Source organism: Oryctolagus cuniculus, chromosome 9, assembly GCF_051225735.1.
Source record: "Oryctolagus cuniculus isolate XC-2025 breed Fujian yellow rabbit chromosome 9, ASM5122573v1, whole genome shotgun sequence".
NCBI classification, from domain to species: Eukaryota; Metazoa; Chordata; class Mammalia; order Lagomorpha; family Leporidae; genus Oryctolagus; species Oryctolagus cuniculus.
In genome coordinates, this window is record NC_142875.1 from 6,241,486 (window position 1) to 6,385,664 (window position 144,179).

A 144,179-nucleotide genomic window follows, 5' to 3' on the forward strand; every position below is an offset into this window, starting at 1 on the left:
ATGAAATCCTAGTCTATAACTTATTCACAATTTCATATTTATTATAAACATCCAAGCAGGAGAAACATATATTACAGTAAATTTTTTTCATATTTTATTCTATGAGGAGCATTTAATTTTTAAAAATTCTTTTCTGAATATTAAATTGATTTGACTATTTCTTATAATTGATTAAAATTACATGGAGAAAAAGGGAGGCCTCATCCCTGCGATGGTGCACTGTGGGTGATTGTTCAGTCACATTGATAGTGAGGGAACTGGACTGTTCCAACTTTATATTACCGTGGACTCTTTCATGGTGGCAAATTTTAGTTATATTCAATAGCAGCTGGTTATGATTAAAGACATAAATTTGTTTAAAACTATACTTTAGAAAAACAGATTAAAGTACATTTCAACTTTTCACTTCTAATAATCCAATTAATGGGCTCAACAAAAAACCTGCAAGTATTTCTCCCTAAATAATCTCCAACAGTTGTGTCTAATTGTACAAAAGTAGGGCAAAAGTAGGATAAAAAAGAAGGTTCTTATTTATTGTTCCTTCTATGAATACACTAAAGGGCTTTTGTCTTTTTTTTTTTTTTTTTTTTGGACAGGCAGAGTGGACAGTGAGAGAGAGAGACAGAGAGAAAGGTCTTCCTTTGCCGTTGGTTCACCCTCCAATGGCCGCCGCGGCCGGCGCACCGCGCTGATCCGATGGCAGGAGCCAGGTATTTCTCCTGGTCTCCCATGGGGTGCAGGGCCCAAGCACCTGGGCCATCCTCCACTGCCATCCCGGGCCACAGCAGAGAGCTGGCCTGGAAGAGGGGTAACCGGGACAGAATCCGGCACCCCGACCGGGACTAGAACCTGGTGTGCCGGTGCCGCAAGGCGGAGGATTAGCTTAGTGAGCCGCGGCGCCGGCCCGGGCTTCTGTCTTAACATTGAAGACATTTTTTGGGATCCCACAGCATGCATGATATTTCTCTGTGGTGCATTGTGGATCACCCCAGGGCTCAAGTCCCACGAGAGATCACCTTGGACGGATCCCTGCCACAGCCAAGGAATTGTTGTGCTTTTGAAACATGCTTGGAGGTTCACTCTTTTATTATGATTTATTCTTATTGCTAGATTTTCACCAAATATGCTATTCTTTTAAAGTCTTCTTAAAAGCAAATTTAGGAAAGCGAAATAATGAAATAAAATAAAAACCTGATAGCAACAACCAAAACACCAGCACACTTTGGGTTCTATTGAGTTGTTTCCCACTGGAGTAAAAATTTATTTTGAAGTCTAGAGTATTTGATAAATTTGGATCTCCTGGCCCTGACCATCCCTCTACTCTTCCAATAGGTGACAATAACTAGCAGCATACACAGGAGGCACAGTTTGATGCCACAAACTCAACCAACTCATAGAAAGTTTTCTACATAAATACATGTCTTTGTTTATTAAAACATATTGATAATAATCAATATACTATAATTTAAAGGGTAGAAACATCTTCCTAAGTAAATTAGATGAAGTAAGTTTTTGATGACTTGCTCTCTGGCCCTTTAAATAACACTGGACTTTAAAAGAGCAAATTTTGTATTAGTGCTGTGGTCACAGTATTCATGACAATTGGGAGCCAGTTGTGTGGAATGTATTGTGTACAGTGCAAAGTAGAATAACACCTCTTTTAAATTGCAGAGTGGTTAGAACATGTTATTGCAGTCAAATTTTCTCATTTTACTTGGCAGATTCTTAGAAGTTTGAGTAAGTTCCTGCAGTTTATTAAACCAATTGAGCTGTATAGAATGTCAGGCCCAGAGACCACGGACAGGTAGTGAGTCTCAGGTGTGCTTTTCTTCTTCCTGTGGACCTGTTTTGTCGGAATAATGAACTGTCTGTCAAATGAGGCGGCGGTCACATGATTTTCCTCTCCATCAAGTGTGATTTCCGTAAGGTGGAGTCAATTGGAGCGTGCAGCTGGGAGTTTAGGTTTTCCCGCCTCCTCTGGGCCATGCTGAGTTCCCAGATAGGTATTAACTTCATGCTTGATGCCAACACTGGCAAACGCAAATGTATCAGCAAAGTGAGCTGAAGGAGCTGTGTGGGTGGTATTTTTTTTTTTTCTTTTTAAGAATTGTCTTGAATTCCGAGACAAATGTCTATTTTCCCCCGGATCAACTCCTGGACTTGCTTTACAATTTTCCTTGTGTTCCTGTGTTACTTATTTGGTAACTTCAGTGTTTCAGGACACGTTGGAGCAGTATTTAGTTTCTAATAGTCTTTATGAGTTTTAATGGGCTAGACTGCCGAATAGTCATAAGACTTAGCAAAACAATTGGCAGGAAAAATTAGGATTTCTCAGGGAGATTAATGACCATTACGGTTTTTCTTTGGATTTTTCCACACTGTGCCTCTGGCCTTAATGAAAACCAAGTGAAAACACTGAGCCAATGTCTAGAATCAGTGTTGGTGCCTTTAGAATTCGGCCAAGAAATCCTGACACAGATTTGGGTCTGTGCTGCTTCCAGTGATTGATTACTTCTTTTGCTCATCCATTTAATAAACACACCTGTGATGTGCCAGGCAGGGGGATACATGGAGGGAGAAAACCCATAATTGTCCTTGGGATCTGATAGCTCACAGGGAGTAACACATTTGTCAGCGCGAGGACCCTGCACAATGTAACTCAGGCAGACAGAGCTCAGCTGTGGCTCAAATGAGCCAATCGTCTGTTCTTGCAGAGAGATGCCATTGCAGAATGGGAGGCATTTGAAGGAACAATAGGGATTTCTTGTGTTGGTGGAACAGGAAAGTGTACTTCAAATAGAGAAAAGTGTTTAAAAATGTACAGGAGCAGGAAGCAGCCCGATGTGCCCCCTCATGGTTCGATGTGCCCCCTCATGGTTCGAGGCTCAAGGCTGCTACAGTGTGGAGTGCAGGGTCAGGGAGCATGCAAGTGGGCAGTGGAGGATGAACCAGAGCAGGAAGAGGCCACAGCATCACAAGCATTGCACACTAGACTGAAGTGTTTCAAGTTTTGGAACCACAGGAGGATGTGAGAACAGAGTGACTCATGGTGAGATGATGTTTCTGGAGACTGACTACCTGAACAGGAGATGAGGATGATCCGAATGGAGACAGGCAGATATGATGAGAGAGACATGAAATGACCCAAGAGAAAGCTTGAGGACACCTGGCCACCCCCTTCACAGGTGATGCTCTGGTGGTGAGGTGAGGGTGGAAGGGACCGTGGCTCAAGGGAGGCGGTGAGTCTGAAAAGTTGGAGACCCCTTGGAAATCTGAGAAGCAGCTCTTTCACTTGTCCAGCGGGGGTACATTCATGAGCAAAACAAAACTGAAAAGCTTGTGTTGCGTTATTAACACCATCTGGGTTGGCCAGTAATGCTTAGCCAGGTTTCATTCATCAAGTTTCTGACCAAAGAGATCTTTGAGCAAACACGTTGATTGAGAATGCATGAAGGAAAATAATAATTAGAGGAACATGAGATTAATAAGGTGAATTAGGTCAAAGAATTTGAAAAGACTCAGTACGTTGTGAACCGGTATACAAATATTAGATGTTGATTTTCTTTCCCATATGCTAGTAGAATTCTGGTGTTAACTTTAGTACCATGAGGTATAGACATGTTGTTCTGTCCCATGGCCATAGAATTCAAATGTGGTCAAACTCAGAGTCTCAGAAATGCAACATTGCAAAGCATGAGTCTTGCCAGTACCAGGGCATGCGCATTTATCTGTGTGGAAAGAATATATAAGTATCCTTGATTATTTGGTAAATTTTCATTCAATTCAATCCACTCTTCTGGAGCTCCTAACTCTCAGAGAGAGAAAGAGAGAGAGAGAGAGTTATCCCTAGAAGTCAACAGTGACCAAGACATAGACCCTGTTGGTCCTGAACCTTACATTAATGGAAAAAAACAAGAGATTAGTGGGCAAAATCAGGTGCATAAACAAGGCAAGGGGAAAATGAGGTGTGGGCTGACGGCAGAATACCTGGGGAGCAGGCAGCCCCGCTTGAGGATGGAGGAGGGAAGTCCCATCCAAGCTAAACCCAAGGAGAAGCAGAAATCAGGCAAGTCAAAGAAGCTGTCATTTAGAACACAGGAACAGCATTTCTGGACAGAGAAACAAATTACTTAAGGTCAGAGAGAGCCTTGTGCAAGTGACAGTGGAAATGGAGACAAGGGGGTGACTAGAAGGATACTGGGGAGTAGCACCAGCAAGACTGGGGACTGATAAGATTTGGGGGCCGCGGGCAAGGGAGGCATCTAGGGAGATATGCCTAGATACGTCTAGGGAGATGTGCCAGTGGGTAGCAATGCCCCATCAATACAACCTGCATGCTTCTTTTAACTTACTAAAAACCCATTGTTTTACATTATATTTTATTTTGCATTTTCATGGAGGATTTATTTATTTTTGTTAGACAGCTATATAATAAGATGTTATAACTGGGTCCTTAATATAAAAGAAAAATATTTTATCTGAGTAGTAATGTAGGACAGCAAAAAACCAAATAGTCCCATTCACTGAGAGGAAGGCAGGAGGGAGAGCACATTTCACAGGGAGATGAAGCGTTGAGTTGGAGGTGTCTGTGAGACAGAGGAACAATCTCTGATGGGCAGTTTAGAATCAGGGGTCAGAGTTTCAAGGAGAGAGAGCGCTACACTGAACATATTATGGGTGATAATTGAGCCTACAAAATCAGGTAAGGTTGATTGCAAGTACAGGTCATGAAAACAATATTAATGATTAATACAGAAAATTCTGGGGTTGGGGCCAGCACTGGGGCGCAGTGGGTGAAACGGTCACCTGCAGTGCTGGCATCCAAATGGGCACCAGTTTGAGCCCTGGCTGCTCCACTTCTGATCCAGCTCCCTAATAATGTGCCTGGAAAAGCGGTGGAAGATGGCCCAGGTGCTTGGGCCTCTGCAGCCACGTGGGAGACCCAGGTGTTGTTCCAGGCTCCTTGCTTTTGGCTCAGCCCTGGCAGATACAGCCTTTTGGAACGTGAACCAGCCTTTTGGATGGAAGATCTCTGCCTGTAACTTTGCCTTTCAAATAAATAGATACATCTTAAAGAAAAGAAAATTTCTATGATGGTGTTGTGGTGCAGTTGCTTGGGACACTCAATCCCATCTCAGAGTACCTAGATTTGAGTCGTGACTCAGCTTTCTTTTTTTCTTTTTTTTAACTTTTATTTAATAAATGGAAATTTCCAAAGTACAGCTTTTGGATTACAGTGGCTTTTTCATCCAATAACTTCCCTCCCACCCGAACCCCTCCCATCGCCCGCTCCCTCTCCCATTCCATTCACATCAAGATTCATTTTCAATTCTCTTTATATACAGAAGATCAATTCAGTATATATTAAGTAAAGATTTCAACAGTTTGCACCCACACAGAAACACAAAGTGTAAAGTACTGTTTGAGTACTAGTTATAACATTAATTCACATTGAACAACACATTAAGGACAGAGATCCTACATGAGGAGTAAGTGCACAGTGACTCCTGTTGTTGACCTAAAATTGACACTCTTGTTGATGGCGTCAGTAATCACCCTAGGCTCTCGACATGAGTTGCCAAGGCTATGGAAGCCTCTTGAGTTCGCCGACTCTGATCTTATTTAGACAAGCTGACTCAGCTTTCAATCCAGCTTCCTGTTCATGCACATTCTGGAAGGCTGCAGATATTGGCTCGAGTACTGGGCCCCTGCCACCATTTGGGAGACCTGGATGGAGTTCTGGGCTCCTGGCTTCAGCCTGGTCAAGCCATGGCCATTGTGGGCATTTGAGGAGTGAACCAGCAGATGGAAGAACCCTTCCTTGCTCTGTTCTCAGCGTCTCTTTACTTTCAAATAAATGTAAAATAACACGCTTTGTTTATTAAAAATACAAAAAACTTCATATAAAACAGGATCATATAAAAACTTAATGGAGTCAAACATGCATTTTGAACGTCAAAATTTGTATGAGCACCCATTAGGCAATTGTTGGCCCTGTGACACTAATGAAACTCCTTAAGAACTGCCTTCTCTGATATCCTTAGCTAATATAATTTGACCTTCCCAGGAAGTTTTATCTCCCTTGAAAACTTTTGTTTCTAAATGGCTATAGCATTGTGATGCCTTGGTGCTGATTTTTAAATGAATGTCAGAAATCTATAGTAACAGTTTAATTAAAAATATTTGGGGTATTTCAACTTGTTAATCTGTAAAATTTATGTTTATCTTATTTCTCCATAAATGATTCATTGTCAATGGAAGGAAGTTTCCTTTTCTGATGGAAAAAAAAAAAATTCATGTTTCCATGCCTCCAAGATGATCACTTAGAGAAGCAGTGAATAGTAGGTTTATGCATATTTAATCCTTCTAACAGATCTGTGAGTTGGTCCCTACTGTGTCTGTGTTGCATGAGCCAGTCGCTAGGTTGTGTAGCTAGCAGGAGAAAAACCTGTGCTTTCAGGGAAGGCGTCTTATTCTGAGCCTGGATCTTCAGGATGATGATCTTGGAAGTCACTAGGGTTTCGTGCGTATGCACCCTTACTCTGGCTGTCTTCCCCGTAAGTCTCCCATAGCTCACAGCAGAGTGAGCCCGACTGCTTTGTGCCCCTGCGAGAGCACCATCATTTCGTTCATGACAGCACCTCTCAGGCTGTGCCCTGTTAGACTTGGTAAGCCTCAGATGTAATAAGGAGTGCGTAAGAACTTTGGAAATGAATATACCAAGTAAGTACTAATTACTGGTGAGTAAGGTCGGTCTCAGAGTCCATGACTCACTGTCACTCTGCATCCTTTTGTCCAAGATCCTGTCTGAAACCCAGTGACTTCGGCTCTCACTTCTGTTTCTAAATAGGTTCACGGAGAATTCTGTGGTTTGCTAAGTGTTCTTATTGTTGATGACAATGCAGAAGAGTAAAATGATGAATATGAGCCATTCATGACCTCATCTGGTAGACCAACTTGATGAGCTTGTGAACTTGAAGGAAGCTCCGACTCGTCTGAGTGAAAATGGAGTCAGCTATGATTATTCTGATTCTCCTCACAGTAACTCATCTGTGTGAGCTCCTTACAAACCAATTACTCTCTTTCTTGAAGTTAGGGCTAAAACTTACGACTTTGCAATCTTAGGATGGCTCCTCCACTTCTGTTTTTTTCTCTGTGTTCCAAACTGGAAGATCCTAAGTTGGGGAAATTAGGCAAGGAAGAAATTTGAAGGTCAGAATTTTACCTACCAAGTTTGAAATGGGGTCCACATGCATTCTGGAGAATTTGTCTCAGTTTTGTATCGTGGTCTCCTGGAAGCTGTCTATGCAGCAGTCGATAGGGTGGGGTTTGTATGGAGGGGGAGCGGGGCTGGGCCTTGTTCTCCCTCACTGCTTCTTTCTCTGGACATTAGCCCTACGGTGAAACACTTAGAAGCATAACTCCTAAATTGTGCCACATGCATGGTAATTTCTTTAGCAAGAGTAAGAGGTGTTTGGAGTGGATTTAGTGTCAGCAATAACACAAATCTCTCCCCTAGCACCCGCAAGTAGAACTAGTTGATGATATGGAGAATTTATGACCTGTGAGACCATTTATTTCAAATAAAACTAGAAAATGCAGACACTACTTTGGGATTTTGGAAAACTTTACTGTTCAATTCCCAAAGTTGAAATACTTGAAATATAGAAAGTGTCATTTCACAAAGAAACAAAGGATTAATCTGTGGACTTGGATTACAGCCAGGAGAATAATATTGAAAACAAAGAAATCACTCTTGGGGACTATGTAAATTGAACTTCTTACTTCTAGAAGTTCACATAGTCACTTCGTCATCTTTTGATATCATTTTTTAGCCTGCAATAGTGATATATAATAATGACAGGTGTTATTAATTGAGGGCTTGCCATTCTGTGCCATGAGCTTTGCTTCAGTGCTGCGTTGACTTCTTCAGCCTTCACTATAATTTTATCAGGTAGTATAATTCCTTTTTGGCAGGTGAGAAAACGAGAGAGTTGCATAACTTGCTACATGTCACACAATTGGTAGCCAAGAGCCAGGATTTAAAACCGGAAGTCGGATGGCTTCACTGTCTGAGATCTTTACAAGCCGCTATGACATTTTCCCAGAAGTTGTTGACAGAGTGAAACTTTCTGGGTATCTATGGAGAAGAAGAGTACATCCAAACAGCAGTGAGCACCAGGGGACCAGTAAGAAACCACAAGAGAGAGGCGGTGTTGCAGTCACCTAGGTTGGTTAAGTCAGGGGAACAGAGGCGAAGAACAAAGTAGCTTTCTTGGAATTCTTGGAGCTTTGTCATGCATAAGGATGGTCTATGTCTGTGTAGACAAAAGGTTGTAGGTGAACACTGAAGGAGATAACTCCGCTCCAAAAGAAGTCAAAGTTTCTTTATAATCAGGAAGTTTTGATAAATTATTTACATATTCATTTTGTTTATTTCAAAGGCAGAAGACAGAACTCTCCCAGTGGCTGGTTCACTCCCCAAGTGTCTGCACCAACAGAGACAGGCCACACTGAAGCCAGGAACCCAGAAAGTTCAGTCTCACACAGCAGACAGGGACCCAGTAACTTGGGCCATCACCTGCTGCCCCTGAAGGTCTGTATTAGCAAGAAGCTGGAAGGGGCTGAGCTGAGACTTGAATTCAGGCACTTGATACAGGATGTGAGCGTCCCAACAGGTCTTAACTGCTGTGCCCAGTGTCCACTCTGAAAGAAGTCTGAGATTTCGGAGGGAGCTTACCCAACAATGGAATTGGGAGTGAGGTAGTCATTGGGGGTGAAGGATGCTTGCCTCTTAGAATATTGATGAATAGATTGCTCACCCAGTAGGAGGTTGGGTTTGATGATCTCTGATGCAAGTTTCAATTTGAGATTGTGTAAGTGGTGTTTCACAGTACCTTGGTGTGAGTAAGTGTTCAAGAGCCTTTTATTGCTGACAAAGAAAGACTAGACAATGTGAAAACACTGAACGCGAAGGGAGAGGCAGTCCAGAAGGCTCTGTGTCTGTTTAACACGTTCACTCTGAATTGACTTCGTTTTTTCATTACCTTTTTCATCCAAGATGAACAGGAGAATTCAGTCATTGATTTTCCAAGAAATTCTGTTTCTGATTAGAAAAAAAAGATATCTCAAATTTTATAAATCTAGTGCTATTTTCCATGGACTTGGGAATTCTTCCAACCAGCTGTTTAATGGGTTACAAAGAGCCTAGTGTGAAGGATTTCAGGAAGGTACCTTATTTATTTTATTATTTTTTTGACAGGCAGAGTTAGACAGTGAGAGAGAGAGAGAGAGAGAGAAAGGTCTTCCTTCCGTTGGTTCATCCCCAAAATGGCTGCTATGGTGCGCGCTGCGCTGATCTGAAGCCAGGAGCCAGATGCTTCCTCCTGATTTCTCATGTGGGTGCAGGGCCTAAGCACCTGGGCCATCCTCTATTGCCTTCCCGGGCCACAGCAGAGAGCTGGACTGGAAGAGGAGCAACCGGGACAGAATCCGGCACCCCAACCCCGGGACTAGAACCCAGGGTGCCGGCGCCGCAGGCGGAAGATTAGCCTAGTGAGCTGCAGCAACAGTCCCCATAGTCTTTTAAATCCTAAAGAGAGTGACATCCTAGAAAAATCTTAGGAAAGTCCTGGCAAGAAATCAGGTTTAATTAAACTGTGGGGACTATAGGTTTTATGGCATTATTTTGATAGATCAAGGAAACCATGGTCCTTCTCTGAGAAGACTGAGGTTGATGGGAATACATCACATTTCATGTCATCTGTCATTGACTCATGAATTTAGCAGTCATTTTTGCAACGTGACTTCATCCATCAGCTCTGGGTATATGTCTTTGCATGTCCCTTTCTTCATTGCTCTCTTGAGTTCCAGTTGTCTTCCTAAGCTGAGGTTTCTGATGGAGCGAGTCACTCTTGTTTCCAGATGTCAGTAACTTCCTTGGCTTATCTCTGTCACAGGGTCCTTTTGGGGGACCGACCTGTCCCGCAGGGGACTTCTGCCTGCTGCAGGGGGAAGCCATTGCTGGTCTAGGATTGGGTGGTACCCCGTGAAGTGGCTGTGTAGATTTTTACTTCACATTCAGCTTTTGTGTTGGATCTGAGCCACCAAAATAGACAGACATGGGAATTTTATCCAATATCTCAATGCCAATGACTCTTTGGGGTGTTGTCTGCCTTAATAACTCATGTAAATTTCAGTTAGGTGCTGAGGTGGTCCTGCTATCACCCCACAAATTCACCTCTTCCTGTTTGTTACCAGTTGATGTATACCTTAATTACCTACTAGGAAGTTTGCTATACTTGATTCTGTAGACTGTACTTCTTATACAATACCCGTGTAATACACAAAATATATACAGATATTACATAAGCACACATATATACTCCTCATATGAGAAGGGATCATTCAAGTGCTCATTTCAGAACTGAAAAGATACGGTTCATGGAGGCTGTGCAAACACTGAGCATAAAAGATATTGGCAAAATTGAGCAACTCCTTCAAATGACATTCCTCTTAGTTGTGCCATTACATGTTATCTAAGGATACTTCAAAAAGTTGTGAGAAGTGGAAGTAAAAGATAAGTTTATTTTGGTATTTTAAAATAATCTTAGAATGTTCCCATCTACTGTTTTTCTTCCCAAATGCCTGTAATGGCTATGGTTGGACCAATGCTTAAACATGTGTTCTAGGAACTCAGTTCAGGTCTTCTATGTTGGTTGAAAGAACCCAATTACTTGAATCCTCACCCCTTTCTCCCAGGATCTGCATTAGTAGGAAGCTGGAGTCAGGAGCAAGAGTCAGGTGTTGAACGCAGGTCTTCCAATGTGTTATGGTAGCATCTTAACTGGAGTTTTAACTCCTATGCTAAATGCTCATTTTTGTTGCACAAAAATTTTGAAGGCCATGCCAACAGGAGGTCCAATGGAAAATGTATTATGAAAAACTATACATGGATTTCAAGTTTTTTTTTGCACCCAAATAAGCATTTTTTTTCATTTTTTAACTTTTATTTAATGAATATAAATTTCCAAAGTACAGCTTATGGATTACAATGGCTTCCCCCGCCATAAAGTCCCTCCCACCTGTCGCTCCCCGTCTTCGTGGAGGAACGACACAGGACCCTGTGCTGTTCTTCTGTCTGCTCGGCCCTCCCCGGGTTTGCTGCTGGTTCTTCCCGGGTTGGCTACTGTCCCTTCCACCTCCGTGGAAGGGCGGTTCCCCCTGGCCACTTTCCCCACTTCCGCAGGGGAGTGGCACACCGCCGGCCGGCTCTCTCGGGGGCTGCTCAGGTGTTCCTTCAGATAGATGTTCCTCTTAGATGTTCCTGGTGCATGCCGTCTCTCTCCTCCTTTATAGTCCTCCTCCGCCAATCTTAACTCGGCTGCCCACACGCCGAGTACGCTGCTCTCCTCCAATCAGGAGCAGCTCCTGCAGCTTGTCAAGTTGGTGAGAGGCAGCTGGGTAGAAGCTGTTGCCTCCTCTCCCAGCGCCATATTGTGGGAGAGCAGATGCATAGAATAAGTCTTAATTCCAGTAACTTAGTCTAGTCCGAGTTGCTCCCCACACCACCTGCAACCCTCCCCTTTTCCACTCCCTCTCCCCTTCCCTTCACATCCAAATAAGCATTTTTTAATTCCATTTTTCCATGAACTTTCTGAAATGCCCTTATCCTTCAGTGGCCCCAATGATGTCATCAAACATTTATTAAATATGCCCTGTAGGATGGGCACTATAATAAATATCTCACCTATTTTAAAGTTCTACAATAATTTGCTGTAGATGCTACTATCTTCGTTTTACAAGAGGGGAACTATGTTGCCATGAAAAGCCACATCCAGTGTTAACATCAGGCAATGAAGCAAGGCTGATCCACTTCCAGCCTGTGCTTTTATCCTCCTTGCTGGGGAGACCTCCAAACCATTTTTGCCTGTTACCTCCCTGGTGAGCTTATGGTGTCCTGCATCTCACTGATAATTTTTTTTTTAATCAAAGGACAAATAGTGATGCTTTTTTGAAGTTCTCTGTGAGTTCATGCACTAAAGATAACGTGGCCACGTAACAAGTCGATGGATTACAACCTCTACCCTTGAGCACGCCCACTGTTGTCCTGTGCAGGGACAATCAAGAAGCCCAGGAGCACTGGAGCCCAGTTTCTCTGTAGTCGCTTCTTCCCTCTACCCCCACTCTTCTGGAATGCTTGTAAGAATTTTGTGTTCTTTTTGTCATTGCCTTTTTTTTTTTTTTTTTTGCTAGAATGAATTTTTCCCTTGGTTTCTACCTGTCATGTAATGACTCCTCTTAGCCTTTTGTTGCAAATCTTTTTGGTTAGTTCAAGGAATGTTTCCCCCTTTACAACTTTGATTTTCCTTTTTTAAAATCATGGGATACTAATCATCCCTGTTATGTATGTTCTCACTCTGAGAGGCAATTTTCCTCTTTCTGATGACTTCCATCTCTCAGTCATTTTCATCTTCATCCTCAGGCAGCTCTCAAGTTGGTCTTCTAGATCCTGGATTAAATTTCCCTCAGTATGAATCCCATTACTCATTGTAAATAAATGTAAAATATGATGTCAGTAGTTGATGTGTTTCTCTTTTCACACTTACCTTTCTTTTCTCCCATGCTAGAGTTTGAGCCTCAGTTTATTTTCTCTGTACCACTTTTTGGCCTGCAGGTATTTTCATGCACAATACCCAGTTTTCTGAAATTTTTCCTCTGATTCATTTTATACGCTATCTTTGCCCAAATGTTCCCTTTTAACCATGGTATACCTTTATCTGTATTTTTTCATTACTATTTTACTTTTTTCATTGTATCAAGCTATCTACTGCCCCAATAATGCAGTGTAACAACCCCACTGAGTCAGTGGCATATATCAAAGTGTACTTACTGCTCCCTGTCTTGCAACCGTGAAGATCTGGTGTTCAGGTGTCCAGGCGACCTCATCTCGGCTTGTTCACATGTCTAACTGGTTATCAGGGGTACAGACCAGCCTTGACTGAGTGAATTGCCCTCATTTTGCTTCCTCCTACTGGGACCATTGGGCCGTCCTGAATATATCTCTGTGCATTTGGCCAAAGGTAGTCCCATGGCTAGTGGAGTCAGATTAGGAGGAACCTGCAGCATTTTTTGGTGAGAGGCATGGTTACAGGACAGAGGTGGAACACTGCAGCTATTTTTGTAATTTACCCCATTCATCTTAGAGCTTCATGATGTGATGTCATAGCAGGACTTTCTCTGGAGACCTAGGTTCTACAAAGATACCAAAGTCATCCCTCGGTATCCACAAGAATTGGTTCCAGGACCCCAATGGACAGCAACATCTGTGGATGCTCAAGTTTCAGAGATAAAATGATTTAGTGTTCACACATACACTCCTACAGACTTTAAATCACCTCTAGGTTACTTATAATACCAAATACAATGTAAGTACTATGTGAATACTTGTTGGACCGTATTGTTTAAGGAATAACAAGAAATTGTATATGTTCAATGCTGATAGAATTTCATTTTCTGAGGTAGTTTTGATCCTCAGTCAATGACAGTGGAAGCTGTCATTAAGGAGGCCTGCCTGCACCTGCTCTTCCCGTGACCTGATGTCCACACATCCTTCCCCAATGGACTATTTAGCCCCCTTGTGTGCATTGATCCCAGTGCTCTTCCTACTTCCCCTCACGTTTGTAGGATGTTCCTCGATATGGTTTGTAGGATACAATGAGATGTGTCTGGTGGACTTCTGGTGGCCCACAGAGAGTTTCTGGCAAGCAGTTGAGCCACTTGTAAACAGCTCCTGTCGTTGTCCACTTTATGTTCTCACTGAGCCATTCACATTCACATTCACTTCTCTTCCACAAAACTAGGGGAACCAGAATGGGTCGCGCTGTCTCAAGATGTTAAAAAAAAAATGATGCTAACAAAAACAAAAATAAACAAACAGCCTCCCCCTTTGCCACATTAGAATTTGGGGCTGCCTAACAGGATAATTGGAGAATACAAGCTCAAAGAGAGGAGTCCTCTTGACAAGTCACAGTGGCTTCTGGAAGATGGATGTGAGAAGGGAGAGCACTGACATGTTCAGGTCAGAACCTGTTGGCAAGTCTCTCTGTCTGTTTCCTGGCTATCCAACACCTCAAAATTAAAATCTGAAACATAGGTGGGTATTATGGTGGCAGTTATTAATTTATTTGAATTGAAAATAAAGTCAAGTTTTTATCAGATGGAAAGTATCTCAGTTTTAGAGGACTGGTGTAACTTCGAAGATTAAGTCTTCCAATTGGGAACTATTATGGATATTTTAAACAAAGTACAAAGCACTATGATTTTATATCTAGCACAACACTTTCTGCTTTTTAATGAAAACGTGGTTAAAACTCCAGTATACAACGCCAGAAGTCATATCTTTTCTAACAGTGACAATTATGATTTGAGGTGTTCACTTACATGGTGTCACATGGCAACCTGTTTTACAACCTGCCTTCTGGAGGGAGGTGCATAGGGTGTTTCTTGGTGCCTGTGGTGGAAGCAATGGCACCTGAGTTGGGGGCAGCGTTTGAGCCACTTGAGAAAAGTTGTGTGACAGAGAGCAAGGCAGAGCTCGTGGGATTTGGGGCTCTAAGAAACACAGAGAACGTGCACACTGTGTGACTAAGCTTTTTAAAGTTGAGGCAGACTTAAAAACATATTAAATAAAAAGTGTCTTAGCCTCTTTTCTTGACAGATAGTCTTACAGTGTCAAAATTGAAAGATATACTCCAAGCTGTGATAGCAAAATATGAACTTTATCACCACGGCCAGTTTGAGTTTCCCATTGTGAGGCCGGTGATGTTTGGCAAGTAAAATATGAGGACAAGCACGTTTCCGACATTTACTATGGATCTCTAAATTTTGGATGCCTTAAGTGAATCAGAATCACTAATTGTTTTTACAATAAAGATTCTTCCCCAACTTTTATTTAAAGTTGTGATCTGAAGAACTAAGGAATACTGTTGTTCTCAGGATATTCAAATTCCAAGTGAATTTTGTTTAAAATGTAAAGTAAGTGAATTTTACAAAATAACAAATTTCAGCTAACTAGATTTTTAAAAAGGTTATGTCTTTCTATAATTTCAAAATTGTCCCTTAAATTAAATGTAAAGCATAAATTAGAAGTGCTTATAAAAGCTTAAGTACAATTGCTTAAATAAAATGGAACTTCTAGAACTTCTTAAAATTTTCAAAAATTTTTCTAAAATCTAGACCTATGTATACCTCATATCTATGAACTTCATCAATCCAGACTTCATATATTTATAAAATTTATAATTTTAAATTGTTTACTATTTTGTGACATTCCTCTGCTTTCAAGTTTAGCTGAATCCAATGCAGGATGAGTGAGAAAATGGACACCTGTCTCCATCAGAACATAGCCCTTCAGTCTGCAGGGATCGGTTGCATTCACTGTCACTGTCGAGGGAGAAATTCATACTCTATTAATTGGTCTTTTGATTTCCTGTGTTGCTTCTGCTGCCGTGTAATTCCTCTCGGCACCTCAAAGCTTTGCCTATATTGGATACGAGCAGAGGCATGTCCCACAAACCATCATGGCATTCAGACAAAATTGACTTTTTGTTTAAGAACACAGGGAAAGAGACGGGGAGAAAGGCTTCCAGGGAGCTGGAATGATGTGATTCATGGAGCGAATCCCTGGGAAGGAGCCAACCATGCATGTTATTTTATAATTTTGGTTTCAGTCCAAGGCGGGAAGCCATCTTTGCCAGGGTCTAAAGGGAACTCCTGCGCCAGTTGTCTTGGTGGTTGAGGTAGAGCTGCTGGGCCTCTAAACCATGGGGTAGGCAATAAGGCAGTGAGGATACGCTGGCTGCTGCTGCTGCTTTTTTTTTTTTTTAAGCATCTTTCTTTAAAAAATATTTACTTATTTGCAAGACAATGTGACACCAAGAGAGGGGCAGACAGAAAAGGAGATCTTCCATCAGATGGCTCACTCCCCCAAATTGCTATAATAGCCAGGTTGGGCCAGAGTGAAGCCAGGAGCCTGTAACTCCATCTGGATGCAGGAGCCCAAGCACGTGGGCCTTCTGCTGTTGCTTTCCCAGGCACATTAGCAGGGAGCTGGATTGGAAGCAGAGCAGCTCTCATAGCGGATGGCTTAACCCACTGCACCACAATGCTTGTCCCACATCTGCCATCTTTTTTGGAGGTTTTCTATGCTATGCTTATTACTGTGACCAGAGGAGAGAATCAGATCCCTACAGAAGAATCAAACTTTTAAAAGAAAGATGGTTGTTAGGCATTGGGCGTGTGTTACTTTTTAAAATTTAGGAGTAGGAATTTGTTAATGACTGTGCATTGTTTTTTCACCAGAAATATTAAAGTGAATTTGTGATATCCACACAGCAAGGATGGGTACAGAGATGATTTCTTACATGCTATTCTGCAATAATTCTGAAAAGTCTTACATTCTAATAGTCTGGGCTTAAATTACTTTCTTAATGCTGGTTATCGACCTTTAGATGTTGCTTTGACTGTGAAAAATGGCAGTAAATTACCAGTGGGCTTATTAAACAGTGTCGAGGGCATGAAGAGAGTCAGCTTGCCAAGCTTGTTAGACACAAACAGAAGCTGGCTCCAGTGCTGGGAGAATGGCTCTGTTTGCCGCTCAGGGACTAGTGAGAAATGATCACGGGTCAATCTGTGTTCGTTTCATGTGTGCATTTCGTAGTTTATGAGTTATTGCCCATCTCTGGTATATATCCAAGAGTCACTTCTAATTCATTTCTGACTAAATTGTTGTTTCTTGCAAATGACTTTAGGTAATGACTTTCCTAAGTATTCATCTCCACTGTGTCATCTAACCATTGTTACCCAAAATGTTGTAAACAACAAGCTTGGGTCAATTATCAATTAATAGGGAGATTTTAACAATAAAGATCCAGTCAACAAAATGCTTAAAATTTGAGAACATCACTTTATAAACCATTCATATTAAAGATCCTAAAAAATAAAGTACTTAATGTTCCTTCTTGTGTAAAGAGAAAGGCTCAGAACTTTGTTAAGTAATCAATACTGCTCAACTTGATTCTGTCTCATGTTTCTTTACCTACTTAATAACCATCTTAGACTACAAAAGAGACTCTTGTGATTTTAATAGTGGGTGAAAGATGGCTGATCTAGAGATGATTAGACTAATAAATATAAAAAAACCCACTTCATTTTGAAATAAGGAAGCACATTGTCTTCTTTTCCTTGAGCATTTAAATGATGAAATGGTTTGAGGATCTCAGCAAGCCTCCATAATTCATAAAATGGACTGTAGCTGGTTTTTATGATTGGAAATATATCTAATTTTTATTGTTCTCACTTAACATTATGATTTAGGACTTTTCCAAGATAAATCACCCTCATGTTTAATTCTTGTTTGAGATGACTTACTTCACACAGATTTTTTGGGGGTTGTTTTTTGGTATCACTTTCTTTTTCAAGGAGTGTACTATATAATCAACGAACTCCTCTGTAATTACATGGCAAAGACTATGTAAATACGTAATTATGTTCATGCAGATTACTTGATAATTATACTTCCAGTTACCAAGTAATGAACGGAATAATCATCATGCACCTTGCAGCTTTTAGATTTTCAGCTTGGTCTTTGTTTTAAAGAAGGAGAGAACTAGATAATTACTCTATGGTTACATGGCACTTACATTGTCAACAGTCATGCGTTCACAGTGCTATTACATGGTTATTTTTTACCTTGTAAAATAAAGTGGTACTGCCTTTTAAAGACATCTTCCTTCTTGTTTCAATAGGAATCTCACATCTCACAAAACTGAATAGCCAGCTGAACTTGTCTTTTGTCTATGCTTCTGTTCACAGAATGGCACCCAGCTAGAGCTAGAAGGCTCCTATAACTTATCCTTGCCTGGATAATAGTCAAATGAGAAAAAAATATATGTGTGTCACGTTTTATTGGTGGAACATGAAACACATTGTTATTAATCCTAAATCCAGGAGGCAGATTCTCTAGTCAACAATGTTTTCTGTTTGGCTTTTGTGTAGCTCACCCACAGTACTATTTAGCTTTGGTTCCTCTCTGGTGTATTCCCCCTACTGTATTTCAAGAGTCAGCTTTGCTGTTGTATCTCTTTGGGCACCATGGTGCCACAATCCCAGAAAACTGTCACTCCATTTTTCCTGACCACAAAGCAATAAAGATAGAAATCAGCTACAAGAAACCTGTATAAACCTCTATAAATGCATGGGAATTAACAACTTATACCTGAGTAACCAGTGGGTAAATAAAGAAATCAAGGAAGAAATTTAAAAATTTATTGAAATGAATGAAAATGAAAACATACCAAAGCTATTGGGTACAGCTTAAGCAGTACTAAGAGGGAAGTTTGTAACAATCAGTGTCTTCATCAAAGAATCAGAAAGATAAACAAACAACTCAGCGCTGCACCTCTAGGAACTAGAAAGAAAAGAACAATTACAAAATTGGTACAAGAAAAGAAATAATAAAATTCAGAGCACAAATAAATGACATAGAAACTCTACCCAAATACAATACAGAAATCCGTGAAATGAAAAGCTTGTTCTTTGAAAACACAAACAAGCAAAAATAGAGAAACCCTTACTAGATTAACCAAGAATAAAAGAGAAACATTTCAAATCTATAGCGTTAGAGATGAAAATGAAGACGTCATCTCTGATACCGGAGAAATACAAAGGATTGTTAGAGATTACTGTGAACAACTCTATGGCAACAAATTTGGTGATCCAAAAGAAAAGGACAAATTCCTGGACACATATACCTTACAGATGTTGAATTACAGAAAATAGAATACCTAAAAAAGCCATTGTGTGTAGTGATATTGAATCAGTAATAATAATAATTAATAATAATAATTAAAGCCCATCAAAGAAAATCACAGCAGCAAATGGCTTCACTGCTCAGTTCCATGGAACATTTAGAGAAGAATGGCCACCAACCCTTCTTAAATTATTTCAAAATATTTAAAGGGGAGAGTTCTTCCAGATTCATTTTTGAGGCCAGGCTCACCTTGATGCCAGAATTAGAAAAGGACGCAATGAGGGAGAAAGCCACAAGCCGAAATGAACATAGATGTAAAAATGATCAAAAATGCTAATAAATCTAATCCAACAGCACATTACAAAAATCACTCACCATAATTAAATAGGATTCATCTCAGGTATGCAAGAATAGTTTAACATATGTAAATCACCACAACAAAATGAACAAAAATCATATGATCATCTTGATGGATGTGAAAAAGGAATGGCATAGAATTCAGCATCACTTCATGATAAACGCTCTGACCATATTAGGTAGAGAAGGAGTGTACCTGAATACAATGAAAGCCATATATAGCTAGCCAATAGTTAACATCATACTGAAGGAGGAAAAACTGGAAGTTTTCTAAGATCTGAACAAGATAAGCATGCCCACTCTTACCACTTTTATTCAACAGTACCAGGCTGTTTTGATTATAACTGCCTTGTAGTATTTCTTGAAATCTGGTACTGTGATGCCTCTGGTTTTGTTTTTGTTGTATAGGAGTGCTTTAGATATTTGAGGTCTCCTGTGCCTCCATATGAATTTCAGCATCATTTTTTCTAGATCGGAGAAGATTGTCTTTGGTGTTTGATTGGTATTGCATTGAATCTGTAAATTGCTTTTGGAAGAATGGACATTTTGATGATATTGATTCTTCTAATCCATGAACATGGAAGATTTTTCCATTTTTTTGTATCTTCTATTTTTTTATTTAAATTTTGTAATTCTCATCATAGAGATCTTTGATACCCTTGATTTAGTTTATTCCAAGGTATTTTTTTTTTTTGGTAGCTATTGTGATTGGGATTGATCTTAGAAGTTCTTTCTCAGCTATGGCCTTGTCTGTGTATACAAAGGCTGTTGATTTATTTGTATTGATTTTATATCCTGCTACTTTACCAAACTCTGAGTTCCAGTAGTCTCTTAGTGGAGTTCTTGGGTGGAGTTCTTTGGATCCCCTATATAAAGAATCATGTTGTCTGCAAACAGGGATAGTTTGACTTCTTCCTTCCCAATTTGTATCCTCTTGATTTCTTTTCCTTGCCTAATGGCTCTGGCTAAAACTCCCAGGACTCTATTGAATAGCAATGGTGAGAGTGGGCATCCTTGTCTGGTTCCAGATCTCAGTGGGAATGCTTCCATGTGTCCATCCTGTCCTTTTTTATTTTTCCTCTAGTTTGGCTGGTACACTTACTCCCATGGGGCTCCAAGCCGGTTTCCCTCTAGGCTCTTCCTGCTGCTTTTTCGCCAGTGGCTTGGACTGCTGCGGTCTGGTCTCTCCTCACTTTCCAGCGCTGTTGCATAGGCTCTCAGCTGTTGGAGTCCAGAGCCACGGGTGCCCACGCCCTCCACATGGGTCCACCGTGTCCCTCTAATTTCAGTAGTGTCCCTATGCTGTTTTCTCCCTAACTCTTCCCTGAGACTTCACTATCTCCACTTTTTTTATACTGTCTTTTCCTGGGCTATAAGCACTAAGCTCCCTCCCTACTCCGCCATTTTGGAAATGAAAATGTAATATATAAGGTTTGCACTTAAATAATTAGGAAAAAACAGCCAACTGGAAAAGAGTACAACCAGAGCTCGTCTTTTATCACAATACAAATGAAAGCTCTCTCTCAAGAGGGCCGGCGCTGTGGCGCAGTGGGTTAATCCTCTGCCTGCGCTGTTGGCATCCCATATGGGCTCTGGTTCTAGTCCCAGCTGCTCCTCTTCCAAACCAGCTCTCTGCTATGGCCTAGGGAAGCAGTAGGAGATGGCCCAAGTCCTTGGGCCTCTGCACCCACGTGGGAGACCTGGAAAAAGCTCCTGGCTCCTGGCTTCGGAGCGGTGCAGCTCCGCCTTTGCAGTCATTTGGGGATTGAACCAGCGGATGGAAGACCTCTCTCTCTGTCTCTCCCTCTCACTATCTGTAACTCTTCCTCTCTAATAAATAAATAAAATGTTAAACAAACAAAAAAAAGAAACCTCTCTCCAGAAGTGCAAAAAGTGAGAATACAAACAATTGGAAGAAAACAGATGAAGAAGCTAATGTAAGAATGGAAAAATTCCTATTAACCCTTGCCATATAGAAAGAACAATATGTTTTATTACATCAGTATTAAAAGTTTATTTGTAGCATCAAAGGAAATAATCTTCTTAAAACACGGAATCATAATTCATTAGAAAGATTAATAAAAAGGTAAAACAGCTCAACAGTTGACAGGTAAAAACACACAGGTGCATACAGAAAAGTTGCCAGCTGCAACAGGATGCGCCGTTGAAGAAAGAGAAACGAGATGAGATTGGGTAATACCCTGCACTGCTGGGTGTGATATTGCCAAACATCGTGTTCTGTGTGCAGCGTGGCTGCTCTGATCTTCCTGCATGTCAGTCTTTCCTAGTTATTATACAGAGCTCTTGATTCCCAGGGAGAGGAGACAGCTCGTCGCCTTCAAGGCTGCAGCCCAGAACAGCAAGGGTTGTGCCTCTGCCACATTCTGTTGGTTAGAGAGAGGAGTCGTAGGAGCAGCCCAGATTCCCGAGCATGGAGGGATGAACTCCACTTGTGCAGGTGGTAGTGGGAAACAACGCGCAGCTGTCTGTAGGCCCCGCTTTCATTTCTTTTTCTGTCATTTCTATTTGCTAATGTCTGTCTCTGAGCAACGAGACTGGGACACTGCGATTGGCTTAGAGGGGGACACTTGATGTTCACTTTGTTCCCTTTGATGCTGTGCTTTTATGTTCCTGCCTTCTGGTGTCCATTTTAAGAAACGGGTAGCTTAATTTTCATGTGCTGATATGGAATGATCTCCAAAATGTACTGTGAATTTTGAAAGTAGCAGGAATACTGAACAGGAGGTGTAGAATTTTTGTCTCTATCAAGATATGGACACTGGCACCTCATTTGTGTGTGTGTGTGTGCAGGTGTGTCTGTGTCAACATCGTGCCTGTGTAACACACTGGGAGCAGTGGCTGTAAGTGAAGCGGTGTAGGTCAACAAGAACTTCCCCCACTTGTACGCTGTTCACCGACTTCTGCAAAGCCATTGCCGTGATTTCAAACTGGTGTGCTGTAAAAGATCAATGGACCACTATCTTCCCAGGGTGTGCTGCCGTATGCGCACCACAGGGCTGATAAGAACCCAGGCCCCTCTGCCTCCGAGCCTGCGCTCATTTAGAACCTGGGGATAGGATACACAGATACACTTGGGTACTTTCTACAGAAATGATAAGCCTTATCTCCATGATGGGGAATTTAAGCTGTGTCTTAAAGTTAACTCTGTAGTCTGCTTCTGGTTCAGAAGCGAATTCAGGTCTATCACAGATTCCGAGGAAATCCAAGTTATACAATCCTGTACTGAGAAAGGCACTTTCATCCCTGAGAGTCTAGGCCTACAAACTACAACAATGACCCTGAGGATAACTTATTTTCTGCCTGCACTTGCAAGTCCTCTTCCCCCATTCATCAGTGGGCGCACGTGGCCAGGCCGTGTCTTGGGAGTAGGCTGTGTTAGATTAAAGATGGGGAGGCTGCTCTTGTCCTCCATCGGGAAAGCGCCGATGCTTCTCTAGGATGAATATAAAGCCCTTAGCCACTGATGTGTAGACTGAGAAGAGGGGAAAAAGATCTCAAAGCATGGCAGCTGTTCCATGAGTCTTCTCCCCCTTCTTGGGACTCAGGGATTCCTAGACTCTGTCCTCGCCCCCCCACCCCCAACACTGTCTTTTGTCTCTTCCTCCTCCCCCAAGCTTGATGGGTCTTTTCCCCTTGACAATTGTAAAGTTACTGCTCAGCCTCTGAGGAATGGAAAAGATGTCTTATTTCTTTCAAGAGCTAAGGGTAAAAGAAGTGTTAGAGCGTCTCCCACCCAAGTTAGGTAAGGGATATATGTTTTTGATTTGACCACTCCGTGGAAGTTTTCTCTTTGCCTATTTGATAGACCTGGATTCATGAACTGTTCAGTAAACTTTTTTTTTTTTTTGAGAAGTAGAGTTATAGACAGTGAGAAGGAGAGACAGAAAGAAAGGTCTTCCTTCTGTTGGTTCACTCCCCAGATGGCCACAATGGCTGGAGCTGTGCTGATCAGAAGCCAGGAGCCAGGTGCTTCTTCCTGGTCTCCCATGCGAGTGCAGGGGCCCAAGCACTTGGACCACCTTCTACTGCTTTCCCGGGCCATAGCAGAGAGCTGGATTGGAAAAGGGGCAGCCAGGACTAGAACCGGCGCCCATATGGGATGCCAGCACTGCAGGCAGAGGATTAACCTACTGCATCATGGCACCGGCCCCATGTTCAGTAAACTTTGATGTCTGAGACATGAAATACTCCTGATGCTCCCGAGCTTTAGTCGAGGTGGGGATATCCTAGAATGTGGATCACAGAGTTCTTAACCAGGTGTCTGTTAAGGAACCATAGCAAGTCAGTAACTTGCAACTATCTGCAAAATGTCTATTTACCAATGCCAGTGTGTTTTTGAAGAGAGGATCTCTAGCTTTCATAGCTTTTAGATGAGGACAATTGCCTCACATTCGGTTAGGAACATTCTGCTGACGGGGTTTATGCTTTGCAATGATTCTTTAAGGATTATTCACTTGAGGAGCCGGTGCTGAGGCACAGTGGGTTAAAGCCCTGGCCTGCCACTCCAGCATCCCACTGGGTACCAGTTCCGGTCCGGCTGCTCCACTTATGATCTGACTCCGTGCTAGTGTGCTGGGAAAGCAGTGAAGATGGCCCAAGTCCTTGGGCCCCTGCACCCACACAGAAGACCCAGAAGATGTTCCTGGCTCCTGGCTTCAGATCAGCTCAGCTCTGGCCATTGTGGCCATTTGGAGAGTGAATTAGCAGATGGAAGACCTCTCTGTGTCTCTATCTTTCTCTGTAACTCTCTCTTTCAAACAAAGCAAAAATAAAAAAATAAATCATAAAAAAAGAATTATTCATTTGACTGTTGAAATCTTTACTTGTATATACTAAATTGATCTTCTGTATATAAAGATCATTGAAAATGAATCTTGATGAAGAATGGGATGGGAGAGGGAGTGGGAGATGGGATGGTTGCGGGTGGGAGGGATGTTAAGGGGGGGAAAGCCACTATAATCCAAAAGTAGTACTTTGGAAATTTATATTTATTAAATAAAAGTTAAAAAAAGAATTATTCATTTGAAAGGCAGAGAGATAGAGGGAGATCTTCTATATGCTGGTTCAACTCCCAAATACCTGCGGCAGCTCAGATTGGGCCAGGAGAAGCCAGGAGCTAGAGAATTCAACGCAGATCTCCCATGTGGGTCTCCCATGTGGGTGTCAAGGACCCACTACTTGAGCCATTAGTTGTTGCTTCCCAGACCATGCATAAGCAGGAAGCTGAAACTGGTAGCAAGGCTGAAATCGATAGGAGCGGTTCTGTGGCATAGTAGGTAAAGCCGCTGCCTGCAGTGCCCGCATCCCATATGTGCACCGGTTCGAGTCCCGGCTGGGCTGTTCCACTTCTGATCCAGCTCTCTGCTATGGCCTGGGAAAGCAGTAGAGGATGGCCCAAGTCCAAGACCCAGAGGAAGCTCTTGCTCCTGGCTTCAGATTGGTGCAGCTCCAGCTGTTGCGGTCAATTGGGAGTGAACCAGTAGATGATGGACCTCTCTCTCTCTGCCTCTCCTTCTCTCTCTGTGCAACTCTGACTTTTAGATAGATAGATAGATTAGATAAGCCAGGCTCAAACCCATGCACTGTGATATGGGATATGGGTGACCAAGTGATGTCTTAACTGCGAGTCCAAATGCCTGCCCCTGTGATAGTGTTCTAGTGAAATAACACTTGAGGAAGTCCCCAATACCTACTAACGATTAGTACTTTAGGCAGACCGTGCTGTGCGTGTGTGCAGGGGGGCCGTGTTATTGGTATGAAACCATCATTCCCGTTTGTGTGTGCAATTCAGCTATGTGCACTGAGTGCTGTTACTTGTGGTGGGAACCTTCAGTGCCATTGCTTAAGTGGCCAGCCATGTCTGATGGAATTCACACCTAAAGAAATCTATTTTGTCCCTTCCTGGAGCAGTTGGGATAAAAAGCATGGGGTGTTCACAGGGGTTGCCGCCACTTGTTTTTCACATGTGTCAAACTTTAAACCCCTGATTTATTTCAGAAACCTGTAACTTCCAATTGAAAAGTGACAAGTTTGCTCCTCCTGAAGTCCAATGAGTTGTTACTATTGGACTGAGTATCTGTTGGAGGTAAAATGGTGTCCATGTTGCACTCAATAAATTTCCCATCAGAAGAACCCCAAAAGTGAGCCAGTCAGGACAGCCTGGGTTATGTTCTGGGAACTGACGACCTCCAGTACTTCCTGGCTTGAAACAACTGTGATACTGCTTTCTGCCTTTGCCACACATTCTACATGTCTCCCTTGCGTCAGCATGGGCCCCTGCCCACCTCGTGTCCTCATAGAGAGGCAGACTCCTGGATGCCCCATTGCCTGGAATCTTGCCCGTTGCTGTAATTTTGAGAAGAGGACCAGCAAATTTCCCACTTGTGTTTGTTGGTTTCCACCTTGAAATGAGTGTCACATGTGCCCAACCTCATAGATTAGTAGAGTGGCTGTTGCCTAATTTCAGAGAAGTGGGATGCACAGTCAACCCTACCCTGTATTCAGAAGGGACAACTGGAGTACTGCTGACCACCACGGCGGGGGAGGTATCCTATTGGTCTTCTTACAACAGGATAAGGACTAGCTGGAATTTGGGTAACATGTTGCATTATGAAGAAAGATGTTGCCATTAAGAAGTGGTCTTTGGGGAGTAGGAATTTGGCGTAGTGATAAAGCCGCTGGTCAGGACACTTGCATTCTGCATCTATTCTGAATTCATAGTTAATACTTTTCCTAGCAAGGGACACAGCCGTGAGTTTCTTGAGGGCAAAGGCTGTGTCTGTTTTTGTCTCTTCATGTTTCCTTGACTTGGCACGCGATGGGCCAGAGAACACACTGTGTAATGGTTAACTGATTGATTATGTTCTGATGAACATTTTCCCTAATTCTATAAAATTTAATCTCTATGAGAGGAAGAAGCCTTCCCATTAGGGAAGTACTTATCTCTGGAGAAATACTCAACTTCTCTAAAGAGGTGCTGGCACTTGAATAAATGGTACTGTTTTTCATCCCATCAGATATTTTATCATCAAGTTATTCAGTTGAAAGAGGTCTTTTGTACTCCAAAGTCCAGGAAATAAAAAAGTATCTCATCTGTCAATGAAACATATGAAACCAAGTATGAGTTTCACTTAACATTTGCCACTTCAAAACGTTCCTGAAAAAAAAAATAAATTAGCAATTATATTTAAAGATGGGAAACAGCTTAACTTTAAGAAAAAATACGTAAGCATCTGGCAGGAGTTTGGAATCATTCTTTCTTGACCCATCCCTTCCTCAAGGTTACCTGCTGCGCTCACCGCAGCTCTTCCCCGCTGTGACTCGTCTGGTCGGTCCTAGATGTAAGCCCAGAATGGAGACTGTGTGTGGCTGGGTTAGGGCCAGCCTGCTGCCTGGGAGGAGAGCAGGTAGTGAGGGAACCTGTGTGGCTGAGAATAAGGAGATAGACCTCACAGGGACCCGGTGACTGGGTCTGGTACGTGAACGGTGCTGCTCCTCCGCACGCGGAGGAGCCGCACCGGACCGGGCGCTTGTTGTTCCCTTTTTTTACAAGTCCTTTCTATAGTAAAGTAAGAATAAGTAAATAGCAAACTCCCAAAGCAAGAATGAGTAGAGAGAAATGAGAAAGAACGAAGTAACGAACTTCCCCGCAAACTCTCCAACGCACTCTCCAACCAACCCACACCACCATGCCGTCTCTCTCCTCCTATATAGTCCTCCTCCACCAATCCCAACTCGGCTGCCCACACGCCGAGCACGCCGCTCTCCTCCAATCAGGAGCAGCTCCTGCAGCTTGTCAAGTTGGTGAGAGGCAGCTGGGTAGAAGCTGTTTACTCCTCTCCCAGCGCCATATTGTGGGAGAGCAGATGCATAGAATAAGTCTTAATTCCAGTAACAGTCTAGTCCGAGTTGCTCCCCACAAACGGAGGGTTTGATCAGAGACCAGCAGCTCAGCTTGTTTGTGGAAACTGAAGACAAAGCAAAGACAAGACGGCTTCATTTCCCTGGATCTCACTGTGGAGACCCTGAGGTCCTGCACTGGAGTTTCATTTTTTTTCTTTCTTTTTTATAAAGATTTATTTGTTTATTTGAAAGACAAAATTACAGAGAGAGAGAGAGAGAGAGAGAGAGATGAGTGCTGGTTTACTTCCCAAATGGACACAGTAGTTGGGCCAGACCAAAGCCAGGACCCTGGAACTCCATCCAGGTCTCCTACCTGGGTGGCTGGAGCCCAAGCACCTGCACCATCTTCCACTGTCCTTCTAGGTACACCGGCAGAGAGCTACTTGAACTGATGCTCGTATGGGCTGCCGCCGTGCTACAGCCCTGGCCCTTGCACTGGGGTTCTTAAAGTCCTTGATTGAGAAAGGGGTGGCCTGGGGAGCTCCTTGGTAGCACAGGAGCCAAGAGTACTGGATAGAGGGTACTGGATGGGGGCGTATGAGGCGCTTTTCCCTGGGGATCACAGAGAAAGTGGGCTGTGAGGGCTGTGGTCCATATTCAACTTGGGACACTCTGGTGCTTAGTATAAAACTGCCCATTTGAACTTGACTCTGTCAGGGTTCATGCAGATGGCTGGTGTGTCCAGAGATTCTGCAGCCTTGGGGAGTTGTTGAAGGTGACTGATGCTGCTGCGTGCAGTGCCTGCCTGGGATTGCTGCCACGGTGATGGGGTGGGATGGGATTCTTGGGCAGCCATGGGAATCTGCAAGAGTGCAGGCCTTTGTGGGGGTGAGCCAGTGGATGTAGCGTTCAGTTCTGTACCGGCCCAGAGCTCAGGAGCTGCAGGTGTTCCTGGCATGCACGGGCGGGCAGACCTGTGACTGGGGCAGCAGAGGTGTTTTTGCCTCAAAGGCCTGTGAGGACCCGGAGCAGACCCGTGCACCGGTGCTTCTGTGGTGGCCACAGCTCTTGCTGCTGCTGGCGTTGGAAGCAGAGGAGGCCTGGCATCCAGGAAACTGATTTTAACCCAGAAGATTCTGTTTCCAAACTAAGAGGAGCTAGGACTGGAAAGAGAGGAGGTGGTTGTTAATTGGAACATTTGTTTGCCTGCCTGTTACTGCGGTAGGAGCATACATGGAAGATGGGATCAATTAGGGAGTCAATTAGATCAATTAAAGGACAACACAAAAAACCCACTTTCTTGTGTAGTTGCATATGTTAAATACATATCCACCATATTGCTCGTGTGTCCTTTTGGAACTGGAGAGTTAAGGGGAGGATTTTTCTAAACGTTTGTTTATTCTGTTCTGTTTATTTGAAAGAGCCAACAGAGAGAGGAGAAAAGGGAGAGAGATGTCTATCTGTTGGTTTATTCCTCAAATGCTGCTACAACCAGGGCTGGGCCAGGCCAAAGCCAGAAGACTCAGACTCCATCCAGGTTTCTCATGTGACAGCAGGGTCTCGGTACTGGAGCCCTCGTCTGCTGCTGCCTCCTGGGCACATTAGCAGGAAGCTAGAGCAGAGGCAGAGGCAGGATTCCATCCAGGACGTGGGTGTCCCAAGCTATGACTTAACCTGTTACGTCACAATAGCTGCCCCTGGATTTTTTTTTTTGTTTGTTTTTTTTGTTTTTTTTGACAGGCAGAGTGGACAGTGAGAGAGAGAGAGAGACAGAGAGAAAGGTCTTCCTTTGCCGTTGGTTCACCCTCCAATGGCTGCCGCAGCCGGTGCACTGCGGCCGGCGCACCGCGCTGATCCGATGGCAGGAGCCAGGAGCCAGGTGCTTCTCCTGGTCTCCCATGGGTTGCAGGGCCCAAGCACCTGGGCCATCCTCCACTGCGCTCCCTGGCCACAGCAGAGAGCTGGCCTGGAAGAGGGGCAACCGGGACAGAATCCGGCGCCCCGACCGGGACTAGAACCTGGTGTGCCGGCGCCGCTAGGCGGAGGATTAGCCTATTGAGCCACGGCGCCGGCCTGGATTTTGTTTTAAACCTTGGAAATATTAGCCTTAACCCTGGAAGGTCTCAGAATTATTAATCTATTTTATAGATTGTGTAGATGGACGAAGGAGCAACTGGAGTTTGGAAGTTCACTTACTTATGCATTTTTTTTTAAGATTGATTTATTTTGAAAGTCAGAGTTACAGGGAGAAATAGTGAGATCTTCCATTCACTAGTTCAGTCCCCAGGTGGCTGCAATGGCCAGAGCTGAGCCAGGACAAAGCCAGGAGCCAGGAGCTTTTTCCAGGTCTCCTACACGGGTGCAGGGGCCCAAGGACTTCTACTGTTTTCCCGGACCATAGCAGAGAGCTGAATCGGAAGCAACCAGGACTCTAACCAATGCCCTTCTGGGAAGCTGGCACTGCCTACAGGGGCTTTAACTCACTGCACCACTGCGCAGGCCCCCGTTGTGGTTTTTTAAGAAAGCGTTTCACACTTGAATTGCCTGTGCTGAATGGATGGGAATCAATGCAAAGACTATACTTATATTTGCGTTTGTGTATTATAAATTAACATGTATGTTAAGAGAGTAACTCAGAAGAGATTGCCCAGAGCAGAGCTGGGGAGGCTGAATGCCTGGTAAGCTGTTCAGCCCCGGTGCTGTCCTTAGAGCAGCCTATGAGACCCAGGGTTGCGTCCCTGACCACTTTTGCTCTTTTCAGTTCTCTTCCCTGAGTTATACTGTTGATAATGAATGTTAACACATTCCAATTAGTCTAGTTAAGATATACCTGCTAAAAGAATAAGAAAATTGATTGATTTGCAATGTCTTTTTAAAAAATACTATAGCATATTAGATGGGAAAATAAATCTCTGGTGGGTTTGAGGGAGGAATTATGTGTTTGAAGGATTTTTGATTGATAACAATCGAGAATATCACCATCTTGGAGCCGTAGGTATGATTTGCAATGCAGCTTTATCAATACCAATTTAATGTAAGTTTAGCATCATTTTGAAGGACATAGCTTAAAATAGTAATTTTTCTTTTTTCTGTCAAGCCAGTTCTTGAGCTGTCCTGAGTGACCATGGTTAGATTAAGTCACATCACTCAAATTAGGATTCCTATTACAGGTAGTCAAATCCCTTCAAATGCCTTTCATCAAAAGGATACTTTATTCATATTGGAGTGACCTTTATTTTCATTATTCCTTCCAGAGGATGGAGAAATAAATGAAATACGAGTTGGCTTCTCCGTTTGCCTTGGCAAGAGTGCTGCTTATTGGCGAGGGTCTGGAATGCTCTCTTCTCTCCAGTACAACAGCGTGGACCATCACACAGAAGCAAGGCGAGGCAGGGTCGGTGCAAGTGAAAGGGTGGAGATTAGCAAGGCATTCTTGAAAGCACCAGAGAAGGGTTATTAATCCTCTGAAAGTGTGAGCTTTCCTGATATGGCAGCCGGACCCCTGGGGGACTTCGCACAGGGCTCTGTGCTCTTGATAAGGAGCGTGTAAAGGAAAAGGCAGTGAACTTAATGACCCAGAAATTATTATTAGAGGAAATTAATACCATCTTCAGGAGATCTGCGGCACTTAACATAGCATTTGAAACCAGCAAAGTTTCCTTTAGACCATGCTGCCTTTCATTTCAAGTACCAACACATGCATTTGCATTCTGTAATATGAAGATTAACGATTTTGGCTTTGAATTAGCAAAGCCTGTTTAGTGTTGAACAGGAGCTCCTGTGGCAGTTGCGGGCTGGCTTTCTGAGAGATGTGAGCATTGTTGAGATCTTTGGTTCTCTACTCACCGACCGTTTTCTATTCTGGGCTGTGATTTCAATTGTTTCAGAATTGTACTCCTCTTGCAAGGGCAGAGTTTCAGTTGATGCAACACAACACGAACAGATCACCATCCCTAAAGTCCTCCTTTCTCATTTCTCATGACAAGGAGGATGAAAATGCAGAAACCGGGACTTCCCTGAAGGATAACTCACCTCTCTCTGGTTCTGTCCCCTCTTGGCTGACCCCTGTCAGTTCTATTCTTTCTGTGGCCTGCGAGTAGCTGCCTCCACTTTTACTAAGCGCTAAGAAAAGGAGATTAACTCTGCCACAATCATTTTCTGTGCTGGAGACAGAGGCCACCGTCCTGCTGGGCTTTCTCACTGCCTGCTCCTTGGCCACGGCTGTTAGACTCTGCCAAGCAAACAATCCTCCGTGTGTATAGTCTTGGAATTTGAAAGCTAGAAAGAACCTAGATGCTTATTTAGTTGAAACCCTTCATTGCATGTATAAGGAGACTTAACCAAGACAGATTAAGGGAGCTAATCAAAGCCACATAGCTAGTTAGTGGTAGAAACCAGGTTTTTCTCATTATTGCATCAAGCTTTATTATAATTTAAAAAGTATTTTTTTTCTGGAACCCAACCCTTACTCAAGTTTCAATTAACCTTTTCCAACAGGGTGATTGAAATTGTTTTTAATTGGTAAAGTTATATTAGGTAAGATTTTTTTTTTCCTTCTGGAAAATGGTCTTGCATTCTTTCACTTAGAAGAGTCAAAATGGTAGCCTTGGGGAAGGAGGCAGGGAGAGGCAGAGTGAGCCATCCTCAGTCACCTCTGTGCTTTGACATCTACCACCTAATCCATTCTCTAGATTCATCCAGAGGGGAGGTTGAAGAACCCCTATGATTCCCCACCCTCTTTTTATTCCAGGAAGCAGGGACCTGGCAAGAGAGGATGTTGGGTATGTTTATTATACAAATTAGCTAATTTCTTCTCCATGGAATTTTGTAGATTCTAGGAGTGAACCCACATGGAACAGAACCAAGTTTCTTGCTAAGGAGTCTGAAGAGTGTCTTTGTTAAACAAAATTAAGCCAACATATAATTGTCATTTGCTTTATTCTTATGGAAATTGAACATTAGCATGTGTATAATTGATCTGGAGTCCAGACACATCAAAGACGTGAATCTATGTATCTATGTGTTTTAAATCTAATTATAAGGAGCCCATATGTTATTACTGAAAACTTGTTTTTACTTAAATTTTTTTTTAATTAAAGGAAATGTCTTTTCTTCCAAACCCCTTCCCCCGGCTTTTAATAATCTCTCTCCCTTTTCCCTCAAATGACCAGAGCTGCAGTCATGAGCCTCTCTAGGGCCCTTGAACGGAACACTTATTCTTTTAAAAATCATCAACACAGGATCCGTTGCCAAGTGGAGAAGCCAATTCTTGTCTCCACGCTTGAGGAAGTGTTTGCTTTGTAGTGCTGTTGGCATGGAGGTGAAGGGCCTGGAATGCCAGATTGAGATCTCCGTAAGGGAGCTGCCGTTGGATACAGTGGGTCAGAATTACAGCGAGTATCTCCAGAAACCGTGTTCGGGAGGTCCGAATATAAGCACTTGAAATGTTATAAGTGTGACTACATGGCTGTCTCTTATACAAGATCAATAGAAAACTGAATATGTTTGTTTTATGATTACAAAATATACATAGATTTTTTTCATTAAGTCTATCATTTCACCAAAATAGGAAAATACATTCAGAATTAGGAAATAATTGATTGTAGTTGACCTATACAATATCTTAACCTGATAATAATACATGTGTTTAGCACACTGAGCATATGTGGTTTCTGTTTCTGCTGAGAATTATAGAATACGTAAGGGCATTTATTTTAAAAAGGCAGTCATAAAGAGAGATTACAGAATAAATAAGAATCTCTACTTTAAAAAGACAGTCATAAAGGGAGATGCATAAAAGACTAAAGGGAATTCTGATACAACCTGATGGTTTGGGGATTGTCTCATGCATTTGATACATGCCTTAGCTCTGTGCTTTATGTACAAGGTAGAGAAAGTATATGTTTCTAATATTGCATGTTAGGATTCAGAAAAATAATATGCTATAAAATATGGCAAAATGTTCTTGCCTATATATAATTCTATGAAAGGTGAACAGATGCTTGTTTTTAATAGTTTTTCCCTGCTTTTGCTGTTTCTGGCAGCATGTCTAACCTACTTTATTAGATGCTGCTAAGGTTTTGTGAGATAAGTGAATTAATGTTTTCTCTTTCTACATTAATGCTTAAAACTCTTTTCACTTAAAAAGGGAAAACTCATAGTTAAGAGCTACTGCTAGAATCAAGGTGAAATGTTGCAGGTGGTGTACACAGGCTGTGTGCAAAGTACCTGCTGCTTTGACACCTGCTGGTGGCTGTTTGTATACATATCCACATGTGTGAGCACCCAAGTGTGTATAAGTGTGTGTGTGTACAATTGTGTTTGTGTGTGCACAGACATATGAGCAAAGAAAAAAGTTGTTTCTGGGGCCATATGCCAAACTAATTTTAATAATAGCTTTTATATGAAAATTTTGCATTCCTACAACTAATTAAAAACATCTGTCTTTGATCCCCCACTGGATCATACTGTATTTAGACTGTTTTAAAACAAACTATTTAAACATTTTTAAATCAATTGCTACAAAAAGTCTGTATAGCCTACTGTCTCTTAACTGTTCTTGTATTTTGAACTTGAGCTGCATAAAATAGAACACTTGACTGCCCCCAAATCTGCGCCTTCCCTCTTCTCCCTCATTTTAGGGAGTGACAGGCATGAGTTGTTCCTAGGCCCGAGGTCCGAGTTCTGCAGATGTGTGAAGGGGGGTGGTCGGCCATGCAGTCCCTGGGAGTTTGCCAAGATGCGCTCGCAGCTTTCACTGTAGAGTTCTAAAGAGCAGAGCGTTTTTCATACGGTGGTGCTAGTTTGCATGTGCTTTCTGCAGCCATGAAAGCAGGAGCCTTGACTGAGTGCCTACTAAGTGCCAGACACTCTTGTAAGTCCGGGGAACACATCTGTCAATTAAATTTGCAGCATGCTGGCTCTGAAGAAACAAACAAACAAAATGAATGAATGTATTAATACAATCTCAGTACAGTCGCTCTTACTACTACAGTTTTCTACTGAGGACACACCACAAAATCGCAGAATTCCTTTCAGCCAGCAAGAATGTTTTATTTTTGGTAGAACAAATAAAACAATTTAAAAATAAAATGAGTAGAAAACAATACAAAGCAACCCATGAAGAAATACGAGCTAGCCCACTTATATAATGTGCATATGTCCATGTGTCTGGAATTCAGAGCACAGGAAGGACTATGCCAAGTGGAGAGTGATCCTTTAACAAACACACATTGTGGGCTGGTTTGATACATTGCAGGCGCTTGGTACGCTGGCACACTCACAGGCATGGGTTGTGACTGTTTGGCTTAGCACATGCTTATGGAGCCCCGCCTGTGTGTGGTGGGCACTGGGCAGGGCGCTGTGGATCAACACTGGGTCAGGCACATGTTCCTACTCCTGACTTCATTCTGGAGTTGGTTGTTCTCGTTACTGGACCATTTCCAAGAGCTGGCATTTCTTACTGTCTGTAGGATGACCGCCTCACTTGGGGCCACAACACCAAGTCCCCATCTGCCAGTCTCAGGGCAACACCGGAATCAGTGAAATGGTAGACTGACAGAAGTTGTGAGGTCTGTGTGCACTGACCAGCCACCTCCTGGCGAGGTCTCGGACCCGATCTTGGAACTGCAGAGCTCCGCTTTGGCCGCATCTGGGGATCCCTTGTTGCAGGCTCAGGAGGCCAGGCTGCTGGCCCAGAGCTGGTGTTGAACCGGGAGGCCTGAAGGCTGCAGCCTGTGCTTCCTTTACTTGCCAGGCTTCAGTATTTTCTTTTGTACAACATAATTTAAGGAAATTTAGGGATTCCAAGGTCTTTTTTTAAAAGATTTCCTTACTACAGGTTTGGTCTGAATTTTAAATATGCAAATGAATATTGTGAATCTCCATGAGGTTTCTTTTTAGATTTTTTTTTAATTTTTGGTTATTTTTTGAGAGAGAGAGAGAGAGAGAGAGAGAGCAAGAGAGGTCCCATCTACTGGTTCACTCCCTAAATATCTGCAGTGGTTGTGGCAGGGCCAAGTTGAAACCAGAAGCCGAGAAGTCAATCCAGTTCCCTATGTGAGTGTCAGGGATCCGACTAATTGAGTCCTCATCACTGCCTCTCAGGAAGCAGAGTCATGAGCTGGAGCCAGGAATCAAAGCCAGGTACTCTGTGATGTGAGATACAGATACCTGGCATTTTAACTGCTTCCTTTACCAGAGGCGTGCCCCTTCATTTCCTTGTAATGTCTTCCCTTCTCTTTTCCCCAACAGCAGAAGGAAGATACAGCCCTGTGAAACTAAGAGAGTGTGCAGAGCCTGGGACCAGGTGCTTATCTCAGGGTTCCCTGGCAAGCGTGAGTGGTGTTGCACACTGGGGGTGAGCAGAGTTGACATATTCACTGAACCCTTTTATTTTTAATTTTTTATTTAATAAATATACATTTTCAAAGTACAGTTAATGGATTACAATGGCTTCCCCCCATAATTTCCCTCCCACTCACACCCCTCCCATCTCCCGCTCCCTCTCCCATTCCATTCACATCAAGATTCATTTTCAATTCTCTTTATATACAGAAGATTGATTTAGTATATATTAAGTAAAGATTTCAACAGTTTGCACCCACACAGAAACACAAAGTGTAAAATACTGTTTCAGTACTAGTTATAGCATTACTTCACATTGGACAACACACTAAGGACAGATCCCACATGAGAACTAGGTACACAGTGACTCCTGTTGTTGACTTAACAATTTGACACTCTTGTTTATGGCGTCAGTAATCTCCCTAGGCTCTAGTCATGAGTTGCCAAGGCTATGGAAGCCTTTTAAGTTCGCTGACTTCGATCTTATTCCGACAGGGTCATAGTCAAAGTGGAAGTTCTCTCCTCCCTTCAGAGAAAGGTACCTCCTTCTTTGATGGCCCCGTTCTTTCCACTGGGATCTCACTCGCAGAGATCTTCCATTTAGGTCTTCCTTTTTTTTTTTTTTTTTTTTTTTTCCAGGGTGTCTTGGCTTTCCATGCCTAAATACTCTCATGGGCTCTTCAGCTATATCCGCATGCCTTAAGGGCTGATTCTGAGGCCAGAGTGCTATTTAGGACATCTGCCATTCTATGAGTCTACTGTGTATCCCGCTTCCCATGATGGATCATTCTCTCCCTTTTTGATTCTATCAGCTAGTATTAGCAGACACTAGACTTGTTTGTGTGATCCCTTTGACTCTCACCCTGTTATTTGTTAGATAAACCTGAGATATGAAGGAACTTAAAGAGAAAAAACCTTGCTTCTTTGACTTTTGATCCATTCCTCTACTGCTTTAAATAGATAGGCTGGGGCCGGCGCTGGGGCATAGCATGTGAAACCACCACCTGCAGTGTTGGCATCCCATATGGCCGCTGGTTCAGGTCCCAGCTGTTCCACTTCCGATCTCTGCTATGGCTTGGAAAAGCAGTAGAGGATGGCCCAAATCCTTTGGGCCCCTGTACCTGTGTGGAAGACCTGGAGGAAACTCCTGGCTTCAGATCAGTGCAGCTCCGGTCGTTGTGGCCAATTAGGGAGTGAACCAGCCGATGGAAGACACTTTCTCTCTCTCTCACTCTCTCCCTTCCCCCATTTGTGTAACTCTGACTTCCAAATAAATAAATCAATCTTTTAAAAAATAGGCTATTATTTTTAAATTATAGATTAAGTGATGGAAGTTCTTTAAAAGTAGTGCTGTGTGCCTCGTTTCTTAGATAACAAAGTGAGAAGCTTTGCCTGTTTTGGGTGTGCAGGGATATGTCATTCTAAATTCTGTGCTAGTTAATTGTGTAGTCTCAGACTTAGAGCTGAGTGCAAGTCTGTGTGGGTTACTGGCTTTGAGGCCCAGGGCACATGATTTAACCTCTCTGCACTACGGTGTCCTTTTTGCAAGATGGAGGTAATCATTGGTGCCAATCTTCCGGGGGAGTGGTGAGAGTTAAAAGATGTCATGTGCATGGGAGGTGTTCAGCAGAGTGTGTGATGGGGGTCAACAGGACCACAGTTGCACATTAGTAGTACTCTTACTGCGGTTGTGACTGGATTGCTATTTGGAGCTCTGAGCCTTGTGGGGATGTAGCTGGATCTTCAACAGCTAGTGTAGGCTCCACTTTTTTCTCTTGATTTCTTTTTAATCCCAACTACACACTCCAGCCTTTCAGTGTCTTTTGCATCCATTCTTCTAGGCACTTAGGCCGCCTTCTGTGGATTCACAGTGAGCCATGCATTTTGTAAAGATGACCCTTCACTGAAGACAAGGAGGTACACGGGAGGCTGGCATTGCCCTCTGCACGGATCCCGACTTCGGTTTTTCCTCAGGAAGGTTCTGCATGTACCATGCACCACACTACTGCAGGTTAGCCCCTGGACGGTCAGTTTATTCTCTTTTTTAGCTTTTGTCTTGAAGAGTAAACCCCACTGTTAGGCCTTCAATCACTGCCACCGTAATGACTTCATATTTGCATTTAGTCTAAAGGGACCCACTCTGCTTTGATGTCAAGAGCTTCCTTTGTGTCTTGTTGCCATCCGCCAGGCTACTTGTTGATGTGAATGTCTCATCTGTACCTTCGCTGTGGCAAGGGCTAGCAGTATTAGAAGTGTGTGCAAAGCCCTCTGAGCCCTGAGTAGGAGAAAATAAGTCAGCCTTAGTGCATGGGTGTGTGGTGATTCTTTTGGTAGCTGAGGAACTGTTTCCCTTAAATCATTTATCTTTTTGTTTAAAAAAATTTAGGGGCTGGCATTGTGGCTTAGCAAGCCCATCTCAAATGGGTGCCAGTTCCTGTCCTAGATGCTCTACTTCCAATCCAGCTCCCTGCTAATGTACCTGAGAAAGCGGCAAAGGATGGCTCAAGTGCTTGGGCCCCTGACCCACTTGGGAGACCTACAAGAAGCTTCTGGCTTCTGGCTTCAGCCTGGCCTGACTCAGCCCCAGCTGTTGTGGCCATTTGGAGAGTGACATAGCAGATAAAGAATCTTTTTTCTACTCTTCTCTCCTCTCCTCTCCCCTTCTCTATCTCCCTTTCTGTCTCTTCCTCTCTTCCTGTGACTCTGCCTTTCAAATAAATAAATAAATCTCTAAACATTTTAAAAAATTATTTATTTGAAAGGCAGAAAGAGAGAGAAGCATGTGTGCTTCCACTGGTGGTTAACTGCCCAAATTCCTACAATGACCAGGGCTGGGCGAAGTGGAAACTGGTAGCCATAAGCTTAATTCATCTCTGCTGTGAGTGGCAGGGACCTAGCTACTTGGGGCATCACCTTGCTGCCTGGCATTGCACAGCTAGGAAGCTGGAAGTGGGAGCAGAGCTGAGAATTGGACCCAGGCTTTCTGATGTGGGTGGGCATCTCAGTAAGTCTTAACTGCTAGGCCAAACACGTGTCCCAGATTCCTATTTTCCTATATTAATTCAGCTTGCTCTGATTGACAGATCAATGTGCAATATTTATCAGCATTATTGGAAAATGTGGTGTTTTCTAAAAGTGATTTTTCCAGATAGTGGGAACTTACCACTTTAGGTAATGAAACCTTTAAATGTTTAGTAACATTTGATGGAATACTACAACATAATGAGTGAAAATCTGCAAAGTAATTGACTCTCACAAACAGGAAGAGTGGGGAAGAGCACAGGCAGACGTCATTGCTGTTACAGCCTGCTGTCTTCCTTCCAGCCCTCATGAGAGGCACTGCCCTGAGTCTGAGATACCTCGCGTGTCCTAGATGAGGTTTGCAAGAGGATGTGCCTTCCACGGAAAGCGCTTAGCACAGAGCCAAGTACTTCAATGTGCTCAAAAACCAGCTCTTCCTGCTCTGTCACTATTAACATTTTCATTTTCATAAAGCAACTAAGCACAATAACCTATTTGATAAGGAACAAGAGCAAATTTTTAAAGAAATAAAAAGTGATAATCATTTAAAATATATTCAACTTCATAAATAATCAAATAAGGTAAAGTTAAAATAAGAAGATACAATAATATTCCAAAAGGTTAATGGAAAATGAAGTGAAAAGAGAGGTTTATTTTGGTGCAAAAATGGTGACATCTATGCAATTTTTTTACTACACATTTTCATAAACTTTAAGAAGACCATTTGTATGCATAGATTTTAAAACTGTTTGCACCCACATAAACTTACCATTCTAAGAAAAGTGTATTTTCCGTTACCTTGAAAGGCAGAGAAAGAGAGAAACAGAACAATAGAGAGACAGATCTTTCATATGCTCATCCCTTTCCAAATGCCTGCGGCAGCTTTGGCTGGGCCAGGCCACAGCCAGAAGCTGGAAACCAGTCCAGGTCTCTCCCGTGGGTAGCAGAGACCCAAGGACTTCAGACATCACCTGCTGCCTCTCAGTATGTGCGTCAGCAAGATGTTAGAATTAGGACAGTTGGAACTTGAACTGGGCAGCATGGGATATGGGTGTCTCAAGCCATGTCTTAATTAGTGAGCCAAGCACTTGTCCCTAAACTTACCTGTTTTTATGTTATAAAGTTATTTTTAAAACATGATATTCCAGAAAAGGGAGACAGAGGCATTAGTTCATTAGGAAAGAAAGTACCCCAGGGTAAGATGGCATGTCATATTTCTTTTTTCTTTCTTTTCATTTTTAAGGTGGACTGATTTCATGTATTTCATAGATACAGGGTTGGGAGCACTTCTAGATAAGTTTCCTCATCTAGTTGGGTTCCTTCCTCACTCTCCATGTCTATTGAGCTGTATCACATTGTTCCACATTCCAGCTAATTCAGGAATGGTAGTAGGTGCTGACTTTGCCAGATTGTTCTAGAAAGCAAACCCTGATACAATGGAGAGGGCGTCTATTTGGGGTGTGTGTGTGTGTGTGTGTTTATTAAAATCACTTTTTGGAAGTTGAGCGGGGGAACAGGCTGGGCTCTCAAGTTGGAAGTTCCTGGTTTCGTTGTTGATGATGTTGAGCTAACAGAGTGTGTGAACCAGCTCTTTGCATTTCGCCCCCAAAAACCTTCTTCATAAAATTTAAAAAATACATGGCAATAATCTGCAGTTAACTTACTTTATAAATCAATCATGAAATACAATGTCTCACCAAAAAGCATAATCCTTGCCTATTAAGATCTTTGCACCATAGTTTAGTTTACTTTGGGAACTTTTCTGTTGGAGATATGACATTAATATTTGTACATTCTGACATTAAAAGCTACCTTCAGACTACTCAAGATCCTAAATACATATTGCAATGTGTTGCTGGAGCAATACTAATGCATATAAGAAAGATCATAAAAATATTTTGACTGCACCTTCACTTAAAAGATATCTGTGACTCCCTTGGATACTGATAGCAAGCCTACCTAAAACTTCAATTTCTTTTTTCTTTTTTTTAGATTTATTTATTTATTTGAAAGTCAGAGTTACACAGAGTGAGGAGAGGCAGAGAGAGAGAGAGAGAGGTATTTCATCTGATGGTTCACTCCCTCATTGGCCACAACAGTGGAAGCTGTGCCAGGAGCTTTGTCCAAGTCTCTCATGCGGGTGCAGGAGCCCAAGGACTTGGGCCATCTTCTACTGCTTTCCTATGCCAAAGCAGAGAGCTGGATTGGAAGTGGAGCAGCCGGGGCTCAAACTGGTGTCCACATGGGATGCTGGCGCTTCAGGCCAGGGCGTTAACCCACTGCATCACAGCACTGGCCCCTCTTGTTTTTATTTTTTTAAAATTCATACACAAGTACTTCAAAAAGTTTGTGAAACAATGGAATTTAATGATAAGTTTATTTTGCTGCAAAAATTTTGAAATTCATGAATAGTTTTTCATAATACACATTTTCCACGAATTTTTTGAAGGGCCCTCATAGTGAAAAATGAAGAACTGTGCGTTGAGTGACTGAACTGTGTTTTGATTTTTACCATTTTCTCCAGTACTAAGGTTTATTCTGGATATCACTATGAATTCTTTGTGAGTAGTAAACAATCTATAAATTGGCATTTAGCTAGAAAACACATTCATGAAAAATGATCTTCCTTAAACACTTGCCTTTGGGGTCCATTTGTTAAACGTAGGGTATGTTTGCCAGTTTATTCCACAAAGCGTCATTAGCTACATGAAATAGCCCGTCTCATGGACTACGAACATTCAGTGGGAAAGAGAACAAGAGTTCTGAGCACTTTTCCCCGTGTATCTGCACACCTGGGCTGTGACATTCGCATTCTGTACATTAGTGTATGCAAGCAGGTCCGGGACAGACACTTGCTCTTTTGCCTTCTATGTTACTGACGTCATGTGGCTTTCAGTGTCACCTCACGGAGGAAACACAGAGGTGTTCCTTTGCTTCTCTCCAGGCATATTTGTCATTACTTCTCACATTTCTCCTCAATTGCATGATTTCTCCCCATGTGGTTGATAAAAATGCAAATTTGAAGAATTTCTATAATTTTGATCTCTTTTCTGCTTTTCACAAATGAGTCAACTTCACACAGTAAAGCATCATTTTATATTGATTCTTCCGTTCCTTGATTGGCTTATCCAAGATGTCACAGGATTTTTTTTTTCCTTCTTGAAAATAAGAAAGGTCTCAGTGATTTCACGCCTTTATTTGAATGTCTCTCGGTAAATAACATAGCAAAAAGCAGGGCGAGTGGACAGTTCCACAGACATTCTCACTCTGTGCTCTCCCTTTCAGCTGCTCTTAGCAATGTCACCTGGGAGAGGGCGTGTAGCTTAACCGCGCAGACACTGTGCTAGACGCCCGATTCCCATCTCCGCATGCCTGGGTTCGCTTCCAGTCCTGCCTCCTGATTCCAGCTGCCTGCCTTTGCAGCCCTTCGAGAAGCAGTAGCGACTCAAGTAATTGGGCTCCTGTCCCTCTCATATGGGGCACCTGGGTTGTTCCTGGCTCCTGGCTTTGGTCCCGCCCAGCACTGGCTGTTGTGGGTATTTGGGGAGTGAACCAGTGGTAGCTGTCTCTTGGTCCATCTTGCTCCCCCCTTTCCCCTGACTCTCTCTTCCTCTGTCTCTCAAACGAACAAATAAAATTTGAGCTATATGCCCACTTGTCCTAGTACATCAAAATTTATGTTTTGTATTCACACTGGAATCTATTCACCTTTTATGCTATGACATTATATTTAGTTATAGAATTTATACATCTTCGGGGCCGGTGTCATGGCTCACTTGGTTAATCCTCTACCTGCAGTGCTGGCACCCCATATGGGTGCCAGTTCTAGTACCAGTTGCTCCTCTTCCAGTCCAGCTCTCTGCTGTGGCCCAGGAGGGCAGTGGAGGATGGCCCAAGTGCTTGGGCCCTGCAACCCATGGGAGACCAGGAGGAAGCACCTGGCTCCTGGCTTCGGATTGGCATAGCTCTGGCCTTGGCAGCCATTTGAGGGGTGAACCAATGGAAGGAAGACCTCTCTCTCTGTCTCTCCCTCTCACTGTCTGTAATTCTACCTGTCAAATAAATAAATAAAATCTTAAAAAAAAAGGATTTATACATCTGCTCCTATTGCTAATTGTAAACTTTAGCTTAAACTACTGATATTCTTAATAAGGATATTTCCGTAATAATTAAATGAAAATCTGAAAAACATAAAATCTTACGTGAAATGATATGAGATGTTCAGATGATACACCTTATAATAATGCTGTTGGTTGAGATAATATGAAAACATTTTTAAAATGAGTTATTTATTTGAAAGGCTGTGTTACAGGGCAAGAAAGAGAGAGCTCGTCCATGCTCTGGTTCACTCCTCAAATATCCTCAATAGCTGGGCCTGGGCCAGGCCAAAGCTAGGAGCCTAGAACTCCATCCAGGTCTTCCATGTTGGTGCATGGGCCCAAGAAATTGGGCCATCTTCTGCTGCTTTCCTAAGCACATTAGCAGGGAGCTGGATTGGAAGTGGAGCAGCCAGGACACAAACTAGTGCCCAAATAGGTTGCTGGTGTTGCAAGCAGCAGCTTAACCCACTGCACTGCAATGCTGGCCCATAGAACCGTGTGTGTGCGTGTGTGTGTGTGTGTGTGTAAGATTTATAGAACAAGCATGTTGATTTTATAGGAGAGGATTTTTTTGGGAATTATGCTTGTTGTTCCATTGAGATCTGGGAAGTGTGTGCGTGTAGGAGACTTTTGTTTGCATCTGTTAAGCTCCCTGCAGACGTTTGCATAGGCTGAGGTAGTCTGTGGTCCGAGGGCAGAAGCAGCAGCCGGTGCCTTGCTTTCTTTCCACTGCTGGCTCTCATTTTCAGTTGCACATTCTGTGTCCTGATTCCTTTGACTTCTCACCTTCTATCACTTGTTTAAAACTCAAGAGAAGGTTAGGTATCTGAACTCATATGCCCTGTTTCATGCAATCAGAGGAATAGTGCACCCTTATGCATGCACCTGCTTCACGTCTATCTCTTTTCGGGATACGCAGAAGTCTACGAGGCTGTACGTCAACTGTCTAGATCGGTCTCTGCTTCTGTTGCTGGAACTCTGAACTCCCAGAAATGTGAATGTTTGTTACTCCCTATTCATGAAAATGTACACACCTAGCATCCTGACTATTACTCTGTTGAAGTTACAATTCATCCAATTACTTAGTAAATGAGTATCCTCAGTTTATGAGTATTAGGCCCTTTAATTCTCAGTTTGAACTTACAAAGTAGGTACTATTTTGCCAATTTGGAAACTGAGACACAAATGTGTTAACTACTTGCCAAGGTTAATACTGCCAGTACATGGAGGAGCAAAGATCTGAACCCAAACACTCTGGCTGTTGAGAACATGTTTTAAATATTACTACAGCCATATTTGTTCAACAGATATTTGAGGGGGGTACATGATATGCCAGAAAATGAGCAAGATACGAGGGACATTTGATCAATGTCTTGGTAACTAAAATTCATTGATGTATATTGACATGAATCATATAGATATTTACTCAGTAACTGAAGAAGTTTGGAGTAGGAAGGGACTATTTTGAGTGGAGCGTTTAGGGAAAGTTGGTAGGGGGAAAATTGTTGGAATTGACTGTCCAAGACGGATCAGATTTTAATAGCAATTTGTATGTAGGGTGCAAAGGCTGGCAGGAATAGCTTCCAGACAAAGACAATCACGTGGGCAAAGCCACACACTTTGGAATGAGAAGCCACGACTGTATAGAGAGCAGCAAGCGTGTGACTCAGCTGAAATCTGGGCTCATACAAGGGTAGCTGAGAAGCAAAAGAAGGTCATCGTAGACCAGAGGCTGAAACACGAGGCTTAAAATTGCAAACATGTTTAATGCATGTTCCTGCCCTTGCTAGTCTCCTGTAGGGGAGACCTGAGCAATGCCTGGATCCCTGGGGTGAGGCCACTGTGTGTCACATGTGAAGAATGATGGCCAGGCAGGCTGGGGACAGACGGTGCGGAGACCCACCTGGGATCAAAACTTGTCTGCAAGGGATTTCTCAGGGAAGACTGTGCTCTGTGTAGACTCCATGTTCCCAGCGAGGACACAGAACTTAAGAGCCGCCGGTGAATGGGATTTGTGGGGAGCTGGGGAGGGGCCTCGGCCGGCTGCTGGGACTGGACATCTCTGCCAAGAGGATGATGAAGCGAAGAGGTGCTGTTAGGACAGACTCGCGGAATGGACAACCTTACTTCCTCTGTTTGTTCATTAATAAAGTGAGTACCTGCTTAGAGGGTGTCAGCCAAGACACACACGAGCGGTTCCTAAACTCACAAACAGGAAATCTGTTCGGGCTGATACGTGTCCTGCTGCTGTCTCATTCGACCTATTACACCTCAGACCTGCGTCTCTGGCCTGGAACATCATAAGCAATGCCTTACCCCGTATTGGCTTATCAAAATAAAGGGAGGGCTGAGGCTATACGATGCCTGCTCATTCACCTGTAGAACTGTTATGTTGAAAAAGGTCTCCGTTGATAGGGATCTGCCCTGGGAATGTGTGTGTGTACGTGAAGTGTGTGTGTGAACACGTGTGCCTCTGAATTCATTGCAGGGCTGTTCTCAGGGCACTAGAAAGAAAGAAATTGAGCGATGCAAGTTCATATTATGGAAAACATGTTTGACCTTAATAAAATCTGTTTAATTAAAACCCCAAAAGATGATTTTAACAGCTTGATTTTTTTGTTTTTGTATGACACCAAGACAGGTGATCAATTTCATAGATTGAAGGTTAATTTTGAGTGTTTCTAGGAAGTTAAGCATAAGGATGTCAAGGACACCACTGATGCATGTGCCAGAAATTCAGAGAAATCTGCACTAGAAATAGTGAGTTGGCTGTCACTGTTACCTAATGGCATTTTGAGCCATGAGAACGGACTTGATAACTGAGAATCAGGAGTGACCGCACCCCAAACAAGATGACTTGATATTTAAGATGCAATAAATCCACTGCGTGGAGTGGCTTAAAAATCTGTGTCTTTAAAGCAATTGTAAAGCAAAAATATCACTGCCACGAACTTCAAAATGTATAATTCTCATCGTAACTATCGAAGGTTCTTTGACAACAGTTTGGAGTTTGCTGAATGTTTAGCAATATTCTCAATGTGGCTTATGTTTACAGCGACACTTAGAAGACCATACAATTAGTGGCAGAAGATCAAAATTTTCTTGATCCTTTTTAGAAACATGTAGTCAATAGGATTAGCGATATAAGTGGTACTTGGATTCTCAGATCAGTTCTGTAGCTGAATTAGAAACTTCTAAATACATTTATGTGCTGTATAACTTTTGTGACTTACGCACATGAGGAAAATGAAGCTCACAGCGACTAAACAATTCACCTGTAAATGTAGAAATAGGCCTTCTGGAACAGTGTTGCTGTTTTTTCTTTCTTTCTGCATACTGTTTGCTGAACTCTCTTACTTAGTGGAGGGTTAACTATACGATCATTAAGTAAACTGATAATAGATCTTTGTGAAAATTAGGAGTGGGGATGTGAGAGGGAAGAGGAGGAAGGGTTGGAGCGCGGGTGGGAAGGAGGATGGGGGGGGTATCACTCTGCTCCTAAATCTGCATATGTGAAATACATGAAACTTGTATAACTTAACTAAAAACAAAAAAGAAAAAAATGGGAAAAAAGAAATACGTGAAAGCACGTTTTGTATCGTACAGCCCTGTGGAAAGGTGTCATTCTTATTGGCACTTTGTACGTGGTGTAGAGCATCCTTCTGTAATGGCTCATGAAACGTCTCACTGATGTATTCATATTAAGATGTCCTTCTGTGGCAAACAGCTTGTCATCTCCTGACTGTTCAGTATAAACAGTGAACTTGTGTAGAGTCCTTTGTAATAAGTGAAAGCGAAGGATCACTTGTCCAAAGAGCACTTAGACCCTGCTGAGCAATAAATGAAAAACAAGGTGAGACCTTCCTGTCTGAGAACAGCGTGTGGGAGGAGGAAATCTGGCATGAGTTAGAAGTGGGGTGCATGGAGATCCTGGGGCAGGATGTGTGGTGTGACTCAGTGGGATCTCAATCCTTTTCCTGCCTCCACTCTGTTCACCTGCAAGATGCCCACCGTGGTGACATCTCTCATTACAGACCTTGCCCTCGAGTCTCAGTTGCACTGGTGGAGCTTTGATGCCGGAAGACTGCCTTGATCTGTCTTCTGCAGGCTCCAGTTCTCTTCGTATTTGAAGTGTGAATGAGAACTGGACTCCCCTCCTTTTTATGCCACTGCTGCGTGGTTGGTCAGCTTCATATGCTTTTAGGATGAAATCCAAGTTAGCCACATGGCCCAGCATGTGGAAAGATAAGCCAGCATTCTTCCTGAGCCAGGGAAAAAAGGGGGCTGAATTTTCTGTAACTGTGGGACAGGTCCTGCAAGGGAGATAAACTTAGACTGAGCGTTGACATAAAGTAAAAGAAGAGATAGGTGTTAATGGATGGATATAACAATACTTGAAAAAGTTCATGGGAAAATGGGATTAAAAGATATGTACATTTTGATGCAAAATCTTTTTGACATCTATGCATAGTTTTTTCCTAATATGCGTTTCATGGACTTTTGGAAAACCTGAATATCCCGTGTTGAGGAAACTGAGAAAGGTGTGCACCCTGAGGAGCCCTCAACACACACAGACGGGACTTTCTGCATTCAGTGTGTGGCAAAGACTTGGTGCTAAGAAAGGGGTTGAGAGAGGAGCTTCAGATGTTATTTCTATACGTCCCAGGAATGCATTATTCCATCCGTTGGTGGCAGGAAGTGGAGAAAGCCTGAGATTTGGTCAAACCACTGAGAAACCCTCCTGTCTACCAATGGGTCCTGAAAAATGCACCGGAGGCCAACTTGTTCCTCCAGCCAAGTGAGTTTGGAGGCCCAGAAATGTAATGAAAAGCACACCTGAGTGTTTAATCCTGGATCCGCAGCCAGGACAGGGAGAGACCTTGGTAAGCCGTTCTCTATTACCCCTCAATTTTCTAATCTAAAATGGGAGTAATACCCATTCCTTCTTACTTTGTGAACATGTTGTGTAGATTAACATGATGGAGTTTGAAAGGTGCTATTTAAATATAATATGTCATTAAAGTATTATTTCTAGTTGCTGGTGATTATCTAGAAAGCTTTAAATCACCTGGTTATTTCCGGAATTCAATTTTCATTGTCGGGTGCTATTTCTCCTTTTAAAGACAGCGCATTTCTCTGTCACATGGCATAGACTTTATAGTTCTGAGTTTGGGAGTCATGATCACAAGTCTGTGTTTTATCTGGGTGCTTTCGGAATCTTGGTGACAGAGTTTGGTTGCTGAAATAATTTGAAATGGGGAGACGTGGGACGTCTTAAAATGAATTTTTACTCATCTGCAAATTTTTATTTTGGGGTATAAGATGAAAAATTTGGTTAAGACCCATTTAGAGAATTACCTCCTCCTTTAGTTCCAGATACAATGAAATATGAAAATCCAGAGATGATTGGCAGAGTGAACCCATATGTCTGGCACATGTCTCCATGGTTTCTAGCCATTGGTGGACACGTTCCCCAATTTTTAAAACGGCAAGCCACTCCCCAGAAGGCTGCCTTGTCTTCGCTGTTTTCTTTATAGATACTTCTCTTTCCTTAACTGTGACTCAGCATCTTCTTAGTTTTGGCTGCAGAAGTATATGCATAGCCGGTACCACACAGAATGCTTTGTAGGCCACGGGAAGCGAACGTTGCTTTTTCTAAACCACTTTTGCCTTTTGACCCCTGTATAATCAATACTGGATTGTTTTCACTTTAGCTTATTTGGTGGCTGAAAGAAATGTGATTGAATGTCTGTTTACTTCCTGAGCTGAGATCTTTCGAGTCGCTGGTTAATGGAACATGAGGGGGGACTGAGTCTGGGCACAGAAAACAAGGGCCCAAGTCTGGGAGTTTTAGTAAGTGGTTTTCATATTAAACTGTTGGAAGAGACTTGAAGTTCTCCCCTAATTTCCTTACATTTATGTAGTTGACAACCAAGGGTCATCCACAATCTTTTACTTAGACTTGTCCTTCAATATCTATAGGTGCTTTTCCTAGAAATATCACTAAACACCCCCTTAAAAATGCCGCCCTGTTTTGCCCCTCCTGGGGTCCCTTAGAAGCCATGACAGTCCAGTCACTTTCTTTCCATTTGAGGCGACTTGGTGAGTGTCTCAGCAAAGGAAAGGAAAGCTCAATTTCTCACTCAGCCGGAGCTCAGCTGTCAAAGTGTTACTTTGAGATTCTGCTGCCGAGTCTTAGGTACTTGTGGATGATCTCCCACTGATGAATTTGTTTTAAAAATCAGTGAAGCTAAACCCTGATTACTTTAAATTGTTGGAACTTTTGTTTTCTCATTTTTATCATACAGTGCATCCTTTCTTTAGCAGAGTTCCCTATTAATAACTTCACTCATAAATCACACACAGACAACTTTCTAACATGGGTTTTCCATTAAAAATTACTCTAGTCTTCTGTGCTAATTAAAGTGAAAGAAAAAGAGGGTCATTTTTTAGTAGCTATTGAGGCTGTGGTTATTTATACACTGCTGGAGACGCACAATACCCCATGAAAACAAAGCCAGCGGTGAGGGATTGTGCCACGTCAGCTTCTGTTTCTGCCCAGCACCGACCATTGTTCCCTTTGCTTATCTGTTGGGCAGGGCCTTCCTACCCACAGAGTCGCCGGCATGTATGGGGGGGTGGGTGGTGTGCTATCCCCGTCTGCCTCTCACCCGGACAGGAGGAACTACCTTCGCGCTCTCACTGCAGCTAGCTAGCTTTTGTCGTCTATTCTGGCTTTCAAGTTCTTACCAGGCCGGCGTCTGCAGTTCCCACTGTGCGCAGAGAGGAAAGCTGAGTATTACAGCGATTGCGGCGAGGTTTAAAATGGCTTATGGAGATTAATTTGAAATGACACTGTGCAGCTTAACATTTCACGATGGCTATTTTCATTTATTTGACAATTTCGCATGCTTCCTGCAAGAATAGGCTTCCTTGGGAAATTTCTCTATTTTATTGATTGTTATTCTAAATGAAATAGGTGTCAAAGCAAATGGTGAGTGGACCCAGACTGAAGTATAAATGACTGGGCAAAGTATATTTTCAGGAAACGGTTCCTGGAGATTTATCAAGAGATGCCAAGCTCATCAACGCTGCAGCTTTCAGTCAGTATACTCTCCCATTTATCTCTCTGCAAAGGGTTTTTCTTTTTCCAAGTGGAAATGCCACGTCAATGAGTTAACACTCACTATTTGGTTTAATGGGCACATTCGCCTACCAACTGTTGCTCATAAATTAGGATTCATGGAACATTTCTAAAAATCTGTCAAACTCTTCATTTTCAGCAGGCAAGAGTTTGTGGCTGCAAAGCCGAATGCTCAGTTTACTACTCGAGTCGAGATGCTGACAACTGGTGTCATGTCTCACCAGCTGCTCTGGGCTGCCGAGCGTTAGAAAATTGTAAGGATATGTGTGCTTCTCAAGTGGTCTTTTCATCTTTTAAAATGTGCTGTTGTTTTAAAAAGATGTAGTTTATACCCTCCGAGTGAACACTGTGTCACCTTAATCTGTGACAATCCCTATAATCACCAAACTTGCACTGTTTCTCTCTGTGACCTTGAATTACATCTCACTGTTTTTCTTCCACATGACCACAAAGCATGGCTGGCGAAATAACATAGGTACTCACTGTTTTGTCATAATATCACTCTAATCAGTTGAGTTTCATTTGTTCCTTTAATCTGAAATTGTAAAAAGAAATGATAAGCCATACAATTGTGTTTTTCCCATTTGATGCCAAATACCTAGATGCCTAATGTTGTATGCACAATTTGAATGAGTGACTCAAGTTTTAAAAATTGTAAGAGGCAGAGAGAGAGAGAGGGAGAGAGACAGAGACAGACAGATGTTGATTCCATTCATTTATTCACTCCCCCAAATTGCTGCAATGCCGGGGCCAGGAACTCAATCCAAGGATTGTGGGGAGCAACTGGGAGCAACCCGGACTAGACTAAGTTACTGGAATTAGGACTTATTCTATGCATCTGCTCTCCCACAATATGGTGCTGAGAAGGGAGAAACAGCTTCTACACAGCTGCCTCCAGTTCAACCAATAAACTGTAGGACCTGCTCCTGATTGCAGGAGAGCAGCGTACTCGGCGTGTGGGTAGCAGAGTTGGGTTGGTGGAAGAGGACTATAAAGGAGGAGAGAGACAACATGCACCAGGAACATCTAAGGGGAACATCTATCTGAAGGAACACCTGTGCAGCCCCCGAGAGAGCCGGCCGGCGGTGTGCCGCTCCCCCGCGGAAGTGGGGAAAGTGGCAGGGGGAACTGCCCTTCCACGGAGGTGGAAGGGTCGGTAGCCAACCCGGAAAGAACCAGCAACAAACCCGGGGAGGGCCGAGCAGACGAAAGAACAGCGCAGGGTCCTGTGTCGTTCCTCCACGAAGAGGGGGAGCGACAAGGATCTAAAGCTGGTGGGAGGAACTCAGTTTCTTACGCCATAACCACTGCTTCCCAGGGTCTGCACTGATGGGAAGATGGAGTCAGGACCAGTATATCAGGTATTGAACCCAGGCACTACAGTGTGGGACATGGGTGTTTCCACAGGCTTCTTAACCTCTGCGTCCCAATGCCTACTATGATCCACGTTTTTCCTTAATCTGGACATCAAGATTGGAGAGAGATAGTTGGGGAAAGAGAAGGAGAGCAAGCAGTGTGTGAGAATGACAGAGAGCTTGCTGTTTGCTCTTCGTTTGTTATCCTTAGAGGTCCTCAACATGTTCACTCAAATTACCTCGTTCCTTTCTTGGCTTCCTATTCTTTTCCATCTCTTTGATGGATATGATTTTTCTAGTAGCATTTAATTATCAAATTTTGATTGTTTATTAAACCTCTGCAGAGTGCAAAGCTCTGTAGAAATCTATAAAATGATGGAATCCTATCTGGGTGGAATATATATTTTCATGATATGATTAGTAAAACACCAAATGACCCAATATCATGAAAATATTGCATATTTATGAATGTAAAAGAGTGTAATTTAAGCTGCTTACATAAACACAGATATGGAAGTAGTTTGGTGTAAGATTATTTTAAAGTTGCAAATCAAAGTAATTGTTTTTAAAAGGTGGCTAAGTAGTTATTTGAAACGAAATTGAATTTTCAATTCCTAGAAGTTGGAATGAATTATTCAGAGTAGAAAAAAAGACAAGGGGATGAAGTGTTTTTAATTCTTTTCTTTTTTAGAGCATGAAAGTCTTAAAATTTCATAAACTTATTTATTGTGCTAATTATCTATTGGAGTGGCAATCCCTTTTATCTGCCAAGGGCCCTTTGGATATTTATAACATCACTCACGGATGATACCAAGTCATCTACTCAAAAATCAGCCTGCTGGGGCCAGCACTGTGGTGTAGTGGGTAAAGCCACTGCCTGCAGTGCTGGCATCCCACATGGGCTCCCGTTTGAGTCCCAGCTGCTCTACTTCCAATCCAGATCTCTGCTGTGGCCTTCAAAAGCAGTGGAGGATGGCCTAAGTCCTTGGGCCCCTGCACCCACATGGGAGACCCGGAAGAAGCTCCTGGCTCCTGGCTTCGAATTGGACCAGCTCTGCAGTTGCAGCCAATTGGGGAGTGAACCAGCAGATGGAAGACCTCTCTCTCTCTCTGCCTCTGTCTCTTTGTAACTCTGCCTTTCAAATAAATAAATAAACCTTTTTTTTTTTTTTTTGACAGGCAGAGTTAGACAGTAAAAGAGAGAGAGAGAAAGGTCTTCCTTCCATTGGTTCACCCCCCAAATGGTCGCTACGGCCAGCACTGCGCCAATCCGAAGCCAGGAGCCAGGTGCTTCTCCTGGTCTCCCATGCGGGTGCAGGGCCCAAGCACTTAGGCCATCCTCCACTGCACTCCCAGGCCACAGCAGAAAGCTGGACTGGGAGGAGCAACCAGGACAGAATCCGGTGCCCCAACCAGGACTAGAACCCTGGGGTGCCAGCACCGCAGGTGGAGGATTAGCTAAGTGAGCCACAGCGCTGGCCAATAAATAAATCTTTAAAAAGAAATCAGGCAGCTATAGATTTGTTGAATTTTGAGTCCTGCCTGTGGTTGCCTTGCAGGGCCAGACTGAATGATTTCACTGGCCATAAATGACCCGTGGCCTGGATGTTCCCCAACTCCTGGATTCCAATCCAATACTACAGGAGCCATTCATCAGTTTCCTTAATATCTGTGGTCATGGAATGGGACAGGGTGATCAGTGCTTTTCTTTTGCTACTGTCACCTTCCTGTAGGAGTCCTTTCTAGGAGAGTGTTTTTGTTGCTCTTGCTCTTGCTCTTGGCTGTCCGCTTTGGGAGTCTTAACAGAATGGAGTGAAACATGCAGCGCTGGTGACTTAGGGCCCAGGTGGCTTGGAGTCCTTTCTATCATCGTGTTGCAGGAAGCCCTTCCCTCCCTCCGCCCCTTCCACTTCCCTCCCTCTCTTCCTGCCTCCTTCGCCTCTCTGGCACTCCTTGGCTTCACAAATGAGGTGCAGCAGAACTTGGGCTCATTATTGAATATCCTCTCTACGCATTCCCTCTACATCCCTCCGCCTAGTTCCACCATCAGCTTCAGTAGGAGAAAAGCACTGACAAGTCGCCAATTGGGTATTTATTTTAAGCAAGGGAAATTTTGCGATAATTTTATTTCCCAAGTTACAAAAGGATTGCTCGTTTTACCTTGCCTAATGTGTATGGGCTCTGAAGTCTGAAAAATGTATCTCATATGTCTGTGGTTCTTGTCTTGCAATTTGAAAATATTATATGGCTCAATCTTTTCTCAAAGGACAGAGCAAGTTATTTTTAGTTGTCAGTAGCAATTTGTATCGTAATACCTTTAGATATAGTAATTTTGGCTCTTTCCTAACCTTTCTTATCACAGTGGCAGGACTGTGAGACACTGAATGCATTGCTTGGCAGAGCAAAGGGATTTGCTTCCCTGGTGACCTCAGCAGTCAGCAGATTGCTACCTGGAAGTAGAAAAATGTCCTGGAAGAAACCCAAGGGCCCCTGCAACTTTGGGGTAGGTCCAGTTAGGAACGTGGCATCAGTTGGATCTTACGCTTAACGACTGGTCTGACTTTTCTATGCAGGGCCATTCAGAGATTTATTTCTTGGACAAATCATAACGAGGAGGGAAAACGTGTATCTCTTTTGCAGTCCTATTTATTTGTAATTTTTTTTAAAGATTTTATTTATTTATCTGACAGGTAGTGTTACAGACAGTGAGAGGAAGAGACAGAGAGAAAGGTCTTCCACCTGCTGGTTCACTCCCCAAATGGCTGCAACGGCCAGATCTGAGCTGATCTGAAGCCAGAAGCCAGGAGCCTTTTCCAGGTCTCCCACGTGGGTGCAGGGGCCCAAGCACTTGAGCCATCTTCCACTGCTTTCCCAGGCCACAGCAGAGAGCTGGGTCGGAGAGGAGCAGCCGGGACCAGAACCGGCATCCATATGGGATGCCAGTGCCGCTGGTGGAGGATTAACCTACTGTGCCACAGCGTCGGCCCCTGCAGTCTTATTTAAACACTTGTGTGTCAGTCAACCCTTTGGACTTAAATATCATAGCCGAGACACTACAAAATCCCTGCAGACGATTATAACTTTTGACAAATCAAAGCCTATTATTACAGAGTGACTCACCCGGAGTCACCTTTGCCGTGCTGTGGCCTATCCAGTTGTCATCCAAAAGTGATGTCAACCCCTTTAAGGTCCTACCCAAGCTGGTGTTTTCTCTAGTACTGGGAAAACAGGAAGAATGAATGGACTATGTCTGAATTCCCATTGATTACCTGTATAATCATCTGTCTTCAAAGGGTGATTCTGCATAGCCATTCTACTTAAGGAAATCAAGAGTAAAAAACACATCACAGAGAAACAGATGCATGATTTCATTTTTCTAAGAATTTAAGATATAAATGTCTTCCTCTAAAATGGGAAATTATTATATCTTATCAGCTTAGCTCTGGAGGAAAATGAGACATTGTGACAAGACAGCCTTTGGATAGCTTCAGTCTAATCCTGTGGGACTCAAGGACAGTTGTTCAGTTTGCTCCCAGCCTCGTCTTGTCCTTGATGCAAAGCAGCGGAGGGGTTTGCTGGGACACACACAGAAGCACACAGAGAAGTTAATGAAGACCCACACCTGAGGGTTGGTGGATCTCAGGGCCTACAGAAGATGGACTCTGTGTTGGCGCCCCTTGTCTGTCTTCCATCCCCATCACGCGTAGGGGTGCAGCATCACTGAGGCAACATCAATGAAAAGTCTGGAGAAGTAAATGGGTTTGAATGGGAATTCAAAGGGGCCTTTCAATAATAGGGGTGCCTGTTCCAAAGGCAGAAAAAGCTTCAGTCTTCCTTGAGTTAAAAGACTATGGAGAGGAGCAGAGCATTCTGGTTTTTTTTTTTTTTTTTTTTTAGTAGGATTTCCCTTTAACTTAAAGGCAAATGCATGTAATTATTTGAAATTCCAGCTCTTACATTTTATAGCGCAGTAAGTACACTTATAACTTGAGGAAGACTGTCACCTTTTCCCATTCATAGGGGTCAGTTTATGATACCTAGAAATGCAAATGGAGTAAAAATGAAAATTTGATTTCTACTTGGTTTCTCTCTTAGTTTTACTTAAAATGCAAGTGGATTCAGAGGTGGGAGGGTTATTAGTAAAAGAAGGCAAGAATAAGCTCTTTCCATGCAATCCCATCTCAGTTTGTGGTCAGTGAGCGCCTGGTGGCCTTTAAGTACCTTGTGTCAGTTTGCACCTGCAGGCATTGTCCTCAGGATTCATGAAATTTTCATTATGGAATTGACCGCCCTTATCCCATTTTTACATGACTTTCTGTAGAGGCACACATCTATATCTGTGTCTGTCTGCATCCATCTAGATCGATAGCTAGATGCATGTGGAATGAGTGCATATTCAGACAACATTTTTGAGTCTTGTTGTTTATTGAATTTTGCCGATACTAGATAGCGTGACTGACTGGTGTTTGTTTTGTTTGACTGCTGGGCAAAATCCAAGCAACTTTCATGCTCACCAGGAAAGCCTCAGTTTAATGCTCATTGTTAATGAACGCTACTGTGCACCTGGTTTTATGGTTGGTAAGAAATCATTTCTCTCAAGGGTCCAATTTCTGTAAACCTCCTTTAACTCGTAAGAAGGTAGTGTATAGAGAAAACTCAAGTTACTCCAAATATTTGGTCTAGAATTTGCTTTTGAAATCCAATGGATAGTGGAAGTAAGAATGTGAAATCCCTTGGGTACCATAGGTTACTATTAAATCTGTGAATGTTTAAAAAGGATTAATTCATATAAAAAACATTGAATTTATATCATAGAGTTCAACCTGAAGCCTACCTAAATTACTGGCCAATTTCTTTGACATTTGCAAAAAAAAAATTGTGCTTTTTAAAATACTGTTTTTTTTTTAAAGTTTATTAATGATAACATCTTCAATTTGAAGTAGGAGCTTAGGAAAGTGACATTTTAGATTTACCACAGAGCTTTATTCTCTCCATTTCATTACAAAGTGCTTCTTTCAGTGGCTTGCAAAGTACAAGAGAGAATAGAGCTTTTGGCCTGCAGGTCCCAGAAACCAATTGTTCTCCTTTTAAAAGGTAGTTTTGTGGTCTTTGGTTCAAATGAATGCCCCATAGGTAGGGTTTATGTTTGGTTTATTTTTGGTTAAGTATAACTCTCGAGTTTGAAATACAGAAAGTTTCCTGAGAAAAGCTTGTAAAACCCTTTGGGCAGTGCTGTTCAAGTGAATCAGAAACATATGGGGTCGAATTTCTCCCCAACACATGGTTCTGTGTGTAGGACAGGGTGGTTGGGGTTTGCTGGACCCCGGCTTGGCTCTGCAGCGGCAGGGACGTGTCAGATGTGGAGGGTGCTCCCTGCAGGGTGCTCCCTCGTGCCTCCCGGAGAGCCTCGTCAGAAAGGTCGCCTGATACTTCCATGTTTGGGGAAACAGCATAGTGTGAATTTATTTTTCCTGCCACAAGTGGTCTTGGTGACCGCCACAAAAATGTTGGCTTAACCAGTGTTGGGTCCCCTCTTTCCAGTGGTGAAATGTTTCTGACGACACTGAGCCGTCTGGTGTTCAGGGGACTTTGCTGTTGACAAAATGAAAGATGCAGTTTTCCCACTGGACCTCAGTTTCCCGTTCTGCCTTGTAAGGAATGAGCTGCACCTGACCAGAGGGGCCGGTCTGGGTTTGCGGATGGGTGAGAATACTGTTTCCAACTGGAAATAAAAGGTTGTTTCAAATTTGTTGACTATGAAATCAATAAACAAGCAGTGTAGGAACAAATAAGATCAAGGGAGCACATGGTACCGTTCCCTCCTTAGCTTTTTAAGAAGGTCATCATTAACTTTGTGGTTCCTCTGACTTTTGAAGAATGAAAGGATCCAGAGCACAGAAACCAGAGCTTGCGGGGTTTATAGAGTAACGTGTTTGGGGTGGGGAGGCGCAGAGCTCGCAACACAATCAATGGCCCATTCTATTCCTACAAATGGAAATGCTTGCTGAGCCAGTTACCCGGTTCAAATTTTATTTCTTCTTGTGTTAGGGAGCCCGTCCAATGTCTCACCGAAGCAGATCTTTCCTGGACCAACCAGAGGTTGGATTAGATTTTTAGAAAGTAAAAATAGGGTCCACTCCAGATTTAAATCCCTGACATATGACATCTGAAAGTGTTACACTGGGTCTTCTGAGATCTCTTGTCGAAAATGTCCACATTGACTTCCAGGCAGCACACAAGTAGGTTCCAGGAGCAAACGACATTTAAATTTCTAAACAAGCTGGCCGGAGGTGATTCATTGAATTCTGAATATGTTTTTAACTGGAGTGCTTCATGGAAGAGTAACAATACTTGGAGGATTTGGCACAGTAGAAGAACTGGGGTGCTCCATGGAAGAAATTCTCCAGAAACTGAAAGAATTCTGGTTGTTTAGTTTTAGAAAAAATGTTTCCCTTTTTGAAATTATTATTTATTTGAAATGCTGAGGGACAGAATGAGAGAGAGCAGGGCAGATAGAGATCTTCCATCTGCTAGTTCACTCCAAATATTTGCAATACAGAAACTCAACCTGAGTTTTCCTTGTGGCTTGAGCCAAAGTTATTCTGTCCGTTTCTCAAGTAGGATGACTCACTAGGAGGGATGAAAAAAAAAAAAAAAAACACCAGGGTTTTCTCTACAGGGAGGGGAAATAGCATTTTTGTTTCTGGGGTTCCATGGTGATAGGATATAAAATTCTTCTTGAAGGTCTTAAGTACAATTTTACAGAAAGACTTGAAGGCTTCTCTGGTCAAGGCCTGAAAAGCCAAGGCAGAAGGTTAGGAGGAGGCTGGTGTTGAGGCGCCTTGTAGCCATCGGATGACGGTGCCTTTGGAGGGGAGCGTTACCTCTGTGCGTGAGGGCTGGGGCTGCAGGACAGAGCACCACCAGTCAGATGATTCAAATGATGCAGGTTTGATTCTCCTGGTTCTGGAAGCTGGAATTCCACAGCCACGGTGCCCGCAGGGCGGATTTCTAGTGAGGCCTCTCTCCCTGCCTTGGGGATTTTCTCTCTTTCTCTCTGCGTCCTCACTTGAGCTCCTGGTGTCTCTTCCTCTCTTCTCAGCAGGTCAAATTCCTACTGAATTAGACCCCTCCCCCTCAACTTTAATTCACTTCTAAAAGGTATGGTCTCCTTTAAAGACTATCACATTAGAGTTTAGGGGCTTCAGCACATAGACTATGGAGGGGTACAGTTTAGCCCACAGCAGAGCTGCATTTAACAACTCATGATTCAAAGTCAGGAGGGTTCTCATGCATTTCCTCCAGCACACAGACTGCTGGGGCCAGCAGGACTAATAGGCGTGGTGGAGTTCAAATGCGCAGACACCACGGGAGATGAAAGAAGCGTGGTCAACATTAGGGTCAAGGCATTACCGAGAAGGGCAGTTGTCAGCTGCATGAATAGATGTAATCTCAAGAGCCTCCAAAAGCCCAAACATTGCATGAATGGAAGCAGTGTGCTGATTTCCCAGGAGTCACTGCGTGCACTTTGCATATTGAACCGTTCAGGTATCTTGGTGGGATGCCTCAGGGCAACTGTGGTAGAGAACATTTGTGCGTCTACACCCTAGCATCACTGGAGACACTATCTTCAGCTTGAGGAAGTAGGAAGTGTACCTCCTGAGGTTGTACTTCGCCTGACTCTAACCGTGTAGAACGTAGTCACAAATGTGAGAACTCTAAACATGTAGAAGATCGTCGCAAATGTGAAATGGGACAGTGGTTTTAGGGACTTGCAAGGTGAATAGACTAGTTGTCTATAAAATATTTATCCACAAAAGACTGCCATCGAACAGACCTGCTGGAAACGACTGCTTCCTACTTCTGTTACACTGCCTTGTTCTGCACACAATTGCTCCTCCTAAGTTCAAAGATAGTTTACTTTGTATGCATCGATCAAAGCAGGTGTATGTAAGTACTGAACACATCATTTCCTCCAGGTTTTATTACATGTAATATTTGTTGCTAAATTGCAAAATTTATTAGAAGACTGATTTAGTTATTTGGCAATTTAAAAGTGAGTGAAAAAAATCTCTTTCTTGCAAAATGAATCATGAAGTATATGAAGGAATTCACAAAGTTTGTGGAAATGGAATTGAAAGATGTTTGTATTCATGCAAAAAATTGGAATCCATCCATACAAGGGATCTTAAAAAAGTTCACAGGAAATGGGTCTGATGAAAAAACTGCATAGATTTCAATTTTTTTTGCACTAAATGAACTTATCTTTTAATTCCATTTTAAAATGAATGTTTTAAAGTATGTGCATAGGTTTTAAATATTTTTACAACAGCTATTTGAGTTGAGCATGTATGACTTTGGCATATAAATTTCTCCACTGGTCAGTTCATTTCACACATTGGCCAATCCTAACTAAATTGATCTTCCAAAATGGGTGAGGACAGTGTACAGTAAGTGGTGGAAGCCCAGCCTAAACTCTATCTTGATGTACCTGCCATCTCCATTGAAATGGGATAGCGTCTAACATTGAGTGTCTTCAGTGACTAGTGTTCAGTCATTGATTCCAATGCCTGAGGGTTCTTTTTTTCACTTTCAAAGCACTGAATTATTGAGTCTGAAAGCACTTATTTTTCTAAAATCTTTTTTCCCCACAGAAATTATATAGAAATACTGTGGAAGAGAAAGTCTAGAAATGTAAAAGTAAATAAAAATGATCTGCATACTATTTTTGAAGTGCTGGCTCTCCTAATGACCACCACCTAATTTTCTTGCAGGTTCAATGGCATGCACCCTTTCTCGGTAAAAGCCATTGTCCCTACTTTGGGCACACCAATGTCAGCACAATGGCAGTGAGCCTCTCCCTTATACACTTATTCACTCTACCTGGTCAACTGTTTCCTCCTTACCCAAGAACCAATTGTTGCTTTCTCCCAGACTTGGGAAAGCTGATTGTATTAGGTTTGTGATTGAACAATAGCCTTAAAAGGGACATAAGACAATGAAAAGCAAGTGCAGAAAGAGAGGGCTTTGTTGCTATGAAAGCTAGGTCGAATGCTCTGCAATGATTCAGTGAAAGCTTATCACAAAAAATAATTGCTGCCAGTTAATTGTAGGCAAGTCAGCTGAAGGAGGAAAGCACAAAACTCTGAAGATTCTGCACTCAGATTCTTTCGCCACTGTGTGATCTCACTTCACTTAAAGAAATAGAAAGGAGAAGATTGCAGGTAATGGGAAAAGGGAACTCCAAGCAAAGGACACACATTCGGAAACTTGAGTCTTGATTCTGCATTCATTGGCTAAAAGTGGTAGACATTTGCATGTTTTTAGTTAAAATGTTCAGCATAGGCATGTACCATATTCATCTTACTTTGCTTTAATCAACTTTTTCAATTAACCCACCAGGTGAATGTGCTCATCATATTAGCTAGGAGTGCTTTTTCTCTATAAGACATACCTACAAGTGCCGGCACTCTGATACGGCAGTGCCCGCATCCCAAATGGGTGCCAGTTTGAGTCCCAGCTGCTGCACTTCCAATCCAGCTCCCTGCTAAAGCGCCTGGAAAGGCAACAGAAAATGGCCCCTGTATGCACTTGGGAGGCCGGAAGAAACTCCTGGCTCCTGGCTCCTGGCTTTAGCCTGGCCCAGCCTTGGCCATTGCAGCCATTTAGGGAATGAACCAGCAGATGGAAGATCTCTGTTTTTCCTTCTCTCTCTCGCTCTCTCTAACTCTACCTTTCAAATAAATGAAGAAATCTAACAAAACCCAAACATACCTACATTGTTTAATCAGGAGGGATATCTTTTGTTTTAGAGGATAGGAGGAAAATTCCAAACTATATTGCATGCTGGAGTTACTAGCTAAAATTTAATGAGGTTACAAAACCAATGGCATAATTACAAGATCAGAAAATGCAGTTACCTCTCTCTCCAAGTGAGTATTTGCCAGGGAAACTGGGATCCTGAATTAAGGTAAATTATGAACAAAGAGATTCAAAAGTACATGGTAGTTTGGAGGACTAAAAAAAGTAGATCCTCTTGGCTATAGGTGGGATTACATGTAGCTTACTAGGGATAATAAATTGTAGGCAATTCTAAGTCATTGGACATTCTTAATTTATTTATAAATGGTTATTTCAGTCCCATTTAAGTGCGTGCGTTAACCGTGAGAGCTCGTGGAGAAAGCTTTGACCTACATGAAGCCACTGAAAGCGCTCCAGGTCAGGAGCTCTTAACCTGTTTTCCAGCCAGAGATCACTGCTGGAGGCTCTTTTCAAAATTGTGTTCTTAAATGTGTAAATAAAATACTTCTCATTTCAAAGAAAACATCTTATTTAAAAATAATTATAAAATAATAAAAAGCATACATTGTAAGCACAGAATGCATGCTTTGTACTGAATACATTCAGTAACCAGATTAGTAGTGGGTGTCTTTGGTGAGCATAAGACTGTTTGGAGCCATCTGATAAGCAAACATGGGCAACCTCAGTGGATGACAAGGGGCCGGTTTACTACCTGCATTTGCCATTGAAGGCAGTGGAAAGGAAGGTATACTTTCATTTCTCCCATAGGATTTCTTAGTTTTTCCGAATTCTATCCATGGTATAGAAGGTGGCAGAGCCTATGTGGTTCTATGAGGCATTGTGCACATTTCTGAGTGACAATGACTGATTAGATGGGTGGGGAAAGGGTATAAGGCCTGTGAAATCATTTGGTCTGGCCCTGCCAAGGCAACTTACAGGTGGGACATGAAATTCAATAAATCTATAGCAGGTTAATTTTTGAAGATTTATTTATTTATTTGAAAGTCAGTTGTATAAAGAGAGAGGTGAGAGAGAGGGAGGGAGGGAGGGAAGGGAGAGGGAAGGGAGAGAGAGAGAGAGAGATCATCTGTCTGCTAGGTTCATCCCCTAAATGGCTGCAAAGGTCAGGGCGGGGCCAGACCAAAGCCAGGAGCCAGGAGCTTTGTCCAGGTCTCCCACGTGGGTGCAGAGGCCTAAGGACTTGGCCCTCTTCTGCTGCTTTCCCAGGTGCATTAGCAGGGAGCTGGATGGGAAGTGGAGTAGCCAGGTTGAATCAGCATCCATAGGGGATGTTGGAACTACACACTGTGGCCACAGCAGCAGCCCAATAGCAGGCTAATTTTTTTTTCTTTTTAGTTTCTGAAAGCAATGTACTTGTAATAAGGAACCAATCAGTCTTAAAAACAGCTAAATGTTCTAAACAGACATTTGCTATGGTGACTATTATGTATTTAAAGGATTTACCATGTTTTTGAAAACAGATTTTATCCATTATCTGTGGAAAACATTTATATAAATAAGTATATAGACATGTTTGTTCATTTTTGAAGGAAAATATGAATTTTTAAAAAATTTTTAAATTTTTTTACTTTTTAAATAGTTTTTAACAGATTCACTGTGCTTTGAAGATATAATTCTAAGAACATAATGATATTCCCTTCCTCCTTTCTCCCTCCCAGCAGGGTAATTTTTAAGTTGATAATTTTGTATGGTCTGCAGATGATGTTATAAATATCCAAATGCCCCCGAGGCATGGAATAGATTCAGTAAGTTAGAGATAATGATGTATACAGTTTTTCCCCTGAAGATTTTAGGGGATCTTAGGAAGAGTGCTAGAGAGCTTTCTAAGCTACACATTTATAGAATGGTGAAAATTTTACAGCAAACAGCTATTTTTTTTAACTTTTATTTAATGAATATAAATTTCCAAAGTACAGCTTATGGATTACAATGGCTTCCCCACCGTAACGTTCTTCCCACCCGCAACCCTCCCCTTTCCCACTCCCTCTCCCCTTCCATTCACATCAAGATTCATTTTCGATTCTCTTTATATACAGAAGTCGATTTAGCATACATTAAGTAAAGATTTCAACAGTTTGCTCCCACACAGAAACATAAAGTGAAAAATACTGTTTGAGTACTAGTTACAGCATTAAATCACAATGTACAGCACACTAAGGACAGAGATCCAACATGAGGAGTAAGTGCACAGTGACTCCTGTGGTTGACTTAACAAATTGACACTCTGTTTATGGCATCAGTAATCACCCTAGGCTCTAGTCATGAGCTGCCAAGGCTATGGAAGCCTTTTGAGTTCACTGACTCTGATCATATTTAGACAAGGCCATGGTCAAAGTGGAAGTTCTCTCCTCCCTTCAGAGAAAGGTACCTCCTTCAAGTCACTGTTTCTCATAGTGTCCATTTCACTTCAACAAGTTTCCCCTTTGGTGCTCAGTTAGTTGTCGCAGATCAGGGAGAACATATGATATTTGTCCCTTTGGGACTGGCTTAATTCACTCAGCATGATGTTTTCCAAATTCCTCCATCTTGTTGCAAATGACCGGGTTTCGTTGTTTTTGACTGCTGTATAGTATTAGATAGAGTACATGTCCCATAATTTCTTTATCCAGTCTACTGTTGATGGGCATTTGGGTTGGTTCCAGGTCTTAGCTATTGTGAATTGAGCTGCAATAAACATTAATGTGCAGACAGCTTGTTTGTTTGCCAATTTCATTTCCTTTGGGTAAATTCCAAGGAGTGGTATGGCTGGGTTGTATGGTAGGGTTATATTCAGGTTTCTGAGGAATCTCCAGACTGACTTCCATAGTGGCTTAACCAGTTTGCATTCCCACCAACAGTGGGTTAGTGTCCCTTTTCCCCCACATCCTCACCAGCATCTGTTGTTGGTAGATTTCTGAATGTGAGCCATTCTAACCGGGGTGAGGTGAAACCTCATTGTGGTTTTGATTTGCATTTCCCTGATTACTAGTGATCTTGAACATTTTTTCATGTGTCTGTTGGCCATTTGGATTTCCTCTTTTGAAAAATGTCTATTGAGTTCCTTGGCCCATCTCTTAAGTGGGTTGTTTGTTTTGATGTTGTGGAGTTTCTTGATCTCTTTGTAGATTCTGGTTATCAACCCTTTATCAGTTGCATAGTTTGCAAATATATTTTCCCATTCTGTCGGTTGCCTCTTCACTTTCCTGACTGTTTCTTTTGCAGTACAGAAACTTCTCAATTTGATGCAATCCCAAATGTTAATTTTGGCTTTGACTGCCTGTGCTTCTGGGGTGTTTTCCAAGAAGTCATTGCCGGTACCTATATCTTGCAGGGTTTTTCCAATGCTCTCTAATTATTTGATGGTGTCAGGTCGTAGATTTAAGTCTTTAATCCATGTTGAGTGAATTTTTGTGTAAGGTGAAAGGTAGGGGTCTTGCTTCATGATTCTGCACATGGAAATCCAATTTTCCCAGCACCATTTATTGAATAGACTGTCCTTACTCCAGGGATTGGTTTTGGATCCTTGATCAAATATGAGTTGGCTGTAGATGTTTGGATTGATTTCTGGTGTTTAAATTCTGTTCCATTGGTCTATCCATCTGTTTCTGTACCAGTACCATGCTGTTTAGATTACAACTGCCCTGTAGTATGTCCTGAAATCTGGTATTGTGATGCCTCCAGCTTCAAACAGCTATTATTTAAGAAGAAAAATAATGTGAACTACAATTAAAAATAGTGTTTTTTTTTTTTTTTTTTTTTTTTTTTTTTTTTTTTGACAGGCAGAGTGGACAGTGAGAGAGAGAGAGACAGAGAGAAAGGTCTTCCTTTGCCATCGGTTCACCCTCCAATGGCCGCTGCGGCCGGTGCACTGCGCTGATCCGATGGCAGGAGCCAGGTGCTTCTCCTGGTCTCCCATGGGGTGCAGGGCCCAAGCACTTGGGCCATCCTCCACTGCACTCCCTGGCCACAGCAGAGAGCTGGCCTGGAAGGGGGGCAACCGGGACAGAATCTGGTGCCCCAACCGGGACTAGAACCAGGGGTGCCGGCGCCACTAGGTGGAGGATTAGCCTAGTGAGCCGCGGCGCTGGCCAAAAATAGTGTTTTGTAATAGCAAAAAAAGGAAAGAAGAAAAGAAAGAGAAAGAAGACACAACTTGACCTTCCAATTAATAGGGAAGGGAAATGGTTATCCAGTTCCTACCTAAGAATACCAAATATGTTCACTAAGATTCTATTTTTGTAGGTTTGAATTAATAGGGAAGGGAAATGGTTATCCAGTTCCTACCTAAGAATACCAAATATGTTCACTAAGATTCTATTTTGTAGGTTTGAATTAATAGGGAAGGGAAATGGTTATCCAGTTCCTACCTAAGAATACCAAATAAGTTCACTAGATTCTATTTTTGTAGGTTTGAAAACAAACTTAATGATGTATACATATTCATTGTGTGCTACACTTGAGATTTTTGTGTTTCATTGTATGTAGGTTATACCTTGAAAAAAAAGTTAAAACCACACAATCCTTGATGATAAAAGAAAATTCAGAGGAGAAGAAGCAGGACAGAAGGAGGTCTGGGAATTGATGCCACATATGAAACCACAGGGAGAAATAGAGAGATTTGATTAGAAGAGACAAAAATTAGGATTATGGGGTAGTTTATAGAAACAGTCACAAGGTTGAAATATGCTGAGGATGTAGGCACACAAACTGCAATGCAAGAATGGCAAGTTATGGTAAGTTGCTTTCCTACCAAAACTGACTGTCATACTAAGAAATAATAAAATATGTACTAGGTCTTTGTTTCCAGTTCCTTGCAGAGAGCTCCTACTACCCTTGGGATGTCGTATGAGATAGAGGTGCTAGGAGCTGCAGTATTTGTTTTTAGTCCCTGGATTTTGACACAAGGGCTTCTGAGACCCATGGAATGTCCAGAGCCACGGGTCTTTCAGTATGTCTGTGAGTTGACTGGCGGCTGGGCCTGAATCTCGAGGTGCCAACCATGTGGTTAGAGCATTGGAGTGCTCAACCTCTCCCCTGCACCGCTGTGGAGTGGAGTCAGTCACCCCTGGCCAATGACTCAGTCATCCCCACATAGTACCTTCTGACGAGCGTCAAAGTGAGGAGTCTGGGAGGCTTCCAGGCTGGTGAGCACACAGATGTGTAGGAAGGGTGGTAAATGAGAGAGGGCACAGAAATGGTGTGCCTTTCCCACATACCCTGTCCTATCCATCTCTTCTTTAGCTGTTCCTGACTTCTGTCTTTTATAGTGAACCGGTAGGTGCAAGTAGAGTGTTCTGTGACCTAGTTCAAGAAAATCATCAAACCTGAGGGAGGAGAGGGCACCCTGACTTTCTAGCCAGTAATTCAGAAATATGGGTGATTTAGAATTGGCATCTGACTTGGGGATGGTCTGAGGAGACTGAGACCTTAACCTGCAGGTTGTGTGCTAATTCCAGAATGTTAGTGTCAGAACTGAATTGACTCATTAGCTACCCAGGTGGTGTCTGAAGAGTTAGAGAATTGGTTGTTGGTATGGAATAACCTCATGCTTTGGTAACAGAAGTGATGCGCCTAGGGGCTGGTATTGTGGCACGGTGGATTAGGTTGCCCGTTGTGATGCCAGCATCCCAAAGTCCCAGCTGCTCTGCTTCCAGTCCAGCCTCCTGCTAATCTGAGAAGCAGTGGAAGATGGCCTACGTGGGCCCCTGCCACCCATGTAAGAGACCTGGCTGTTCCTGCCTCCTGGCTTTGGCCTGATCTAGACCTGGCTAAGTCTTGTAAGTACAAATGTGTTATGGCAGCCACCAAGTATTTAAGGTGAGACCAGAAGCTAGGAGTAGCAGGTTTCTGAGAGAATCACTATAACGCTTTCAGTTCTTATAATCTCGACTTTGTTGGTGATTGGGGCAGACTGCAAGAAAATTTAGGCTACTAGGAGTTCTGTTTCTTGAGAAGCCAATGCATGCTCTTCTTGAACCTTAGATTGACATGTGTGAGAGAGCTAACGTTAGTTAGCATACTCCCAACCGCAGGCTTGTGAAGACATTCATCAATAGTAATCTAGGTATTGTAAACCTTGCAAACATTAATCTTTAAACAAATGTGTCAGCATGTGAATATGAAATAAATCTCAAAAGTCAGAGGAAATTCATTAAAGTTTGGAGATCATTTGGCATTCATGAGTTGCCAAACATTTGTACATACAATTTTAAAAATTAATAGAGATCCAGTGTTATAATCAGTGTATCATAAAATGAATTGCAATTGTAGAAGGCTGAAAATATTACTTGACTGTTATGTCAGCAATGCCTTTCCAAAAGTTTTGGCTGGGTATGCATTCTTTGATGCAGTATTTAGGTTAATTTGAACTGATTTGAAGTATCCAGTGTCAGTTATACCACGTTAAGACCAGAGATGAGTTTAAATAGTCAAACACTCAAACATGAGTTAAATTTTCTCCTTGGGTTGAGCAATTCTCAGGTTTTTGATCATTTGATCATAAGTCTGGACATAATTTTGATTTATTTGAGCTAGAAATTGATAGAAAGTACTATACAATTCTGAAATTCTACTAATATCTATTTTATTTGCTTTTCCAGTCAGTTCCTAGGGTAATAGCTTAGTATTATTTCAAAAGCAGTACTTAGACTGTATCAAATGTGGGTTGCAGTGTAAGGTCACAATGGTGAGACTCAAAGCGTGTCAGATGGAAAACCATCAGGGATTTGGGGAGGATGAGAAGAGGAGACTTTTGATGTGACCAGATGTAACTGAGTAACTCACAAAGTCACCAGTCAGTTCTGACTATAAAAGAGACATCTGATCGGATTGTCATGCTCTCTGTTTAATGGAGTGTTGCGGGGACTTTGACACAAACCATTACCCTGTATTTACTTATTCAAAGCAGAAACCTACTGGAAAATTGAGTGAAATTATCCATACTTTAACAGCTTCGAGCAGATTGTATTATGATCAAAATCTCTAAAACACAGCCTTCTGAACACATAGGTATTTAATACTACTGAGTTCTGTTATAGTACTTTAATCGTCATGTTTTACAAGATTGTTCCTATCCTCAGAATATAAAGTAACATTGTGTAATTGTGGGAGAATTTAATACCAACAGTTGGATCTGTGATTCATCAGTAACTGTGCTATTTGGAATAATACTGATAGCCCAGAAAGGAGGTTAATTTTCACACTGTTTTCTTCTTGACAGCCCTGTTTCATTTCCAAATTTCTAACACTTGTTCTTAATTTGAGTTCCTTGGACAGAGTTACATAGCAAACCAAACATGATCTTTCTTGTGTTTTGGGCTAATTGAAAGAAAACTATTCAAGTAAGATACAACAGAAATCTGAAACTCAGTGAACAGTTCTGCTACTATTTTTTAAAATCAGATGTTAACATTACGTGGGAATGTGCTTTGCTTGTGGCTTTTGGTGCCATTGAAAATAAATTAGCGCCATATTTCAGATTGTCTTTTCAAGCCCTGAAATGGGAGAAATCATCAATAAATATTAATGTGAGACTGTAAGAGGAAATAAAAAACATTAAATAAATGTATTCAAAAGACTCTTTTAGCCAAAATAGCTAAACTAGTTTACTGATAAATATTTTATATATACTAGAATATCTTTTTAACTAACAAACACAATATAATAACATTTTGATAAAGTTTTTCTACTTTTTTTAATCTTTCAAACGTGAGTGTAATTTTGTTTGCCTTAAAGTATTTCCAAAGAAGAGTGTTGCAAAAATGAACCATTTAATAATGGAGCACTGCCCATGATCTAAAATCGTGAGCACCACGGTATTTGTCCTGGAATATTCTTTGGGTCTTACTTTCTTTATTAGTCAGAAGTCTGGCCACATTGTAAGCGGAAACTAATTTTTCCACTGTAGTCTAATGGCATCAAGGTGGGAACGAGGGATAATCCCGTCAGTCAAGTGCCTGACTTGAGGACAGTTTCATTGGGAAGCTCCTCAGACATCAGCAGTGACATCTGAAGTGATCACAAGGTTCCAGCTGCAGGGGCAATGAAAGCTCCCCTCTCTGTTGTGTCTTCTGTTCCCAAGGTAGCTGTGGTGACCTTGAGAGCATCAAACCACCTCCAAGGTGATTTAATAACATTGCATTTTATTGATTGCCTGTATACTCAAAGGAAAACTCTGTTTTCAGTCTAAAGATTTTATGGAAAGACCATTTTTAAACACATGGCATGCAAGTTCTGAAACTCTTGCTTTAAAAGAAGTTTCTGCTGAAAGGCAGTTAATTCTGAAGGGCCCTTCGGTCTTGTTGGAGCCATATATTCTGGCTCTAAAATTATAGTCATAACAAAAATCCTTAGACAATGCTAGCTAATGAGCCTTCAAATGGTCATTAAAGCCATATTGTGATTTCATTATCAATCCAGTAGATTAAAAATAGACTATTTCTTCCTCTACATAGTTTAGAATACCAAATGTGAATGAGTGGGAAGAAACTAATTGAAATGTGACTTATATTGGAGCAAGGTAAGATTTTCATTCGAAACAACTTGATAGGTATTTAATGAATATGACATTTAATGAAACTGCGGCAAAGTAAACTATTTTTATCCTTTTAATATACGAATACACGCAGCTAGGGTGGCACAGAATTTTAAGCATTGACTCATTAGAGAAGGACACTGGGGAAGAAAGGAAGGTAACTGCAGAGGGAGGAATTACACACCCAATCTGGGAGGAAGGAGAGCAAGAGGTGGCGCTGTGAAGTGGAGGCTGCTGGGAATGCACTGGGTAAGTACATACCTGCCGCCTTCCTCTATCTTGCATTCCTATCTTAACCAGAAGCTGGGAAAACACCCTCTCATTTAGGTTTTGCTGGCTGGCGCCACCTTGTTTTCAGTTCTTGATTGGTGTTGAAATGATAATGTGGGAACTCTGTTTTATTTTTGAAATAATATTTGTCTTATTTTCTGATTATGGAGGTAGTATTTGGAGAGAATACAACAAATTAAAGATGGAGGAAGGCAAAAAGGAAATTAAACATCACCATGAATGAAACCACCATGGGTTTTATTTTGCTGCTGTATATAAAATAATTCCTTAATGAATATATTTTGATTTTAGTTAGTAAAAGCGTTGTCTCTGCAAACAGTAAAAAGGGCAGAGAGGACTGCAACATTGGGGGTGGCGTCTTGTTCACGGTTCTCACCAAGGTGGGTAGCGTGAGACGGATGCTCCACATGGTGGGGCTGGCCCCTGATTGGTGACTTTTGGTTTCATATCTAGAATGCTTGGGTATCAGTCAAGATGCTTTCGGCTACAAATAATAATACTCAGGAAAGCAGAAATAGATGGTGTGCTAATCAGCTTTTTGTCACTGTAACGACTACCCAAGATGAACTACTTAGGAAGGAAAACAGTTTATTTCAACTCCTGGTTTTGGAGGTTCACGGTCAAGACTGGGCAGCCCACTGACGGGTATCTGATAAAGACAGTGAAGGCAAGATCCCCTGAGCTGGGTAGCAGAGAGCTACCCAGAGCATATGCACTACCCATCCTCTGTGTGGTATCTCCTTATAAAGCAACCTGGATTCAACCAGGGAGACTCTACCCTAGCAACCTAATGCAATTTAATCACTTCTATGGCCCAGGGTCACACACCATAATTGAATCAAATTCCACCCTGAAACCGTAACATAAGAATATGGAGATCAGTTATGCAATACATGGGCCTTAGAGGGGACTCTTATCTGAACATAGGAATGCTTACTCTCCTTCAGACCAGGAGGAGGCCAGCCACACAGCTCCTGTTGCACGGTTGCAGGATTCTAACTTCTCTTCCAGGGGTCTGATGAGATCAGAATGGCAGCTGCTGCAATAGCCATGGGCTTTCAGTGCTGCACCTGAAGGCAGGAGTTGTGAGATGTGGATGAGATATGTCCCTTGGCTGGGCAGCGCATCTTTTCATGAAGGAAGGACATCTCCCGAGGAAGGCACCTCTTTAGGCTGGTCAGAAACCAACGACCAGTCAAGTGCAAGACAGTGAAGACAACTGGCTTAGGTCACTTTTCCTGCATGCCTTGGGGTAAGAGGGGGATGAATTTGCCCCAGCAAGTTTTATTTCTTTACGCAGAGGAAGAAAGAACAGAAAGAGGCTTGTAGAAAATTGAGTTATCTGCCCAGTTCACCATTTCAGCTCAGTGAATTGCCATTAAATCCTGGTAGGATTCCTGCCCCAATCCATTAGCCTAACCATAAAGCTCACATTCCTGTTTCCAGGTTGATTTTTCCTTAACAAATTAGAAAGATCCTCTGAAACTTAAATAATATATAACCTGATGTCTTCACATTTTATATGGTCCTACTAACTGTAAAAAGTTAAAAAAAAAAGATTGAGAGACTGAAGAAAAAGATTTAAGGCATTTAATAGATCTAGATATATTCAATACAATAAAGTGAAAAATAAAATGACAGACCATGGAAGTGAGAGAGTAGGAGAGGAATCTGTACCAAGGATACAAGCAGTAAGGTCAGAATACAGAGTAGGGGGCTGGTGTTGTGGTTAAGACACTGCTTGCGATACCGGCATTCCCTACCGCTGCTCTACTTCTGATCCAGTTCCGTGCTAAAGTGCCTGGGGAAGCAGCAGAGGTTGATCCAAGTCCTTGAGTCTCTACAGCCACATGGGAGGCCTGGCCCAGCCCTGGCTGTTGTGGCCATTTAGGGAGTGAACCAGTAGATGGACAGTATCTCACTTTATCCCTCCCTCGCTCTCTCTCAAATTCTGCCTTTTAAATAAATAAAATAAATCTTAAAAAATGCACAATGCAAGCCATGGACTGCCATATATTTGTTTGGACCATGCTATACATTTTGCTCTACATTTCTTAGAGAGGGATGCCTAGAAGGCAGTCCTACCAGTTCCAAGATGTACATATTTAAATAATTAATAGTTGACTATTGAGACTGGTAAGCTGTGCCCTGTGAAAGCACACCAAGGTCACACTGTGGATGACCTTCACGCTTGGTAACCTTAATAGAATGGCCACTGTTACAAGCCCCATTCTTAAGACATCTCCTAATGATAGAGTTGCCATATCCTATCAATAGGAGCTTTTCTGAAAGAGAAAACAGTGACACCAACACAACAGGTATAATTAGGAACCATCCTCAGCAAACCATGACCTTGGATTGCCCTTCCAGCATTGGCAGTGACATCCCTTTAAAGGAAAGGTCTCTGACTGGTTCTTCCTCTTACGCCTCGTGATAAATATTCCAAGCCTTTAATATTCACTTTGAATTCTTGGCTCCCCATCCACCTCATCATTTTTGACAAATGGCCTCATCCCTAACTTCAAGCGTGAACTCCATTTATTTTCACCCACTCACTCATCCCCTGAGCTGCCTGCCGCCATATGTTCCTCTCCCTGTGGCTTGCGAATGGGCTCAGTTCCCCCCTTCAGCTATCAGCACCACCTCTCTAAAGAAGCTTGACTGTGAAGAGAAGGCAGTTTTCCATGCTTGGCCTCTGCTTTTCCTGGCCTTGCTTTCCCTGCCCTGTTCACTATCTCATGGCTTTTGCCTCGAACTCTCCACACGAAATACTGCAAAGCCCACCTACCACCATTCAGGAGTCAGTTTCTAGCACTCTTGACCACTCGCTCCTTAAAATCCATCCCTTCCTTGTCTTCTGTGCAGCTCTTCCCTCTGCCTTCCCATCTTCCCTCTCTGGTCATTTCTTCGAGTTTTCTCCCTTGGACTGTCTTCTGCCCCAGCTCTGCTGTGTGCGGTACTCCACATCTGGAAGGGACAGTGCAGCCTGGTGGTTAGGGGCTCAGACTCTGAGTGCTGTGAGTCTGGTTCCTGACCATGCCTCTTCCCGCGAGTCACCGTGGGCAGAACACTTCTCTTGCCCTTGGTCTCTTGTATAGTGAGAAAGCTAGCGTGTTCATCCCATATACTAGTGAGGAAGAAGCACATTACAACACACAGAGCTCACACAGTGCTAGCTAGCTGTTAATTTAAGAACAAAACCAAGAGCAACCATGTTTCCCGTTTGATTCTGTTTTCTTTGTAGCTAGTTTTCCTGGTGAACAATGTTCTCCAAAGGCTTCTTCCACCAGCTGCATGCTGATGTGAGCACAGACCACCTCGCTCAGCCCACCGCCTGGTCCTGAGCCACAGCTCCTAGCTAATGAAGGGACGTCTCCAGTCACTTCACACTTCACCATCGGACATAAACGCACACCTCCTGGCCAGAGCTTTGTATTTTTGTTTTTCTTTTTGGCAAAAGATGTCCGGATGCATAGCCCGAGATCCTGAGAGTAATTTCTCATTCTCCCTCCACCCCACGTACAGTTAGTCAATCCTGTCAAGTTCGCTGATGTAATATCTCATGTACCTCCCAGCCCTTCCTACGTTGGTCGCCCTGACCTGGCTGGATTACCAAGTCAGAGCCCCATTAGTTTCTCTCACCCCTCTGCAGTCTGCTCTCCACAGAGCTACAGGAAGGGTTTCACTTGGTCACTTTGAAGAGTGACCCAGAGATTCCAGATCATCTTCAATATCCAGTCCCAAGCCTTTGGCATGGCCTGCCTGACCCAGCATAATATGCAGTGTCCTATTCCTATGTCTTGAACACTGTTGATGCTTCTCCCCTTGAAGTGTGCATTTCAGCCAGCTCGCTGTACATATGGAATCCACTTGTGTCGGCTTCCTGAGTTAGCCTCAAGATGACTTTTTATCAAGGGAACGTTTTCTGTATCTGATACACTGCACTAAATTACTTATCTAAATATTTATGTAGTACAATTCAGTTGTATACAGTTTGCTTTACATTTACAAAATTGGTTGAGGTAATCTCATTGGGAATATTATTGTGTATGTTAATTTTATAGTTATAATTTATTTATTAATCAGGCATCTCTATTGTAGTACTTAACACATCGTTTCACAAAACCAAAATTTCTAAGTGTTTTTTCCGTTGCAAGTTTTCCATTGTACCTGTTATTCCTACCAACTCTCACTTTTTTTTTTTTTGGATAAAATTTTGAAGATTAAAATTTTACCAAGTTTGGTTGTAGCTCTTTTTAAAATTTTTATTTTGATTATTATAATTTTTGTTTTGATATTATTTATTTTGGGTTGAAGGAACAACTAATTCCCTGTATCTGCTTGTAATTCAGGACATTATGGCAAGCAGTTCTTGGATCTTTGGGGACTGCCCAGAGAGATCAGCATGATCTATTGTGCTGGCAATTGTGTGTGTCTTACCGCTTTGTCTGTCATGTGTGTGTGTAGTCTGTGTTTTGGCAGAGTACAGAGGACGCTACAGCACGAAACTGGCAACAAAACATTGAACTTGTGTGAAATGGGGCGGGGGTAGGAACGGAAAACGCAGGGGTCATACTCCATCACTGCTGTACCTGGAATGTGTGCTCCGGCCAACACGGTGGTTCTCCTAGACTGTTCTTCCATAAGAGCAAAATCCAATTCAAAGAAAATTGAAGCAAAAACGTGCACTCCCTTTGCTAACACCCGGGCTTTTCTCTCATAGCGTCGATGGAGAAAATTTCAAGAAATGTTTCCTACTGGTCCACATTGGGTTGAGGGCTCATCCCAGACCAAACCACTGCAGCCAGGAGTCGGGGCGCTGTGGTCAGCCCTTCGTGGGCTGGGCGCTCACCTTTGTGACAGAGATGGCAGCAGTGGGGAGGCTACAGGGACTGCGGTGCAGCTCTCCAAGCCCAGAAGGGTGTGGGGAGACAACGACCGTCAGGTGCACCTTCGGTTTCCCTCTCCTGTTTGCTCCCCAAAAGCATCATGCGTGCTTTCTCAAAGCGCTTGGAACACGATCTTGCAATTCCTTTTAAATGTGATTGTCTTGTCCATGAGATGGGCACCCGTCTTGCTCACTTTTGTGCACTGTGGCAAGTGTTTACCTGATGCTCAACAAGGAGTAGCTGGTAAAAAACACGTGCTCAGAGTGCATGAAGTTGGGGGAGCTTTGGGATTCACTGTTTGTTTCGTTTTACTTCTTTCTGACCATGAACGCTATACAAATCGGTCACCTCCATTTTGGAGATGTTTTCGTTTCAAACTCACCTGGTCCATTTGTATTTAATTTAAAGATAGGGAGGAAAACTGATCATGGAATGGATGAAGATAATAGAAAAAAAAATTCAGATGTAAGTAGAAGCCCTACATTTGATAATTTTGGAGCCCTACATGAAAAGTATAGAAAAAAGATTCTGCAATGAAGAAAACAGGATAGAAATTATTTTTCTTTCCAGTTACTTGATATATTATGTACCCTAGGAGCACAATCTTTTTGAAAGATAGGCTAGTAAAATGTTAAATTTGGGGATTGAATAGGCAGAAGTTATCAGCGGGGTAGGTAAAATGCAGTGATCATCAGCCCTTTCAGACGGAAATGGCATTTCTTTGACCATTTCCAGTGAGTGAGGCGAAACTTCCCGTGGAAATCCCAGGTAAAGGAATGAACCTGCCACAGCCAGAGATTGACAGTGCTGCCAGCCAGGGACTCAAAGGTCACTGCTGAATTAAGTGACCTCTGTGTGACTTTCTGTTCTGGGTGTGAAAATACACAGAACAGGGAACTCCATTAAACTACAGCTGACAGTGAGAAGGGTTCATTAATTCAGGAGTGGGAGTAGGTTTGCCTCACTGCACAAACCTCGTGGGAATTCTAGGGGAAGGCTTGGTTCTCAGAGCCAAATGGAGCATTAAAATAGAAGATGGCTATGGGAATAAAACCAGGGACTCGAACCTCTGCCCAAAAATAGTCATCAACTGAACAGGCCATGTGGTACTCGGGGACAAGGCACATTTGTCACAGTACACGAGGTAATTCCATGGCAAATCCAATGTAATGGGAGTTGCTACTTTCTCCCTAGGTAGCAAACGAGCAGCCAGTGGAAGCTGGTGTGGCTTTGTCATGAGGCTGCTGCATGCCTGGGCAGAGGGCAGCGTCCCTTATGCATTCAGGATCCCTTGGAGCCAGGGACTGGGTAACAGCACAGATACTTCATTTCCTCCCCAAAGTGGACTAAGACTGTGCTGTCTCCATGGTTCACTAGGTTAAGAAATGTGTTTAACTAATACGTTACAAAAATAAGGAAAAACAGAGGCTCCCAGCTGCCACGGGGGGCAGAACTGATCTAGAGTGAGAAGACCCACTTCCCTTATTTACAGGGCAGACCCTGATCGGCACATCAGGCAAAGGCAAACAGCTGTGCAGGAAACAGAAGGAGTGCAGAGCTACAAGTTTATGCGAAGACACAAAGTCGCCATGCACAGTTCCCCTTGGTAGTAGGAAAAAAAAGCAGTCAAGTCAGTCAGAGCTTGATGGCTACCAGCTTGTGGTTGAGATGGCCCTGAACATCAGGAATTACTTTGAGGATACATCACAGCTTTGTAAACACATCCGGTGGAGACCAGGAGGCTGGAGAAAGGGGGCTGGTAGAGATCACCTTCTGGAGGGGGACCACAAAGATCTGTGGGAAGAAGTTATTTTGGTTAAGTTAGACTATACCTGTGGTTAACTTTATATGCAAATGTGTTCATTCAACCGAGTGTATGTATTTGTATCAGTGAAAGCAAAGAGAACAAACAGGAGAAAGCAGTCTGATTTCAGGATCTGCCCAGTTTCTGCTAATGGGGACCCTCTGATGTACAGACTTCCTCTTGCCAGTCTTCTGAGGCCACTCCCAGGGTTATGCACCCTGCATCTCCTCCCAATCTGGGCCTCTCAACTACCTATTGTAGGATAACAAGCTGCCCCCAGACTCGGAGGCTAAACCCACGAGGTATTGTGTTATCCATCCTGAGGTGACTGGGCACAGACATGCTGTCCTTGCCAAGTGTTGCATATGCAGCCCCGGTCCCCACTTGGGTGTAGTCCTCCAAACGCCTCACTGGGTTGAGTGTGCAAGAGGGCCCCCATACTTGGTGACGGTAGTTGTCATCTTTTGGTGGAAGCACTGTTAGGACTCTGCCAGGGCTGTTGACTGGAGCATCTGCCTACTCATGGCTTCCCCATGTGGTCTGAGGTCTTACAGAGCAGTGGCTTGTTTCTAAGAGCAAGTGTTCCAAGAGACAGGATCTGCCCGCTTCTTAAATCCTTGGCATGGAAAGTGGCACAGCATCACTTCTGCCGTATTCTATTGCTCAAAGCATTAGGGAGCCAGCCCAGATTTAATGAAGGAGAAAGGAGGAACATTTAAAAGAAAATTACTCTTCTTGAATCTATCACAGTCCACTCACCTACTACAAATTCTTGACAATTTCCCACATGCAAAATTTACCTGCCCATACCCTCTCACTTTCTAACCTTCACTCCCCTACTTGAAATCCCTCAGTATTTTGGCTTCAAGTTCAAGTTCAAGGTTCAAGGGTTTGCAGTGTAAATCAGGTCCAGGTGTGGGAGAGGCTCCTTGGAGGTGAGTCATCTATATTTGAAAACCTGTGAACCAAAGAAACAAATTTATCTACATGCACACATACGCTGGTGTACAGTGTTGGGCAGGCACAGAGGAACCACAAATGTACTCCCATGCAACAGTGAGAAAAGTGGGAGACGCATGGCTGTCATTGGCCTATGGCAGTTAGGAAATCCAGCTGGGCACATATTGACAATTCTTTGAATTGTTCTCTTTGGGAATGGTTCTTCATGGTTCTTGGCTTTGTGCCCTGGTTTCTTACTCTTTAAGTCATCTTTCTTTTTCCATAAAATATAGACTGCTTGCATCAGAATGTATCCTCTGCATGATTATTGCCCATTGGTCATTTGGGAGGGAGAGTAAGAGATCCAAACCCATGATCGTTTTTTTAAAATCTCTGACCCATTCAGTCAAAGCTGATATAACTCTTCTAAAAATTTAATAGATTTCTTGTGTCTCAGATTTTAATATTCTTCATCAGCCAAAAGACTTGCTCCATTTTACCAAAATAGGATTTTTTGGTTTTGTTTTTGTACTTTTTTTGTATTGTTGTGTGACAATACCTTCAAGATTCTCAGAAGTTTTATTGTGTAGTTGGAAAGGTCTTAGAGATGTGCCCTGAAGATTCTTACAGTACTTATTGTCTGAGAGAGAAAATCTAAAAGGAATGACCTTAAGATTATTTGAAGGCACACCTGTCAAGTGTTTGGGTGGCTCATCAAAAGTTCATATAACTTCAGTGTTTACAGAAAATGCACGGTATTTGATGTTTCTTATTTGGGTCTTTTAGCCATTCAGAGCAAATGGTGATGGGAAATAGATTAATTTTCTATCCTAACTTGGAAATTCTTGTTTGCTTTCCTTCTTTAATAGTTCAGCTGTTTACCCTTTTAAAGATGACTAGGAAAAAAGTTGGCGTATTCAGCATTCTGACTAGAAATGTCCTTAGCCAAAGCTGTCAACTAATTGAATTTTTTTAAAAAGAATTTTCACATTACCACAGGTGAAAGTATTTGTGAGCTTTCTACTTCTGTATAATTTGGGGCATCCTTTTCTCCAGTTTCCAACAGAATTTTTCACTCTCACCAACAGCTCTTCTAGTGTCATCCACCCTTCCCTGCCAGTCTTCTCCAGCTCTCCTGTCCGATAGGTCACAGAGCCAATGTCGCGTTCGAGAATTTTTATGGCAGTACCACGTACGCAGTAACAAATCGTGTCCTGCTAGCCCTTTCCAGATTAAAAAACAAACAAACAAAAAAAAACCCTAAAATTCAGTGGTTTGAGACCACCGGTTATCGTACTCTCTCCCAACCTGTGAGTTCCCTGGTCTCAGATGAGTGGCAGGCTCTAGGGCACATGGTAGTTTCCGCTGGGGTTGGAGTTATCAGAAGGCTCTGCTGGGCTGGCTCTCGGGTTGGCACGATCCCACGGCTGCATGTTAGTGTTAGTTGTTGGCTGTGAACTCTTCTGCGGATGCTGGGTGAGGCATATACAAATGGCCTCCCTATGTGGCTTGGGTTTCCCTCAGAGGATTGGCTGATTTCCAAGAGCAGATGTTCTAGGATACAGGAAGTAGAAACTGGTATTCTCTTAAGGCCTAGACCCTGACAGTGACAACATTCCACAGTGATACGGACCCTAGCTTCGAGGGAGGAGTCTTAAGCTTACCTTTCAATGGTAAATGTGCAAATAATTGTGGTCGTCTTTAATCTGACATATGTTATTAATACCTTTATTTTCTGGAAATAATCTGATGAATTTTAAAAGATGGATGCACAAAGGTATTTGCAATATTAACTTGCTAAATTAAAAAATGAATGCAAGAAAGAAACAACTTACTATTCAATAAGAATGTGGTTACATGTATTTTAGTCTCTCCATTAGAAGCATTTTAAAAACAAAATAAGGCAGTGTATGCTGACCTGAAAAGATGTCTATAATAGTTTGTGACACAATTTCAGTGAGTCACCTTTTAAAAATGAACATATATGAATATAAATATATGTAAGTGAATATAAGTGAATAAATAAATTATGAAAAATGCAGATTTCCGTAAAATACATCAATTCTGCTGGTTACTTGTGAGTGATAGGTTGACAACTAACCCTAACTTTTGCTTCTTTTTTAAACCACTTGTATCCCCTTTGATATAGTTGTCAATAAACTTACATCATTTCACAATCAGCAGTCTAGTCCATTACAAACTCAGTACTTGCCTACTGAAAAAGCATTCAGAGAATAGATACAAAAAAGAAAGTGAAAATGACCTGTAATTTGCTATACGGTCACATCAAATCTCAACATCATAGCACGTTTTCCTGTTTTCTGATGCATACACACAAATAAACGCATTTCTACTGGAAGGTGTCTCCTTGACCTGGGTTCTACTTAGCGATATGTGCTGTGCATTTTTTCACATCAGTAAAGGTAAATTCATGTCTCTGTAGGCAGAAACACATCACCATCAGCATGTCTGAGGGCTGCCTGGTGTTTTTGGTTGTAATCGTCACAATCGGAGTTCCTTCCTTCGAGTACTTTACGTCTTCTCGTGTGTTGTGGGTGTGTTTGCCTCTGCGGGTCTCCTGGCCTCAGTGCCAGTCAACACGCTTCATCATCCCTGCCCACGCCCCCACACACTTCATTCATCCCTGCCCACGCCCCCAGTCGCGGGGGCAGTGCTGATGACATGGAATGGATTCTCAGTGTCTCCTGCTGAGGGAATGAGTGAATGAGCAAATGAATGAGTGACTCCATCCGTCAAAGGCCATTTTCCTAAGCGCACAGGGAGTCCTGCGCCTTTGGAGAGAGCGCACATGTCTCTGTGGTTAGTTGTCCATCTGGAGGCTGAGAGTAATAAACGCCACATCACAGGAAGTTTAAAAGGATGAAAGAGATAATATTTATAAAATACTTAACTTCTTTAGAAGGAAAATCCCCGCCAAGTCCAATGTGTACACTGTTCTCATGGATTCTACACAACCCCATCCATCACACCAAGGGTCCTCTGACTCATTTTCTCTCTGCAGCTGCTTTTCCAGCAATGCCTCCCGTTGACGTATTCCTGGGAGCAAAGGTGAATGCTGTTCTGTGTGAATGTCACACCTTCCTGAAAATCACAGCGTGCTGCACACTAATTAAAAAGGTGATATTTTTAATCCTCCCAACAGCCCTCAGAGATAGTGGAGGGAAGTTATTATTACCCTAATTTTGCAGCCAGGGAAACTGACCCAGGGAGACACTCACTCACTCAGCATTAGATGGAAGATAGGACAGGCAGAACTTGGGATCTTGCTTTCCATCGTTAAGGTGATGAGCTCACAGTAAACTCACCTTTAAGACCAAGGCAGACTGTGGGAAATGAAAACTTTTTCCCCTTAAAATGATGCTAAGTTTTAAAACTAAAATATTGGCTATAAAGCTGTGTAGGCAGTAATTTTCACCCATGAAATGTTCCGGTTATGCTGCCTTTTACGGAAACTGTGTGGGAGAAGGCACAAGGGATGGGCAACCTTTGAAGTTTCTAGCTTGGAGTGAAATCATGAGACATGCTTGGTGCTTGTGATTCACGTGGAAGACTGCGATCAAGCTAGCTCAAAATACTCACACTGGAGCGCTTTTCAGTTACATTGGCCCATAATAGTTTTTGGCTTAATTTTTCTCAGTGATTAAAACAAATTTCCTGTGGAAAAACAGAGTGTGGCTGATTTCTTTATGCATTGCACCGATTTTTTTGGATGTTAGAGATACCGAGGTGTACAGAAAAGGCAAGTGCCACCAACTTGTGGAATCTGCGTTGTGAGAATGCCGAGGTGCAAACAACAGATGATTAAAACCGTATCCAATTCCTGGAGGGATACACACCATGACGATGGCAGAGTGGAGATTGGAGAGTCGTGGGTGTGGGTATGAAAACTGGCTAGCCAGGGAAGAGGGGTTTGCAGTGGAGCTGCCGGCCACCTACAGACCTGAATGCTAAAGAAAAGAAGCCGCCATCTACGATCTGGGGAGAGTATTCCAAGTAGGGGGACAGCAGGTGTGACCAAGGCTCTGCTCCCCTTGCCGGAAGGGCTTCTGTTCTTCTCATGTGTCTTTCAAGTAGTATCTCTGCTCTGGTTTGAATATTTGTCTCCTCAAACTCAGGTGGCTCGGTCTACAGTCTTATGCTGAGGGCACTTAGAGAAGATGAACTGAATCCAGTCGTGGTATTTAGAGGGGGCATAGAAATCAATTAGATTGATTCTGTCATTAGAGCCGAGCTCCCCAGGATTGAATCCTGGTAGTTTTAGAAGACAGTGAGATGCAGACCCAAGTGCTTCCTTATCTCTTGACATTCGATGCTATGTGCTGTCTTGGGCCTCCACATGAACATCTATCCCAGAGGTCAAACCCAAGGGGCCTGCCTGACCTGCCACCGTGAACCTCAGAAACCCAACCACATAGATCTTGGCTTTGTACAGTGAGGCTTCCTGGGGATTTCATTACAGTGGCAGAAAGCTAGACATGCTCTGGCCACCTCTCCCTCCTTCTTGGTGCCTTTTCAAAGCTTCTGTCTCTTCTTTGTTACAGCTTTTTCATTCTGTAATGCTGTTGTGGACTGTGGGCTGTTCTGTCCATGAACTCCTCATGGGCAGCGGTGCAGGGCATATTCCCTGTGCCTATCAGAGAGCCTACCACATAGAACAATCATTGTGTGCAGTCTAAAAGGCTAAAAAACACTAGAGCCATGGAGCTGTTGGAATCCAACACTGAGCACTTCAGCAGTTCTTATCTTGTTTTATTTGCCAAGTTTCTGTTTGGCACTAAGTTGAGGACGGGACACAGGCAACACCTTACCAAAACAATGATTTCTTCCTGAAACGTCACTGATTTCTGGAACACGCTCTTGGCACCATTCGGGGATATCACAGCCCACGGAGGTGGATAAATGCTGTTTTATGCTCTTGGGATGCATCCGCTCTTTCTGGGTCTCAGATACTTAACAGAACAGGAAGGTTAAATGGCAGCTGTCTTTTAGTGCCAGACACCATTTGCTGAACCCCAAAGTCAAGGCAGGCGGCCCTGTGGTGAGGCTGTTTCTGCACCTCCTTTAACCGTTCCAGTTCTGTTTGGAGAATCGGGAAAGTTTCTAAATAGTTAGAACCTCAGAGTCTCTTGGGGCATTCTTGTGCCTTCTCTGCTTTCACTGAAACACGAGACAATTCAGGGTTGTTCACATGCGTAGCCCTTTCTCTTTTATCTAGGAGCAGTAGGATGGGCTATAGTCTTGCAGATGGGTCCTAAACCAAGTTCTTTCTGATGAGAAAGGCTTCGAATGTCTGTAAGAAACACTCATTCAAGCAGAGTCCACATGGATGGGTTATTGCAAGAAGATAGCATGTGAGAAAAGGTGCAATTAGGAGCACACTCATTTACCTCCTACGTCCCTAATAAGGTGTTCCTGGCAAATGGTAATTAAGACATGGCTTGGAGGTGCTACAGTGCTGCTCTTAAAATCATATCCCAGCGACTCTTTGATCCCACCTGCAAGCCACACCTGCTGGTCTCCGGTTTAGCAGCCGTTCGTTGGGGGTGGCGCAAGCCGCTCCCTCTGTCCCTCCGTGTACCCGGGCTCACATACACCTGTCGCCCTCACCCCCGGCCTCTGGCTTTGATCTCTAGGCCTTATGGAAGCCATCAGCTGTGACAAAATTTTGGTTAGGCCTCATTGCCTTGGAATGCGAGTCTCAGGGGTTCTGGCCCTGGAAATTTGATGAAGTCGTAGTACCTGTTCCAGGAGGGTGGGCTGGTATGTGGGGATGTTTCAAAGACACAAATTCCTCAGCTTCCTTCTAGGGGACCAGCAGGTAGTGATGAGTAACCCAGAGTTCCACAGGCCCAGGAGTCTTCCGAACAGCAGCCCAAGCTCATTCCCCGCACGCCCAAGTGCCTTCCTGTGTATATAAGTTTGCCCTTTGCCCGGGCAGTCTCCCTGTACTCCTCCTTTGGGTGCTCCGATTCAGTCGGCTTGCCACCCTCTCTGGAAGCAAGTGGGAGATCTACATGAAAGTGAAGGCTTTGTAAGGGGTTAGAGATATTTTTACAAGAAGAAAAATAACACAATTGAACTGTACTTAAAATTGAATCTCTCTCAACATGTTGGAAGAACACTTTTTTATGTTAGCAGGCCACCTAAAATGCTGAGTTGTTTGCCAAAAGCCACATCTGACTCGAATAAGCAAATCTGTTGTATATAGCCTGTGCATGCAAAACAAAAGCCAAATGCAAGGATGCATGCTTTTATGTTATTCAGTGACAGCAATCCGTATCTTATTTGTGTGTATCTTTGATGTCTATTATGTTATGTCGTCTGAAGTGATTACATTGCTTTTATTTAATAGAATTTTTTCAAGTTGTTTTAATTCTGAATGAAAAGACAGAAAAAATAGCTGAATTCTTATTTGTAGCATCTCAGCTTTTATGTTGGAAGCAGCTCATGTTGGAGTTCTCAGTCTAAACAATTTACAGTTTTCCGGATTAAGATCATGTGGAAGAAAGATGAACATCTTAAAAGCCACATTACACACATGCTTCTGCTTCTTGCCAGTCAATTAGACACTTGGGGATTCTCACTGCTGGGAATGATTGGGCTTTTCTGAGGTGGGCAGAAGGTGAGAGTCTTTGGGAGAAGCACTGGAGACAGGAAGATTAAATCTGCTCCCCAAAATAACCTGACTGCCCGGGAATGCAAATGGGTCCCTGCACGAAAGCAAGGAGCCAGCACAAAGCTTTCAAGTTGTTAGAGGGAAAACAAACTCATTTCATGTCCATCTGCTGATAGGGATGTGAGCAGGGGCCTGGGTTGCTGACAGAGCAGTTCTCTGTAAATTTCACTATTATTTCAGGTTTCTATCTTTTCCTCTTTGGTAGGAAGATATTAAAAATAAGTTTCTGGCAAAAAGTACAGAAAAACACAGAGTCTCTGAAATTGCAGCTGGTACATATTCCTGGCCAATAACCTTAATATTGAGTGTGTGCCATTAATGAGTAGTTTGAAAAATTTGCTCTCTTAAAGTATTTGAAAAACTGGATGATTGTAGCATGTTTTGGGACTATTTTAGAAGCCTGGAAATTCATAAAGTTTTCAGAGGTGAATACTTGTTGTGTGTCTGGAAGGACTTTGAATATCAGGGATTATGGTGCCCATCCCCAAGCTACCCTTTGCATGGGCAGAAACTACTTTAACATTTTTGAGAACCGTTCTTGTTGCATGTGCATTGCTGGTGCAGGAGTTATGGGTTATAATATGCCAGTGTTTTAGCCAAACAAGCTACTGCTCTCATTTCCACCTCTCTTGCCTGTCACATCTGTCTGGCATGTGTTTGTTTCCACAGTCAGATAAAGTTAACAGCTTAGAATAAGAAGGTATATGTAATTATTCTGGGGTTTTGGAAAAGCAAAGTGTAACACAGTTAACTATTTAAAATCCCATCAAGCATTTCGTAGATTGGGGCTTTATTTGGAGGGTGTGTGTGTGTGTGTGTGTGTGGTGTGTTGACATGGAGTAACCTATGGAATTGAAACAGGTTAATTTACCCAAGGTTAGGGTCGAGTTATTAAGAGTGGGAGTTCTTACTTAGTGCTGCGAGGAAGACAAATACTAATTTTATGTTGCTTTTAGCTCTGCGCATATTTAGCAGGAAGTAGTCAGACTTTCCCTGCATCATTTCTTGCCTGAATAACTGAAACATTTTCCACCAGTCTCCTCTCTGTAATTCAACATCCAAACTTTTTAAAGTTGTCCACCATCAGCGGCATGCTTCCAGTACAAACCAAACCTGGTCATGTTATGCTTTTGAAGAGAGAAAACCTTCAGTGCCTTCCCCATAGCCTTGGATCTCATACTCTCTGCGCTGTCTCCAACTGCCCTCTTGAGAGTTCTTTCTTGATCCACTGTCCTATCACAATGAACCACTTGTATCTAAGACTGCTTCCTTTTGCTGGAAAACCTTTGCCTGGGTTTTGCCACTCCTAGTGATTCTTCAAGCTCAGATGTCACCATCTTCCTCAGAGCCCTACCTTACCTCTTTCCTGTGAAAACCGTCTTTGATCTCCCAGTTCAGGACAAGGAGCTCTCTTGGGGTTGTGGGATGTTCTGGGCATGTTGCATTAGTATAATAACAAACAGGAAGGGCCAGTTCACTGACCTGAATCCTGCACTAGAAAATCTCTTTTGAGCAGACACCAGAGAACTCACTGTTTGTGTCTAACATTTGGCATTAGCCTGACACCTAGTAGATGCTCAGTAAGTGTTTGCTGAACAAATTCACCACACACACAGAGATACTTGTGCAGAGATATTTCATCTTATCAAGAGTTAGGGATTTTGATGGTTGAATGTATAACAATTTTATCAGACTTCAACTTTTCTAAAGCAAGAGACAGATGTTTAGGGAGAACAAGTTCATTGTTGAACCAGTTGTGAGACTCATCTGTGTCCTTCTCTGACCTGTTGCTGTTCTCTGCAGAGAGAACACAGAGGGCAATCTGAGCTTGATTGGGTATCCTGGGAGGAAACTGGAATTACAAACTTTTCAAAAATTTTCATTAATATAATAAGAGAACAGATTTCATGAGTTCCAAAGGTACAGTTCCAAGAAGACAACCACCCTTCCCTCACCCCCCTGCTCTCCTAATCCCCTTCTCTCCTTCTCTTCTGCTCATCAGTTTTTGCAAAGCCACAATTTTAATCCACTTTATATTCACAGGCTCAATTCACCACCAGTTATAATATTTAACAAATAAAAAGTAGGAAGACCACAGTTCACAGGAGTATAAACAGGGGCTAAACATGACAGTGATATCCCAGTAGAATCAGAAACTTTACTTGTCTGATTAAGCTCTGCACAGCTGACATGGGAACAGGTCAGAGCCCATACTCAACAACTAGTTAGGAGCTTGGGCTCTGGCCCCAGAATGTTTGGGTACAAAACCTGCTTCTGTTGCTTTCCAACTCATGGAAAGTGACATAATCCTTGGTACCTAAGTCTCCTCATTTGTAAAATGGAACTAATAATAGTACCGAATTGCCAGGGTTGTTGTGAGATCTGAATGTGTGAGTAACGTGAAGGGGTTGCTTGGGTGCCTGATGTGTGCAAACACTCAGAAAATGATGGTCATCACCACTATCACCGTTTTCAGTTGCCTCCATCCCCCTCCGTCTGGCTCCTACCCTCGAGGGTTCAGTCATGCTTCTCCCTGTTCTGGCCCAGAATGCCAAAGCGGGTCTGCCCGTGTCCCTCTCTGATGGTCAGTACACGCTGCCTCCTGCTTGTCCACCTCCTGTGGTGTTTTCGCATTGTGGTTCGTGCCACGCAGCCTTTCTCCACGGCACTGAGTGCAGGGTAGTTGGGAAGAGCTCAGAATAGCGAAGGATTTCCTTTTGGCTTTCTATTTGAACACAAATCCCTGCTTTGCTCAACTGGACACACACAGCCTGTGAGCTCGAAGAAGAGAAAAGATCAGGTGTGAGTTTTGCATCCACAGACATGGGGCTGGCTTGGAGAACTTTGTAAAATTTGAGGAATCAGACTGACATGAGTGTCTTGCCTAATTTTCTCAAGGGTGCGTTCATGGGTTTAAGCAGTTGTCATGAGGGAAATTCCCATGGGGTGTCAGATCAGGCTCTCTTACTGATCCAGAGTTTTACACAGGCGTCACTGTTCTAATGTACTCCCCATAGGGGATCCCTCTATACTGCAAAATTATCAGTCACAGCAGCCATGTGGAGGCAGAGAATAAAACAGGACTGAGACTTTCTTGAAGAGGCTTCTTTGTGACAAATTTTTACAATCTTAAAAATTCAGAAAAGCTAGTTGATACTATGCTTTTGATTGTGGAAAACAACTTTGGTGTAAAATTTAGAAAAGAAAAATATTCTAAAGAAGTAATGTTCTGGAGATACATAGGTATATAATCCCCAGTTTATTTCATCTATCTATCTGTCAATCAATCAATTTATTTCTGTGATAACTATGTGAGGTGTATATGAAGATTCAGAAGATCCAGCAATGCCTTGCTGAGGCTGGTTTGGGGGCAGACTTGAACCAGCAGCTGGTGGGACCGAGCTCCAAGGGCCTGCCTACTGGGCTGAGGGATGCAGGCAAGTAGCATGCACTACCACGCTTTGGAGACTTGCACTGTGTTCTGTAAACAATGTAACCTGGATCCATTGCCTAGTTGGAGTGAAGGGAGTAAGCTTTGGAAAGAAAGAAGCCTTAAGCTCTCTGAACTAATCTTTCTATGCATGCAAGCATTCTCCTGACAAATACTTATTGAGTGCAAGCCATGTACCATTCACTGTGCTGGTCCCTGGAGAGGTGACAAGGATAGACCCGGGTGAGAAAGACAGGGCTGGGGCGGCTAGCAGTGTCGGTGAAACATGCACAGGGATTGGGAGATCTTTTAGGGGACAAAGTTTTAGTTCTTGCACTCTTGAGGCAAAGGGTGGTGCTGAGGGTGATGCAGGCTTTTAGCTATGATGTGAGGCACTTTGTAGTGGTACAGGTTGAGGGAGAGTCCTAGTTTCACTGGACCTGGTGAGACTGCAGTGCCTTTGTTACGGTGAGTAGTAGGCTGGTAGACTGAATCCAAGGGGGAGAAGTGTGTCCACCCTGAAGAGGATGTTACAGTATTGCAACCCGGAAGGACTGATTCAGGGTAAGGATGGGAGGCTTCCTGATGATCTCAGTGAGACCCTTGAGGCACATAGCAGGGCTTAGGGAAACCACATGATTTCTGCACTGTTCTGGCTGGGTTTCTAATGACAAAGTGAAAAGACAGAGGTTCAAGTACTGGCCTGCCCCTGGTGGACCAGAGCCAGGAGATGTGGTACAAATGGTGAGGTAAAAGGAGAAGGTGACTTTACAAATCTGAGCTCCAACAGAGTGGTGCCCCTAAAACAGATGTTTTCTTAAGTGGGATGGTGCCTATGCCATTGTTTTTAATTAATCTGTTGTTCTTGACAGTTTTAATTATGAATCTAATAGTAGCGGGTTTACTATTTTCTTGGGAACAAGTAGAAACATATTCTTGTAGGCAGATAGTTGGAATCACAACCACATCACAATTTATAGCTAAAATATAATGTTCTCTTATGGATAATTGCTGTTAGTTAATGTGCGAAGATGGCTTAAAAATAGCATGAGTAGGAGGTAACATTAGCAAATGTGACCAGGTAATGAAAACTTAAATGGTCTAAATACACTTTAGGTAGACTAATTATTATTATTATTTATTTAAGAAGCTATATAAAACCTGTTAATTCATATACAAGTTCGCATTATTAACCACCTAGGTGGTGGGTGAATGCAGACCTCAAGGTCAAAGTTTGAATTTCGGCTCTTTCTCTTGTTAACTGTGTGACCTTGTGAAGCTACTTCCATTTTCAGTGGCTTGTTTTCCTCGTGTATAAAACTGAGACTGATGATAAAACCCATGTTGCAGATTATTTTTAGGAGAAATGATATGATCCAGATTTATCATTTGAAACAAAACTTGACATCTAGTTAGCACTTCATAAATCTACTTGTTACCAGTTAGTCATTACTACTCTATGACTGATAAGTTTTCATGAATCTTTGGGTGGTGTAGTGGGTTAAGCCTCTGCCGGCAGTGCCAACATCCCATATGGGCGCTGCTTTGTGTCCCGGCTGCCCCTCTTTGGATCCAGCTATTCCTGATACAACATTGGAAATATTAGCTCAATGGATAAAACCATCATTTTGTTTTTATAGATTTTTTGCAATCATTTCTTTTTTAAAACAAATATTTCTCTTTTTTAAAAAAATGTATTTATTTGGAAGACAGAGTCAGAGAAAGAGAGAGGGAGGGAGAGAGAAAGAGAGAGGGGGAGAGAAAAAGGTAGGGGGAGAGAGAGAGATCTTCCATCTGCTGGTTCACTTTCCAAATGGCCACAACGTCTGGAGCTGGGCCAGTCTGAGCAAGTCAGGAGCCAGGAGCTTCTGGGTCTCCCACATAGGTGCAGGGACCCAAAGACTTAGACTACCTTCTTCTGATGCTTTCCCAAGTGCGTTAGCAGAGGGCTGGATTGGAAATGGAGCAGCTGGGACTCAAACGGACACCAATTTGGAATGCCGCTGCTACCGACAGTGGCTTCACCGGCTATGCACAGCGCTGGCCTCAGTTCATTTCTTTAATAGATGAATAGTTGAACTGAGTTTTACCCATCACACAGTGGTATAGCCAGAGTCATTAAAATACTGCGGTACTTCTACTCTGGTGACCACACAGTTGCTGGAGGGGCATCCCCTCCTCCAGTCCACAGGACACTGCACCCCCAGCTTTCTGGGAGCCCCAAGATATCCCCATGCCAGCACCTGAACTCACAGTAGGAATTCAGGGATGCATGTTCTGCCTGCATGGTTCTGATTGGTCAGGACCATACGAGGCCACCTATTAATGACCTAGGGCTCTACCAACTTGCATTCTATTCAATGACACTGTAACATTTTTCAGTAAATGTTCCATGGTGTGGCTTAGTGCCATTCTCCAAAGAAACTCTTGCTTATTTGCTAACATGGTAAAAATATGCTTTGCAATTTAATTCCCATTTCTATTAGTGAATAGAAGAGTTGTTTGCATTTTCTTATTACCCATCTGTATTTCCTCCTTTGTAATATTCATGCTCCTGATTTTGTTTATTTGTCCATGGGAGGTCTCATTTCTCCTTTTAATGATCTATAGATGTTCTTTAAAAATCCCATATTCACCTATTTTATGAATATTTATTGTGAATGTACCTGAGGCAAAGCTGATGAACACATTTGAAAGACACTTAGAGGTATAGATAAAAGAGGTAAAAGAACTTGTAAATTAGTGCATATGACCATGCAAGAGAAGGCTTTACAAGAAGTATCATTAAACTTTTATCATAATAGAATGCAGACTTTAAATAGGGTGATACTATAATAGTTGTCTTTTAATCTTGTTTTCTTGTTTGACATCAAAATTTTAAATCTCTACATTGCTTTTGTGCTTGAAAAAATTTCTCTTTTACGGTAGAAATCTGAAAAAAATGCATACATGAAACCTTTCAATCCATCTCTAATTAATTTTAATATATGATGAGGAGTGAAGGACTCAAGATATTTTGTTTCCAAAGAGCTTGTGTGCCCAGTCCTGTTGACTTTGATGCCACTTTTATTTTACATGGCTTTTGGCTCATAGGTCTATTTGTAAACTCTTTGGGAAAAAAAGAAGGCTGTCCTATGTGAATATTTATCTTTTAAATACAATAGTACTTCAAAAGATTCATGGAAAATGGAATTAGAAGGTAATGTGCGTTTTCCATGAACTTTGTCAAGACCAGTTGTGTTAGTGTCTGCAGCTGCTGAACAAACACGATGCATTTGGATGGGAACATATTCTGGGTCAGTGTCATTGCTCAGCACACAGGAGGCAGGACCCCACTCCCAGGCAGAGTGAGAATTACTCTTCCAGGACTGGGTGGTAGGAGAGCTCATCAATACTCTCCAAAACAGCAGGTTGCCAGGCCTTTCGGGGTGGATTTTTGAATCAGGACTGGGTTTCCTTAGTGAAAACAAAGTCAGGAGATATACCCATTAGCTCTGACGTCACAGACATGCGTAGAGGACATAATCCAACCCAGGATCTAAAATTGTGCTTTTGTAGCATAAAGATACAGAAGAAAAAAAAATATGAGTTTTCAAGGATTCATTTTTATCAATTAAAAAAACAAGACCCTCTGAATGGAAGATTTTCTTGGATCAAAGCAGGAGTTCAATTACTTCTCCCACCTCTAATGACAATACTTTTCTGTAATGTAAAAAAACACTTTGGGCAAATGTTCACTTTGCTTCATGACCACAGAGAGCACAGGTAGCAGGTAGAGTCCAGTGGGAAATGGGCATGGTTTTGCTTCATTTTTTGACCCTCTGGCATTTCCAAGTTTGCTGTTTTTGAAGTCCCTAGCCTCCGGCATCGCTGCATATGGGTACCGTACCAGTCCCAAACTGTGTATTTCCAATTTCTTGTCTCTTAGCATATCATTTGACATGGAAAAGTGTACACAGTAATTTATCTTGCTCTCCGGTCTCACTGTGCTGGGTCTAGAGTGAAAGCAAAGCTGATGAACATATTTCAAAGAAACTTAGAGGTTTGCACTGTAAAAGAAAATGCAAAATCTGTGCATAGGAATGTTGAAGAGAAGGCTTTATAAGAAGTGACCTTAAAAGTTTATAATTGACCGGCACCATGGCTCATTTGGTTAATCCTCTGCCTGCGGCTGGCATCTCATATGGGCACTGGGTTCTAGTCCTGGTTGCTCCTCTTCCAGTCCAGCTCTCTGCTGTGGCCCGGGAAGGCAGTGGAGGATGGCCCAGGTGCTTGGGTCCCTGCGCTTGCTTGGGAGACCAGGAAGAAGCACCTGGCTCCTGGCTTCAGATCCGTGTAGCGCGGGCTGTAGCGGCCATTTGAGGAGTGAACCAATGGAAGGAAGACCTTTCTCTCTGTTTCTCTCTCTCTCTAACTCTACCTGTCAAAAAAACCCACAAAAGTTTATCATCATACAATTTACAGTTGCAATTGGGTGACCCTATAATCTTAAACCTCACAAGGTATCTTGGTGTATTTGATTAGAAGAGTTGGCATTCTTTGGGCAGAAAATTTACAATAAATACATTTTACAACAAATTGTAAATTTTACAGTTTTACATTTTACAATAAAATTGGAAATAAAATTAGAGAAATAAATAAATAAATTACAAATACATCTTTGTAAGATAACAATTCATAATGGCATAGCTTGTATCACTGGTGACTTATTTTCTACCTCACGTGGGTGAAGTTTCCAAAAAACAATGAAGCAGCATATGAATTCCTAGCTTTGTTGTAGTGTCAGTAGTAAATTATCCTGTCAGTGTGTCAGGATTTTTTTCTTTTTGTTTCTTGTATTTTTGTATTATGATTTTTATTAGCCTCTACTTTCAAATAGCGTTTAGAATGAAGATGTAAATCTGTCAGTGTCATCAAAAGTGCCCTAGTGCTTCCCACAGAAAGGCCCTGGTCTTTACCTTGTCTGGTCTGGCCCTGAAAACAGGCCAGGCTGATTTAGTATGCAGCTCCAAAGCTGCACTGTCCTGTCACCGATCCTAAAAGCCCTTAATTTACATTTTCAGGGGAAAAAAAATCCCAGAATTAAATATCTTTGAACCAGCAAGATTGTTCATTACAGGAAGTTATTATTTTGATCAGGCTGTTGGCTTCTGAAGTCTCTTGGCAATAATACAAAAATAGCTTTCCCTGGTTCATAAAGAACAATCTGCAAAAACAAATCAGAAATGTGTTAAGAACAAAATAAACAGACATTTTATTTTTTAAACTTGGGGCCTCTGAATTTCACAGACTTCTGGAATCTGGGGAGCTCCACCCAACTGCTCCACATTTTATTGCCCGGTTATAGGTTTGGCATGAGGGGAATAATTTTCCAACTGTTGGAACAATGTGGATTCACATTTTTCCAGAAAGGGAAAAAATTCTATCTTACATATTAAATTCAAAATAGAGAAATGGTGTCTGTATCACTCTTCCCATTTTATGATGGAATTTGAGAAGTAAGGGAAAAATTATATGTATGAAAATGGTATATCTGAGTGCACTTGAAACCTGCATCTGGCAAAAGGATTTTTCAATCAGACTGGAGAAGTCAACTCATTGAGCTGTGTGTCCATGTTGGGAAGCCCCACTTAGCACAGCAACTGGAGGCCAGTCACCTGGGATTTGTTGAAATAACTCCTGTCTAGTTCAGACTGTTACACATTGTACATGCATTGCTGGCTCCTAAAGAGCCTTGGTCTAACTCTGCCTAAGAGAGAGTTCTTTGAATACTTACTGAGGCTAATGGTTCCTTCTAGGAAATTAGAAATTCATTTAGACTTAATAGCCATTACAGCCAACATACTTGTTTAGGTGGAGTAGGCAGAGGTTTGTGCTCTATCTAGCTTTTATATTTATTTATTTATTTGAAAGGCAGAGCTATCAAAAGAGAAGAGAGAGAATAGGAAAGGAGAGGAGAGGAGGAGGGGGAGGGGAAGGGGAGGGGGAGGAGGAGGGGGAGGGGAGGTGAGGGGGAGGGGAGAGGAGGGGGAGGAGGAGGGGGAGGGGAGGTGAGGGGGAGGGGAGGGGAGGGGGAGGAGGAGAGGAGGGAAGGGGAGGGGAGGGGAGGGGAGGGGAGGGGAGGGGAGGGGAGGAGAGCACTTCCATTTGCTGGTTCCCTTCCCTAATGGCTGCAAGAGCCCAGCCTGGTTCAAGCTAAAGTCAGGAGCCAGGACCTCCATCCTGGTCTCCCTTTCAGGTGCCAAGGAACCAAGCACTTGGGCCATCTTCTGCTGCCTTGCCAGTCACATTAGCAGGAAGCTGGATTGGAAGTGGAATAGTTCAGACTAGAACTGGTGCTCAGAGGCAGTGGCTTGACCTGTTGCACTACCATGTCCATCCCTCTAGCTTTTGGAAAGTACGAAATTGCATTTTATAAGGGATGATATTTTAAACATGCAGTGGAAAGTGATCATTGCATGGCTTTCCCCTACTCTATGGAGTGAGTGGGGAAAGACAACCAGAGCTATTCATCAGATTTTTACGAGCCCATTTTCCCCATGGGAATTCAGTCATGGTCGTAGGCACTGCAAGCAAAGCTGAACTGGAGGCCTGCTGCAGGATGCAATGCAGAGAAGCCAAATGGCTTGTGTGCTTTTTCACCTGGAGACTTGGCAACCTCATCGCCCCCAGGAAACTCACAGGTGTTTGCACTCACGAAGGACTCAGTCCAGGGAGGGGACTGCCTGTGAATTTTGGACGGTCCTTATCTCTTGTGCTCACACAGGACTGGTCGCACTCCTTTTATTATAACTGTCATGCTCACGTCCAAGGATGACATGCTTGCTGGAATGTCTGTCTAGGAAATTATGTTTTTGCTGGCTTGACCTCCTGCTTCCTGAGGTCTGCATTTCTGCTGGTCCCAGGGCCATGCCTTGGCGCTCTCCCTCATCCCCACCCTCTCCAGGGTTGACTTGACTTCCCTTTAGTCTCAGTGGTCTCCTGCTGCCCGCCGTCACCAGCCTGCCTGCGGTTGCATGCACGTAGGGAAGACGACTTGCTCCTGGTGCGCAGGCCTAACAGGAAGAACTTGCCCGGACTTTCAGCAGCAGCCACTGAGCTTGCTCGGAGCAGGGCTGCCCGTGCAGGCTCCCCTGGATGTGCAGGGCAGATTGCAAAATTGTCAGGGGCCAACGAAGGCGGGAAGGTCAGGGATTTTTGGCTTTTGTCTGGCAGTAAAACCGGCACTAGAGTACCGGGAACGTGTCTCAGTTTTGGGTGGGGAAGATGTTCGTACTGAGGGGACCCAGGTCTTGAGAGGGTCAGTGATGTGCCTCACGTCTCACAGCTGATGCACAGGGAGTCCCATGTGTGTGTGTGTGTGTGTGTGTGTGTGTAATATCCGAGTGTGACAGAGAGGCTAGAATGTTGATCAGTTTCTTCCAGATAGGTTTGTTTTTTTTTTTTTTTTCCATTTGGAGAAATTTGAAAATACAGGAAAAAAAAACAATGGATAATATAACCTTTTTTTTTTTTTTTGACAGGCAGAGTTAGACAGTGAGAGACAGAGAGAGACAGAGAGAAAGGTCTTCCTTCCTTTGGTTCACCCCCAAAACGGCTGCCATGGCTGGCGCGCTGCGCCAATCCGAAGCCAGGGGCCAGGTGCTTCTCCTGGTCTCCCATGGGGTGCAGGGCCCAAGCACTTGGGCCATCCTCCACTGTACTCCCTGGGCCACAGCAGAGAGCTGGCCTGGAAGAGGAACAACTGGGACAGAATCCGGCGCCCCAACTGGGACTAGAACCCCGGGGCGCTGGCGCAGCAGGTGGATGATTAGCCTAGTGAGCTGCGGTGCCGGCCAAGGATAATATAACTTTCAACTACACTCTCATCCCCCAGCTGTAAAACTGATATAACATCCTATTTTCTGTCTCTTTTTTTCTATCTGTGTTCTGTAAAAGCCATACATGAAAGGCGTGTGCTCATGATTGTGGAAGAAGCAAATGATGCACTGACTCTCTCAACAAAAGGGCAGACAAAAGAAAGTAAACTCTAAGATGCAACCAGACTCCTTTGACCATTCCCGGGGCATTATTCCCTTCCTTTCCTCTAAGAAACAAAGTAGCAATCAGCTTGCAGTTAGTGAGAATTCCCCCATCACCCATAGCCATGCACGTGTGTAAGGTGGTGTGTTGTGTGTTGCAGCATCGTCTGTTCTCTTGGCTTCTCACCACCTGCTGAGATGAAGCGGACATCATGTAGTCGGGTCGTGGGAGCCCCCACGCAGTGCCCTGTGTCCACATTCTGCATCTCAGCCAGAGGCCCCCTTCTAAGTGGTCATTTATGACTTGGGCTTTCTCAGAGTGCCAAGGTAGACTTCCCTGCACAGGCTTCTGTGCATTGTCTGAGCATTTCTTTAAGGATGGAATCGAGCGTGATTGTGGGTCCTGCACATTCGCATCTCTCCTAACTGGCCAGATCGCTGTCCAGAGTGGCTGCGGCAGACATTCCGCTCAGCATTGCCGAGGGCTCCTGGAAAAGTTCATGGAATATATGCGTGGATTTCAGACATCTTTGTGCATTAATGTAAGCATCTTTAAATTCCATGTCTCGTGAACGTCCTGAAATCCCTCGTGTGGGGGTTCCTCTTTCTGTAAATCCCTCTTAGCACCCGGTAGTGTTATTCTTTTTAGTTTTCATGGAATGGATTCAAATGCAGCCCATCATTTTCCAAAGCATGTGAGAGGTCAGAGACGAGATGGGTGTTCAGACATCTGCAGTGTGAGGAAGCAGACCTGAGAGGGACCTTGGGGAGGCAGTGCGACTAAACTCTACCCAAGGGCGAGTGAAGGCAGAGGGCCCAGAAAGCTATTTTTCTAAAATAACTTTTGCCACCTTTGCACATTTTTGAGGCATGTTCATGATTTAGCTATTGTATATTAAAGACAGTGATGTAGACTGGTTAACCTTGTATAACAAGGCATTTGGCAAAAATAATTATCTTTAGTCCATATCTGAATATTCTCTCATAATCAACTTCTTGGTGATCTACAAAAGAAAAATTAAAACCAAAAAAACTTTAAATGGACCGTGTTATGGTAAAGTGGGTGAAGTTGTTGCCTGTGAAGTCTGCACCCCCTATTGGCACCAGTTCATGTCCTGTCTGCTCCACTTGTGATTCAGTTCCCTGCTAATGGCCTGGGAAAAGCAGCAGAAGATGGCCCCAAATGCTTGGGCCCCTTCTACCCATGTGGGAGACCCAGATGAAGCTCCTGGCTTTGGCTTGACTGTTGAGGTTATCTGGGGAGTGATCCAGCAGATGGAAGATTCCTCTATCTCTCATTCTCTCTTTCTGTCTTGAACTCTGACTTTCACATAAATAAATAGATAAATATCTTTTAAAAAGTTTAAATGACTTATCCACGATCTCACAGGAATAGTTTAAGAGAAAATACATTTCAGGGAGTGGCATTGTTGCATAATGGATTAAGCTGCCACTTGCGATATTGGCATCTGACATGGGCAACTGGTTCCTGCCCTGACCACTCCACTTGTGATCCAGTTCCCTGCTAATGGCCTGCAAAAAAAGCAGCGGGAGATGGCCCAAGTGTTTGGACCCCTGCCACCTGTGTGAGGGACCCAGAAGCAGCTCCTGGTTCCTGGCTTCAGCCTGCAGATCTCTCTCTCTCTTCCCCCTTCTCCCTCTCTCTCTGCAACTCTATCTTTCAGATAAATAAATAAATCTTTTAAGAAAAGCAAAGCAGGATTTTTTTAAATACATTTCAGAAAAGTTGAACAATTGGTAGAGAAACATTGAAATAAGATGGCAATGCTGGAGCTCAGCCTTGTTGGCTTTCTGATGACTCCTGTGCTGGCATGCACGGCAACAGCAACTCCTTGCTCATGGAGGCAGAGCCTGGGCTGTGGAAGATGCTGCATAAACGTGCTTGCATTAATGAGTAAGTCGCAGGGGAAGCATGTCACACTCTCCCCTGTGTATACGTGTGTTTGAAATGCATTCCCAGAAAATGCATCATTCTGCTTCTCAAGGAAGTTATATACTCACCCTCTCCCTCTACCTGGTTTCTCCCCCCACCCTCCAGTCCTTACATGAGAATCTCTTTAAAAGTAATTAATTCGAGAGGTAGAGACACAGCGACAGACAGAGGTGACTTCCATCTGCTAGTTCATTCCCCAAATGCCTACAATGGTCAGGGCTGGGCCAAGGCCAGATCAGGGAGACAGGAACTCAATCTACGTCTTCCTGGTGGGTGGTAGGAACCCGATCGCTGTGTCATCATTGTTCAGGGTCTCTCAGGGTCTGTGCTAGTGGGAAGCTGGGGCCAAGAGCTAGCTCTGAGCCTCAAATCTAAGTCCTGCAGGAAGGGTGGTCGCGTCTTAACTGGCATCTTACGTGCTATACCAGACATTCACCCATCCCACATGCAGACTGACCCAGTAAGGAAGGAGTTTGGATTGAAAGCTTGGAAGTGGATAAACCGATTCTATGGAAAAGTTTTATGCAACAAAACAGGGAATATGAGCTACAAATGTCAAGGGTATATGAATGGCTAAACTATTTAAAGTTTATGACAGATAGCATTACTACAATATACAAAATATCAAGGAACAGATTATATTTAGATTTAAATTGTATTTTAAATTGTGAAGATGTCAGAACAATGTATATTTAATAACTTACCATTGGGAAGATTCATAGAATGTTAAGCAAAAATTAGAACAAGTTTGGCTATATTGTATGGATTGCAGTGAAGCAATTTAAAAAAAATTACTATAGAGATCCCATCCTCTGGTTCATTTCCCAAATGTTCATTATACCTGGACCTGGGGGCTGGGGTTAGAACCAGGAGCCAGGAGCCAGGAGCCAGGAGCCAGGAGCCAGGAACTCAGTTTAGGTCTCCCACGTGAGTGGCAGGATTTCAACTACTTGAACCATCACCACTTCCTCCCCAGGTCTGCATTCGCAGGAGCTGTAGCCAGGCATCAAACCCAAGCTGTCTGATGTGAGACGCAGGTGGCTGAACCATTAGGCTAACCGTCCACTCCCAGAGAAGTAACTTTGATAGAAATAAATGATAGAGAACCCTTACTGATGAGTATTTCGTTACAGATGGAATGCTAAGGCCAGACACCAATTACATTTAGAGAGACAACCTGATGTTAAAGTTACTTCATAAGGTTTAGGAGAACCGGCTATATTGAAACAGGAAGTATGTAAGCCAATTGCAAATGAACAAGGAAAGAATGGACAGGAGAGACCTGAGCAAAGAGGCGCGTTGTGAGGCTGTGGAGCCAGACAGCGTGCCAGGTCACAACCCTCCAGCTGCAGTCGGCGGCAGGAGACAATACATGTTCCCAGCGCCCGTGAGCTCTGCGGTGCTGATTCACGGGGGTGGTGTAAGGCAGCAACTATTCGCACCACTGTTCTCAATCAAAAGTCAAGCTTTGGGAGAGGAAATGAAGAATACCTTTCCCATATTTGGAGCTAACAAACGTGGCCAGATGGCACAATACCTCTCCCGCTGCAGAGCTGTGAGGTTTTACTAATAATGGTTATTACTCTGCCAAAGGCCAACACCTCCGCCAGCGCAGGGTCCCCTTGCTCCCTACTGGAGGAATTTTTTTTTTTTAATTGTACAACATCGATGTGTCACATTTGAAACATTTACTGCGCATTTCATAATCACCATTTACTGCTCTTCATAGCAACCTCACGCAGCAGTTCAGCTGTGCTCTGTGCACAACAGCAGCCGGCTGCTCGGTTACACACGGCAGAGCTACCGTTTAATCTTAATCAAAGTCAACTTTTAAAAGTAGCTGTGGTCAGAGAAACGTTTAGCTACCTTTTGTATTTTGGGGATTAAGATAAGGGTAGATTTCTCACACAAGAAAATTCCTTTAAAATGAGTGGCGAGGTATTTTATTCTGGTAAATGAATCAGATATTAAAAGGAAAGAAAAACACACAGACACAAAAGGAGTCCTTGAAATTTACTTTCCAAATGATTTGTTGGATACAGTATAGAAAAGAATCAGGTGCAAGATATTTTATTTATTATTTATTTTTTGACAGGCAGAGTTAGACAGAAAGAGAGAGACAGAGAGAAAGGTCTTCCTTCCGTTGGTTCACCCCCCCAAATGGCCGCTACGGCTGGTGCACTGTGCCAATCTGAAGCCAGGAGCCAGGTGCTTCTCCTGGTCTCCCATGCAGGTGCAGGGCCCAAGCACTTGGGCCATCCTCCACTGCCTTCCCAGGCCACAGCAGAGAGCTGGACTGGAAGAGGAGCAACTGGAACAGAATCTGGCGCCCCAATTGGGACTAGAACCCCGTGTGCCAGCGCCGCAGGCAGAGGATTAGCCTAGTGAACCGCGGCGCCAGCCAAGTGCAAGATATTTTAAACTAAAGTGATTAAACAGAAAGTCCAAAATGAGTTTATACCTTTTAAACCTAATTGTTCTTAGCATTTACAATGTCATTTGCATTTATGGCATGACATTTATTAAAAGTAGTATCAGTTAAAAAAAAGTAGTATCAGTTCATTATCCAGTGTTGAAGGAATTCAATAAAGTAAGTGTCTTAGTTATGCTTGAAAATTATGTGCATGCTAGACCATGAAGGAAATTTATTAGGTTAATTTAAAATTTTGCTGATTTTTGATTCATATCTTAAAGAAGGAAACTGTGCTTGTGATTCTAGCAAGCGTGAAAAACAGTGCATGAAGTAGAACTCGGGGAGAACTACTGGGACATGACCAGGGTCATTTTAAGCTACAATAGTCAGGAGTATTGCGTGGGGAGCTCACTGCAATTGACAATGAGTAAGACAGCCGGGGAGAATCCCTTCCTGTTTCCATAGCGATTCCCATGCTCCCTGTCCCAGTTTGCCAGCCTCCTGATGGAAAGGGAAACTTCAACAGGTAATGGTTTTGTCAGTGTGTGACTGATGCGATGTAGAATGTGAGTTCATTACCAGATAACAGAACAGCAAGAACGTGTGCTAATAGGCAACTGATTCAAATAATTTTATTGGGAATATTCCATTTCCTTCGAATAAGCAAGCATCCTGAAATACTCTGTTCTCCTCTTTTCCCAAAGCTAAAGTGAAAATGGTGATACAATGTGGAGCTTTGAAATTGATCATGCAAAGTACAAGTGTTGGCTTATGAGTGGTCATGGAGCTGATTATGTGTTTTCTAAACAATTATCCCCCAGATGAGCACAATTTATCCCATTCAGAGACTTTCCCTCCCAATTGTTGAATTTTCTTAGAAATAATTTTAGTAGTCACCACTGGTTTTCTAACACTTTGTGACAATGTTACCATTATTCTGCCATTGGATAGCAGCATTCCTGCTGGTTTCAGTTGCACTGATAAATTTATGTGCATATATTTATAGGTTTCCAGATATGGTGGAAGTAGGATCAGAGACTGAGAATTTAGTTTCTAGTCTATATTCTAACAACACTCCATCCTCCTACAAAAAGAAAGTCATCTTACCTTGTTGCAAAGAAAGGGCCTTCAGCTCCAGTAAATTGCAGGACTGTAATTTAACGAGAGAGAGAGAGAGAGAGAGAGAGAGAGAGAGAGGCAACATTCATTCCAAATGTTTAAGATTCTAGTAGGACATACTGCTTCTCTATCTTTGAGTACAGCCCGGAGATTTCTGTTGAAGTGCGAGGCAATTTCCCCTAAGTGCTTGGAGACTCTCAAATGCCTCTCCCTCTTTCCTCTCCCTTCATAGCAGAGTGGCAAACCCTTTGATCCTGCCCTTTGGGGGCGGGGGATGGAAGGACAGTGTCCACACCGGAAGAGAAGCATGCTCATTTTGCAAGGGTTGAGCTTCTGGGCTGCCAGCAGCCAGTGTTCTCTGTTGCCCTGGAGATTATTATTTTTCCTCCTGAATGGGGCCTGGTATTCCTGTATGGAAAGTTTTTATTTTTGTGTATTTGAAAGGCAGGGTAACAGAGAGAGAGAAAGAGTGGGAGAAAGAGAGAAAGAAAGAGGTCTATCTACTCCCTAAATGATTACAACGGCCAGAGCTGGGCCAGGTCAGAATCAGGAGCTCAGAACTCCATCTCAGTCTCACACTAGGGTGGCAGGGTGCCAACCACTTGGGGCACCATCTGCTGCCTTTCCAGGTGCCTGAGCAGGTTGCTGGATCAGAAGCAGGGCAGCCAGGACTCAGACTGCAGCTCTGATCCGGGTGCAGTTGTTGCAGGCAGCAGGTTAACTCGCTGCACCATGGAACCAGTCCTGACCCATTTCTATACTGAGACTGGACGTGAAGAAAGGAGTGCTGTGCCCTAGGAAGAAGACCTTTGATTCTCTGTAAAACGCACCTTTCAACCCCGTATTCCCCCTTGCCTGGCCCGGGTGCTCCTGCCCTCACCGCCCTGTAGTGCATCATTAGCTCGTCTGTTGTGGACGTGAGTGCTTTCTCTTCTCCTTCCCTTATTGTGCCACCTGTCCCACTGCTCTTCAGATGGGTCCCCAGCACTTAGAATCGTGCAGGCACGTGAGAGATGCTTAAGAAGTAGTTCTTAATGGCACATGGAATCCAAGAGAGGTAGCAGTGTATCACATCCGTTCTCATAAGTGGCCCAAAGCCCAAGGGAACAAGACGGGAAACCCAAATGAAAAATCCTAAGGGTGGAGCTGGCGCCGCGGCTCACTAGGCTAATTCTCCGCCTTGCGGCACCAGCACACCGGGTTCTAGTCCCGGTCGGGGCGCCGGATTCTGTCCCGGTTGCCCCCCTTCCAGGCCAGCTCTCTGCTGTGGCCCGGGAGTGCAGTGAAGGATGGCCCAAGTGCTTGGGCCCTGCACCCCATGGGAGACCAGGAGAAGTACCTGGCTCCTGCAATCGGATCAGCACGGTGCGCCGGCCACGGCGGCCATTGGAGGGTGAACCAATGGCAAAGGAAGACCTTTCTCTCTCCTCTCTCTCTCTCACTGTCCACTCTGCCTGTCAAAAAAAAAAAAAAAAATCCTAAGGGCAAAGCTCACAGGACTTCTCATTAAACAAAACACACCCAGAGCCAGAAATAACTGGGAGGCTTCTGGGGTGACGGGGTTCAGGGTGGGCCCCAGGCAGGGTTGCCTTACTTGGGTTCCGCAGTAGCTGATTCCCTGAGGCACTGAGGAGGCCCGACGCAAGCATCGGCCATGTGCGGATGGCGAGGCAACCGCCTCTCTTCTGCTCTCTCACCTCTGAGCCTCCCTAGAGGCTGTTCCTTCTGATCAGATGCAGCTCCTCCCTTTCTCTCCTGGCCCACTCTGACCCATCCTGACCCATCCCGCCAGTCTCTGAGTGCCTGCTGCCGCCCAGGGAGCCTCCCCACTGAACCTCTTCCTTTCTCATCAGACGCGCTCTGAAGTCTGCCTTCCTGGCCAGTCTGCCACCTCCTCAGGGCAAGAAGGCTCCTTGTCCCTCTCCCAGCTGTGGCCTGGCACCCAGCAGTCATGGAATGTCCAGGGGATGAATGCCAACACCACACCCCAGAGCCGGTTACGTTGGTAATTACCGCTGGTGGGAGCCTGGGACTCAGCATTGACCAGACCCGCTTTCCCAGGCAGGCCTGCTGCATCTACTGCCTTCCCCACGGAGGACTGACATGTGAGAAATGCGTCAGAGGAGTAGAGGAAGGAGTCTAAGAGTGAGCATCCTCTCACTTTACGTTGTTATTTCTGCATTTGGCACACAGTGAGGGCTTAGGGGGATATGAAATTATAAAAGATTTTTCCTGCTTACAAAGAACTTAGGGCCTGGTGGGGGAGAGGGGTAGTAAAATGTATTTAAAATCCTGGCACTCGGGATATTAGGGAGCTGAATTACCACGGCTCTGGCAGCTGTATGTGGTTGTAGGCGGCGCCCAGGCCTGGCTAATGGAGCAGGAGGCAGAGGATTGAGCTCACCCCCTGCAGCAAAAGCTGGGCTGGCAGAGGATGGCCCACGGGCCGAATCTGGCCAGTTGCTGCTGCCTGTTTTCGTGTGGTCTGGAGCTGGAGCTAAAAATGCTTTTAATACATTTATTAGTGGGAGAGAGAAAATACTAGCATGAGGGCTGAGTCACAATCTTGTATTTTTGTTGCTTGTTTCTGGAGAATTTACCAGGAGTACCTGCAACCCATTACCCTGGAACAAGTCCTCCCCATCTTCCCTCCAAAGTCCCCCTGACTTCACAGACGACCATTCGGAGAGTGATGGCAGGACAAACAGGCCCCAGATGGGTACGTGATCAGCACCCATGAGTGCACATCTCTGCAGATGTTCGCATTCTAAAACTGCAGAGTTAGCAGACGGGTCATCTTTTGGGGGCACTCTGAGGTATTTTGTTCAACTATTAATTCTGTACTTCAAAGAATGTAACTCATGAGTATAGCTGCAGAACATTCAAAATATTATACCCACCCCTGTGGTCTCCTCCCGTCTTGTCTTTAATAGAAATCAAATGCCAGCCTGTGGTTACGAATTGTAAGGTCAGTAGCATTTCTAGACATGGAAGACCATGCATGCTGTGATCCTTCTACAAACAGTTTTCCCCTTTCTTTTAAATTATGTTCACAGGGTTTGACTCTGCTGTCATTCAGGGAAGTGTTCATGTTGATGAAGAAAAGATTACATAGAAATATCAGGGTCTTTGATGGATAGAAAGTATGGAAGAAGATATATGAGCATTTCCCCTTAGCCTCCGACTTCCACTGGGTGGGAGGAAGTGGGAGGTCAGCCTTTGGAAGATTGCTGTGTTGTTTTTGCTAGTAATTTTTTCTCTACTTAATTTATCTTGTGCTAGCTTCACAATGACAGAGTTATCCATGACACAGTGATACTTTACAGAACATAAGAAGCCCTTCTTTAAAAAGGTTATGTATGCTGTTAAAGCTACATGCACTCATCATACATGAAATGCAATGATATTCTTTCTGTTATTAGCATCAAGTAATTGCAATCACTGTTCATGTTAATTCATTGACATTTTCTAGAGTTTGTCTGTGAGGGCACCAGGAGGCCTTAACACACTTTGTTGCCATTATCAACAAAATATCATGCTTCTAGCATGTGGTTTCATGTTCGGTTGCATAGTTCTATACTTAATGTTGGTTTTCTTTTGCCTGGGTATAAGAAATGATGTAGTCATCTGGCCTCAAATAATAACAAAATGTTGGAAGACCTAGGTAGGTAAATGGTAGAAAATTGTAGCATTTTGGCACTGTTTAAAGTTTATAGCTATGGTAAATATTGCTTACTTTAAAAAAAATGATTTATTTATTTATTTGAAAGTCAGATTTACACTGAGAGAGGAAAGAGAGAGAGGAGAGGTGCAGAGAGAGAGAGAGAGAAAGAGAGAGAGAGAGAGAGAGAGATCTTCCATCTGATGGTTCACTCCACAATTGGCTACAACGGCTGGAGCTGCGCCGATCCAAAGCCAGGAGCCAGGAGCTTCTTCTGGGTCTCCCATGTGGGTGCAGGAGCCCAAGGACTTGGGCCATCTTCTGCTGCTTTCCCAGGCCATAGCAAAGAGCTGGATCAGAAGTAGAGCAGCTGAGTCTTGAACCAGTGCCCATATGGGATGCCGGCACTTCAGGCCAGGGTGTTAACTCTCTGCGCCACAGCGCCGGCCCCAAGTAAATATTGCTTAAGAATAAAATTGGAAACTATGAAAGATTTGTACTGGCAGATTTAATAGTTAAGACTCCCATGGTTGTAAACCACAGAAAACCCACTGCAAAGGGGCATAGCAGAGAGAGATCTGTTGGCTCACTTACATCAGCATCACAGTGTGGGCTGCAGGCTTCCATCCTTCTTTCATCCTTTTTCTCACATCTTCGGTGGCTTCCAGAGCCTCATCAGATCTCAGCCTCCTCGTCTTACCAAGAGGGGAACGAGAGAGTCTCCTTCTCAGTCCTTCCACTAGAAGTTCTTGTTGCCTTTCTCTGCATCGGGTCAGGGAAAGGCTGGGTGCTGGAGCAGAGTTATCCCCAGGGGACTCTCCCTGGAGAACATCCTCAGAGGGCGGTAGAGGGGCTGAACTTCTAGACAGGAGTCCACGAGCAGTTCCTGCGGGAATGCCAGCTTGGGGTGTGCAGATCCTTAGTTGTTCCCTGGTGTACACACTTTTATTGACAAGCTTTGGGGTGAGGTTTACCTTGAGAGTAGGGACAGGGTTCAGGATGTGGTGGGGGAACTGGCGGAAGCAGGAAGGTGACTCTTGCCTCCCCCTTGCCTTTCTGCCCTGGAACAGGCCATGCAAGAGTTCCCTGACTTTCCTTGAATGCAGGTCACAAGACCCTCATTCCAGAAGGCTCCTCCTTCTACCTGGACAAGTGGAATGAAGATGGAGGTGCTGAGAAGAACCTGGAAAAACAGGTCGTTGCTCAGTGTCTCAGCTTTTTACTGTCAGATTGTACCCTCTTGTTCCAATCACACTTTTACATGATTGTGCACTCTGTGTGAAACCTTGGCACAAACATACATAGCGTCTTCTGCTTCTTTAGGGTCTTCCCTTCTGAAGGCTCCTGTATCACACAACTATCCTTCTTGAGTAAGCTGGTGTGCATTTCTTTTGTTACCTGTGTTGCATGACAAGGAGCTCAGCTAGACACCTTGAGCCAGATGAGGAAAAATGCCTTTCTCCCCTGCAGTAACAGCCAGTGATGCTGGGGAGATGCAGACACCTCCCTTGAGAAATTAGTACTTGTCATTTGCCCCTTCCTTTCCAAAGACCCGGGCACCAAGGAATCCCTTGGGTTTGTGCTCACTGAGCAGCACTTCAAAGGAGCAGGTGTGTCTCGGGAAATAATATGGGGTGGTGTGGACACCCAGGAAATCTACATGGTGCTAATCTGGGGCTACAAGCCAGATGGAGGAGTGACCTGGGCAGTCACATGGCTCCTCCCTCCCTCCGAAGGGCCCTGTCTTGGTTGAATGCTCTGTTGCTGAAATTCTTAATAGTTTTTGAATAAGATACCCTGCATTTGCATTTTCACTGGGCCTTGAAAATTAAATAGGGAGTCCCACTGAAGCACCATAGCTACATTGGGAGCTCCAAGGTCAGAGGTAAGCCATGGGGAGGGAGGCAGCTTGAGGGTCTTCCTCACCTAGACTCCATCTGGGAGCACCCACTGATGGCAGAAGGAACCTGGGGCACATCACTGATGCAGATGCTGAGTTGTGTCTCAAAGCACAGAGAAAGGATTTTGACTTCATTCAAGGAGACATAATGAGATCACAGTACTGTCTCCAAAGACCTCACAAATTCCAAGATGGAAGGAGTTAGCTTTGAAAATCCCAAAGTCCAAAGAACACAGATTTTTTTTTTCATCTGTTCAGTTGTCACTCTTCCCCTAGGGGAAGACGGGCCTCACGAAGCAGACTGCAGAGCCAGAGTGTGGGAAACAGGAAAGAAGAGAAACTAACCCCAAGTGAGGTTCAGCCTTTGGGTGATTAAAATGACAACTGGACAATTAAATTTCTGAAATTGGACTATTTATTTTTATCACTAAAAACATCCACAGGGCTTTCCTCATCTGAGAGTAACTGGAAGCCTCAGGCGACCGCAGGACAAGAAAGCATCTACACAGTTCAAGTGTGTAGATTTCACTACATAACAAGTGTAGACAATTGTCTTCCAACTAATATTTATCTGTCTTTAGTGGACACGCAAATTTCACCTTTAAATCCATAAGTAAGTTTCCTTAGATATCGTAACTTTTCTCATCTTCCATGAGAAATGATAAGAAAGAAACACAAGAAAAATTTCAGAATATGGTTTTCATTTTATAAACGCTAATGCATTAAACTTGTCATACATGAAAGCAAATAGTATTTTATTTCAAATATTTTGAATTATGTATATGAATTGGAAGTTGTAACTGATCGATTATTTTTCATTGTGTCAGAGGTATTTTCACTGCACAAGGCCAATGGGTCACCTCATTATTACAGCCTATGTAGTCCAAGGAACGATTTATCCTCACATTTGTGTTATACGTTGCTGTGTGGAGTCTGCATTTTTGTGATTCTTAAAGCTATTGGTGAGGTGGGATGAGTGCACTTGCTTCCTGTGGCAGTAAAGATTGCCTGTGCTTCACACAATGAGAGAGAGGGAGGGAGGGAGGGAGGGAGGGAGGGAGAGAGAGAGAGGGAGAGAGAGAGAGTTTACAGAGAGGGTTTTTGGATGAGCAGCAGAGAGAGAGTAGCGTTGCTTTCTCCTGGCAGCAGTGGAGTCCACCTTTCACCTCAGCGAAGAACATTGTGCAGTCCTTCTCTTGTAAACCGTCCTAGAATTGCACACAGAAGGTCTCTTTCTTGACCCTGCTTTTGAAACACTGAAAGAAGAAATGCAAAAGCCTTCAGGAAGTTTTCGGGACAGCATGCAAGAAATTTCACGTTAATTAATACTTGAAAACTTTTCAGATGTTGCCTCTGACCACCTCCGCTGGCAGTGAGCGGGGCTATTGGGTATTAGGTATTAGGACCTACCTGGAGCAGCGTCTCCATTTGGTGATAATTGGATCTCAGTTGTGGTAGCTTATCCTACCAGGGTCAGGCCAGTGTTGTTAAAGAGAGGAAATTAAATGCCGCAACCAGAAAGTCTCAGAATACATTAAGGTTGTGACAGAAGCTAATAATAAGGAAATTCACAGCTGAAGCCGACCTCCCAGCCCTGCATTCAAAGGGACACCCTGTCGTGCTTCAGTAGTAACCTTACTATAAATTTCCTTGTTTGCCTTAGCTTAAGTTACAAGCCCAGCATTTTTTGAATGCCCTTGTAGGTAAGGGAACTTCCTTTGTTTTTCTTACAAGTTCCATGCTAAGTAAGAGGACTTCTGTAATCACTAATCGCCTATTAGGTTTTCCGTATTATGTAATTTCACTATGAAAGACAAAGTTATCCATTTTCTCCTAAGTACCTATCTTGTCTCATATCACAATACCTGCTTTGTGTCATACAGCATTCTTCCAGGGTTTGGTGAAACTGGTTAGGCAGGTTCCTCTGCAGCAGTAGCTCACACATGGGATCCCAAGGATGTCCACATATGAGTAGGTTTATTCATTAAAAACCAGAGGCTGCAGGTTTTGTTTTTTTTTTTCTCTTTAACATTCAACAGTAGCATGAAAAAGGTGTCTGGGAATTAAACAAAAGTACTCCAAGTATTTAGTGATCCCAGAGAACGGGGCCATGCTCTAGAGCTCCCAGCAGAACTGCAACACCAAGACTGCAGCCTGCTTTGAGGGCAACCTTCTCGCTTACTTGCGGCCAATGGGACTCGAGCCTTTGGCTTTATCTTATTTTTAAAATATCAGAATGATTCAGAACTTGGTGTGTGAGTGTTATTGCATTCATTTGCTGCCTGAAATTACATGGCTTATGTTTGGAAAGTCCCACGGGAGCATGCCATTTTATCCTGTGTTGCCTTCACTGTGAAGGTGCCTGTGAAATACAAAGATGTGAACCCTGAGTCATTATTCCCCACCTGTAAACTATTTTGTATGACAAAAATGGAAAAGAAGGACAGTCAGGTAAAAAGTTGGAGGCAAAATTCCTCAGCTCCCTCTGCTGTAAAATAACATTTGGTCAGCACCATGAGATGCTGGCGGAACTCTCCCCCGCAGCTTGTTTCAGGTAAACAGCCTCTCCAGAGATCACTTTCTGCAGCAAGGAGCTTAGGGAAGACCTTAGTGTCCATGCCAGGAACGAAATTCCAGCTCCCAAATATTTGCATAGGTAAACATTTTAGATTCATATGCTGGCACGCTAAACCTCTTGGTGTTTATACATGCTTTTGTGGTGAGTCTTCAAACTTTGTTTTTTTGACTAGATATGTTAAAACCTACAATTAGTGGGACATGAGAGGATAAAATAACAATAGCAATAAGGAGAACTTTGCTCATTATTTCCACTTAAAATTATGCTTAGCTCTTAAGAAAAATTACAAAAAAAAAAAAAAAAAAAAAACAAAACTGAACAGCCTTGGTAAGAGCATTTGGAATTTTAATTTTACATATCTCCAGATACATACCCCAAATTTGTCAGGCTCTCTATCTTTTTTTTTAATATTTTAAAAAATTTATTTGACAGGTTGAGTCATAGACAATGAGAGGGACAGACAGAGAGAAAGGTGTTCCTTCCATTGGTTCACCCCCCAAATGGCCACTACACCTGGTGCTGCACTAATCTGAAGCCAGGAGCCAGGTGCTTCTCCTGGTCTCCCATGTGGGTGCAGGGCCCAAGCACTTGGGCCATCCTCCACTGCACTTCCTGGCCACAGCAGAGAGCTGGACTGGAAGAGGAACAGCTGGAACTAGAACTGGTGCCCGTATGGGATGACAGCGCCACAGGTGGAGGATTAACCAAGTGAGCCAGGGCGCCGGTCCCAGGCTCTCTATTCTTGATAAGGGGGAGCCTGGCAGGGGGTTGGACCAGGGTTACTGCACCAGATTCTTGCCAGCATTGTAACTTCATCCTTTCACCTGTCAGCTCCATCCTCCTATCTTCCCAGGATGCACTTGTGTCTCATACGGGACCAGGAAGGAGGCACCGCCACGACAGTATGAAAGTTAAATTCCATGTGGAGGAGCCATAAAAATCCCAGAAAGCTTCGCAGGTGCTAAGAGCCCACCCTGTTTGTTGATTCACCACCCCTACCTCATAAAAGAGCCTGGCGATGAGGGAGAGGCCCTCTTTTGTTCTTGGCTTGCTTGGGGCCCTTGTCTGTCTTCCTCTTTCTCTCCTCAAAGGCAATGCTCTGGCCCACTCACGAAGGATATCTCTCTGTGAGGAGCGGCCCACTCTCTGTGTGAATGTATGTCCTCTCCCTCTCTTAAATACTGTTCTCACTTGTGCACTGTGTATAAGCCTTTGTTTTGAATTCTTTTCTCTGTGGGGGCAAGAATCTGAAGTAAAGATCAAGGTGCCTAGGCAGGTATCACTTTGACAGCTGGGGAATCATTGACTAGGACACAACATAAAAGATTCTCCATCCTGGCTGTCTTTCTGTCTCTCACTGAGGCAATGTCAGCTGCATTAGCCCATGGGACACCAAGTCTAAGCCTTCACAAGAATGCACATGAAGAGTTAAAAATGGCAGTAGATAGACACACCTATTGATACCCAACTCATCGTGAAGTATCTGAATTCTAGATATTGGGGAAATGGAAGAGCTTTCTAACGGAGTACGATTTGATGGTTGCAAATTAACAGAATGTGTCTAAGTTCCATGCTGCTTTAGTGCCTGTGAATTCCACTGCACAGGTAATTCATAGAAGACTTACCTGAATAATTATCTTGAAAAGAAGTCACGAATAGCTGTCATTTCAGACTCATTCAGTTGCTTTTCATGGTCCAAAGAGGACAGCTATTATTATCCATTTTCTGCTCCTTTCTCAAATGTTCTTTTCTTTTTTTTCTCTGTACTTACAGCCCCTTAATTTAGGGACCCAAAATACAAGCCAGCTTTAGAGTTTCCATCTGAGCCTGGGGGGATCTTGAGAGAAACTGTTCTAATATGAGAGGAATCAAGTAATTTTGTATTCATTTTGTCACTAATTCATACACTGCATATTCTTTAAAAAGCTTCTCTATGACAGATAAAAAAGCTGCTATTTCTTTCTCTCTCATTCTTCAGCACATTATGTGAAACATGGTTCATGCATCCTTTCAACAAATAGTTATCGAACACTTCACTTCATGCCGGGTATTTGCTAGTGCTAGGAACTCAGAGATAATCCACTTACTAAATGTGCTTACAGGATATTTATGCCCTAGTCCATTTGGGCTGTTATAACAAAATGCCATAAACTGGGGAGCGTATAAACAACAGAATCTTATTTTTAACGGCTCTGGAGGCTGGCAAGTTCAAGCAAGGTCCTGGTAGATCTGGTACCGGTCAGGGCCACCTCCCAGGTTCATTTCATTGACAGTCTTTTTGCTGAGTTTTCTGATGGTGGAAGGGATGAGGAGGCTTTTCCAGACCATTAAGGACACTAATCCCATTCATTAGGGCTCTGTCCTCCTGATTCCCTCCCAAAGGCCCTACCTCTTAATAGCATCACCTTGAACGTTAAATGAACTTTGGGTTTACACAAACATTCATAGAAATGTGCATATGCTAATATATGCTATGTTTATGCATTATTATGCATATGAGCAGTCTTCAAAAATTTCATAGACTGCATATTATGAAAAAGCTATGCTTGCATTTCAAAATTTTTTAATTCAACATCAACTTCTTTTTAAAAGTTTACATATTTATTATTTGAAAGGCAGAGATACAGAGAGAGAGGGATCTTCCAGTCACAGGTTTAGTCCCCAAATGGTAGCAATAGCTGGTGCTGGGCCAGGCTGAAGCCTGGAACTCCTTACGTGTCATCCATGTGAGTGCCAGGGACACAAGCACGTGGGTCATCTTAAGCTGCTTTTCCAGGAACATTAGCATGGAGCTGGATTGGGAGTGGAACAGCTGGAACTCAAACCAACACTCATGTGGAATTCCGGCATCAAAAGCAGTGGTTTAAATTGCTGTGGCACAATGCTGGCCCCTCGACTTGTCTTTTAATTCCATTGTGGGAACCTTGTATTTTCATAAGGGGCCAGTGCTGTGGCATAGGGAGTAAATCCGCCACCTTTGGAGCTGCCATCCCACATGGGCACCGGTTTGAGTCCTGGCTGCTCCTCTTCTGATCCAGCTCTCTGCTATGGCATGGGAAAGCAGTAGAAGGTGGCTCAATGTTTGGGCCCCTATACCCACATGGGTGACCTGGAAGAAGCTCCTGGCTCCTTGTTTCAGATCTGCCCAGCTACGGCCATTGGGATCATTTGGGGAGTGAAACAGCAGATAGAAGATCTCTCTGTCTTTCTGCCTCTGCCTGTGCCACTCTCTAACTCTGCCTTTCAAATAAATAAATACATCTTAAAAAAGAAGAGAACTTTCATGAGATAACTTGTTATCTTTACAAAGGAGACTTCTCATATTAAGATTTCCTTTCATACCTAATATCATGATGTTGCCAAGTAAGTATGTCAATGTTGATGATGGAGATAGCAAGGGTACCACTAGTCTGGTGTTCATTCTAAAGAGTGGGTAGCAGCACACAAGGTAAAGACAGAACTGTTAGCAATTGAGGGGTAGTGATATATAAGACAGAGAAAAAGAATTACAGAAAAAGAGAGGGCTACAGAAACCCTGAACAATCAAAATGGTGTCAGAAAGGGATGCCACTAGGTTTTAAGGAAACTAAAGCCATTAATAGACACTGGCAGAGAAAATAAATTGGCACCCTCATTTTTTAATATATCTTCTAAAAATCAATCAGCATCTATTGACACCTGTCAACCTTTTCAAGTTTTCTATATTAGAAGTAAGCTTAGTCACAAGAGTGGTGGGCATCTATTGATTTAAAGTTTTTGAAAATGAAAGTTCAGATTGGCGTGTTGGGAATCAGAGTAGAGAGGCATATGAGATGGTTGGTTCTGCATCCTTTGGTGGCCTCCATCAGGTTGTAGGACCATGACTAAGTGCATCTCCATGTAAAACTGGTCTGATAATCCAAGAACTTGAACTGGAGCATGTTAGGGTCTAAAATGTCCAAGACCTCTGTTTTTGGAGCATGGCAATTGTCTCAGAAATCAAATTTTGCTTTTTAAGGGAATGTTAAGATCAAATGCCTTTACCCCTCTATAATGTACATATAGGACCTTAACTCCCAAGGTGAAGAGAAGGGACTTTGAGAGGGAGTTCAGCCATGAGGGTTAAATGTACAAAGGCTTCAGGGAATGACTTTGTCCCTCGTCAGCCCTTCTGCCTTGTGGAGACATAATGTTAATGTCCTCCAGAGGAGGCAGCTGTAAGGTGCCAAGCCGGAAGCCGAGAGCGAGCCCTGACCGGACACGGCATCTACTGGTGCCTTAATCTTGCACTTCCAGCCTCCAGAACTGTGACAAATAAGTTTCTATTATTTATAAATCGCCAAGCCTAAGGCAATTTATTACAGCCACAGTGATTTCTCTCATTTTTATTGGGACCTTACAATATTTTGTGTAGTAGATGTAGCCTTTACAAACATTATTTGACCCTTAAAATATGTCTGGTTAGTAGAATTGTCTTATTTTACTACCTTAGTAACCTGAGTTTCAGAGAGGTCAAATAATTCATCTAAGACTCCCCAGATGGAAAGTGCCAGAATGGTGGTAAAATCCAGATGTTCTTCCATAGTGCCAATGAAGAGACCAACTTCATGCCATAAACTGCACAGCTAGGCATTTTTAGACCAGGACTTATCTATTTCTGGCATTTTCTTGTGTTCTGAATAAACCTTAGTAGAGACAAGAAACTATTTAATAGCTTTAGGTGGGCTCAGAAGTACTGGTGGCAAAAGGACCCGTGGTGTCTTGATTCACAGGGAGATCATTATTCTTTGCTGCACTGAGAGATTTTACTAGTTGACTCATAACTAGGAAACTCGGTGACAAAGTCAGGGTAGACCAATTTGTTATCATGGGATTGTTGAGACAAAAGGGCATCAGAGAGAGCAGAGGTGAACTTCTGAGCCAAGGCTTTCAGATGTTTATTTGCTGCTCTCATACGTTTGTCAAATGCTTTGTCCTGAGTGTATGATTTCTTGGTGATAACTCCTGAACTGCTGTAAAATGCTTTCAGAGCTGGAGATAAAGGAACTCTGTCAGACCTGATAATGCAGTTGCTATGTTTGAAGTTATAAATGCTTTTATTTTTGCGATTGTCCTTCCCTGATATTTTAGGGACTTGATTGGTCACAGTTACCTTTGGATGATGTTTACTGTGCATTGATATATTAGTTATTAAGTTTTTATTGTCACATAAAAATTCCCATTTACTCAAGAAAGGGACTGTATATAAATCAGAAGTGAATAAAATAATGGTTTTAGTGGCTGTAATTTATTGACATTATGACTTTAATTAACTTGTTCAAATGATTGGATGAGCCTACCCACATTATGAATGGCAATCTTCTTTATTCAAAGTCTGCTGACTGAAATGTAAATCACATCAAAAGGATACCTTCACAGCAGCATGTAGACTGGTATTTGGCCAACCACCTATGTATCATGGCCTAGACAAGGTGACACATCAGATTACCCAACACAGCCTTTGTACTGGATTTCACTCATTCGTGCATGACGCTTACAAGACTTCTCCATGTGATTGCATGCCTTATTGGCACTTTATTCCTTTGTGTCATTGAGTTGTACTCCAGGGTATGACCAAACTACAGTTCTCTACCTGCTTATCAGTCGATACATGTTTGATTTTTGTTTCAATTTTGTCTAAAGTGAGAAATAGTGCTATGAACTAGCACCAATGGATGGCCTTTAATATACTATTTTCCCTCACATTAAAATGTGACTACATTTCCTCCATATGCTGCTGCATACAGTGAATATTTATATTTCCCTTTACTGTTTACAAAGTATGTTCATATTTGTTTCCTCATCTAATTTTTACCATACGTATTGTCCCAACAGTAAACATGCAAAATCATACTTTCTAAACATATTTGTATATGCTACCTCATTTATTAGGTACAGCAATTTCATGGTTTAAGTACGTTAGCTCCAGTTGTAGATGAAAAATTTGACATTTAAGGAAATGGACGGCCTTGTCTATAGTGACGAGAGTGGGAAGTCACAGAGTGGAGTTCCAACCAGACCCATGAACCCTGTTCACTGGTCATAGTCAAGGCCATGCCCATGCCCAGAAAATGAGAACATTGCAATAAAGCATTGAAAAGAGGCCTGGCTGATGCTCAACCAACCTGAAAAATGAATTTTCCTGAATGAGAAAGAACGAAGTCTTTACCAATCATGCACATTTCAGGGCTGGGAAGATCCAGTAAGTGACCTAAGTGAACTGAAACAGTGAACTTGAACAGTGTGGCTGCTTCCCCGGGTAGCACTGGCACAGCCCTCCTCCTCAGCCAGCACCTTTCTGCACTCTCTACAGGTGGGAACAAATGCTGAGCAGAGCACTGGTGCGTGTTGGAAATGCATGCAGGACCGTGATGCCTCCAGCCAGCCCTGCGCATGCTCCCGGGTGTCTTGCCTGGGGCTCCCTGCCCTGGACAGCACTGAAGTCTGCAGTCCGCATTAGCAGTGGCTTCTGGGATTGGAGGAGCTCCTAGAGGTTGCTACAACTCTGGAGCAGACAACCGCTAACGTCCCCTAGTAATTCAGTGTTTGCCTGATTCCTTCTCATGGCTTGGACATTCGGAATATTCACTCATTCAAAAAAATACTAACGTTAGAAACAGTTATCTCATATTTAACTATATTTTCACAGATCAATATTTGATGGGCTTAATATTTTATAGAATTACAAAGTATTTAATATATATGATTAGCCATGCAGTGTTTTTCCCATTTGACAGGTGGTTCACGTACCATGTTATTTTTTATTATTATTATTTTTTTATTTTTTGACAGGCAGAGTGGACAGTGAGAGAGAGAGAGACAGAGAGAAAGGTCTTCCTTTGCCATTGGTTCACCCTCCAATGGCCTCTGCAGCCGGCGCGCTGTGGCCAGTGCACCGCGCTGATCCAATGGCAGGAGCCAGGTACTTATCTTGGTCTCCCATGGGGTGCAGGGCCCAAGCACTTGGGCCATCCTCCACTGCACTCCCGGGCCACAGCAGAGAGCTGGCCTGGAAGAGGGGCAACCGGGACAGAATCCGGCGCCCTGACCGGGACTAGAACCCGGTGTGCCAGTGCCGCAAGGCGGAGGATTAGCCCAGTGAGCCACGGCGCCGGCCCACGTACCATGTTCTAAGCTTCAATCACCTTTAAGGTAGATACTAATATTTGCAGGTACAAAGAAGAAGCAGTGAGGCTCCCTGAAACAAGGCACGTTGTTCCAATGAGCTCCTAAGTGGTTGAGTTGCAGCTAGCACTTAGGTGTGTCTGACTCCCAAAGGCACCCTCCAGCTCTGCAGAGGGTTTTGCAGCCGTGAGACAAAGGGAGGATGTTCTGTGAGTGCTTCTGTATCCTGCTGTCTCTGGCACAGTTTCTTGCCCTGCGGTTGCAGTGTGGATGCTGTGGGTGCTGCCATGTGCAATGTGCAGCTGAGGGATAGGCTCTGTGCCAGTGAACCTGCATGCACAAAACAGGCGTTTTGGCCTTGCATTGCACCCTGCCAACCCCTACTCTGAATTTCTGTTCCTTTCGCTGGGAGGGGGAGTGTCTTCCAGCATTTTTAAGTCATTGGATAAGTGAGGTTTTTTTTTTTTTTTTTAACTTAATGGTTCTTCAAGATTAGTCTGAATAACTGCTGTTGAATAGATGGCACTGGAGTAGCTCCTATATGTAGGAGTGCGGGAAGATGGGGGGAATGTCTTCCTTGACAATGGGGGTGGATCTAAGATCTCAGAACATCGAGTTAGCTGAATAGACAGCATAAAAGTTAAAACATGAAGACAAAAGCTAGACCACATGATCCTCTTTAATTCTCTGAAAAAAAGATACTTCAGAATCTTTATAAATCTTCACTTTAGGTTTTTATTCTATGAGTGGTTCATTAGGACAATTTATTAGCTAGTTTCATTTTTTTAATTTATTTGAAAGGAAGAGTTACAGAGGGGCAGAGGCAGAGAGAGAGAGAGAGAAAGGGAGGGAGGGAAGGAGGGAGAGAGGGAGGTCTTCCATCCACTGGGTCACTCCCCAAATGGTGCAATGGCTGGAGATGGGCCAATCTGAAACCAGGAGCTTCCTCCAGGTCTCCCAAGTGGGTGCAGGGGCAAGGACTTGGGCTATCTTCCACTGCCCTCCCAGGCCACAGCAGAGAGCTGGATCAGAAGTGGAGCAGCTGGGACTCGAACCGGCACCCACATGGGATGCCAGTACCACAGGTAGCGGTTTTACCTGCCACACCACAGCGCTGGCCCCTAGCTACTTTCTTATAGCTGTAACATATTATCACAAATGACAATTTTGTTGTAGAGAGACTGATAGGAGCCAAGTGCTTGCTGGGGCTAGGGGTGGAAGGTGGGAGAGGAAGGGGTGGGTAGAAGTGCAGAATAGATGAGTAATGTTACTCAGTTTCTTTTTGGGTGAGGAAAATAATCTAAAATGGATAGTGGTGATGATGGCACAACTCTGACCAAACTAAGATATGGTGCATTATATATGTATATAAATGGGTAAATTGTATGATATATGAATTATATCTCAATGTCTGCTTTTTTAAAGTAAAAAACCAAATGTATGGCCTTAGAGCCCTACAGGTGGGCAGTCTTGGTGGACTACAGCCCACGTGTCAGCAGACCAGTGCTCCTCCTGCAGGCTGGGGGTGGGCAGTGCTTGCCTCCTCTCCTCCATGTTGCCAACACCCCTTGGCTACTGGCCCCATGCTCTCTTCCACTTGATCATGGTCTGTGTTGTCATGCTCATCTTTGGCCTCTTTCTTGTGAGGACCTTGGTGATTACATTGGGCCCACTGGACTAGGTCAATGTATTTCCCCCATCTCAGACCCTTACCCTACTGGCAGCTGTTTTACCTAGTGGTTTAGTCACTGGTTGGGGTGCCTGTTTTCCTCATTGGAAACCCGGGGTTGGTTATGTGGCTGCGGCCCAATTCCAGCTTCCTGCTCATGCAGACCCTGGGAGTTACAACGGTGATGGAGGGTAGCTCTCTCTATGTGTCTCACTCTGTCTCTTAAATAAGTACATTTTAAAAAAACCTATCATAACCATGTCTGCAAAGTCCCTTTGCCATGTATGGGAACATATTCACAACGTCAGATTAGCACATCTTTAGGGGAGCATTGTCCTGTCTGCTATACTGGGGCTGGTGAGCAGTGTGGGGGAGACTGTGGTAAGGCTGCCCCTGCAGAGCGTACAGACCTTCTGGCGGGGGAAGCCTGTTGAGTAAGCAGTCCAGCTGCCTTAGACCTGTATGTTTCATGAGAAGTAAGGCTGAGCATGTCTAAGGCCTTTGCACCATCCCCTGGCTGAGCATACAGGAACACAGTGATGGCGACACTGCCTTCATTTGAGTCTGAGTGTTTTCAGTGTTCTGGCATCCTCCTAGTCTCTTTTAGCCAAATAATTTGTGATGTTCCAAATGTAGCCATTGTTATAAGGAAACGATTTGAAGGTGATTTTCATGTTGCACCTAGTGCAAGGATTTGTTAGGTTTGCTTCTTTGCAGGACTGTATGGAAATGTGCAAAGGTTCCCTTTATTATTATTATTATTTTAGATTTTATTTATTTGAGAGGTAGAGAGAGAGAGAGAGAAGGAGGTCTTCCATCTGCTGGTCACTCCCCAAATGGCTGCATCGGCCAGAGCTGGGCTGATCTGAGGTCAGGAGCTTCTTCTGAGTCTTCCATGCAGGTGCAGGGCCCAATCACTTGGGCTATCCTCTACTGCTTTCTCAGACCGTGTCAGAGAGCTGGATCAGAAGAGGAGCAGCAGGGACATGAACCGGCTTGCACAGGGTAATGCCGGTGCCTCAGGTGGAGGTTTAGCCCACTGTGCCACAGCGCTGGCCCCAAGGTTCCCTTTAAAGAGGATCTGTATGAAAACCCTCCATGCTATCACACGTCGGGGAATAGTCCGCGGCGGCATCGCTAGGCGGAGGTTTTTACTTTCGGTTTTGACCGGGGGCTTTCCTACGGGCGGGGCTCTCTGGAGGCGGAGGGATCGAGGTCACGGTAAACAACAAGATGGCGGCAGGACCCCCGCAGTGAGTCTGCCTGCCTGCCTGCTGCGTGACACCTCACCTGATTGGCCGAAGGACACGTGCCCTTCATTGGTGTGCCCGATGCATGGACTCTAGCTTGCTCCTGATTGGTCACATTTTGTATATAAGCCGCGGGTGTAAGGCGGAAGCTCTCTCTCTCCTCTCCTTTCCTCCTTCCTCTCTACCTCTGTCACGTCTACTTTCTCTAATAAAAAGTCTGCTGAAGACTGATAAGCGTCGTTCGTTCTTTTCTCGCCCGAGAAACCGTCGTCGCGGGCCCTGGGTTGAGTCTGCTGGCCAGACTCCCCGAGACGCTCGCGGCATCACAGTTGTAGAATCAAATTTGAAGAGCACTGTTACCCACCCGTGTAATTGTTGAGTCCCACTGCGGGGTTGGTTACTGCTCTTAGATCCCCCAGAATTCTGTGGAGAATACCAGGTAAGGATCTTATCATCATGCAAACCACCATCTGAGGATGCTACTCTGGTTTATACCAGACAAATCAGGTGCTGTTTTTTTTTTTTTTGAAATTTTATTTATTTATTTGAGAGGTAGAGTTACATACAATGAGAGGGAGAGACAGAAAGTTCTTCCAACCCCTAGTTCGCTCCCCAAATGGCCACAACAACCAGAGCTGGGCCAATCCGAAGCCAGGAGCCTGGAGCTTCCTGGAGCTTCTTCAGGGTCTCCCACGTGAGTGCAGAGGCCCAAGGACTTGGGCCATCTTCTACTGCTTTCCCAGGCCATAGCAGAGAGCTAGATCGGAAGAGGAGCTGCTGGGACTCGAACCAGCACCCATATGGGATGCCAGCGCTGCAGGCGGAGGATTAACCTACTGCGCCACAGTGCTGGCCCCTAGGAACGCTGTTCTTTGTACAGGAATATTTAGACCCACTAAAAGCAAAGGGATAGACTCTTGATTCCAAAGGCTTCTCAGGAGAAATTCTGCGGAATTTTCAGTAAATAACCATTTATTCCAGTACTCAGGAGGACTTGGGGAGAGTCTCCGTGTGGAAGCATCTCACCCCTACATGGAGGGGCTCGCAGAGTCATGAACGTGGTATTTGATATTACAGTCCTGAAATTGCTTCTGTGCACCACGCTGGCTGATGGGAGATTGGTGTGAAGGTTGGAGCAGGGTCTCCCAGCTGGGGCTGAGAGCCAGATGAAGGCTGCGGTAACAACCTGTGGCTGTGTCTTTGGCAGCAGAGAGTGTGAAGGATGGAACCACAGTTTTGAAAGCTTCAGACTTCAGGTCACGGGCACTGATACCTGCGCTGATGAGTAACTTTCCAAGAGCAGAATTCCTTCAGAGGAGGACATTGGCTGCAAGAGTTATTAAGTCCCGAAGCTGGTTGTTGAAGGAGATGGTGAATTCTTCCATGGAGGCCTTTACTAATGGTTTGGATGTAGCCTTGCCTGAAGGCAAAGAGTATTCTTAATGTGTTGAATTTGCATGTTACGGATTTCAAAAGAGATCTTGGAGAAAGTTCATGAGAGACCCATGGGGCAAAATAAATACAGATGGTACCAGTTACAGCACTGTGGCTCTGTGTGCTCCACAGCTCTCCCCTTGGTCTGAGGAGTTGGAAGAGAAGAAAGAAGTCCTTTTCAGACCTTTCAAGGGCTTTTCACTTATCAGGTGTTACATCTGCAGCCGAGGAACAAGGGAACCCAGAGGTTCCTCAAGGTTTAGACTGCAGGAGATCTCCGTGCTGGCCCAGCCTTAGACAGTGCTGAATTGGGGCCCAGGTGTTCAAGCAGAAGCCTTATTAGCCATGCTGCCATCTGAGCTCCAAGCCGGAAGAACAGGTGCAGTCTACTAGAGCAGGCCACAATCCTAAACTGCTCAGCCCACAGGGAGGGAGAGGGATGAGCATGACTATGGAGGAAGGTCAGGCCAGCAGCCAGACACGTGCTGTTCCTGAGTCTTAGACACAGTGGCCTTGTTAGCGTTATCCCAGAAGGGAGCAGTCCCTTCGGAAGGAAAGGGTGCTGGCTGTCTCTGAGATAAGGGACGGGTGTCCGTGGTCGGGGGCTCACTGTTCTTCAGTCGTCAGCGCTTACTGCCTCCCGGGCCTGCCTTTTGCTTTACACAGCAGAACAGCCAGGTGTGCGTCTTTGAGGGCTTAACCTGTCAGTGCAGCCCATTGTGTGCATCTCATTCTTGATCAGAGCCCACAATGGCAGCCAGGTACTGTTTCACATCCTTCTTTATGAATAAAACCAAAGAAGGTACGCTTGCATTTGTGGCTTACATAAAGCTAGGGGTAGCCAAGACAGTGGGTGCCTGAATCAGAGGCTAAAATGATGCATACAAAGGCAACAAAGAGAAAGACGAAACTCAATGGCATTATGTGTAACATCTTATAATTCAGCTTTTAAAAATTAATTGCGTGGGAGCCGGCGCTATGGCACAGTAGGTTAAAGCCACGGCCTGCGGTGCCAGCATCTGATATGGGCTCCAGTTTGAGTCTGGCTGCTCTACTTCTGATTCAGCTCCCTGCTAATGTGCCTGGGAAAGCACAGGGAATGGCTCCAGCCCTTGGGCCCTGCCCTGATGTGGGGAACTCGGATGAAGGTCCTGGCTCCTGGCTTTGGCCTCGCCCAGCCATGGTTGTTACAGCACTTTGGGAAGTGAACCAGTGGTTGGAAGATCTCTCTCCGTCTCTCCTTCGCTCTCTCTGTAAACTCTGCCTTTCAAATAAATAAATAAACCTTTAAAAAATAATTAAAATTGATTGCATAGTAAAAGGCTCTGATCACTGCGTATCCTGTGAGGTCAATACTCTGAGTGTAGAATCAGGAGAGAGGGTACCTCGTCAAAGGAAGCTGCTGGATTGCGCAGTGGTTGACAGTTGGTAGGTACTCAATGAACACACAGGGATTAAATATAAAATCCAAAAAGTAGATTTCCTAACATTTCTTCAGTTTCTATAGTAATTCAACATTTTATAATAATGTATCTGCCTTTCATAGGCGAGTTTCTCAGAAGAGTTCCTCCGTGCATGGGCTATGCTTTTGTTTTTCAACTTTACTGAATTGCGATTCACGCATTCACCTCTCATTATTTCCCTGGTCACTAAATAGCGAATACCTTAGCATGACCCCTCAGTCCTGTTCCTCTACCCCCTGAAACGAATTTTATCCTGAGGAAAAATGGCTGGATGTAATTATTTTAATCTGATTACCCACAATTTTCTTCAGCACACACACAATTCTCTGTTCCCTTTAACATAACTGACATTAATAATTGCATTTAGCTCCTGGATTGTACTGTAATATGTTACACTTGTTGACATGTACCTTTATAATCACTTTATACTACAAGCTCAATTTTGTAAAAAATAAAATGTGTAATTGTTATAGTTTCAGGAATATAAAATTACCATTATTATTAATTAGTCATAGTCCTCAAATTGATTAATACATATGTTATTGAAGTGGGTTCAGTGAAGTATTAAAATATTGTAAGAAGGTTTCCAAACTGAATCTTATGTCTAAACATAAGATTTTTTAATCTTTTTAAAAATAATTTTTTTAAATCTTTAATATGTAAGATTTTATTCTGAAACTTGATAATATTATCTTGTTTCTAGAAAAATTAGGCTAAAGTGACAGCCATCATGGGAAGTGACAAAACTTGCTACAAATGTCATAATTACAAAGACATATGTCGGTTTGTAGAAATAATATATCATGAGTCTTTGTAATTGTGCTGATAAACAATTCACTCGGGGCTGGCACTGTGGCGCAGTGGTTTAACGCCCTGGCCTGAGGCGTCTGCATCCCATATGGGCGCTGGTTCTAGTCCCATCTGCTCCTCTTCTGATCCAGCTCTCTGATATGGCCTGGGAAAGCAGCAGAGGATGGCCTGGGTCCTTGGGCCCCTGCACCCATGTGGGTGACCTAGAAGAAGCTCCTGCTCCTGGCTTCGGATCGGCACAGCTCTGACCATTGCGGTCATTTGGGGGAGTGAACCAGTGGAATGGAAGACCTCTTTCTCTCTGCCTCTCCTTCTCTCTCTGTGTAACTCTGACTTTCAAGTAAATAAATAAATTTTTAAAAAAATATACTAAAATAAACTTCTCTTTCAAACGTTTTGAAGTACCACTGTATATAGTGTCTTGCCTGGACTATATTCATCTTTATTTCAGCGCAGCTGCAAAATGTAATGTGAATATGTGTGTGCGTGTATGTGCATGCCTGTGTGCATGGATTTTCTCCAGGGAGGGAGGGATCCATCAAAAACAAGTGCTCAGAGCGCGTGAAAGTCGTAATGTGAATCCTTTCCAGGATTTACTCGGCAGTGAGGTCAAGAACTCACCAGGAACTTACCGCCATAGGACAATAATAAAGGTGCTATTCAGGGGTACAATTTCTCAGGGCAAGACTCCCCGCACCTACTCCTCTTCATTCTCTTCCCCACCCCCTCCTTGACACCGGTTCCCCAGGCTGCCGTTGTGGCCATCTGGGGAGTGAACCAGCAGATGGAAGACCTCTCTCTCTCTGTCTCTATCTCTCTTTGTAACTCTGTCTTTCAAATAAATAAAATAAAATCTTTAAAAAAAAAACAATTCACAACATTCACTATACCCTAAAGGCTTAATTTATATCAGGCAACAATGTTTATTTTTGAAATGCTTATTTATTTTCCTCCACTTGAAAGAGAGGGAGAGAGAGAGAATCTTTGCTGTTTTACTCTCCAAATACCTACAATATCCAGGGCTGAGCCAGGATAAAACCAGGAGCTGGGAACTTCATCTGACTATTCCATGTGGGTGGCAGGATCCCAAGCACTTGAACCATGATCTTCTGTCTTCCAGGATGCATAGTAGGAAGCTGGATCAGAAGTGGAGGTCCCAGGACTTGAACCAGCACTCTGATATGGGATGCAGGTGTCCCAAGCTATGGTTTGGCCCACTGAGCTACAACACCCACACCAGGCAACAACATTTAGACATAAGTAAGTATTGAGACTGCGAAGGGATTAGCAACTTTCTAAGTTATTGCTAGGAATCCACGGAGAATATATGATATTAGGGTCTTTCTTAAGATAAAACTCTTGGGATGTGAGGAAGGAAATCATTCCTGCATACATAATATACTTCCATAAAAGGCAAAGAAAGAAGTGGAGAAAAACAAAAAGTGGTATAGGAAAATGGAAAACCAAAAGGAACTTTGGGTTGATTGTGGTGGACCTGAGTCCAAGTTAATCTGTGATTTAAATACTCCCCCATAGAATGGCTGGTTTTTGCTGATGCCCTATGGACTCACTTTGGATGTGGAAATGAATAAGACAGTGTTCGTAAGGGAGAATCCAATAAGCAATGATCTATTTAGGTCTCATTATGAGTGCTTTGTGGTGGGTAAGCACAGAGTCTCACTGGAATATGGACACTCGACTTTCCAACTCAACCTCAAAGCTCTGATGATGCTTCCCAGAGAAGGTGGTGAGGGAAGTGGTAGTTGAATCCTGAAGAACCCTGGGAACTGGTCTGAGAATGGAAGTGATGGGAATGGAGTCAGCCTATGTAAGAGAAAAGGGCGCTGTAAGAAGGGGGACCATATGCAAAGTAATCCAGAATGTTCATGGGACTGCAAGTTAGATATGAATCACAGGGCTGGCAGATGCATGGCAACGCAAAAATATTTGTGAATATGATTAAATAGCAAATGGGGCTGGCGCTGTGGTGTAGTGGGTAAAGCTGCTGCCTGCAGTGCCGGCATCCCATATGGGCACCGGTTCGATTCCCAGCTGCTCCACATCCAATTCAGCTCTCTGCTATGGCCTGGGAAAGCAGTAGAAGATGGCCCAAGTGCTTGGGTCCCTGCACCCGCGTGGGAGACTTTGAAGAAGCTCCTGGCTCTTGGCTTTGGATCAGCACAGCTCCAGCCATTGCAGCCATTTGGAGAGTGAACATCGGATGGGAGACCTCTCTCTCTCTCTCTTTCTCTCTCTCTCTGCCTCTCTTTCTCTCTGTGTGTAACTCTGACTTTCAAATAAATAAATAAATTTTTTTTTAAAAAAAAGGAGCAAAGGGGTCTTGAGGCTTTAGGTGTAAATAAAGTTATTAATAGTCAACTCAATAGAGAAAATATCCTGGATTATTCTGTTTGGCCCAGTAGAGTCACAAGTGCCCTTAAAAGTGGAAGAAAGAGGCAAAAGAGATCAGAGAGAAGTGTTGTAAGACACATCTGGTTGTTCCTGGCTTTGGGGATGCAGAAAGGGGTAAGGAGTACAGGAATGTGGGCAACCTCTGGAAGCTGGTAAATGCATGGAGATGGGCCTGGAACCTCGAGAGGGGACTGCAGCACTGTCTGAGTCTTACGTTGGACATTTACCTCCAGGATGGTAGGATAATGAATTTATATTGCTGCTCAAACTCCCTCAGTCTGCAGCAATAGGAAGCTAAGATAAATGAAGACCATACTGGATATGCAAGACAAAAGAAGCAGGAGACCAGAAAGGCAGATGAGGCCATGTCTTGAAGCAAACTTGATCCTGTTGCAGTAAGGGGTTTATTCTGATGATCACGGGGGAACATGTGACTGGTTTAAGTAGGGGAAGGCTACGTTTGATATGGATTTTAGAAACTCAGGCAACAAGAAGGATTAGACTTTTGAGAGAGAGTACATAGGTTTGGGAAATCTTAATGTGAATCAGTACAGGAGCTTACTGATTGAGTGATGGTGTGGGCATAGTGGGGGTATGGAGAAAGGGCGGCATTGAGGAGAAGAGCTGTGTTTTGAGTTGGAGAGTGGGTGAATGATGGACAGTTCACTAAGATAAGAACAGAGTAGGACTGGGATTTGTAAGGCACTGGGAGGGAGTTGGTGGTATTCTCTCTGATGTGCACTTAGTTCCCTGAGAAGGAGGAGATCAAGTGGTCTATTGAAAAATAATGAGTTAGATGTCTGGAGTGAGGATTTTAGGAAATAAAAAGGTTTGCATAATCATCTATCTGCTGACAGTGACTGTAGAGTTGCTAATGAGTGAGTGCTAGGCCTTTTGAACACCTCATTTCTCATCCCTGGAGCCCCTCTCATTCTTGGCCTGACTTGCTACTCTCGTCCTTAAGCTCACAACCCAGAGGTGGATTTTACTCCCACGACTTCCCTGATAACTGAGGTACCTGTGTGGACACCTGCTGTGGATCTCTCTCAGGTGCACCTGTTGTTTTTGCCTGCCTAACCCCACCTGCACCTTTTGCTGAAGTCTGGAAACCTGCTCTCCTTTCAGGACCTGCTGTCTGCCCTGGGGTGGGATGTGTATTACACAGCTCTGCTTCCCTTCTGTGAGGCTGAACATGGCAGCCACCGGCACATCACAGTGATTCCTGCAGCCTCTCCCCACAAAGTGAGATAACCAACGACCAGGTAAACCTGGAGCTGCTGGGAGCTGATTTTCTATGGCCGGAATTAGGCAGTGAAGGAAGCCGTGGAGTTCTGAAGTCATTATGTAAACTCTTGGATACCAGTCTGAGCCCTAGGTTTGCTAGTCAGGTGAGACAGTTTCCCCTCTTTGTCACTTGATTCAGCTTGAGTTTGGCTCCATCACTTGCAGGCAAAAGATTTTTCACTGATCCAGAGTTTTCATCTGTGGCTCCTGGCCATTCCCCCTCACAGCACCTGCCAGGCTCTGGAGTGGATTACCCACTGCTTGTTGTATTTGTTTTCTATGGCTGCTTCACAAAGGGCCACAGACTGCTGGCTTAACACCCCGGACATTTATTCTCTCAAGGTTCTGGAGTCTTGAAGTCCTAAAGCAGGATGTTGGGAGGGGTAGCCTCTCTCTGGAGGCTGTAGCGGACAATCTGCTCCACGCCTTTCTGTCAGCCTCTGGTGGGCTGCCGGCCTTTGGTTTTCCTTTACTTTTGAATGTGTCATTCCAAACTCTGCCTTGTTCTTCCCATGTCCCTGTTCACATGATCTTCCCTGTGTGTGTTTACTCCGCATTCTCTCTGTGTGTTTAAGGATGCCAGTCGTTGGATGAGGGCTCAACCTACTGCCATGTAACCTCATGACAACTTGCATCTTAATTACACCTGCCAAGACACTATTTCCAAATAAGGTCACATTCATAGATACCAGGGGTTGTAACTTGAACATGTCTTCTTCAGAGGTACAGCTCACTGAGTTGCAAACTCACCAAGAGCAGAAAGCATGTCCATATTCTTTAGGGTTGCCTTCAAGGGCCAGCTCAGGGCCTGGACACAGAGCTCAAAAATCAATGGATTCCCACTGAAAAAGGGAAGGTAGAATTTCCACGAAAAGGCAGAGGCCAGCAGCATCCATGCTCTCAGAATCTCCAGTAAGGACCATGTCTGTAAATTATCCAGAGCATTAAATAACCAGAAGCCTGAGAGATGGTGTGGTCTAGCCTGACACCACATCAGTAGCAGGCACAGAATATAGGAGACGAGAAGCTGGAGCTATGTCATTCAGGAGTGCGTTTGCCATGAAGGGCAAATGAATGATAAGGCCATTGGGGAAGAATGTTGGATTGAAGGAAGATATTTTAATGTCTGAGTGCAAAAGTAAAGGAAGTTTTCCAAAGAGGAGGCTAAAGTCATATTCAAAGGAACAAGAAAATGGATAGACAACCGACCGGAAACTCTGACTCTTAAGATTCCTGGGGAGTCCTGGCTTTGTGCCTGCACCAGCCAAGCATGCAATGCCGCTGGGTGGAGTGCCTAGCCCTTCCTCTGTGGTGCCTCCCTGAGGTGTCACTCTGGACCCACATTGTGGACGGTCTTTTCCCCAGCAGTCTCTCTTCCTTTCTCTTCCTTGGGTTGTGCACAAGGTGACAATGTAGATGGCATCTGTTTCCCTTTCGTTCTTTACTTTTCCTTTGATTATGGATATAATTACCATTTAAAATAAAAATAAGTGTTCTCTATATTGTGGCTTTAATTATTCTCATTTATCTTAACATGTGTGTTTCCTGCATTCTCTCTTACTCTTTCTCTCTCTGTCGTAACTTTGGGATGATCCACTGCAACAATTTATTTAATGGGGATGCCGTCACTTGGTGGTAAGGTGCCTAAATCTGTACTGTTTCAGCACTCTTGATCATGACCCTGAAATCTTCTGAGGCTCACGTGCTGGGGTGGGATATCTACTTCTGGATCCATTTCTTCCCCTCCATACTCTCTGTAGATTTATACAATGTCAGAGTTGGAAGATAACGGTCATTTGGGAAAATACTTTGACCTCACGTCCAAGTCCTTCTGAGCCCTTCCTGATTGCCCAGGGGAAGTGGCCCAGGCTCACTGTGAACAGTCCTGCAGTTGTGAATCACAGGTCTTCAGATGACAGCTTATTCTGCTTCCAGATGGCTCTAATCCCTAAAAATTTAATTTTTGAATTAGGCTAAAGCCTACCTCCTATAATTTTCACAAAGTGGTTTGTTTTCTGGGGCAATGCAGAGAATATAATCCCTCTTAATCTAAAAGCCCTTTAAGAATTTGAAGGCAGCTAGCATGTACCTCTTCTTCTCTGTATAGCAGCCTCCATTTTTCAACAATGCTATTTTTTCAATGGTTCTTCACGTGTCAAGTTTCCTTCTTTTCACTATCTTGGCTGTATTTCTCTAAAAGCACCATATGTTGTCAGATTTTTCAGAAAGTATAGGGACCAGAGTCGGAACAAAGCCCTCCAGGTATTGTTTGACTGCAGGAAGCAGAACAGGATATCATCTCCATTTTCTATTATCAAAGAAAATTGCTAGCAATTACACTCCTAGGATACCTCCCGTTTTTTTTTTTTTTTTCTATAAGCTCTTCTCACCAACCTCAGTTTAGCCTTCTCATTTCTTACCTTGATCTCGTTGTCTTGATTGATTCGATCATTCAATACAAATCTTTTGGGTATGTTCTGTCTACTGGGGTGCTGATGCAGTTTGGACCCAGAGAATGGTCCAAGTCTACCTTTGTCATAAAAGAGAGCAAAGTGGAGTTGGAGTAAAATACAAGCAAACCATACTGAGGTGAAAAGTGGATGAGAAATAATACTATTTTAGAGAAAGGAGATATAAGAAAGGATAATGGAAATGTATTTAATTGATTAATTCATTCATTCATCCATTGTATAGTGAATGCCTTACCAGTGGCTTTTCTGAGCACTGAAGTTACAGTAGTGACCCCAGAATGCACCTTTTCTCATAAGTACTACAGTTCTGTCATGACAGGTGGAAAACCAATCCAGATACCAAGTCAATGTGTAATAGCTTTTGTCTATTACGAGGGTCTCCAGACTGTGGAACATTAGTCAACTCCAGCTGGCCACCTATTTCTATAAAATGTTTTATTGGAACACAGCCACAGTTCTTCATCTATTGTGCATGGCTGCTTTCATTCTACCAAGTAGACTTGAATGCAGAAGCTGTATGGGTCTGGTAAGCTGAAATGTTTGCCAATCCTGATCCAGAAGAACAAGGCAGGGAGGCAGAGGTGGTTGGCCCTGGGGAGGGGCAAGGAGGAAAATGTCTATCCTTAGAGAGTTGGTCAGAGGAAGCCATGCTGATGCAGTGGCATTTTTTTAAAATTTATTTGACAGGTAGAGTTATAGACAGTGAGAAAGTGAGATAGAGAGAAAGGTCTTCCTTCCATTGGTTCATTCCCCAAATAGCCACATCAGCCGGAGCTGTGCCGATCCAATCCAAAGCCCAGAGCCAGGTGCTTACTGTGGGGAGCAATCCGGACTAGACTAAGTTACTCGAATTAAGACTTATTCTATGCATCTGCTCTCCCACAATATGGCGCTGGGAGAGAAGTAAACAGCTTCCGCACAGCTGCCTCCAGTTCAACCAATTAACTGTAGGACTTGCTCCTGATTGGAGAGCAGCGTACTCAGCCGAGTTGGGATTGGCGGAGGAGGACTATAAAGGAGGAGAGAGACGGCATGCACCAGGAACATCTATGGGGAACATCTAAGGGAACCCGTGCAGCCCCCCAGAGAGCCGGCCGGCGGTGTGCCGCTCCCCTGCGGAAGTGGGGAATGCGGCCAGGGGGAACTGCCCTTCCACGGAGGTGGAAGGGATAGTAGCCAACCCGGGAAGAACCAGCAGCAAACCCGGGGAGGGCCGAGCAGACGAAAGAACAGCGCAGGGTCCTGTGTTGCTCCTCCACGAAGAGGGGGAGCGACACTTACTCCCGGTCTCCCACGTGGGTGCAGGGGCCCAAGCACTTGGGCCATCCTCCACTGCCCTCCTGGGCCACAGCAGAGAGCTGGACTGGAAGAGGAGCAACTGGGACTAGAACCCGGTGCCCACGTGGGAGGATTAACCAAGTGAACCATGGCGCCGGCCCCTTGATGCAGTGGCATTTGAGATCTGAAGACCTGCAAGAGCAAGCCAGGTAGACACCCATGGGAAGACCATGCTAGGGAGTGAGAGAAAATTCAAGAGCATGCATAAGGCAGAATGAATGAGGCCAATCACACAGGCCACTGTTAGGCCCCTCCAACTTCCCCCTTTTCTGCAGCCTGGATGCCTTCCACAGTGCCGGTCTTTGCCTCATGATCTGGGAAGCCACAGGCAGGTTTGGAGCAAAGGATAATCTCATCCGTCTGCCTTCATGACAAAAGGATGTAGGTGTGGAGCAGGGTAGATATGAGTCTACCACAAAGCAAGGCATGGACTAGGGTTGAAAAGCAATGGCCAGATTCCAGATCTCCCAGTTGGAGCCATTTCTGATGACCTGGAGGTAGGTGATAGAGAGAAGGCTTATAGATAATTCCTTCCTAAAAGCTTTTTATTAGAAAATAATTTCAAACTTTTAGACTAAAGTCTAAAAAACCCCAAAGAATATTAATTATAACCCTTTATCTAGATTCACCTGTTAACACAGAATCCTCTTTCAAAAAAATATTATTTATATGAAAGAGAGAAAAGGAGAGAAGGAGGGAGGGAGGAAGGGAGAGAGAGAGGGAGAGGGAGAGACAGAGAGATACAGAGAAAGAGAGACAGATTGATCTTCCATCTACTGCTTCACTCCCCAAATGGCCTCAACACCCAGATCTGAGCCAGGGTGAAGGCAGGAGCCTGCAGCTCCATCCTAGTCTCCCACATCGGTGGTGAGGCCTTAAGTCCTTGGCCCACCATCTGTTGCTTTCCCAGGTGCCTTAGCAGTGAGCTGGATTGGAAGCAGAGCAGCTGAGACTCAAACTGCCACTCTCATATGGGATGCTGGTGTTGCAAGCAGTGTGTCACAGCGACAACCCCAACATAAGACCCTTCCATGTCATATTCTCTCTCTCTTTCTCTCTCACAAACACATACACACACACACACACACACTGCCTCAAATGACATTGGTGACTACACACATTCTCCAAGGGTCAAAGTCTCATAATGATCACTTTGGACTTCTCCAACTCATGTTTGACTAGACAGCATTATATCACTGTGTTCCATCAGACTGTGTACAGCCTTATTTCATAAAACTTGCAGTTGAACAAGTGGGGGTAAAGTAAGGGGCAAGGCTTGGCTTCATTGGTTAACCCATTTTAGAGAGCATAAAAGAATGTTATCATTGATTATTGAGAATAAAGACCAGGGGTAAGATTCAATAAATACACATTTACAACCAATTACTTATGGGCTTTGACTTAATTTGATTCTTTGCTTAAAGCCAAACTTTGTCCTATAAACTAATGCATAGATGCTTTGCACATGAAACTTTTAATTACTTAGTAGTTCTCTCGGAAGAGAATCAAACTCATGTTTCTTTGCTTCTCATCATAATCCTTGGATAAAGGCAAGCAGGATCCTTTTGAGAGATGAGGCTTTGAAGGAAAATGCATATGTAATTGGTTGTGTGGTTTGGATGAGGAGGAAAGAGATTTAAAATTGGTGGGCTTCATTTAAGGTTTCAAGTGCAAGTTTTAATCAAGCACAGATCTTACAAAGCATAAAGGTCATGGCCAGTGATTGGCTGTAATGTGGCTCAGAGAATGCATTTCAAGTGTAAAGCATTATCTTTACAGTTCCTTATTTTAGCCAGACTTAATGTAACTCAAAGCAGGGGAAAATATCAACTGAAACATGATACATTCGGCTTAGGTGTTCTTTCCTTTGCATAAAGATGGAAACAACACATTGCAATAGCCTGATTCTAATTGCCCATTTTCCCACTAAAATAAATAACATACTTTCACAAGGAAATGTTCTTTATTATTATTAGTTTACATAATGAGTTGTCCTCTCTGGAGCAGAAACTGAGTCATCTTTTGCAAATCAACTGAGGCATCATTATTTTATTTCCTTTCATGAATCGACAACACTACACATAAAGAATGAACTACTCATTGTTATTTCAAAGTGCCATTTCAAGATTTATGTTTTCAGATAGCTGATTCTTCAGGCTCAGGACACCACCTCTTTATATATTCATTAAATCTTGTTAATAAACATGCACTGAGCGCTTGTAACTCCACATCGTGTGTTTGAACTGTGGATGAGGAAGAAAGAGCTCCGCCTAACAGAGACCCGAAACCTGCAGCAGTGAGTCTCAGCTGGGAGTGTTTGTCTCAGGGGGCATGTGACCATGTCCTGGGATGGTTCTGACTGCCTTGACTTGTGCGTGTGTGGATGCTACTGGTATAAAATGAGTGGAGGTCGGGGAGGCTGTGAAATACCCCACAATGCAAAGATCATCCCCTCTCTGTACCTACCCAACAAAGAGTGATCCAGTTGGTGCAGCACTGGCCGTAGTGGCCATTAGTGGAGTGAACCAAGGGAAGGAAGACCTTTGTCTCTCTCTGTCTATAACTCTCTCTCTCTCTCTGTCTCTCTCTCTCACTGTCTAACTCTGCCTGGCAAAAAAAAAAAAAAAAAAAAAAAAATCCAGTCTACAGGCCAGTAGTGGCAAGACTGAGAAAGTCTGGTCCACAGGGAGCAAATCATTCACATTTACAATTCAATAAAAGAAGGACTAAAATACTGCTGACGGCTGACGTGTATTGTGTGCTGTCCTGACTTGGGGGAGGCAGCATCCGATATGGACTATGGTGGATGGAGATGAGCATGTCCTGAACAGGGTAGCCTGTTAGTTGAAAGGCTTGAATGTTGAGTAGCAATTCACTGGACTAAAGAAAAGTGTGTTTTGTTGTGGAGGGAGCCACATGTTCAAAGCCACAGAAGCAAGAGAGATTCTGGACTGATGACGTACATAGTACAGCTGGGGCTCAGAGCCAGGCAAGGGTCAATGGGAGGTAAAGCCTGGAGAACAGAAGTGAGGGATGAGACGGTGCAAAGCTTGGAGAACGTGGTGAAGAGGTTGCCCTCTCCCCTGCCAGTGGAGAACCGCTAGAGAGTGACAGGCTGGGCAGAGACGCAACTTTGGACAGTTGGGTGGAGCCTGGCCTGCAACCATGACTGTTGGAATCAATTAACTGTTGAGAGCAGGTGGGAGAGAAGGGATGGTGTGAAGGAAGAACCTTAGAAGAGACAGAGGAGGCAAGAATGGAGGCCTTTGTAATACATTCAGTGTGAGGAGAAAGGAGAGAGGGAAGTCAGAAATGGCACCAGTGTTTTCAGCTTAAGATGCTGAATGGATACTGGTGCTATTGCGGGAGGTAAGAACGTGATGCTGACAAACGGAATTCAGATTCGGACTTGGTGGTGCTTCCTACAGGTCACAGTTGGGAGTCAAAGAAATTCTGGCAGAGGCAATGTGGTTGTCTTTGAGAGTGTTCAGGATAACTGTGTCAATGTAGAAAGAACGAGGGTCAGTGAAGGAACCTCAGGAGCACCAAGACTCCAGGGGCAAGGCAGGCGTGGGTGTGGCTGCAAAGGAACTCAGGACAGCACAGAAAAGAAAGGGAGTCAGGAAGGGTGGCCAGGGCTGTTAGGAGGGTTTGCAGGGATGGTGCTCCCACCAGTGACAGAGGAAGACAGCAGGTGAGGTGCTTAGAGCTCGCAGGAACGGGCAGCGTGGCGCTCACAGGCCTCTGGAAGAACAGGTGGTGGGAGGGTAGCTCAGAGCACTCGTGGAAAAGGGGGTGAGTGTGGTGAATGGAAGACAGTGGCTGCAGCAGATGGAGAGAGCTAGAGGGCAACCGGCGGTGTGCACAGCTGGGATGGAAGTGGTGTGCTTATCTGCTGAGCACGCAAGGCCAGCACTGTTTTATTACCGCCTTTGATTTTTTTATGGTTGTTGATATTGTTATTTTTGAGTCTATAATTGTTCCTAAGACTGTATTGAACCATCAACCTCTGCTAGACATAATACCAAGAGCACGAAAGGATGTAGGCTTGATTGGAAACAGTCAACATTTCAGTTTCTTTTCAACCAAAGGGACATTCCTTTTAGATTAGATGAACCTCGGGTGGGAAAGTCATTCATGGTCAGAGACAGGCGGCTGAGCGAGGTGGGGGTGCGCTCTGTTTTGCATGGGGAGACACAGTGGGACAAAGCAGTGAGCTCTGAATGGCACAGCAGGTGGCACAAGGGAAAAGATACCGTTCAGAAACCAGCAAATGAACAGAAGTAAGAGCAGAAGCACAGCCCAGAGAGGAGCTTCCTGCCCTGGCATGCTGGAAACTTTTAATTAGAAACGTTTGGCTGCCGTGGGAATGCCCACCGATAGGAGCTTCAGCGGAAGCGTATCCACCAAGACAACGAGAGAGAAATGGGTGCAAATGGGCTGTGCGGTCGTGTGCTCTGCATGCAGAACTGTGAGTCCTTGCTAATGTGCGGACTGAAGCTTAGGCTGCCTGCCATGTTCAGGAAATCCTTGTTAGTGTTGTTTCACTGACTTTTTAGATTCTAATTGATTAATGCAAGGTTCTCCCCACAACCATAACTTTTTAGATTTTCATAGCAACCGGTGAGGAGCTTTATATCTGGTGGGCAGTGAAAGCTATTTGTTGACATGGAACTGAAAGGTACTCACTACAAAATGGAGTGAAAAACCAGAGGAGGAAGCAATCTAAAGATGACCAAATGCATGCCCTTATCTGGTATTTTTATTTGTATGATTTAATTAAAAACCTATGAAGCTAGCATCTCAGAACTGTTCTGACCTGGCGTTGTTCCAAGTTCCCAGAGTGTCAGCTTTTGTTATTGGGTGCCTATCAAACACCACCACCAAGGAGATGGTAAATCCAGGCCTGGGACCTGCTCAGAGATAGATTCTAGGGGTAATTCTTCTTCTTAATTGGTTCTCCCTAACATGGGCAGACCACTGTTGGCTTCACAAGAATGGCACAAGATGTAAATCAAAATGAATATTTTTATATTTCTTCTGGAACGAGGGGTGAAATGCTTCAGATGCAGCAATTTTCCTATTAATACAGAAGAGGAACACTGTTGGTGATTCACCTTCCTCTTTCGTTGGAAAACAATTGTCATCCAAAGCTGTCTGTGGTTAAAGGCTTTAAAGATGACTCCAGAAAAACTGAGATGTAATGTATATCATTATATACAGTAGTATCTTTGTACCTTTTTAAAGTTAGGTTGAACCACCTGAAATTGTCATTCCTCATGCTTGTAGGTCAAAAGATCAAATATTGGCAATTTTAGATGATCCACTCTGAGAGCTAGCATCATAGCATGCAAACAGACATGGTAGTTGTGTGTAATCTGCTTTACGCACTCTCTCATTATAAAGGTAGGACCTCCTTCTGCCACTTTAAAATGCTCGACAGATTTTGCTAGCTTATTGTGCAACCCCTTCATAATTTGGAACGAGTTGAGGTGTTTTGTGAGGTGGAGCTAAAGGTGGATCCGATGAATGTGTGTCAGAATTCAGGAGCAAAGGCCCAAGTACAGCCGAGCTGAGTTCACGGAAACCCACAGTGGCGTTCATTAGGAAGTCGGAAATGGCTCCTAGAGGGATGTCCATGAAAAAGGAAAGTTTTACAAAGCGTTGTCTTTGTAGACACTGTCTCCTTTGAGATGTACTGTTATCTTTTATTCATTAAGCAGAACAAATCAAGCTCCAAATGCCATATTGGAATTACTGTGCTTTTGTTGTTTTTTTATTAGAAGAATAAAAGAGTCCAGTCTTTCTTTGGCCTTGCCTTTGAGTGTTGTTTTATAGAGGAAGTTGGGCATTATTTTGTTTATAATTAAAGACTAGGTACTAAAGCACAATTTGAATAAGCAACTTTAATTAATCAAGAAAAAAACCAACAACCTTCTACACCCATATTTTGGTTTCTAAGAATGAGTAAAAAGGTTTTCTTTTTTCCCCTTTGAGGTTAGAAGCAGGTCAGGTCGGTAATTGGAGCTGGCTAGTCATCAGCTGGTTTGACCTGCTAGGCTAGAATTTTCTTTACTACGGGAAAGTGTAATCAGAAAACCAGATGTATCCCCATCCTGAGACTGGAGCATAATGAAAAGCATGCAGTTCATTTATTTCCTCCAAGCCTTTCAGATCTTCATTCAGCCATTTGGGGCTTGACTTTGCACTGGACTGAGGAGCTACAGGCGGAGGCATTATTTAACTGGTCACAGTCCAGAGATGGAGAAATTGAGATTCAAATGCTCATGTTGTCTCAGATCTCCTGTTTCCTCCCAAAGTCAATAACTATATGGTTTTGCCTGAAACCAAGGGACAACTTAGAGATTTCAAATAAATAATTCCAGTGGCCTGTCTGTTATAGGCTTGTTCTGATTTATAAGCACATTGTCCCAAAGTCCTGTAGCTTATGCACTGGGGACTGGAGTGGAGGATGGACAGGCACGCTTTTCTGGGGGTGGAGGAAGGGTCATGTACAGTTCGAACTGGCATGTTGAATGCAACTCTTGTTTGCATAACACAAACCACCTTATTCTGTATTCAGTTCTGTGCATTTGTGTGTTCCACTTTCATCCTGAAGCTTCCCACACATTTCCCAACTCCATCCTACTATTAAAATGCATCTGTGAATCACAATTCTCATAAAAAAGGAGGTCACCAAAAAATTAGTTTCTCTACCCAATTTTTGTAGGTACAGGTGTGTATATCATGATACTTTTGGGATTTTTTTTAGAGCAGGTTTGAACTGTTCTTCAGACATTGACTGTTCAAAGGCTTGTTTTCTGCAATAATGAGAATAGTATTTATTGGAAGCACGGAGGAGTGAAGAGAAGAATTCTATTTATGAAGCTGTTCTTCTTTAGGAAGAATTCCTTAGCCTCTGATTTTAATTCAATGAAGGTGCTGAAGGAAATAAGTGAAACCTGGTGGAATCTATTCTTTGATGTGGCTTGGACATGGTTGAAAGGATCAGGAGAGGGAGACAAGATACAGAGACCCAAATTAAGGATCCATGAGATAGTTGCGGACAACATGTCTTCTGTTGGGATTATCTCATGCAGGTGTGGCAAGGATTTAGGTCTTGGAATACTCCAAGCATAGCAGAAGATCTTATTATTTGTGCCTACAAAAGATATTTGGTCATGATGATAGTGTAGTTGAAATGACTTTTTCTCTCACCCTTTCCGATATCTTGTCCTAGCACTGTCCCTGGGGCATAGAAGAGGACATATGGACAAGGAGGGTGGGGCACCTACATTCTTGTCTGGTTCTTGGGCTGAATGGAGATGCCCCTGTCCAGATCCTCTCTGTCCAAAATGTCCCTTCTCAGACTTTGGTAACAAAGTAAACGGATTTGTGCTAGGTTCTGTTGTGATAGCAGAGAATTTTATTGTATTGATTTACTTTATTGAGAATGAAATGATGTGCTCTGTTTCTGTGATCCCCACGTGGTGTTTATAATGCAGGGATGACAAGAAATGATGGAGCCTTCCAGGTGGGTTTCTGGTAACCTCTGTCTCCTTCCCTTCTGCTCCCACAATCACCCTGACTTCAGGTGTCCTTCCTCTTTTTCCATCTTCCATTTTTTTCCCTTTTAGATGTATTTATTTGAAAGACAGAGTGACAGAAAGAGGAATGAGAGACAGAAATAGTGAACAAGAGAGAGACAGAGAGACATAAATCATCCACCTGCTGGTTCACTCCCTAGCTGCCTACAACATCCAGTGCTGCGCCAGGCCAGAGCCAGGAGCCAGGATCTCCATCTGAGGCTCCATGTGAGAGGCAGGAACCCAAGTACTCGGGCCATCATCTGCTGCCTCCCTACATCAGCATCAGCGGGAAGCTGGATGGGATGCAGAGTTGGGACTCCAACTGCAGCACTCTGACGTGGGATGCAGCAGTCCCAGGTGGGGACATAACTTACCCCAGCATATGCTGTCTCTGCTTTTTTTCTTTTAAAGTCTTCCTTCTTCCCAAGTTTTCCATGGACTTAATTCCACAGACAGGTGGGAAGGAATGGATGAGACTTCAGAAGTTGTGGTTGGGAATCAGTTATCAATTCAAGAACCTATGTGCCGGTGCCGCGGCTCACTAGGCTAATCCTCTGCCTTGTGGCGCCGGCACACCGGGTTCTAGTCCCGGTTGGGGCGCCGGATTCTGTCCCGGTTGCCCCTCTTCCAGGCCAGCTCTCTGCTGTGGCCCGGGAGTGCAGTGGAGGATGGCCCAAGTGCTTGGGCCCTGCACCCCATGGGAGACCAGGAGAAGTACCTGGCTCCTGCCATCGGATCAACGCGATGCACCGGCCGCAGTGCGCCGGCTGCGGCGGCCATTGAAGGGTGAACCAATGGAAAAGGAAGACCTTTCTCTCTGTCTCTCTCTCTCACTGTCCACTCTGCCTGCCTGTCAAAAAGAAAAAAAAAATCTAAAAAAAAAAAAAATGAACCTATGCAAGTAAATATGGCGGCCTGTCTGGTGAAACTGCTTTTTCCCAGAGAAGCACTGAAGCTACTCTTTGGTCCTACCCTCTAGGAATGTAAAAAGGAAGTAAACTATTTCCCAGAATAAGGTTCTTTATATTTTCTTACTTAGAACACTGATTTGATGGCTGAGCAATTTTTTTGGACTGTCAATGATATGTTACGAGAAGGAAGGAAATGAACAAATAAAAAATAGCAAAAAAACCCAAAAAAGGTTATGAAAAAGAGCCAGGCCCCTGGGTTGAGCATCCTGTACATAATTCTGAGCTTCTGTGGATATTTGCCAGGCTCACTCCTTGTGCTGAATCATATGTTTCTTGGATTGGACGTAGGAAAGACACCATCAGTCAAAGTTTGTCTCTAAGGCTCTGATCAATCATGCTCTCCTGCACAGCCATCCTTCTTCCCTCCCTGGGCATGAACTCCAAGTAGTCCCCGTTTCCTTGTGGCTTTGTCATCCCCCCCACAAAAGTACCTTCCTGGATGCTGTTCTCTCAACATCCATCTCCCTATGGGACCATTGAAACCTGAAGAACCAATTCATACCAGCACAGTCATAGAAAGGTAGACCCTGATGCAACCCTAACCCCACAGGAAACTCACAGCAAGGGGCTTTGTAAGGCTTGGTCAGAGAGGAGTGAAGACCACACTGTGACCTGCGTGACTTATTGGTGTTCCTCAAATTCTGCCCTCTAGCCTGCTAACGGGCATCACCACGATTTTGATTTACTTTGTTCTTAAACTTCTCTGTACCACTTTCATTCCAAAGTCCATCTCATTGCAGGCCCATGAAAATACTGAAGTTAAGTCATGTAAAAAGTTATCTATTTGTTTAATCAAAGGCTTCAGTTCTACTCAGCTAGAGTTGGGGTCTTTAAAATGAAATATAAGATGGCAGATGTGTACCTGAGACATTTTAAGTGCAAACTACACTCTACTTCTTGGAGAAAAGAACATGAACAGGTGAATTATGCTGAGAGTTAGCAAATCTGAGCAGGCCTTTCTCATGTACTTATTTAAAAATGTTTCAAAGACATTAAAATGGGATGTTTTAACAGCAAATACATTAGAATTTCCGTCAGTCTCAGGACAGTCCTCTTTGAAGATGTAAATTTTGTTCTTGGGCTCTTCTTAAGTAACTAATTCTGCTGTCAATGTATGTGTTCTTAAATGAGCAACACCTTTGAAAATGAGTGTTACAAATCTTAAGGATGACCAAATAAAAACAAAATGGGAAAAAAAAGATTCAGTATAGTGATGTGTGACTGAATCCTTGTTAATTTCATGTAAGATTAATTTTTACCAGTTTATGAAAAATAAATAATTTTTAAAAACTTTTGTTTACTTGAGAGGCAAAGAGAGAGAGTATGTGACAAAGAGCTGCCATTCACTCATTCACTCATTCACTCCACAAACACCAGCAATGGCCCAGGTCTAGGCCAGATCAAAGCTGGAAGCCAGAAACTCAATCCAGGTCTCCCACAAGAAGGGACCTGATTACTCAAGTCATCACCATTACCTCCCAAGGAGGAGCTTGGAAATGAACCCAGGCACTTGTAATATGAGTTGTGGGTATCTAACAGGCATCATAACTATTAAAAACCCCACTTCTCAAAACAGACATTTTAACAACTCCTACACAGAAAAAAATAAACTATTTTTAAACTATTTGCAGTTAAGATTTATGTTTAGAAAAAGAATAATGTTTTGACCAAACTGTTCTTTAAAAAAACATTTATTTTTATCTACTTGAAAGCAGAAGAGAGAGAGAGAGAGAGATATTGATTGATTGATTGATTGTCATCTATCTGTTGATTCACTCCAATTGCCTGAATCAGCCAGCACTGAGCCAGGCTGAAACCAGGAGCCAGGAACTCCATCCAGGTCTCCCACATGATTGACAGGAGCCAAAACATGAACCATCATCTGCTGCCTTCCAGGAGTCCTAAGCAGGAAGCTGGGTGAGAAGTGGCATAGCCGGGACTCAGACTGGTGCTCCGATATGGGATGCAGATGTCCCAAGTGGCTTAGCCTGCTTTGCCTTAACACCTGCCCTTAAAAGTGCACCTTAAAACTGTGCACAGAGGGGAGAAGAAAAGGCGCAGTCATATTCTGGCATTTATCTGCATTCCTGCTGGGGGCAGGTGGACATGGTGGCTGCTTTTTCTAATTGGATGTGCAATCCTTCTGACTTCACTTACTTTCCTTCCAGAATAGCCCCAGAGAATTGAGTTCTGGCTTCACTTCAGAATTAACTTAGGGGCCATCATCTGCTGAGCATGCATGAGTAGAAGTGGTTCAGCTCTGGTATCAGAACTTCTGAGGCTAACTGTGCATTTATAATTGATAAAGTTATATATATGTATAATTCTATTACAGATGAAGAGTTTTCAAAATGTCCATGGAAAATGCATATGTGGAAAAAACTATGCATTGATTTAAAAAATTTCCTGCATCAAAAGAAACCATTTTAAGTTCTAGTTTCTATATAGTTTTCAAATCCCCTGTATGCCTATATAAAATCATATATATAATGATAGCACATAAAATTCTACAGTTGATACATATAATGTATCCCATACATATAATTTTAACTGATAAACACACAAGTAGAAGGAGCGAGCATTTAACGTTGCAGTTCAGGTACCCACATCCCAATCAGACTCCAGCTTCCTGCTAATGCAGACCCTGGGAGCTAGTGGTAATGGCTCAAATAATTGGGTTCCTGTCACCCATATGAGAGATATGGTTGAGTTCTTGACTGCATGCTTCAGCCATGAGCCAGTCCTAGCTATTATGGAGCTCTGTCTGCTTCTTCATAAATAAATAGTTTTTTTAAAAGAAGATACAGAGGTGTCATATTACTATGAAAAGAGAAGAAGTAATAATACACACTATATTATAGGTGGAAATCTTTTAAGAAGAGAAATTAAGTATAAGAGAAAAGAAATTAGGAACAATTTAGAATGAGGAAGACATAGTTGAATATCAAATGACAGGTTATGGATTTTGAGGGTCCCAGAAATTGAATTCTGTTGAATTTTCTCCATTGAGGCTTCTTTTTTCCCCCTGAGAAAGAAGATCTTAATATTGACTGAATTTAGTTAATTGGTATCTGATATTCAGTCATTTTTGTTTGCTTTTTAAAAATATTTATTTATTTGAAAGGCAGAGTTACAGAGAGGTGGAGGCAGAAAGAAAGCGATCTTCCATCCACTGGTTCACTCCCAGATGGCCCCAACAGCTGCAGCTGTGCTGATCCGAAGCCAGGAGCTTCTTCCAGGTCTCCGTGTGCAGGTCCTTGGGCCATCTTCTACTGCTTTCCCAGGCGATAGCAGAGAGCTGGCTCAGAAGTGTAGCAGCTGGGACTCGAACCAGCGCTCGTATGAGATGCCGGCACTGCAGGTGGCCACCCCATGTTTTTGTTTTTAAAATATATTTATTTGAAAGAGTTACAGAGAGAGGGAGACACACATAGAAAGAGATCTTCCATCTGCTGGCTCACTCCTCAAATGACCACAATGACTGGGCCTGGGCCAAGAAGAAAGCAAGGAGCCTAGAACCCACCCCCCGCCCCCCATCCAGGTTTCCTACCAAGTGGCGAGAGCCCAAGTACCCATGCCATCTGTTGCTGCTTTTCCATTAACAGCAGGGAGCTGGATCTGAAGTGCAGCAGCTGGGACTTGAACCAGCGCCCATACGGGATGGCAGCACTGCAGGTGGTGGCTTAACCCACTGTGCCACAAGGTCAGCTCCTATTCAGCCATTTCTATAGGAATCACTTCTAATTTGGGTGACTTTATTATTATTCTGCATACTGCAATCCACACTTCTGTGTAACCTTTGGTTCCCTCTTCACCAACTCCTCAGGGTTCAAAAACCACAGAATGGAAAACGCAATGAAGAATTCAGAGGGTTTGAGTTGGGAGCAGCTGTAGGTCTCTCAGGGCCTGGTCTAGGGTTGGGGGCCTCAGGGCCAACAGTGGGCTGGTGCATCCACTGTGGGCAATCACGAGACCCCAGGTTGCCCAGGTCACTGCATCAGCCTCAGTGTGCAATGTGGCTTAACAGGTGGCTGACTGAGGATCTTTTGTCAACACTGTTGACTGGGTTGTCACGTGTTTGTTCTTGGATTTATTGAAGCACAGATTCAAAAAGCATGACCCAGACTTGTCTTAAATTTGGGGTATTTAGGACTTGGTTATAATCATTTTTCTAATGTGACTATTTCTGGCCTCGCCTGACTATATGATGTAATATTAAGCCCTATTTAATGTTTCCATGCATCCACACTCTCTGTTTGGCTAAATACACATGTGACTGGAACTTGTCATAGGCTCCTGTGGAGAGTACAAAAAAATGAGTTGAAAATAAAGAGGCCAGGTATTATGTGTGCTGTGTCTTTGCAGTGTGGCCAAGCATTTATAAAGCTTTTCTAAAACCAAAATTCTAAAATTTGTCCATGCAGATAAATATTCTCCTTCAGAGATTTTCCTTAAGATTCAGAGTGCATTTAATGATTGATATTACTCACATATGCTTATAACTCTTAGAATTATTTTCGGAGTCAATTTACAAGCTAAGAAATACACAGTCCATCTATTTATTTTTGGATGCAGCATTGTTTTGACCAAAAGATATTACCCAGCTTGGTCACTCACCCTCATTCACCAGACTTGGCTCTGAGTGGCCACTGCCTTCACTGGTCTCCCTCCCCCCCGAAATAGAAACCACAAACCAAGCGTGAAGATTGCCTGCTACTGACCATGCTCTGAGAAGGGCTTAGGAGCTAATCAACAGAGGAATTCCAAGCACGGCATGTTTTCAAACAACGGCAGCTTCACAGGTATGATGTTGTCCTAAAGCACACGTGTGAAGGGGTAAGCAGGCATACGCCAGGCCTGCTGGGGTGTGCATGTATGCTTGTATGTGTGGTTTTCTGCAAATACTCAGACACAGCCGGAGGGCATGGGCTCATTGCGCATCACTTCCTGGCCAGTGCGCCAGGGTGCAGCAGCCAGCATGAAGACGGCAGCATGGCGATGCTGGAAGAGGACCCCAACACTGGGGGGCACACACCAGGATGGCCCAGCCCCTCCGCTGTGTCATCGGGGCACTGACGCCCAGGACTTGTGATTTGCCTGATGTGAAGTGATTTCCATGGTATTCTGCCAGAGGCCGGGCTGCAGGGGATCATCTGTCCATACTGGTTTTGCCTAAGGACCACTCTGTAGGGGACAGCATGGATCTAGCTATCACATCAAATCTATTTCCTTAAAGGGGCACTAGATTTAGTGACAAGGTCCTGGAACTTCACTCAGCTCTGTGACCTCAGATAAGTCCCTTTACCTACCAGAGTCAC